Source organism: Helianthus annuus, chromosome 16, assembly GCF_002127325.2.
Source record: "Helianthus annuus cultivar XRQ/B chromosome 16, HanXRQr2.0-SUNRISE, whole genome shotgun sequence".
In the NCBI taxonomy this organism is placed as follows: domain Eukaryota; kingdom Viridiplantae; phylum Streptophyta; class Magnoliopsida; order Asterales; family Asteraceae; genus Helianthus; species Helianthus annuus.
Window position 1 is genome coordinate 185,618,185 of NC_035448.2, and position 120,320 is coordinate 185,738,504.

Genomic DNA, 120,320 nt, shown 5'->3' on the forward strand with positions numbered 1-120,320 from the left:
CATTAGGTCCTGAGTTCGATTCTTACAATGGGGTTTTTTCCCGAATTATGTTTCCTTTTAAATTTATGCATAGGTATTAGGCTATGCGGTATGGCGACGTCCCCATACCGTCGAGGACTGTCACACCCCGATTTCCACGTGTATCACCGGTGGGCCCGGTGGGGGATTACTGTGACGTAGTTGGCAATAATATAGTCAAACCACACAATTATATAAATGCACAGCGGAAGCATAAAGATAAATATAATTCAACCTTTTGAATGTAATATCAAGTGTATTACAGAAGTCGAATTTTATCCACAGGGGATCAAAATAATAATAAAGTATTGTTCAGTCAGATACAGCATCAAGCTTGCGGGACTTATCACGATGCTAGGAAGCTATTACCAGCCAATTTCGTGTAGTACCTGCACTTAATCTTTTTGGGAAAATACGTCAGTTTACACTGGTAAATACGTTCAACTGACACATTTGAAAATGTTTATTTAAAATTGATTTGAATGCGCGAGGCACAAACTCTTTTATAACTTGGGAAAATTATTAAAATCTTGTGAACGAATTACATGTCCTTTTATGCGTTCAGTAGCCCGGATCCTGTCCGGGTTAAAGATTAATAGACACACCACATTGCGTAAAATCCGTAGTGTAAAAACCAACGGCTACGTCTTTTAATAATAATAATGTCGACATAATATACCGGGTGTACGCCTACACCGGGATGTCGAGGTCGTGGCCATTTCGTAAAATGATGCCAAGGATATCCGGGACAACGGTCATTAACCCCCCAAAGGCTTTTAAGTAACAAGACTGTTTAAATGAGCCGATCATATTATTCAATTAACCACCTAAGCGATGGAAGATATGATGCTCAATCAAGCGGTATTAATATACCGTATCCCAAGCCCGTATAAGGGAAAATAAGTTAAAGTATTTACCTTTGCAAGTATATTCCTTAATGGATTACGTCACAGATAGCTTTTACTGGGGCTCCTATTCTGGAACGAAGGTTTTAATTAACCTATTAGAATCCTAACGGGTCTTTATATTAGCCGTAGCCTAGACCGGTTGGTTTCAAAAGATAGATATGGTTTAATCGCGCGAAAAGGCGAAAACCGAGAATGAAGTGTGATTCTGACCCAACAAGTTCAGAGACTTGATTTATATGGGTTTAAAGTTCACACTCTGGATTTTAGGGTCAAAATAATATGGTTTGACCCATATCGGCTAATTTATGAAAACTAGTTCCATAAGCCGAACCGTGCGCGCAATAGGCGAAACGGTTACCCATGAGAGTCCTACGCTTGTTTCCTAAGTTAATATGCCTTAAAGAGGTTGTGGTATCAGTAGGATACTTTCCGTGATGCCCGTAACGAGTTTTAGTTAATATTATGCCCCGTAGGGGTTTTTCGGTCATTTTAAAGACTTTTAAAGAGCTTTTCGAGTTCTACAGGAAATCTGAGTTTCCCGATCAGTTTATAAAGTTTAAAATACTTTATTTATTATTTAAAATCAGTAGTAACTGGAATCGGGTCAAAAGACCTTGTAGAACTCAAGTTTTGGCTGAAAAGGGCATATTCGGTATTTACCGAACCGTAGCCATAACCGCAGGTTATGAGCAAGGTAAAAATTATTAAAAATCTTTAAAATTCCAAAAATATTATTTTACAACAGTGGGTGAAAGTTTTGGTGACGAAATCTTGGTTTAGATAGGCGTTATGCTAATTGCGCCGTTTATTACAAAAGTTTACTTTAATTGCGCTATTTAGCATAACTCCCATTCTAGACCTCGGATTGACGTGAAACTTTAAGGACATGCTTATAATTTAGTAAGCAAGGTTATGGTCCGTTCACGTGTCCGAAATACTCGTTTTATTTTTAAAAAGGGCGTTACGGTCAAGTTTTAGGCGATTAACGGAAATGCGTAAAAGACTCGGACAACCATGAACCGGTCACAGAGGGTTATACCATCATGTAACCTGGTCCTAAAAGAGTCCTAAGGCATATCTATACCTCACTAAAACGGGTCAGAACTGAAGTCAATGCAAAAGTCAAACTTTTGCGACATTCGGCTCCGAACCGGGTCAATATAGCAAATGGTCGATTCAAACGAGCTTAGACAAGTTTATACACTTAATATCATGTTTTATAAGTGTCAAAACAAGTTTTATATCTTCTATATTACAGATTATGCAAGAATCGCAAAAATAGCTTTCTGTTGACTTTTTAAGCATTCGTTTGACTCGACATTTGAGCTAGTTAGAGTGGTGATCAGAGGGAACCCTTTTAGAGGTTTATTACCCACATGAATACCAACTCATAACTACTTTTGATCCGTCATAAGACTGAGCCATTACGGATTTATTTTGAAGTCAAACCGTAGTTACGACGGTTTGGTTTTTTGCTACTTTACTAAGTAAAATTGAACCACAAAGGATCTAAACGACTTACAGAAGCTTAGGCTTGCTTAGAGAACAGGGAAGAACACTTGAGAGCTCTTAGAATGATCAGTAGTTGAGTGTTTGAGGTGTGGTGAACATATGCACACAATGTGTCTATTTATAGTGTTCAAATGGCTCTTAGATCATTACACAATAGCCTATGAGTGAGTATGGATGATGGGCAGGTGGCCCCTGATGCTAGGAGGCAAGTAGAGGGCACCCATGCTGCACTTATTGTCCAAATGATCGTTCACAAGTTCAAAAGGCATAAAAATCCAAAGTTTCTGCATCTGGGCGTCCCACGCGGCCCGCCTGGAGGTTTAGGCACATTTTAACGCGGGCCGCCTGATGTTTAAATATCAGACGCGAATAAGAGGTGGCTCGCGGCCCGCCTCAACTTAACCCAAAACATAACGCGGGTCGCGAGAGGTTAGATTTTCAGGTTTTTAAATCTTTTGTAATTATGACAAAATCCTGGTAATTAATAACGAAATCTTTTGTAATTATTAACCTGACCTTTCGGGTTTGAAGGGGTAACTTTGCGGTTTGGCCCTCGGTTAATTACAACTAAGGACCTCGTGTTATTTACCCGCATTGTTAAGTCCCCGGTTAGTTTATTAATTATTCTGAAAGTCTTATATTTCATTGTTGACGCTTTTAACCCTTCTTATACGAATTTGACCACAACTTTCTCGTTTTAAAACGGAACTTCGCGGAATTTATACAGTATATTCTAGTGAGCGTATAATACTGTTACAAAGCCTCGGGAGCGTTAAAGGGTCACTCAGAGGTATAATTAAACATGTTGACACAGTTAACCCCTGTGGCTTGTAATCTCTCACTTTCTTCCGCGTTTCGCTTCCGTACGATCCATGATTTATTCGTTTGAAGGTACGAGCATCATTTAGGGTTACTATGCAGTATATCTACCCTTGCTTGACATATACAACCCTCGAATTCACATACTTTCAAGGTTTGTCAATATTAGTCCTTTATTTAATATCAACGCCACGTGTAATCAAACGACACGTGTTAACACATCATTGGACACAAAAATTCGAGGTGTTACATCCTCACCCCCTTAAAATAAATCTCGACCCGAGATTTACTCAAATAAATAAGGGTACTTTTCTTTCATTGTGGCTTCGACTTCCCACGTGTATTCGGGACCTCTACGAGCATCCCATTTGACCTTTACAATCGGTACGTGCTTTCGTCGAAGCTTTTTCACCTATCGATCTTCAATCGACAATGGCTTCTCTACGAATTTCAAGCTCTCATCTATATGCACATCTGTGTGTGGGATCACCAATGATTCATCGGCGAAGCACTTCTTGAGATTGCAGATGTGGAACACGTTGTGAATTCCATTGAGCTCTTCAGGCAAGTTCAACTTATAGGCGACTGATCCGACACGTTCAATGACCTCAAAAGGTCCTATGTACCTCGGACTCAGCTTACCCTTCTTGCCGAAACGCATCACCCCCTTCCAGGGTGACACTTTAAGCAACACCTTTTCACCTACTTCGAAGTGAAAATCCTTACGCTTCGGATCAACGTAGCTCTTCTGCCTATCGCGGGCAGCCTTGAGACGTTCCCAAATCTGGACAATCTTGTCCGTTGTCTGGAAAACTATCTCCAGTCCTGATAATTGGACCTCTCCTACTTCCGCCCAACAAACAGGCGATCTACATTTCCTACCGTATAATGCCTCGAAAGGCGCAGCCTTTATGCTGGTATGGTAGTTATTATTGTAGGAGAATTTGATTAGGGGTAGGTTCTTATCCCAGTTACCACCTAAATCTATAGCACACGCGTGTAGCATGTCCTCTAACGTTTGAATGGTACGCTCACTCTGACCGTCCGTCTGTGGATGGTAAGTCGTACTGAAGTTCAAACGCGTGCCCAAAGATTGCTGGAAACTCTTCCAGAAATGAGACGTGTATCTGGTATCCCTGTCGGAGATAATAGACACAGGTATGCCGTGTAAGGTTACAATCTTATCAACATAAAGTTGGGCTAGCATATCAGAGCTATACGTCTCCTTGATGGGTAGGAAATGAGCTGATTTAGTCAGCCTATCGACTATGACCCATATTGTGTCGTTTCCTTTCCTTGTTTTGGGTAACTTGGTTATGAAGTCCATAGTTACGCATTCCCACTTCCACTCGGGAAGTTCAGGCTGTTGTAGCAAGCCAGAAGGCTTTTGGTGCTCGGCTTTGACTTGAGCACAAGTCAAGCACTTTGCTACATGGGCGGCTACAGACTTTTTCAAGCCTATCCACCAATAGTTTGCCCTTAAGTCTTGATACATTTTATCTGCTCCCGGATGGACCGAATATTTGGAACTATGGGCTTCCTGGAGGATAACATCTCGTAGTCCTCCATAAATCGGAACCCATATTCGTCCGTTTAATCTAAGGATTCCATCCTTGCTAAGAGTCAACTGTTCTTCAGTTACTCCTAACTTTTCCTTAGGATAATTAGCTTCCAACACAGCCTCTCGCTGTGCAGCTAATATCCTTTCAATCAAATTGTTCTTGACTTCAATGCTCTTGGCATTGATTCGAATAGGTTTTACCCTTTCTTTCCTGCTCAAGGCATCAGCGACTACATTCGCTTTGCCGGGATGGTACCTGATCTCACAATCATAATCATTCAAGGTTTCCATCCAACGGCGTTGCCTCATGTTCAGCTCCTTCTGGTTGAACAGATGTTGAAGGCTTTTGTGATCCGAATAAATCACAAATTTAATACCATAGAGGTAATGCCTCCACAATTTCAATGCAAATACAACGGCACCCAATTCCAAATCGTGGGTGGTGTAATTCTTTTCGTGCACCTTTAATTGTCTTGAAGCATAGGCAATAACCTTGCCTTTCTGCATAAGTACACACCCCATGCCCGTGTGTGACGCATCGCAGTAAACTACGAATTCATCTGTACCTTCCGGTAGTGTCAACACAGGTGCGTTGCTTAGTTTCTGCTTCAGGATTTCGAAGGACTCTTGCTGCTTTGGGCCCCAATTGAACTTTTCTTTCTTCTTGGTTAGGGAAGTCAAGGGCGCAGCAATCCTCGAAAAATTCTCAATAAATCTCCTGTAGTATCCTGCTAACCCCAGGAAACTACGAATCTCGGTAGGCGTCCTTGGCTCTTGCCAATTCATGACCGCTTCTACTTTAGCGGGGTCTACCTTGATACCACGCTCACTTACAACGTGACCCAAAAATTGAACCTCTCGTAGCCAGAATTCGCATTTAGAGAATTTGGCATAGAGTTTCTCACGCTGTAGTAATTCGAGAATACAACGGAGGTGTTTCTCGTGGTCAGCTTGGCTTTTGGAATATATAAGGATGTCGTCGATGAAGACGATGACAAATTTGTCCAAGTACGGCTTGCAGACGCGATTCATGAGGTCCATGAACGCAGCCGGTGCATTTGTGAGCCCAAAAGGCATCACTAGGAACTCGTAATGACCGTAGCGAGTCCTAAATGCTGTCTTGTGCACGTCTTCATCTCTGACCTTTAGCTGATGATAGCCCGACCTTAAGTCGATCTTCGAAAAGTAGCTCGCTCCTTGCAGCTGATCGAACAGATCGTCAATCCTTGGCAAAGGATATCTATTCTTTATGGTAACTTTGTTCAGCTCACGGTAATCGATGCATAACCGCATCGATCCGTCCTTCTTCTTTACAAATAGGACAGGTGCTCCCCAGGGAGACGAACTAGGTCTGATAAAACCTTTTGCCAACAGTTCATCCAACTGGGTCCTTAATTCCTTCATTTCCATCAGAGCAAGCCTGTAAGGCGCTCTAGCCATAGGAGTTGCTCCAGGTATGATATCTATTCTGAATTCCACTTGTCTATCTGGTGGTAAACCAGGTAGTTCTTCGGGGAAAACTTCGGAATATTCAGAAATAACAGGAAGATCCTCTATCTTCGGCTTGGGCTCTTCAATTATCACCTGAGCCATGTAAATGACACAGCCTCTGTTCAAACATCTAGAAGCCTTGAGCATAGATACGTCCTCGGGTAATCCATACTGCGTGTCACCTCGAATGGTGAGCGATTCACCACTCGGAGTCTTTAGCACTATATGCCTTCTGTTGCAAATGATTTGGGCCTGATTACGGGATAACCAGTCCATGCCTAGAACAATGTCGAAACCCGCTAGTTTGAATGGAAGTAGAGATAGAGGAAAAGAATGGTTCTTAATGGATATTTCACATCCCTCTAGAACAGTGGAGACGGTTTCTATCGTGCCGTCTGCTAACTCTACCTCGTATTTCACATTTAGGGTTTTGATAGGCATATTCAATAGTTTGCAAAATTTTTGGTCTACAAAGGATTTATCAGCGCCTGAATCGAAAAGTACTCTTGCAAATATATTATTTACGAGAAAAGTACCTGTAAGTACATTGTCGTTCAGCACAGCCTCCTTTGCATCCATACGGAAGACTCTCGCATTTGTCTTCTTGTTCTCTTCTGGTTTCCTGGCATTCTTGGGACAGTTACTCTTTATATGCCCCTTTTCATTGCAACCATAGCATGTTGCATCCTTGATTTTCTTGCAGTCCACCGTCTTATGGTCCTTGGACTTGCATAATCCACAGGCAAAAGACTTTGGCTGGGACTGTGAATTTGACCCAAACCTACATTTTCCAGAATGGGGTTTCTGGCAGACTTTGCATTTGGGCCTTTCTCCAGCTTGCCCATCTTTCTTTGCTTCAGTCCCTCTTTTGCCTTCACCGTTTCCACGGTGTTTCTTTCCTGACCTACGTGAGGTGTCGTCCTCACGTTTCCTCTTTTCCGCCTCCTTGCTCCTTAGCGTCCTTAGACGGACAGCATCTAAAGTGAGAGACAAGGAGAGGTCAGTTACTGACCTGAAGGTCGTCGGCCGAGAGGCCTTCACACTAGCCTTTATCGCAGGCTCTAAGCCCCCAATGAAACGGGCGATTCTCCTGGACTCTGGTGTCACAAGGTAAGGGACCAGGCGAGACATCGTATTGAAGCTCGTTAAATAGGCCTGGCAGTCCAGGTTTGTCATCACCAGTGACACAAAATCAGACTTGATCTTCTCTACTGTAGGTCCCCTTGAATCTATGGATCGTCACAGAATCGTTTATCTAACCTAGAGTGCGGAATCCTCTAGATCAGATTAGCAGAAAACGTGTAGAATACAGAAACAGCAATTCCAATCAAACCGGGTTTTATTGATTATCTATCAAGATTGATTACAATCAATCAAACCCTAAACACAAACCCTAATTTCGTCCAAGCTAGCTCTCACGAAATTATGTCTCTCTCAAACTCTGTTTTGGCTGATTAACCTTAACCCTAATGTCTAACCTTGTTTATATAACACAAGGTTTACAAGTGGGCTAGGTTTACACTCCTGGGCTGCGAATTGGACAGGCCCAATTCGCCCCCATCACCCAATTCCTTGGGTTTAGTTAGCCCAAACATTACAACTAACTATTACAAAGCTAAACCCGCTAACTGTTTATCGTTTAACTAATTACAAGATATCCAAAGACCAAATCTAAGCTGTTGTCACAAACATGCACCAACAAACTCCCCCTTGACAATAGCTTCATAAAAACTTTGTCTTGAGTCAAAACTTTGTCTTCGGTCTTCTTGCAATCTTCAAGTAGTCTCGCACTGTCTTTGGTCTTTGGATAGCTTCAGCTTCAACAGCTTCTGTCAGCAACAGACTCCCCCTAAGCTGATGCATCCAATCACCAAATCTTCAACACGTTAGCGTTTGAGTAAACTCCAGTTCAGCATTTGCACAGCAATCTTCAACTCTTCAAACTTGTCTGCAATATAGAAAGGAGGTTCTACCATGCATCCAATCAAACTCTCATTTTCACACTTCACAGCAACTTCTCAGCAACAAACCGCTTCAATCTGTATACTATAAAACAAACATCTCGAGAAACCATAAGAATTTTTCAACATAAGTTAAATAAATTATTATTTTTCAAGAGATTAGTTAAACTGTATAACAGATTAAGCTTTTTCAACTTATCACCAACACGCAAAACCTTTTGTTCAACACATAAGAACCTGCAGAAGTTATACTTTGAACCCACTTTCTAACACTGTCTCCCCCTATCGGTAACAATTCCTCCAAGAATAACAGTTTTCCGTACGGTAAGAATTTTAAACAGAAAAAGACACTATTTTTGGATTTTTTGGATTTTTCTGAAAGCAAGTAAATAACAAAAACAATAAACACTCTATTTTTGTGAGAATCACTGGTAAGAAGATCATATCAGCACAAGCAAACTGTTTCACACAATCATATAATTCTTTATTCAATTTTTCGTGAAAAGCAGTTCAAGACGATTACCAGTATGTTTATCCACTTAAACAAAATGCATGAACATTTCAAGTACCATTACCGTATGATACGTTAAGGTAATTTTAATTACTGATATATTAGTGTGTCCCACTTCAGGATATACCCCCGCGATCAAGGTATGCACAAAGATTCATCGTAGTAGGTGAGTATACTGATGTCATCCTTTAAGATATTCTTACTGTGTCTGCATATAATATGATTTATCATGTTTTGATTGCTTAACAATGAACACCCAAATAAAGAATAATCAAATCCTGGAAATATAAACAGCACACTTTATCATGCAAGTATCTTCCCTACCACATATTTCACAAGTCCAATCCTGAGTTCTGAAATCTTAACTGGGAATAGGTTGAGAAGAGAACAGAATAGATCTTTAGTAGAGATGGTATAATATACAGATCAAATGAGATTTTCTCAGTTTGATATAGGTTTATTGGGTTTCTTTTGGGCACTAGAGGGCCTCTTTCGGGCGTATTAGATCTATAGCGCGACAACGTACAGCTAGGTCAGCATGTATCTGGATGCAGTAGAAGCTGACGTTGCCTAGCACCTCCAGGTCAGCATATATCTGGATGCAGCAGAGGAGGTACACGACTTTTTTCAGAGAAGATTTCAGAATCAGATCAAAATTGTGTGTATCGGGAAATATACAGACATTCAAATAGAAATGAGCTAATTCCAAGTGACTATCTTTCCTAGGGTCATGTACAATTTTAGTTCTAACAAACAGACAGTCAAGATATCCCTAGTTGAAACAACAGTATAAAGACCCAAAACTTCAGATTTTGGCAATCTATCAACGCAAGAATTAAGGTCATTAAACCATACATCACTGATGTGTTCCCCACTCATATTCAGTTCATTTAAGTTTATATCACATTGATAAGTTGATTATTTCATGCTTTTGCCTACTGGTACATCATATGATGAAGCTGCTATCACACTTAAGCAATTTAGGTTCAATTTTAGTGTGACAGTCTAACTTGCTGATGTACTATCATTTCTTCTTTTTCACACAGTGATATCTCATTTTTGATTTTCTATTTTTTTTTATGTTTTTGATTTTTCAATTTTTTTTGTGTTTTTGATTTTTTAAGAAAAGCAGTAAACTATTTACAAAAAAAAATTCTTATGAAAAACCAGTTATTCAGGATTCCTCATCCCGTTGAGTTCGACTAAGTGTTCAAAGCGAGCCCTGTCAAATGCTTTAGTATAAAGATCTGCCAGGTTATCCTCTGTGTCGACTCAACACTTTGAACTTCAGTCTAAATCATTTAATATACATATATATCAACAATCTCACATCCCCCGTCCAGTGCCTGAAGCAGCCACTATCAACATAAGTTGATAATCCTCCTTAGCAGCTCCTGCACACACCAACTTAGAAATTAGTTAGATTGGGGAACCCAAGCCTTAATGGTCTTGGGTCGTCCAAATTCACCAACCACCGGAACATCCATCCAATATCCATTACTCCTGACTGGAGTCTTGGATCTTAGACCTGTTGGAATTTGATTTTGATTTCCACTAGGTCTTTGGTCCTGAGGGTTCCTATATACATTTGGACAATTTGACCTTTGGAAATTTTGATTTTGATTCCAAGAAGCATTATAGTTATAATTTCTAAAGCCATTGTTATAAAAATTTCGACCACCATTATTCTGGTATCGATTTTGATATTGACTTTGACCTCTGAAATTATTTGAATTAAAATTGTTCATTTTAGGTGAACTGCTTCTAGGTCTCTGATATCTGCTTGGTGGAGATCTAGGCTGAAATCTAGGTTGATTTCTTTGAAAACGAGGAACTTGTGGAGTTCCTTTTTCAGCCTTATCCACACCAACAGCAACTGTCTCTGGTTGCTTAGGAGCAGATTGCTTTGGAGAGTTGGACTCTCTCTCCTGCTTATCACCACTTTTCTCTGGTGACTTCTCTCTCTTCCTCTCATTCACTTGTGCTTCATTCTTTTTGTTAGGACAGCAGCTAGCTACATGTCCTTTGGTGTGACATTTGAAGCACGATCTCTTTTTCGAAAACTTCTTATTGGAAGTCTTTGAACTGGATTCAGATTTCTTTGTCTGACAACTTGATTTCACATTATTGCTTGACCCAACCTGATTCCCGTCAATAACTTCGTCAACTTTTTGCTTACCTTTCTTCAAAGGACAACAACTCGCCACGTGCCCTTTGTTGTGACATTTAAAACAGGATCTTTTCTTGTAATTTTTCTTTTTGTTTGATCCCTTTTTAAATGTGTTGGTCTTTTTGTCTTCAGTATCCTCATCCACTTTATGAGGTGTACTGTTAGACCCAACAGATTCTTTCAAAGAAACTGGACTACTTGGCAAGTCCACAGCTATCGGATCCACTACATGTGCAGTGGTTACAAAACCAGTTAGCTCATCTTCAGTTGGCAAAAATGAGTAGTCTTCATTTTCAGAAGGTGAAGCTTTAGTAAACCCCACCCCTGTTTTATCATTACTCCTTTTTAAACCTTTTTGAATTTGAGTTCTGACTAACGAAGAATTCCCAAAATTATGTAACTTCTCCTGAAGTTCTACAATTTTGGCTTGTGCATCAGCCAATTCTGTGCACTTTTCTGAAAGCTCGTTAGTCTTTTCTTTCACAGTTTCACGAGCCAAATCAATGACCTGTAACAGTTCATTGACTTTGCTTGTTAAACTGCTAATTTCCTGTTCATTTGATTTTAGTTTTTCTAAACAGTTTGACTCTCTTTTAATCAAAAGAACATTTAACTCTTTTCGGTTTTCCAAATCAGCTAACAGAATATTGTTTTGCTCCGATAGTCTGTCAACTTCACCCTGTAGTTCAGTGCAATTATGACACGTATGACCTACAGGTTCTGGTGTTACCTTCACCTCTGTTGTAAGTTCATTCACACCATTCATGCACTTTGAAACCTCTGCAGCCTTCTTCTCAACCTTCTGCTCAAGAGCTTTCTTCTTCTCTTCTTTCACAACAACTGCTTCTTCATCTAACGCACGATCTCCTACACTCTGTCTTGATGAATTCTGATAGCGTTTTCGTAAAGCTTCCCACAGATCATAAGAATTCCCATAGTGCTTGATGGTATGTTTAATTCCCTCAGGCAGGGACATCTTTATCACTGCTAAAGCTTTCTTCTCAGCATCAACCATCAGTTTCTCAGATTCATCCATCTTGTCATAAGAAATCACTTTTGTCCTTCCTTCAACACGACGTGTAGGAGCCATGTATCCATCTATAATACAATACCACATTCTGGTATCTTCGCTCTTCACAACCAATTCAAACTCCTCCTTCCATACAGCATACTCGTTCACATTTGTAAGCTTTGGCCACTTCTCGACATTGTCCATTTTAATCATCTTTAAACACGTTTAACAGTAACCGTACTGATAAAACCGTACAAAAATCGTCCGAAAACAGTGGTTACCAAATTATACCGTTAGAATCGTCTCGAAAAGACGAATCCAATGATATATAATGTCAAAAACCGATTTCGGGATTTTCCACCACTTAAATTTGCTACCAAATTCGCTGGTTATGGCTTAATTTCGCTGAACTGTTTAAATTTGCTGGTTAATTCGCTGAACTGTTAAATTTGCTGGTCAAATTCGCTGGCAATTTCGCTCAGATTAATTTCGCCGGTTAACCAGTACGCTATTATAACGACTGGTAAAATCGCTGAAACCGTGATAATTTCGCTGTGGAAACTAACACGATTACCAAAGTCGCCTTTGGATTTCAAATTCGCCGATCACCGTGAAATTATGTCCCAAATTCGCTGGTAAATATGCTGGATCTGTTAAATTCGCAGGTCCAGCGAATTTACTAATTTCGCCAGGCAGCTTATGGAAATTCAATCTTTTTCAATTTTCGGAGATTTTCCAAGATTTTGTAACAGTTCCTGCAAAATCGAAACAAGCAGATTATCAGTGATTTTCGAAAATCAACAAGAAACAGAATGAAGAACGCGAAGAACACGAAGAACAATCTTCGAATCTTCAAGTGTTTCCAGCCAAAATCCTTCAAACAATCAACCAAAAACAATCCTGCAAACCCTAAAACCTGCAAAACAGCAATCAAACAGACCAAAATATCAAACCAGCCAATAAATTTTCGAAAATTTTATCAACCCCAACAAAAATTTCGAAAATTTTATAAACCCTAATTTTCAGGTTTAACAAAAAAATCGAAATTTTCTTCCTGATTCTGCAGCAAACAATTCTGAACCGAGCCTTCAAGAGCCTAACGCTCTGATACCAATTGTAGGTCCCCTTGAATCTATGGATCGTCACAGAATCGTTTATCTAACCTAGAGTGCGGAATCCTCTAGATCAGATTAGCAGAAAACGTGTAGAATACAGAAACAGCAATTCCAATCAAACCGGGTTTTATTGATTATCTATCAAGATTGATTACAATCAATCAAACCCTAAACACAAACCCTAATTTCGTCCAAGCTAGCTCTCACGAAATTATGTCTCTCTCAAACTCTGTTTTGGCTGATTAACCTTAACCCTAATGTCTAACCTTGTTTATATAACACAAGGTTTACAAGTGGGCTAGGTTTACACTCCTGGGCTGCGAATTGGACAGGCCCAATTCGCCCCCATCACCCAATTCCTTGGGTTTAGTTAGCCCAAACATTACAACTAACTATTACAAAGCTAAACCCGCTAACTGTTTATCGTTTAACTAATTACAAGATATCCAAAGACCAAATCTAAGCTGTTGTCACAAACATGCACCAACATCTACCTCATGCTGAGGACAGTAGTTTTCCTTAATGAGAGCAATAAATTCCTCCCATGTCATCTTGTATAGAGCAGACTTACCGGATGCCTGTACCAACGCTCTCCACCACGCTAGGGCCTCACCCTTAAATGATTGTGACACAAACTTCACCACATCCTTCTCCGCACACCCACTGATGTCCACAATAGTGTCCATCTCATCCAGCCAGGTGATACAATCCACAGCACCCTTCTCCCCTGTGAATTCCCGGGGCTTACAAGACACGAAGTACTTGTAGGTGCAACCCTTGGCACCGGACGCATCAGTATATTCTCGTTCACGACGGATACTATTCTCAGCGGACGAGTGATTATCGTCATCTTTCTTGGGTTTGGAGAGTGGTTTGGATTGTGATTTTGGTTTGGAGGGTGGTTTTGATACGGTTCTGCCTTGAGACTCAGTATATTGACGATCCAGAGCTGCCTGAACAACGTTGTCAATCAGAGCCTTTAACTGTGCGCCTGTCAGATGCACTTGCGCATTGTCGTAGTCATCTTCATTTGTATGGCTATTCTCTCCGTTGGGATCCGCCATTGTAACTTGAATCTGTTAAAGAAGATAACAAAATTTTTATTCAGAAGCTTATTATAGAATTGTCTTTTATGACAATTCGTTAACCATGGTAACAGAGACCACATCTGGTTAACTTATTACACACTTAATCTTAGGATTTGAATATATCCTATTTTAGCTATAATAATAATATTGGCGGCGTAAAGCCTAATCACGAGGATGTTTTATAATATTAGCCGAGATTTCAGAGAATCAAAGGCATAGAGGTTTGAACCGTAGTTATTTTACCCCTTTCTGACAGGGAGTCATAAACCACCTACTGTCTTTTGTCCTTTATAAGATAATTATTACGGCCCATAGGCATTACATCACTAATGGATGTTTTAATAAAGTTGGCCCGTAGGCACTACATCACTAATGGATGTTTTAATACGGTCGGCCCGTAGGCACTACATCACTAATGGATGTTTTAATACGGTCGGCCCGTAGGCACTACATCACTAATGGATGTTTTAATAATGATCATCTCTATTGATGATTTAACCCATGATCCATAAATCATTTAGTTGGGTTTTTGAAATCCCTTAAAGGATTATTGTATAAGAATGACGTGCGTGATTTTAACGAATCACATCTGCCATGATCGTCAACATGCTTGCAGAGGTTAACAGGGAATCTGAATCTTTTAATTTGGTCGTACCATCTTGGCCGGATCTTAAAAGACACCAGGCTAGGTTTCACTCTTAAGATTCTTTATTTAGGCAGATCAATTGAAAAGGAATGGTTTTGATTTATTTCACATATAGTGATAACAAAATGAAATTCATAATATAACATTCCATAATTTTAATATGATTACATACCGCCCTAAACGGGTCTTTTAAATAGTACATTCCTCCATAGAGGTTTAAAATAAGTGACAAGTCCACGCAGGGACTAACATAAGATAAGTGTCCATGTAAGGACTAAAAGATAAGTCCACGTAGGGACTGAAATACGATAAGTGTCCACGCAGGGACTTATTTCAAAGTAGAAATTAGTACAACTATTAAGGGCTAGTGGTCACGTTTCTTCTTTTTGCCCTTTAGTAGGTTCGCCAAGCCTTTGAGAAATCCTCGGTGGCTCTTTTTCTCTTCCTCGAACTCTCTCTCCACACGATCTAGTCGTTGGAGTATCTCTTCCTGTTCAGGAGGAGAGAAACGTGGTTGTGGAGCTTGTTGCGGAACTGGAGGTCTGGGAGGTATTGGATACCCATGAGCTGAGTAGTCCGGTGCTCCCATGTTCCCATGAGCTCCGTCAGGATAGCGTGCATTATATCTAGCCGACACCACATATGGGTCGTGCTCGTAATTGTAGTTGTAATGTGCTTGTGACGGTTCGAACGGGTTGTAAGCCGTTGGACCCGTGTAAGCAGGTATGGGTTGGTCATACCCAAATGGTGGCGAATTTGGTGCAGCTGGTGCGGAGTTCGCCTCCTGTATAGGACTTTAAGGTCCTTCTTCTTGTAGTGGCGGGTAGTGGCTACTACTAGAGTGTCGAGGGGTGCTGAAGTGGAAATCTCTTCCTCCTCGTGTGGACATACGAGCATTTGTCCTCCTACGCCTTGGCGGATCAGGCATTACTGGCTGTACCGGTGGCGGAGGTGGTGGCGTAACTGCCATGAAGCGTGAATCCTCGGAGGGATCCTGCGGATGTCGCGGTTGTTGTGATGTCTGCTGAGGTGGTGTGTAGTACCACTCATGTCGGTCAAACAACGCTTGGAAACTATCTGGCCCCGGATAGGGTGTGCCATGGAAGGATGACCCATCAGAGACTTCTATCGGATGCGTGGGCGTACCACGAGCAGGTTCTGTCGGATCAGTATCTTCGTCCATATGATCTTCGGAGAAGTGATCTTGTGGCCCTAGTGGAACAAAACCTGAAGGTTCCTGGATGTAGTCAGCTGGATTAAACTGACCTCTGAAGTATGGAGTAGGGTCGTCAAAATTTCGGTGCGATACCGAACGCTGTAGAGGGATGAAGGAGGGTTGCGGGTTGTTGGGATCATTCTCTGAATTTGGCCCGAATGAGTGCCGGTATGATGGCGTCGAGCTGTGCGAGGTGGAATGCCTCGCAGGTTCGTAAAGGTCTCTTCGCCTCTGCGGTTCTTCACTCCTTGTAGTCGAAGGAGCTCGCGTACCTGAAGGCCCGGCTTCGTGATCGTGATGAGTAACGATCTCTCCTCTGCCTCTTCTTCCCCTTCCTCTTTCTCGGAATATCACTGGCGGCATATTTCCTGCTTTATAAAACTTTAAATACCAATAATAAAGAAAAGACAAAATTGGAATAACAATTCGAATTTGTCCTAAGTTCTTGTCTAGACTCAAGTATGTGCAATTGTGTCACTGAGATTAAACACGTTAGGATAGTGTTTAATTCACTCAATGTTGGCTCTGATACCAACCTGTCACACCCCGATTTCCACGTGTATCACCGGTGGGCCCGGTGGGGGATTACTGTGACGTAGTTGGCAATAATATAGTCAAACCACACAATTATATAAATGCACAGCGGAAGCATAAAGATAAATATAATTCAACCTTTTGAATGTAATATCAAGTGTATTACAGAAGTCGAATTTTATCCACAGGGGATCAAAATAATAATAAAGTATTGTTCAGTCAGATATAGCATCAAGCTTGCGGGACTTATCACGATGCTAGGAAGCTATTACCAGCCAATTTCGTGTAGTACCTGCACTTAATCTTTTTGGGAAAATACGTCAGTTTACACTGGTAAATACGTTCAACTGACACATTTGAAAATGTTTATTTAAAATTGATTTGAATGCGCGAGGCACAAACTCTTTTATAACTTGGGAAAATTATTAAAATCTTGTGAACGAATTACATGTCCTTTTATGCGTTCAGTAGCCCGGATCCTGTCCGGGTTAAAGATTAATAGACACACCACATTGCGTAAAATCCGTAGTGTAAAAACCAACGGCTACGTCTTTTAATAATAATAACGTCGACATAATATACCGGGTGTACGCCTACACCGGGATGTCGAGGTCGTGGCCATTTCGTAAAATGATGCCAAGGATATCCGGGACAACGGTCATTAACCCCCCAAAGGCTTTTAAGTAACAAGACTGTTTAAATGAGCCGATCACATTATTCAATTAACCACCTAAGCGATGGAAGATATGATGCTCAATCAAGCGGTATTAATATACCGTATCCCAAGCCCGTATAAGGGAAAATAAGTTAAAGTATTTACCTTTGCAAGTATATTCCTTAATGGATTACGTCACAGATAGCTTTTACTGGGGCTCCTATTCTGGAACGAAGGTTTTAATTAACCTATTAGAATCCTAACGGGTCTTTATATTAGCCGTAGCCTAGACCGGTTGGTTTCAAAAGACAGATATGGTTTAATCGCGCGAAAAGGCGAAAACCGAGAATGGAGTGTGATTCTGACCCAACAAGTTCAGAGACTTGATTTATATGGGTTTAAAGTTCACACTCTGGATTTTAGGGTCAAAATAATATGGTTTGACCCATATCGGCTAATTTATGAAAACTAGTTCCATAAGCCGAACCGTGCGCGCAATAGGCGAAACGGTTACCCATGAGAGTCCTACGCTTGTTTCCTAAGTTAATATGCCTTAAAGAGGTTGTGGTATCAGTAGGATACTTTCCGTGATGCCCGTAACGAGTTTTAGTTAATATTATGCCCCGTAGGGGTTATTCGGTCATTTTAAAGACTTTTAAAGAGCTTTTCGAGTTCTACAGGAAATCTGAGTTTCCCGATCAGTTTATAAAGTTTAAAATACTTTATTTATTATTTAAAATCAGTAGTAACTGGAATCGGGTCAAAAGACCTTGTAGAACTCAAGTTTTGGCCGAAAAGGGCATATTCGGTATTTACCGAACCGTAGCCATAACCGCAGGTTATGAGCAAGGTAATAATTATTAAAAATCTTTAAAATTCCAAAAATATTATTTTACAACAGTGGGTGAAAGTTTTGGTGACGAAATCTTGGTTTAGATAGGCGTTATGCTAATTGCGCCGTTTATTACAAAAGTTTACTTTAATTGCGCTATTTAGCATAACTCCCATTCTAGACCTCGGATTGACGTGAAACTTTAAGGACATGCTTATAATTTAGTAAGCAAGGTTATGGTCCATTCACGTGTCCGAAATGCTCGTTTTATTTTTAAAAAGGGCGTTACGGTCAACTTTTAGGCGATTAACGGAAATGCGTAAAAGACTCGGAAAACCATGAACCGGTCACAGAGGGTTATACCATCATGTAACCTGGTCCTAAGAGAGTCCTAAGGCATATCTATACCTCACTAAAACGGGTCAGAACTGAAGTCAATGCAAAAGTCAAACTTTTGCGACATTCGGCTCCGAACCGGGTCAATATAGCAAATGGTCGATTCAAACGAGCTTAGACAAGTTTATATACTTAATATCATGTTTTATAAGTGTCAAAACAGGTTTTATATCTTCTATATTACAGATTATGCAAGAATCGCAAAAATAGCTTTCTGTTGACTTTTTAAGCATTCGTTTGACTCGACATTTGAGCTAGTTAGAGTGGTGATCAGAGGGAACCCTTTTAGAGGTTTATTACCCACATGAATACCAACTCATAACTACTTTTGATCCGTCATAAAACTGAGCCATTACGGATTTATTTTGAAGTCAAACCGTAGTTACGACGGTTTGGTTTTTAGCTACTTTACTAAGTAAAATTGAACCACAAAGGATCTAAACGACTTACAGAAGCTTAGGCTTGCTTAGAAAACAGGGAAGAACACTTGAGAGCTCTTAGAATGATCAGTAGTTGAGTGTTTGAGGTGTGGTGAACATATGCACACAATGTGTCTATTTATAGTGTTCAAATGGCTCTTAAATCATTACACAATAGCCTATGAGTGAGTATGGATGATGGGCAGGTGGCCCCTGATGCTAGGAGGCAAGTAGAGGGCACCCATGCTGCACTTATTGTCCAAATGATCGTTCACAAGTTCAAAAGGCATAAAAATCCAAAGTTTCTGCATCTGGGCGTCCCACGCGGCCCGCCTGGAGGTTTAGGCACATTTTAACGCGGGCCGCCTGATGTTTAAAAATCAGACGCGAATAAGAGGTGGCTCGCGGCCCGCCTCAACTTAACCCAAAACATAACGCGGGTCGCGAGAGGTTAGATTTTCAGGTTTTTAAATCTTTTGTAATTATGACAAAATCCTGGTAATTAATAACGAAATCTTTTGTAATTATTAACCTGACCTTTCGGGTTTGAAGGGGTAACTTTGCGGTTTGGCCCTCGGTTAATTACAACTAAGGACCTCGTGTTATTTACCCGCATTGTTAAGTCCCCGGTTAGTTTATTAATTATTCTGAAAGTCTTATATTTCATTGTTGACGCTTTTAACCCTTCTTATACGAATTTGACCACAACTTTCTCGTTTTAAAACGGAACTTCGCGGAATTTATACAGTATATTCTAGTGAGCGTATAATACTGTTACAAAGCCTCGGGAGCGTTAAAGGGTCACTCAGAGGTATAATTAAACATGTTGACACAGTTAACCCCTGTGGCTTGTAATCTCTCACTTTCTTCCGCGTTTCGCTTCCGTACGATCCATGATTTATTCGTTTGAAGGTACGAGCATCATTTAGGGTTACTATGCAGTATATCTACCCTTGCTTGACATTTATAACCCTCGAATTCACATACTTTCAAGGTTTGTCAATATTAGTCCTTTATTTAATATCAATGCCACGTGTAATCAAACGACACGTGTTAACACATCATTGGACACAAAAATTCGAGGTGTTACAAGGACCGTCGCTGACATATACACCATCCCGCCCCCACGTCCCCGTCCTCTCCGGCAAGCCCTAGACGTTTGCGACAGGCACTAGATGCCAAAAAAATGTGGGGACCAATGTAAAATGTTACCGTTTAAAAAAAAACATAAAATGTTACCGGTGACGATGGCGATCTGCGGTGAAACGATCGGAAAACCTAGAGAGAGAAGATTCTAGAGAGAGAGAGAAAGTGATGAACAGATCTAGAAGTAATGGACTTATGTTTTCATATTTTTCTTTTTTCGGGACGATCTAGAAGTAATGGACTTATGTGGCTCACAATGAAATAAGGGTCTGGACACGTGGCGGTCGATTGGCATATTGTTGAAACGATGGCGTTTTATCGGAAGTGGATAATAACTGAAGGATTAATGTACAATTTTTTATACAGGATGTAATGTGTTTTTAATATTTAATGAAAATATTTTGTTAGTTTATTGTTAAATGTTTAAAAAAAAGTAGAAGATTAAAAAAAACATAAAAGTGGTGGGGTAGGATCATCTAGGACCATCCTCCATACCCTCTAGTTTTGTGGGATGGACCATCCTTGGTAGGACTGTGACGTGGCGCCTACGTGCCGGATCATTCTCCCTTGGAGGACAATCACCATACCCTCTAGCCTTACTATTTATATTTAGTGGAGATGGATATGATTGTGTGGTTCAACTCATAGCACAATAATACACAAATTATCACCTAGTGAAAATGGATATGATTAGATTTTTTTTTTGAACGGCAAATTTGGATCACTGACGGACTACTGGAGTATCATTGTGCCACCAGCAGAACCACCCGATCATATCCATCTCCACTAGGCAATAATGCCTATACACCAATTCAGGAGGAAACCCAATAAATATGGGAAAAACCCCCTTTGTGGGAATCGAACTCATGACCTAATGGTCATAAGCCTTATCCCACCACCAAGATACCACTAGGCTATAATGCCATGGGTATAATACACTCGTATTAGTGTATTATTAGATGGTTAGCAAAATAATACACTAATACGAGTGATTCAAATTTACGGTTAAAAAAGACCCACCAAATTTGTTGGATTTCCTAATTGTTGGCTCAAAAGTCAGCCGCCATCAAAGCCAACAGTGCGTCTTCTGCGACCTTTTTTCCGGTCCAATCTCTTCAAATTCCACTCATATGCTACAGTAATTCCAAAAACGTTTGGCTTCATTTGATTTGGTTGTGGGTTGGTTTCACACCACCTGATTTAGGTGTCACTACTATTAATCCTTTGAATCTTTTCACCCCACCCCACCAATCACCCTGTCACATATCAACCATTTTGTCCTATTTCATATATTTTTCCTACTTTATTTCCTCGAGGAGATTAAAATCATTAAATTACATTTCATTGATTATAGTTTACAGCAAACTGTTTGGCGTTTCTTCTTCTTTGTCGGCTGTTCTTTGTTGATCGGCTGTTCTTTGTTGACCCATATTTTTCTTTACCAAATACTGTCCAATTTTAGGTACATTCATTAGACACTTTGGTTTCACAAATCAGTTTTGTTTCAATCAAGAGGTCCATTTTCCTGGTTCTTACAGTCGATCAATCATTCGTGTTTAGTACTTTGATTTGTCTGTAAGTGGGTTTCAATCAAGATCACTTTTGTTGCTGTTTTTCTCTCAGACAATTTATCAAACACCTGGTGGGCGCTTTCTTGGTGGTTAAAGTCTGAATTTTTTTAGTTGAATTGTTATTGGTTTATACAGTCGATCAATCATTCGTGTTTAGTACTTTGGTTCGTCTATAAGTGGGTTTCAATCAAGATCGCTTTTTGTTGCTGTTTTTCTCTCAGACAATTCATCAAACACCTGGTGGGCACTTTGTTGGTACGTAAAGTTTGAATTTTTTTTCACCTGAATTGTTATTGTCTTCCTTAAATCAGACTTCTGGGGTTGTTTTATCATCTCTTTCTATACATTTGTGGAGTTTAGACAAGATTGTAAGGGATGAAAGGGAGATTTGGGGCATCAGAGACTTATTTCCTGTTAAATACAGGAGCCAAAATTCCTGCAATAGGGCTAGGAACTTGGCAAAGTGGTGGTGACTTCTGTGTTGAAGCTGTGAAAACCGCTTTATCGGTTGGTTATCGTCATATCGACTGTGCACACTTGTACGGGAATGAAGCTGAGGTTGGGGAAGCTTTAACCGAGTTTTTTAGAGGTTCAATAAAAAGAGAGGATCTTTTTCTAACTTCAAAGATTTATTGTTCTTTGAATTCGATTAACAAGATTGAAAATTCGGTTAGAGTTTCGCTTAAGAATCTTGGCGTGTCGTATTTAGATCTTTATTTAATGCATTGGCCCGAGAGTTCGGCTTTTGGTGATGCCACTGATCCGCCTGCGAATTCGGGTTCTGAATATCGACAGTTTTTGAGTAAGTTGAAAACTGCGTGGAAAACGATGGAACGGTTGGTTGAAATAGATCTTGTTCGCGCTATTGGAGTTAGTAATTTTAATATACATCAGATTAAAGAACTGCTCAAGTTTGCTAAAATTATACCTGCAGTCAATCAGGTTGGTTTCATTTTCTTCTTTGATCACAAATATAATGTTTAATTCTTTTTTTTTGTATTTTCGGCAAGTTTAGCAGAAAATGGATTTCTTGTTGTTTATAGAGCTTGTCGTTATCATAGATTCATAACTATGTCTTATAAGTTCCCTGAAAACTGACAGAATTTTGGATTCCAATATATTTGGAGTTAGTAATTTTAGGGCTGCAAACGAACAGAACAAACACGAACTAGGCCTTGTTCGTGTTCGTTTGTTAAGGAAATATATGTGTTCATGAATTATTCATGAACACTTACCGAATGAGATTCTTTGTTCGTGTTTGTTCGTTAATGAAATGAACGTGTTCTTGTTCGTTTGTTAAATTTAGGTAACGAGCGTTCATGAACACAAATGAAAACAATGGAATACGTGACAAGCGTTCATGAACAGAATGTATAATACACCGATACTTATTAAATATTTAATTTGTCAAAATTTTGAAGTATTTAAATAAAATATAAAAATTAAAAGCACTAACAAACTATCAAACATAAATGTACACGTTACCGAATGTTCACGAACATAAATGAACGAGTGCGGCCTCCGTTCATGTTCGTTCATTTAACTAAACAAACGAAATTTCTTGTTTGTGTTCGTTCATTTATTAAACTAACAAACACAAACAAACTTCCTGCCGAACGGTTCACGAACTGTTCGCTGAACGTTTGGTTCGTTTGTAGCCCTAGTAATTTTAGTATACAACAGATGAAAGTATGCGTGTATGTATGTATGTATATTATGCTGGTATACATATAGGAAAGTCATGTTGCTATATAACTAAATTTTCAAATATTGTAATTAATCAAACTTATGTGAGACGTAGGGTTTGTGTGGATTTGTATTCTTCATTTATTGCAACTTCGAATTGCAATAATGTGAAATTTTAATTTTTAAGTTTTTTTCTCTTTTTTTAGATTTTTGGAACATATTCCGACTGCTTTGTGATTTTTCAGGTGGAATTACATCCATTTTGGAGGCAAGATGAGCTTGTAAAATTCTGTCAGTCAAAGTTTATACATGTGTCTGCACACACACCGCTTGGAGTACCGACTTCAGCTCCTAAACCGTCTGAAAGTGGATCAAGTGAAGAAGATGAACCTGGAACGCCTCGTATATCTTTTAGACGTTCCAGATCGGTTCACGGGCCAATGCTGAAGCTTTCTGTCGTTGCAGAGATAGCAGACCGACATAAAAAGACTCCCGAACAGGTATTTTTTTTTTTTTTTTTTAATTCTGATTTTGGCTACACATTTGTTATAGTAATTTAGGAACTTTTAAGAAAACATATCGAATTCCTTAACAGTATGATATGCTAATTTGTTAGCGTCTTACCATAAACCCTAATTTCTTTTTGAATTTTATAAATAAATAATGTGTTTAGTACTATTAGAGAAACTATATTCTCACAATAATAATATGAAATTTTATATAAAACAATCTAGGAGTTTATATGCATTTTGAATACCTTTGAGCAACTTTTACACTGACCTCTTTTCATTTTTAACTACTTTTTTAAACAAATAGCTATTTTTTACAAGTTATTTTTAAATGTTTGACCAGTTAGAAAATATATATAACACAAATTTGGCCAAAATTGCCACCTCTAACTAATATTTTGTCAGCCGTCTTCATTAAAATGTAGCCACCTTCAACTCTTATCTTCTACAACCTGTTTAATTACAATATAATAATAATAATAATTATAATAATAATAATAATAATATATTATTGGTATTATTTAGCATAACTACTTCCAATAACATATTTTTTTCAAGGCCAACTAGATAACTATGCATGCATCTTATTGCACACAGCTAAATATTATTTATAAAAAATACATGTAACGTATACTGCTAAATTTAAACTTTGTTTACAAAGAAACCATGTGCAAAAGAGTGAATTTTACATTTAAAAGGTATCAAAATGGAAGCACTGCACTTTCTTTCGAACAATCGAAAAATGGAATATAATCTTGCATCATGCATAATTGTCAATAGCGGTCGCTATCTGAATAGCGTAGCGTATAGGTCGAAGGTCACTAAAGGGTATGAAGCCATAAATAGTAGGATTTCAGTTTATATTTTTTTTTAATATAAAGAGCGATTAAATATAGCTATAAATAGTTGGATTTAGATTTTGTCAAATATACATCTAAAATTGCGTATATATCAGGGTATCTTGATATAATATACGGGTAATTTTTTTTTTCTGGTGTATCGCTATTTATAAAATAATGCCTACTATTTATCGTTATTTGCTATGCAGCATATAGTTACCTTATCGCTATTTGTCGTTATTCACCATTAATAACTATGGCATCATGTAATTACAAATTTACCCTTGGCCGGTAGGTTATTTTGCGATGGGGTCTCCAAAGAGGGACAAGCGTCCTTCCATGCAGTGTGAAGCCTGAGAGAATAAGAAAAAACATAGACATATTCGACTGGAGTTTATCCGATGACGAGTATCAACGGTTGAACAAGATTGAGCCACAAGTATGTCTGTTTGGAAATGGTCTACTGGATACTATCTCAGAGGACAATGGTTCGATATTTAGAAGCGGTCCACTTCAAGCGGTTCATGAATCTGAAGATGATGTTGAGTTCCACTCATGATCGATGCTGGTTTGTGTGTGTGCGTGTTGATGTTAAATATGCATAAACATTTTTTGATTTTGTTATGTTATGGTAAGATTAAGATGTTTGTGTTGATGTTGATTTGGTGGATTATCTTCTTTGGATTATAGATTGTTCTGAAGATTCTTGTCATGTACAAAAATGTCTGTAGAAACATTGTTGATGGTGATGATTGTATTGTGTAAATTTATCATATGTTGGTCAATCACATTTTATAATTTAAAGATAAAACTCTCATGTGTGCTACAAGTTTATTTAACATAGAAAGGCAGTTACATTATAGTTAAAGTATATATGTTCTAGTTTATAATTATTTTAGTGTTGTATTGTAAGCTTCTTTGTATATATACTAGTTGATGCACCGCCCGTGTTGCGGGGCGATAGCCGAATAATTTTCAATCAATTAAAAAAACACTATTATAGTTTTGTTAGGAAAAAAAACTAAAACGATGACAATACCGTAGTTCTGAGCTCAGGGCAAGACTGTAGTTTGTCAGGATTAACGAGCGAGCGTTAGGCAGCTCCTTGACATGGAAAAAAATTAAATCCAGTCAACCAATTAAAAAAACACTTTTATAGTTTTGCTAAAAAAAACTAAAACGATAGCAATACTGTAATTTAAACCGATGGCAAAGTTGTATTTGTTGACTTGGGTAAAATCGTAATTTGCCAAAAGTTAAAGTGATGGCAATACTATAAATTTGAACCAGAGACAAAATCGTAATATAACTATGCACTAAGGATAAAATTGTAATTTTAAGCTGGGGACAAAACTATATTTTTAATTTGAACTCGGGCAAAATCAAAATTTTGAAATGAGGGTAAAATCGTAATTTGAATTGGGGGGTAAAAGCATACTTTTATTTTGAACCAGGCAAAAACATAATTTTAAACTTAAGGCGAAATCATAATTTTTGAAAGGGGCGAAAATGCGAAATTGTCATTTTTAATTTGGGGCAAAAGCAAAAATTTATTTTGAACTGGGGCCAAAATTGTAATTGTAATCTGGGGATAAAATCATAATTTTGAATCGAGGGCAAAATCGTAATTTTGAGCGAAGGACAAAAACGTAGTTTTATTTTGAAGTGGGGGCAAAAACGTAATTTTATTTTAAATTAAGGACGAAACCGTAATTTTAAAAGGAATATAAAATACTAAAATAGTTGGTCTAATAGGGAAGTGTCACGCAGCTGCATGACACTATTCCCTAACTTGGAAATGTATATGTGGGAAATGTAATTTTATGAGTAAGAAATATATTAAGTTTCTATGTGACCTTTTTTCACATCAAGTTTACAACCAGAGTATGAAAATCATTTGTAAATATAACATTTCTTTTATAAAAATTAGGGTATCTATCAAATGGAGCCGTTAATTGATTCCCTTATTAGGCTTGAGCTCAGCTCGTCATGTTTTTATGAAGCTCGAGCTCGGCTCGGTTTGAGCCTACTTATTTGAGCTCAAGCTTAGCTCGCGAATAAAATTCAAAGCTTAAGCTATTTTGAGAACAACCCCAAACGAGCTAAAAGCATGGCTCGAGCTCATTTCAATATCGCTTAAATGAGCCAAAGCTCGGCTCGCCAATGTTATCATCATCATTATCTATACTATATATATAAAAAAAAAAAAACTAATGTTTCTGTTTGAGTTTGTTTAAGCTCGTGAGCCTAGACGACCTTTGTATTTCAGGCTCAAGCTCGGGCTCGATAACTAAACAAGCTCTGTTTCAGACTCGAGCTCGTTCAAGCTTTTAACCAATCTGATCACAAGTAGCTCTCAAGCCTCTAGGCTTGTTCTTTACGCCCGTAGTTCAACTTATAAATTAGTTGAAAACGATAGATTTTGAGTGTTTTAGTTGGGCCATATAACAGAGGTCCCTATTTTTGTGGGCTGTTGTGACACCTAAAACAAAATATATTTCCACTCCATTAAATTGTTTATTAGATCAATAAATCAATTTAACTGGATGTAATTAAATTAAACTAACGGGTAAACATAATTAACACTAATCTTTCGTTTATTTTATTCGTATTTGAGAAGGAGCACCACCATCATTCCGATTAGCAGCTTGTTAGAGAAGAAGTAATCATGATGTTTATTCAATTTGGAGTGATGGGTATGGAGCTTGTTAGAGAAGAAGTAATCATGCTGGTGGGTTATATAAACTTGTAAACAAAAGTTATGTGAATATATAAAAGTTACAGTTCTACACCCTTAAAATCTTATTTTCACACCCCTATATGTATACTGCTCGTATAAAGTTATACCGGCCGTATAACTGATTGTTGTACAAAAAAAATGTTAGGGAATGTTTTTTTGTCCATGTATACGGGTCGTATAACATTATACGACCCGTATAGAATATTATACGACCCAAACCTCATATAATGTTATACGACTCGTATAGAATGTTATACGGCCTAATATTTTCTCTATGTCTACGAGCCGTATAACATTTTTGTATTTGTTTGATTGAGAAAAATTACAATATTTTTCAAACAATTATGCAATAAATCATCTACAAAAATTGAAGACTCGCAGTATGTAAACTTTACGTTTCTTATTATATTTTTGAGTGAGCTAGTCTTAACCTTAGCCGCTAAGAGATATAACGCGTTGATACACATTCGATTGACTTTTGACATTCGATGCGTTGACCCTCAATAAGCGTTTTGCAATAAAGTCGGTCAATAATTATATACAAATCCACCTTAGAAATAAAGGTCGGTCAATAATTATATACAAATCCACCTTAGAATAGAGGTTGATATATCATTATACACAAAGAGAATAAAATAATATTTAAATCTTTTTTACTTGTTATTTATTTGGTACACTTTATCCTTATTTTGTTATTTGTATCCGAGTAACACAACACATAATTCACCTAATAATATTAACAAACTATAAATTAACAAACTATAAATTTAACAAACTATAAATTAGGAACATATTTCGGCATATAGGTATTGTACTCAAAGCTTTGATAGTTTTTCAAAAAAAAAAAAAAAAAACCAAATTGATATTACATTTTTAACCCAAATCTATTTGACCTTTTACTTTTAACCAAAAAGTTTTCATCTATTGCAATTTAACCTCACAACTTTTTTACTTAACTTTGGTCCCCAACACTTTTCATATTTCGCATATTTTCGTGTTACGTTTCAGTTCAAATTTTACGAGTTAACACGGCATAACGCGTTTGTGGTTCAACGTTATAACGTTTCATTTTACGCTTCGTACTAGATTTTGCGAGTTAGCACGGCTCAACGTGCGTGTGTGGTTCAACGTTTTTACGTCGCCCGTTTTTTTCCCGTTTGACAGGTTCGTTACGACACGGGGGTCCTAAATATTTTCTATGTTTTAAGTTACAGTCTAATTTATTCGCATTAACACACCGTAACTTCAGTATTGATTGTCGTTGACGGTGACGTGGCATTAGTGCTATTCGGCATGGTTTTACGCCGTCGCCGCATTGCGACGAGTGGTAAATCTAGTCAATATTAAGAAGCTAGTTAACCTTTAAATGAAACAATCTTTGAATGTATTATTATCAATTGCAACGTTAATATATACATCACTGAGAGGAAAAAAAAAACAAATTACATAAACCAAACAAACAAACTAACCTAAGTATGAATGTTACCATGATGCAACCAATCAAGCAACTCTTTACTCGATGGTCGTAGCTTTGGAGACTCATTTAAGCAAACACAAGCAATCTCAAGAACCCACAACATCTCCTTACTATTATCTTTATCGAAAATCAACGGGTCGAAAACCTCATCCGCCCGGTTTTCCTGCTTCATTTGCATCACCCACGAGATCAAATCCCGACTACCCTTCGGTTTACACATATCCATCGGTCTCTTGCCCGTTAAAAGCTCCAGTAAAACAACCCCGAAACTATAAACATCACCCTTATACGATGCAAGCGATGCTTGCCCGTATTCGGGAGGAATGTACCCTAATGTCCCGACTAAATCAGTAGTTACATGAGTATCATGAGGGAGTAATAATCTCGCAAGCCCGAAATCGGCTAAATGAGCTTCGAAATTCTCGTCTAGAAGAATGTTACTCGACTTTATATCGCGATGAACGATATGCGGGTCACAGGATTCGTGAAGATACGCAAGACCTTTAATCGCACCCTGCCCGATTCGTAACCGTGTGGCCCAGTTGAGTTTTAACGGGCCATCGGGCTTTTCGTGTAACCAGTAATCGAGACTACCGTTTTCCATAAACGAGTAGATTAAAAACCGGTCGTTTTTGTGTTGACAGTAGCCTTGAAGAAGGACCAGATTCGGATGTTGGGCTCTCGATAGGGTTTCAACTTCGGCTTGGAACTCACGGTCCACTTGGCCCGCATCACCCGTGAGCCGTTTTATCGCTACTTTTTGACCACCGGGAAGTGTCGCTTTGAAAACAAGCCCGAACCCACCGCAACCGATTATGTTCGCTTGATCGAAACTGTTGGTTGATTTCAAAAGATCATTAATCGAAAGCTCGTCTTTCGTTTGGAAAAACACTACCAGTTTCGATTCAGGTTCTTCTTTGCTGCTACAGTAACCATCATCTTTCTCGGGACCGATTTCTTGTTTACGGGTTGCACGAAGTACGATCAAGAACATGAGTGCTAGAATAAAAAGCGTTCCGAACCCAATCCCGACAGCCATACCGACAATCGGTCCGTTACTTTTCTTCGATCGCCTCGTTGTAGATCGAGTAGCGAGACTATCTTCACAAGTAGACCCACATAAATCTTTGTTTCCTTCAAAGCTTGAGTTGCTAAAAGTACCAAACTGACGCCCACTCGGGACTATCCCACTCAAGCGATTATACGCGACACTAAACTCCGATAAAAAGTTCAAATTCACCAGCGAAGGAGGAATCCGTCCCGACAGATTATTATACGACAGATCAAGCGTCTCTATACTCGTCATTCCCGACAGCTCACTCGGGATTCCACCCGATAAATCGTTGTGTTTCAGATTCAAAACATGTAACCTTTTCAAGTTCCCAAATTCGGGCCAAATTGACCCATTGAGAGAGTTGTATTTCAGATCAATTAACGGCGGGAAGCTCATAATCTGTCGGTATTGCAGCGGTAACCCGCGAGTACTCGTGTTTGGTCGCTTAAAAAACGGGAAATCCGGTGAACCTTCTTCCAAAGTGACGTTTAGGTTACACAAACTCGGTAACCGAGTGAGACTCTTCGGGATTTCTCCAGATAATGAATTATTCGATAGATCCAAGTAAAACAGAGACTCGAAATCGCCCAAATAAGATGGAATTGTTCCGGTTAACTGATTCCAGGATAGATCCAAAAGCTGTAATCGCGTTAAACCGCGTATCCATTGAGGAATTACGCCCGTGAGTTCGCAATTCGGGATCACGAGAGCTTTGAGCGCTTTGAAATGAAGAGAATCATCATCCGGGAGACGTTCGCCACGAAAGTTAAGGGTGAGAACCAAAACGGTTAAATTCGGGCAGTGTTGCAGGATCTTAAGGGTGGTGTTAAGGTTACTGAGGCTGCAATTCGAGAGCGAAAGATACGTTAACGACTGAAAATTGCTAAAACTTTGAGGGATTTCGCCGTTGAATTTGTTTCTAGCGAGATTTATAGCTTTTAACTTGTGGCAAGAAGAAAGATCGTCGGGAATGAAACCCGAAAAGTGATTGGTGCCGAGATCAAGTGCAGTAAGATTCGCCATCAACGAACAATTGAATTCGATCGGACCAATAAACGAATTATTTCTCAGATTGATCGAATTAATGGCAGGTGAATTAGACAATGATGACGGAATCCGGCCTGAGAAACTATTCGAATGGGCCGAGAAATGAGTCAGCCTCGGAAACTTATGAAAAAAATCCGGTAAATCACCCGAAAGCCGGTTTGATGAGATATCCAAACGCGTAATCGGGCTAGAGGAATTACCAATTCCGGCAATGGAAGTGAAAAGGTTATCCTGAAGATCCAATTCCATTAATCTTGGTAAATGGAATAAAAACTCTGGAATTGCACCCGAAAGAGAATTGGAAGCTACACATATATGTTCCAGGAATGCACAATTCCGGAGTTCGATTGGAATACTTCCGATTAACGAACCAGCAGCGAGTTTAAGCACACGAATTCCGGTTGAATTAACACAAATACCAGCAGGAATGGAATCAAGAAAACTATTAACAGAAAAGTCTAGAACTTTAAGTGCAGGCAGGTTAATACTAACAGGAAAACCACCACTAAACACATTGCTACTCAAATCAAGAGTTTCCAAATTGGTTAGACTAAAAAGTGAAACTGGAATCATACCCTTGAGGAAATTATGAGAAAGATTGAGTGTTCTAAGCTGATCTAAACTGGAAATCTGATCAGAAAACCCTCCGGATAATCGCTTATTCGGAAGTTCAAGATTAACAATCCTGCCGGAAACAGAATCACAAACAATTCCCACCCAATTACAGCAACTTGACTTTGAAACAAACCATCCATCAATTGGGGATTCCAATTCTTGCATAAACCCTTTTAACCCACTGAAATCACTGGGATTACATGTCAGGTTTTGTGAATTCACAAGAACCTGCAAACACCCAATAAAAAACAGAGATACCCATATCTTTTCTACATAAACCATCACAGAAAACATGAAATTGAAGCAAGAATTCACAACAAGATGTGAACTCTTTCACAACCCGTGTGGATTTCAAGGTTTTCTAATGTGGGTCGATTGAGAAATTCACAACAAGATGTGAACTTTCTCACAAACCCGTGTGGAATTCAAGATTTTCTTATGTGAGTCAATTGAATCTTGACTGAAAATTGAAGCATAAATTCACAACAAGATGCAAACTTTTTCACAGACCCGTGTGGAAATCAAGGTTTACTAATGTGGGTCGGTTGAATCTTGGATAAAAATTGAGAAAAAAAGATGATTGATGAGAAGATTGTTGTGGCAAAGATGAAGATCATGAGGAAAAAGATAATGAGGAACACAGGAAACTTGTTTGGTCCATAAAGGAGGTGGGTTTTTGATATTCTAGTTTTTAGGGTTTTTGTTTTGTTTAGTTTAGTTTCTAGAGAGAGAAAATAGTCAAAGGTTTTGATGAGAGAGAAAAATTGGGAAGCCGTTGGTGGCTTGGTGTTGGTGATAGTGAGAATGCAGCATAATTAAAAGGGGCCATGAAGATCCGGAGATTGTGTTGTTTTGGGAGGATAAAGAAAGAAAAGTATTGTTTAATTAATTGTCATAGAATATTGAGTTTTTATGATATTAATTGTTGATATTAACTTATTTGTTGACTATTTATTAGATCTCATTTTTTAACTGGGAAACAAATCTTTTAAATGGACTACTGATGAAAATCATTATATCGGGATACACTCGTTTTTGAACTGGGGAAAACTCTCACCTAGGGCCGAAGTCCGTGAACACTCGCACGAAGGCACGACAGTGCGGTGAGGTAAAACCCGCTCAGTTCAAGGATCGAACTAGCGATCTCCCCCTATTCGCCTAGTCTCCCGTCATCACCAGGTGTCGCAAAAAATAATGAGGAGGGTATGAATCAAACTTGGGTCCCTTAGATCTCATTTACTAATAGCAAATTGTTTATTGAAAAATATTTATGTAATTCGTTGTTCGCTTTTTACTAAATGTCTCCACTTTCGAAGATCTTGAAGAATTGCACATGACGAACATCTATTAATCTTTATTTTCAGACTAGTATTAAGCCTCTACGTTGCAGCGGTTGTCATAAAACTGTATTAAGTGGTAGCAATACTAATACCATTGTCAGCGATCACCAACACCGGAAAAGCTAAAAATAACAAAATAAATAAAAACGGGAAAAAAATAACGTCGAACGAAAAGCAGACGTAAAATCTTTGAATCACGCACGCTCGTTGCAGAGAAACTGAACCGAAACGTAAAACATAGAAAAAAATAATTAAGTCCATCCAGGACCTGCGTGTTGGACGAACTTGTCAAACACAGGAAAATATATGTGACGTGACGGGCCAGTTAAGTGGGAAAAAATATACGAAAAAATGTTGAACCCCACACGCACATTGCGGTTCGTTAACTCACAAAATTTAGAACGCATCGAAAAACTTGAGAAAAGTAAAAAAAGAGTTGGATTAAATTGCAAAAGATGAAAAACTTTGGGTTAAAAGTAAAAAAAACAAAGGGTCTAAATTGTAAATTGAAGTTATTTATTAATTTTAGATAAAGACAAGGATAAAAATAATGATATCTATATATTGGTTATTAATTAATATTAATATTAAAAGAAGTTTATTAAACAAATATAAACAAAATTTATAAGGTTGAAGGAGAGAATGTCATGTGTCATTATTTGGAGTCTTTTATTATAAGTTAGATTATGAGAAAACCGTTATATAACCTCTAAAAATCTCGATCACTGACGTGGGGATCATCTATGTATTGCGATAGAATATTGAGTTTTTATAAAATTAGTTGTAGATATTATTAACTTATTTGTGTTGACTATTTATTTATAGCAAATTGTTTATTGAACGATATTTATGTTGTTCGTTGTTCTTTATTTACTCGATGTCTCGACTCTTGACGAGATGTTGATGGCGAATAACACCGGTCAATCTTTCTAACCGTGTAAAGAACAGTTGTGTAACACCTAAATATCTTGATCGCTGACGTGCGGATCATCTATCGTCATAAGAAAGAAAACTGACAATTACACATCATTAGTGGTGTTTCTTATGGAAGTCGAAAGTGAATTTTTTATTTCTTTTTAGAGATTGATTGTTGCAACTAAAGCTCAAAGTGTAATTAATTAGGGATAAGCTTGGTACCAAACGCATGGGCGTAGCTTAGAAGGTGGCCGGGGGGCGCCGACCCCCTGAACTTTTTGCTCAGTAGTGTTATATGTAATTTTCGTATAGAAATTTTTGGGTATATACGTTTTCGACCCCCCCGCCCCTCCCGTTATTCGGGTCAAGCTTCGCCACTGGCCAAACGGTACCGAAAATCCAAAAAATGGTACTGGTATGCACTGGTATTTGAAGGTAAAAACGGTACCATACCGGATCGGTACCGAAAATCGAATCTCTTCGGAAATTTCGGTACCAGTATCAGTTCAGTACCGATACCCAATACCACTTAGTTATCCTTACTTAAAGTCATTGATATTGTGTGCACTGGATCATCTCACGTTCGCTCTCGATGTAACAGTCGAAACGTCATGAACGTGTCATAATGCCCTAAAAATACACAAGTGACACTTATCTAATACGTGGCGTATTCATTAGATTTTATTTACTAATATCTAACATTTTAATACACAACATTCATGCAATTTGTCGTTCTCTTTTAACTCGATGCCTAGACTTTTCAAGTTATGTCAGCAAATAACACTTATTAGTGTAACACAAAACAAATATGATAATATAACATCTCAATATCTATCTATATACCATATAATAAAAGAAATCATTTGCGGGACACGTATCAATCAATGAGCCTATAAAAAAATTGGGTTTTCCCCGTCTAAACAAAAAAAAATCTAAAATATTATTTGAGTATGATAATATCTTTTGTTAAAAATAACTTAATCCATTAAAATTTTCAAATTTCAAATTTTATCTAAAAAAATGAGTGTTGGTTTTGAATTATCTGCTATGCTATAAGGGTTTCAATTGACAAATTGTGGGACGTATGCGATTATCTTGAATTATCTAAGTGATGTTATTGGATGGAAAGAATCAATATTTAATGAATAAGAAGTGATCTCTCAAGAATTGTCATGGTTATTTTTTTTTTTATATTTGTCTCCTTCCCATTGTTGTTTTTTTTTTTATATTTGTTTCCTTCACGATTAATATACATTATAGATCTATTTGTTTTTATTGAATGTTAGCTTTGGTTTAAAGATGGAAGCTCATTTAGGGAGTTCTTTTCGATCAATGTCGATGAGGATTAGATAACAATAGAAGCTCATTGAGGTTTGAACCAAATTTCCGTATTGAAAGAAATTCTCAATTTTTTTTTTCAAATTTCAAATTTTAATTTCGTTCTTTTTTATAATAAAGACGATAAATGTTGAGAATTGGATTAACAATATAAGCTGATTAAGACTGGAATCAAGTTTTAGTATGAATATTGACGGAAATTCTCAAAAAAAAAAGTTCAAATTTCTAATTTTTGTCCCTTCCTTTTTGTTTAATTCATTCTTTTTTAATAATAAATTTTGTAATTTTAACATTTAATATATATTTTATTTATTTTACACGTGTAATACACTGGGTTATAATCTAGTATGATAATATTTATATTTCTCTCTGCTTATCTCATCAACTCTTTATTTTCAGTAAATTACAATCACATTCGGCGAATATTCGGACACAAAATTATATAATTTCTTTTTAGACATGCAAAAGTGGATGAATTAATAGCACATAGGTGGGGGCGTTGGGCACTATCCTTAAAAATATATTTTTAGTTGTAATTAAAAATTTTGTAGTAACTTATAAAAACACATATCTTTTGAATATTTCATCTGTTTTTATTCTAAACTAATAATCATTTTATTTTATTTTTTTAAATCAAACGCCACTTTAACATATGCAACGTTTTCTAATTGTTGGTGTATGTGGTTTTCTGTTGGTCTTGTAGGGTTAGTTCAACAATGAAGAATTACATAGCGATCATAAATTGGATATAATATGTAGTGTGGTCTTCTAGATGTAAAACGATGGTTGTTAATATCTTTATCTTTATCTTAATATTAATATTAATTATAATACTAGTGTGAGGTTTATTGGGTAACACTAAAAAAGTGGGGAACAGTGGGGAACCGACTCAAACGAACTCCGATTGAACTCATTCCAGCGGCGTTGGAACCGGCTCGTCGAACCCTAACTATGATCTCTTAACCCCAAACCCTAAATCATAACCCCTAAACCCTAAATATATTAGGGTTTGGCTTTTAGGGTTTAGCTTTAGGGTTTAGCTCTAGGGTTTAGTTTTAGGGTTTAGATTTAGGGTTTAGCTTTAGGGCTTAGGGTTTAGCTTTTGGGTTTATCTTTAGGTTTTGCCTTTAGGGTTTAGCTTTTAGGGTTTATAGTTTAGATTTTACGGTTTAGCTTAGGTTTTAACCTTATTTTTTAGCTTTAGGGTTTAGAGTTTAGGAATTAGGATTTAGGGTTTAGGGTTAAGAGATTTTAGTTAGGATTCGACGAGCCGGTTCCAACGCCGCTGGAATGAGTCCAATCGGAGTTCGTTTGAGTCGGTTCCCCGCTGTTCCCCATTTTTTTAGTGTTCTCCAATGAACCTTCCCCTATAATACTAATACCTTACAATTGCACAAATTTACCCAAGGGAAATGTTTCGATCTAACATCGGTACTTGAAATTGTAGGATCTCAGACTTAACAACCAGATGAAGAAAACTCATTCAGCTTTAATTACTTTTTAAACAATTTATCTTAAATTGACCAAAGGGCTTGTGGTGATTAGATTATCAAAGAGTTCTAGTCCTTTGAATCTCAGATAGACATATTGGTATAAAATTGAATTAAATGTTATTTTAGTTCCAGTGCTTGGGTTATTTTCCCAGTTTAGTTTAATGGTTTGAAACGTTGTTATTTTAGTCCAAATAGCTTCAAACGTTGTCATTTTAGTCCATTGTGTTAACTTCATCAATTTTTTATGTTAACGAGAAGGGCAATTCGGTCGGCCGAATTGTCCTAGTTAACAAAAATTATATAAAAATGAGCGAATTCCCCTTCTAGTTAACAGAAAAACTGGATGGAGTTAATCCAGTGGACTAAAATGGCAATGTTTGAAACTAATTGGATTAAAATGGTAATGTTTCAAATCTTTAGACTAAACTGGCAAAATAACCTAAACCATAGAGACTAAAATGACATTTAACTCCTATAAAATTTAAGAGTAGATTTAGTGGGTGTGAATTTACTAATAATAATAATTAAAAAACACCCTAATAGCCCACAAATATAAATGTTGTAAATGTTTTGACTCGACACAACTACAAGCTCCCTAAAGTCTAATCCCGAAAACCTAATCTAATAAGCATCGTCATCAAGTTAAACTAGTTTAATACCCGTCCGGTGGACGGGTTACGCTAACAGCGTAACAATGCCCCACACGTGTCATCCACTCCACCAATATCTATTTTTTAGGCATCCACACTCCTTACTACCACAAATCACCGTCACTCTTCCCCAAACTTGCGTCACCTACCAACATCGACCACCACCGCTTTGCCCCAAATCGATGTTGGCAACATAACCACCGCCCATTTGAAAGCGCGTAGCTTTATCTGCTCATCAATCAAAACCCAAGCGATGTTTTCAGTTTGAAATTAGGGCTCCAACACCTACTCTTGAATTGTCGTAAAGTGGCCATTGACTACAAAAACATGAAAAACACCCATAGTAAGCCGGAATATAACACCAAGTAACAGTCATGTACGATAAGACAGTATATTCTACTTGATTTAACAAATGAGAAAAAAACAAAATGGAAATACCTGAACCGAGTCTCATAAACATCATTAAATCAATTGTTCATGCAAGTGTTCAGACACAACTGTTCAAAGCTTAAAAATTAAACTCGGTTTCTTTTTTGCTTGACTAACTTAATAGTAACGGTCGTACCATTTTACTAAACTCTACCTTTTGTTTTATAATATTTTCAAGCGCGTCTCACATTTTACCAATATTGTTTTATAATGGTACACTTGACCGTTAAATCTAACGTTCATGCCATGCTCCTTGATAGAACAAACCCAATCTACCTTCCCGTTTTGACCAACTTACTTGATATGCTATGACCTATACTATAAAAAAACTCACTTTGACCCATTACCCAAGTAAGAAATCTGTCTCGTTTGACCTTTGGGAAAACAAACCCATGCGACCCACTTAAAGAAAATGATACCTACTTAATAAAGCTAATATGCTTGACCCGTTCTATAAAGCAGACCCGTTTGACCCATTTAGCATGGACCCATCCTACCAAACTCGTTTGGAGCAAATTATTTGACCTGCTTTGACACATGGGCATTTACACAAAACAAACTACATGCAACTTATAGTTCCACAGCATGTGTTGGCAAGTTAACGATCAACATGGGCAAGCTTTGGTATACAAAAAGAGGTTGAATAGGGTTGACTAAAAACATTGTGTGCTAAGTGTGTGTAAATTACAATAAAAAACCAATTTTATGAAAAAGTGATTTAATATGCGATTTGCAACCCATTTTACCCGTTGGAGATGAAACCTACTACCAAAAGGTCCTTATACCTAAAAAAATAAATTTATACTTAAGTGTACATTAGTAATCTTGGGTCAACTGTTAAACCAAAGAAGCAAAGAAGCATCAGGAAGATAATTAAAAAATGTCGACGGGTGACCAGCCGACAACAGCTAAGTTCCTGAGACCTTCGTAAATCCGTTCCAAAACGCGAGGTACTCCAGCTAAAAATGTTGGTTTTAGCTCCATCATATCATCTCTTAAAGCATTTATATCCTTCAAAAGGTAACAGCCAGCATATAAATATAATTAAGATTATAATCCAAAGGTAACACAGATAGATCAGGGACGTTTCTTAACCGACAGGTCAACGGAAATTATTATTTTTTTTTAATTCTTCACATTTTTAAAAAATTTTTATATTTAAAAAGTTTACTTTTCTTCTTTTGAAATTTTGGCCGATTTGTCGACTAATACTTCCCTCATTGAATTTTTTTGTCTCACTTTCCAGTAATGTAATTAAGCTAAAGTTGATTATAGCAAGTAAGAATTGAAGTGAATTTTACCCCGTGGAAGAAGCCAACAGAAGCACCTTTACGAAAAAAGTATTCTTCAATTATACGATCAAGAATGTGAGCGAGAGGCAGGAAGGATAAATAAACATCATCTTCGGTCATCTATAATCATATATCTCCAAAGTCAACACAAGCAAAGTCAAAGAAAAAGATTTAGTACCTTGTCCTCAAATTGTTCCATGAAAAGATCAACCCCATTTATATTTGTTATAGCATTTTCATGAGTCAAGACAACACCTTTTGGATCTCCATTGGTGCCACTTGTGTACATAATAGTACATATATCTGTTGGTTCAGGTGTCTGCAGCTCTGATGGATGTTTGCTTCCCTGCTCAATATTAAAATTTAAACCCATGAATTTATACTACTGTTGCACAACATTTTTCCCCTAAAAGTAATTTAGCCACTTGTTGTTAGTATAATAGAATTAGTGATGAGCATATGGGACTTGGTACCAGTACCGAATTTCCCGCATCGATTATCGGTACCCTTTTTTGACGTTTTCGGTATCGCTACCGGTATTTTACATTCAAATAACGGTACCGAACATTTTCGGTCCCGGTACTGGTACCCATATTTGGCAAATTTCGGTACCGGTAAGCTCATCCCTAAATAAAATCACATGACCATAAATGACTTACAATAAGCTTAGGTTTGGTGCTGCCAATCAAGGCATTAAACTAAGAATTACAAATTATCTCACTTTCAATAACTAACAGTAACTACCTAAATTATTATTATTATTTTATTAATTACAATGCAAATTACAAATACTTGATCCAAACAATCTATAACATAACTATATGTGTTTGTCCATAATATACCTACTTGCAACACGAATAGCCCTTCATCTGCCAGAGCTGATTCACTACACCTGAATGATCTTCCATGTATTCATGCCCTACTGGGTAAGTAGATTAAGTATTTATAAGTATATTATTAAAGTTAATTAACATTCAGCCTACTGATAAACATATCTCTATACGTATGTTGATACATTCACCTATGCTCTATAAACTTTTCACCATAAATAATCCGAGAAATGTCTCAATTAATACACTTACTTCTGAATATTTTTCAGAAAAGTTTTATCTTTAGAAGGGCCAAATGGAGCATATGGGTCAGAACACCGAGTAATACGTTTAATATGACAATAACCCGTCCAACGGACGGGAAATAGGCATGTTGACTGACATGTTTATTAAAATAGGCATTGACTTTTGAGATTTATAAAATGAGCAAATGAATAACCGAAGGACAAGTGAGTGGAGCCGCACCTTTTTAACCCAGACTCCCACTTTCAACTTTCAAGCACCTTTTTAGCCCACAAAAAATGCACCTATTTTGTTAAAGTCTTGGTGAACTTGCCTATTTTCATGATTTCCCCTGTTAGTTATAAAACTGTTAGAAGTATCCATTAAACAAATCATACAAGTCATGCAATGAAGTAAAGTTGATCAAATTTGTGGACAAAGTAAATTTATTTTGATATTGGTCTTTATGTTACCTGAAGTGTTAGAAGCAAATGAACAGCATCATACAGACATTCTGGTGCTATTGCTTCTCCAACCATGTCATACGGCATTTGTGAAAGCATTAACACTGTCTAACATCAAACATTACCATCATTTCATTAATCATTGTCACCATGATGATATAAAATATGTTATATATGGGAAGATGAAACTTCATACCTTCAAAGCTTCTGCTGTGCAATCAGATACAGGCCAACCATCCATTATCTGGAGTAGAAAATGGCCACCCTCCGCGTGTTATGTGTCGGTACCATGACTGAATATTACCCGAACTATTTTCTCTGACCTTCACATAAACATGATACAATGATCACCACTTATTTCTGATATAAGAAAACGCACAATGCCTTGATATAATTGTTAGACTGACCGTGGCCTACTTATTCGTTAATGATTACATATAGTTCAGTTAGCCATGTGTGATGTAGGCTGGATGAAATTGTGTTTGTTCTGGTCCACCAAACTTCTCAAAATTAACACTGCACATAATCAACATAGTAATTAATGGATATCAACAAACTAACCAAGTTTATACAAATACCAACACAAATCCATACCCGAAATGAATTTTTCCTTCGTTTTCACATCCATTTCCAGCTTTGATAGTTCTAAGTGACTCTGTCTGGATAACAATCACTTCCAGCTCTCTTCAGAGATCATAAAAAATGGATCATATTAAAAAATTCAAAAAAAAAATAAATAAATAAATCATGTACACATACTGGTGCTTCAAATCAACAATCGACATTTACTAATCGCATAATCGGAACTGATACACATAAATGAACAAACAAATTTGTCTTTTAACCATGTACACATACCGTTTTTTTATATGGATCAAACAAAGACGACGGTGAAGAAGAATCAGACTTCGAGCCTGGTTGCACATAAGAAGAATCAGACTTCGAATTAGGGCTAACAAAAAGCCATCAAAAACGGCAGATCGAGTGGCAAAGCCCAACCCTGATGCATTTGTAGAAACCCTCATGTGGAGGAGCCAGCGACGATCAAGTTCAATTGATCTTCCTTTTATACCTCGAGTGCAGCCGAAAGTAGAGAAAGATGGGGGGATTTTTGTGATATTCTCCAATTTCACAACTTGTGTGTTTATATAAGGGTTCACAGGAGGTGGTTGTGGATTGCATACGTGGGTACGTGGTTTTGATAATGCAAGAACTGTCCTTAATATAAAGTAACAGTACGATTCTATGAGAGAGAGTGCATAACTTCTTACTGAAACTGCCGTGAACATGGGTAGGAAGAGGTAGAGGTAACCACCAGTTGATAAAACCACCACAAGAAACTGCTCTGAACTGCTAACACAGCAGTTATTTTTGTGAGTTTAAGTGGCTGAGATTTAATTTCAGCCAAATCCAATGGTGGATATTGATTTAAGAGTTAGTTAGACTTAATGGGTTTAATATATATATATAATATTACCAGAATGCTACATATGTATATATAATTAGTATTTGTATTTGACTTCAAATACAAACATGTGAAATAGACTAGACATTGAAAATATAATTAATTTTTTGATATTGATCTGATAACACGCTCTTGGTATTGCAAAAACAAAAGTAACATTTCGTAGGATCTTGATTATAACAATCTTAATTAATTGTAAGATAAATAGCTAATACAATTTTATTACCCTTTTACTAATTTCACCGTTATATTTAATCACTAATGAATCTGAAGAGGTATGATCTCAAATATCATTTTATGTAGTATTTAAAATTTGGTGATCTATTTTTCTAGTATGTCTCCGTACATTTATCTTACATTAGTTTTTGTTATTATTAACAAATCAAAAAAATAAGAAATTCAAATGGTTACTGCAGGAAAAAAAAATATGAATCAAATAAATAAGGTCTTACAAAGCAAACATCAAATATTGATTCTGATTTAGATTACAGATTAGAAAAAAACGAGATGAAAACTATAAATTAATTTGTGTGTTAGACTAAATGTAGTGGGCTGGCAACCCTTCCTAGTTAGCCGTTTTGGGGCGTTAAACATCTCCTAGTAGGCCACTGAGAGCGTCACTCTGAAAACATGCGTGAGGCAAGGATTTGTCTGAAACACCTTTTTTAGCCAATCAAACCGTTACATATCACACTCTTTTTTTTTATTTTCTATATACTCTATTTGATTTGTTTTAGACTTTAATGAAACCATTACACACCATAGAAACAAAAGTGATCAAGAGCCTACACATAGTACTAAAAATATTAGTGAACACCGAAACCCTTTCACTATGTGTTTGTTTTCCTCGCATTCTTTCTATTGAATATCTTACATCGCTAAAGCTGTCTCACTGTCGATTTGCTACCATCAATTCTTTCAAAACTATTGTTTCGATTTGCAATATCTTTTGGCTCACCAACATTACATTAACATCACCGTCACCACCACGATGAGTGAAAATATGGTAGTGGTAAGAGGAAAAAGAAAAAAAAAATAAAGAGATAATTACGAAAATATCTTATTTATTAATTATGTGTATTTTATTAAAAGTCTTACCACACCACTATATAATAACAACATCCTTTTAATTAATAATCAAACCGACCTAAATAACGGTTACAAATGTTTGGTGACCGAAATAACGAAAAGTATATTTACAAAGTCATATAGGGGCAGTGGCGTCTCTAAGAAGTCATATACGCTGTTCAAACTCGAAAAATGTGCCTTTATACCTGAACGATAAACAATGCAATTACGAAAATGACAAAATCGTAATATTCAATAAACAATGCAATTATGAAAAAAATGAGAAAATTATAGTATTCAAATGAGTTACATTACATACCGTAATAACTAATAGCTAATAGCTAACCAATGATTCGTGCAGCCCTACTTGCATTCTTCATATCAAATTGGTGGATAAACACTTCACAATTTATATTATCTAAGACTTCGTTTTCAATTAGTAATTGGTTCAATTAACCAATGGGCTAAATTCTAAAGTCTAAACCATAAAAAAATGATTTGTAAATGAGCCTTATTTGAAATTGGTATAGGTTTACTATTTTTAAAAATTAACTTATATATATGTATCGGATTTTTTTTATAACCATATGCCCTACGAAATTACGGGCCATGTGCAAAAGTCCTCCCCACACACCATCAACCTCCCCTGTATAGGACTATAGAGTTTAGTGACTCAAATGACCTAGAAAATACATCATACAAAGTATGTTTTTTTAATAATCTATTAAAATAAGCGATTGGACAAAATATAAAATATAAAACATCATACTCTTAAATAATCGTGTACAATCCACTCACCGCTTTTGCATCTTTTAGAAAAAGTGATGAGTTATATTGATAAAACATCAATAGATATTATGTGTGCTAAAATTGATTGTAAAATACATATAATAAAAATATAAATAACACTTTATTACAAAATCAAAAGGTTACACACATTAAATATCCGTAGTGACAATATATATGTGAATTAATCTTCACTCATAGGATCATCTACTTCTGTCATTCTAACTAAAAATAAACGAAGTTTTTATCCCAATTGTAATGTTTTTGGTATGAAGTTTTAACAATATATAAGGTATCCATTTTCAAGTCTTAAGAGGGTTGTAACTAGTTGTGGACTCAGGAATTTTTTTATGAGGGTGCAGAATATTTTTAAAAATTTTAGGCCTCTGGGTATATATAAAAAAATGGTTCATGTAAAACAAAAGAACATCAAACTAAAATTTATTTAACCATTAAAAACATGTCAAACGTCATTATAAACGTGTTTAAAATTGTGCCCTGCATGTTTTCATTTTTTGAAATATATGCAAAACATCATCTAGAATTACTTTTCTAATGGTTTCTCATGAGAAATCTCGTCAAAACTTTCCTACTCATGGTTTCTATCACATATAAATAGATCCATAATTTTCAATTTTAATTTTCAAGCCCTAGTAAATTTTAGAACAACAACAAAAAAACATCAAAACAACAAAATCATGCTACAAAAGTTTAGAATAACAAAAAAAAAAAAAAAAAAAAATATTCATCAAAACACATAAAATTTCAAACCCTTTTAACATATCTATAACTCTATCTTTCCTAAAAACCATACAAAACAACAACAAAATAAATAAAAAAGGAAGGTACCTCGTTAAATTTTGTATTCCAGGTGGTGGGTGGCGGAATCAAGCTTTTCCGGTGAGAATGCAGTCGCCGCCGTCGTGCCTGTTGACTGCTTTCGTGCGTCGGTCGTTGCGCGATTAGAAGAGGGAGAGTGGGAGAAAGAATTGGAAGGGGTGATTGGGTTGGGTTATTTTATTTAACTTCAAATTTAATTGGGTTGGATTAATTGGGCTGTGTTACACTGGAATATTTAGTAGGCTAATGGCTAAATTGTTAAGTGAAAGTTATTGAGTTAAATTGTTAAGTAAAGGGGTTAAAGAATAATTATATACACTAGTTTATATTTTAACAGAAATCAATCTTTACATTTTTTTTTTTAATTTATAAGATTTTTTTTAAAGAGAGCGGTTGAAAATTTCCAAAAGGTGTAGTTGAAAATTTTCAAGGGGTGCGGTCGAGATTTTGCGCAAAATTTAACCTTAAAATCTTTATTTTTAAGGGGTGTGGCCGCCCACCCATCCAAGTAGGTAGTTCCGCCCCCTGGTTGTAACACAAAGAATATATGATCCAACTAATATAGCAAACCATTTCATTAACTTGGTTTACCTTTCACGTGGTAAATTCTAAGTGTTCGTGAGCTGGTTTGGTTTTTGTGGGACCAAACATTTTAAGCTGGTGATATATCATAATTTGACAACAAGCTCACTTGTAATTGTTCGGGCATTGTAAAAAATAATTAATATTATATTTTATTATGGTACGCATTTTACCTTTTGTAAAATGTAAAGATTGACAATAGAATTAAAAAATGGTAGTGGTCCAAAATCTCTAATGGTGGCAAAACATGAAGAGGCAAGCCATCAATACATACATTTGTGGGCTTCTTTATCATGCTTTATATTTGAAGTGGAAATCGAGTTGACTTTGCTTTTGTCAAAAATAAAGTGGAAGGATTTTATTATTAACTAGTTATTTTCATCCCGCGCGTTGCGGCGGGACCCAATGACTACAAAAGGCGTGTTAGCAACGACAAACAGATACCGAATATCAAAACATAAATAAAATGACGTGGTAAGGATAGTCACTCCGTCATAAAAAAACGATTTTAAATAACCTAATATATAATAATAGATCCCACACGTCCTACACGTTGGAAATTCGGTTGTTTTCAGCTCAGTTATTACGGTGCTAACACATTAAAATATGGATGAGCTCGGTACCGGTAACGGTAGCGAAAGTACCGAGCCGGAAAATCATCGAAATTAGGTACCGGCACCGAAAATGCTCGGTACAATACGGTATGGTATTTGAAGGTAAAAATCAATAAATACAGGTATGGTGCTAGACCGGTGTCGAACCGAAAATAACGATTCTGAAAACGCCAAAAGGTGGGTACCAAATTGGTACCGAAAATGATTTGCTCATCAATATTCTAAATATCCAAGTTAATTTTACATGCTACAATTCATTCATTATAGAAAAAAAAAAACAAAAAAGAAAGCAAAATAAGTTGTTGTGTATATAAAACCTCATTCAAACAAAATACAGTTTACTTACTGTGTGTATGAAAAGTAATCTAAACGGTGCAATTACTTGCATTGTTGCGTTGCTACAAGATTTGGTGAGCTCGTTACCAACCGTTACCGAAATCCCCAAAAGTGGGTACCGGTACCGAATATACCTAGTATGGTACGGTTCGGTACCGGTCGGTACTGGTACGACACCGGTATTTAAGGGTAAAAACCGGTGAATACCTGTGCAGAACCGGTACCGAAAATACACCGATTTGGTAAATTTAAGACCGATACCTATACCCGATACCATTTGCTCATCTCTTAAATAATTCTAATTCTAATTCTAATATTAATTTAATACTAAATCACTGTTCATTAAGTTTCTTTTTTATCATATATAGATTACACTAACACTATTGATTTCTAATTAACAGATAAATACTATTGATTTCTAATTAAGGGGCCGTTTAACAACATCTAAATGGTTAAGTGCTGAAACAGTAAAAGGTCTGAATCATTAAGTGTTGAACCAGTAAGAGGTCTGAGTCATTAAGAGCCTGTATAATGAATGTTTAACCGTTCAGAGGCAAATGTCTGACTAATTCAGATTAGAGGTCTTAACCATTCAGATTCTCTGTATAAATCTTAACCATTCGGAGGCAAATGTCTAAACCATTCAGAAATCTGCTCGTGAAACAAACAGTCTGAACCATTAAGTGCTGAACCAGTAAGAGGTCTGAAATCTGAATCATTAAAAGTCTCATTAAGAGGTAAACAAACAGCCCCTAAGAGATAAATTATTGTATGAACGCTCACTAATTGTAATTTGAATATCTAGTAAAATGAATTTCAAGAAAAATATTGTATTTGTTAGTTAGTATTGAATAACCATTCCAGGAGTGGTATATATGAATACAAACGAGTTTAAAACATGATTTTACAATATAAGATAAGACTGAATACAACATTCATCGCAAATTCAACTTTATTATTATAACTAGCTTTAGATCCTGTGTATTAGATGGGTTGTATAAAGAAAATATGATGTAGGAGCATCCGATTAGTTGAACCCGAACCCACGCCGAACTCGTACCCGTGAGAAGATCCATTGGAATTGGTTAACATGAGCAAATAATTGGAAAAGAACAATATTATCTTATATTGTTTATTTGTATTTCTTATTTTATTTTTATTTAGTTTCCTATTTAGCTTATGGTTCCTAGGGAAAAGATCAAATAGGAAGTTAATTTTCGCTAGAAAGGATAGGAAGCTATAGGATTATGACATGTGGCAAATTTTAAAATAAAGAGAAAGGGTATTTTAATCAATCCAACTCCTTCTTTTTCCTTTTTCAAAACCCAGTAAATTCAAAAACCCACCATTTTCAAAACCCACCATCTTCAACTATTTCTTCACTTTCTATCTCAATAATCACTACATTATAGTGCGATTTTCATCACCAATCAATGATTCAGAACCCGATCAACGTGTTCTTCAGCTTTTTTTTGAAGAAAACCCAGTTTAATTTCATAAAAAAATCTCGTTTTTTCCGGTGATTTTGGAGATAATCACTCGATTCGTTCGATTCGAGCGTTTGATAAGTGTTTCTATTATTCAAATTTTGTCAATTGATGAAGAAATCAGCTTCGATCCATGTAAGAAATTCTTTAATTTCATTTTTATGATTTGGGTTTTTGATTTAGTCATTACGTTTTACGATCTTTGCGGGGGTCCGGGGGCGGAAGCCCCCGGTAGCGGGGTCCCAGGGGCAGCAGCCCCTGGCGGGGTCCAAGGGTAATTAATTTTCCATAAATTTTTTTTCAATTAAATTGCTGTACTAAAAACGCATCAGAAAAAATAATTTTCCATAAATTGGCTCATTTAGGTAAAACACATTTTTTAGGTGTTTTCAGTCCATTGCGTTTTAGGCTGAGTCATTTTTAAGTGTTTTCTGGCCATTGCTTTTACATATAAGACATTTCTTTGTGTTTTTGGTGCATTGCGTTTTAGGTAAAACACTTTTTTATGTGTTTTCAGTCCATTGCGTTTTAGAAAACAGACATTTTAAGTGTATTCTGGCCATTGCGTTTTACAAATTAGTCATTTCTTTGTGTTTTTGGTGCATTGCGTTTTAGGTAAAACACATTTTTATGTGTTTTATGGCCATTGCGTTTTACAAATAAGACATTTCTGTGTGTTTTCTGGCCATTGCGTTTTACAAATAAGTCATTTCTTTGTGTTTTTGGTGCATTGCGTTTTAGAAAAATGTCACTTTTTAGGTTTTTTTTCATTGCGTTTTACGTAACTGGTGGTTTTTCTATTGCGTTTTAAGCAACTGGGTTTTAATTTTTTTTTAAATATAGCAATAGTATACTCGTTTTAAAGATAAAAAAACGCTCGTTTTTTTTGGTGCAATTTTTATAAAAAAATAATGTCGTATGAAAGAGTTATTAACGTTTAAAAGATGGGGGGGAATTGGAGGTGAGAGAAACTATTGGCTTGGATTGACTAGAATGCCCTTGAACAAACTCACGCGCCTCTTTTCTTCCTTTCAATTTCCCTGATTTAATCTTAGCCCTTGATTAACTTAATGGATGGTCAAGATCACTTCCTATCCTTCCTAGCCAAATAAACTTCCTATTGTATCTCCTCCCATGGTTCCTAATCTATATAAAGGGATCTAGGGTTTATGTTTATTTAGTTTTTTTGATTTGATTATTATAAAAAGAACGTTGTTCTTGAACCCTTTGGTTCGTTTATCACCTTGGATTAATCATTACGCTTTTGAGCCATTTGAGTACGCTTCCGATCCGTATCATTTGGTATCAGAGCTTTTGGTTTTCAAATGGCTCTACGTGGAAAAGAAGAAACTTTCGTTCGTAGATTCGCCGCCGGAGGCAACGACGGAGTTCCTTTTAATCCGCGAGGATATGGTGATCATTCTCGTAGATTCGTCGCCCGAGGCAACGAGATTGTGGACCATGAAAACTTTCGTGAATCATGTGATGGTTATCATCCACGTAGACTTGCCGCCCGAGGCAACGAGGATCCTGACCTTATCTATGATTCTTCTCCCGTATTTGATGAGTATGAGGATGATGTGTGGTATGCTTGGGCAACCGGTGGTTCATATCGTTGTGGTTTTGATGAAGCCGTGAGATTGAATGAGAATTCCTGGAGTCCGAAGATCGCAGCGGTACAAAACGGTGGTGTTGCGGTGACTCCCGTTCGCGATGTGATGGCTAATGATGGTGTTAATAAGATCGATGGCGGTGGTCGTGCGATTTCCTTGGCTGACCCACAAATTTCGAAGGTTAGCTTGGTTAATTTAAATATTACTAATTCAAAAAAGTTATCTCGTAATAATGTGAATGCTTTGGATCATTCCTATCAGTGGCGGAACTAGAAAAATGACTCAGGGGTATCCCAAATTTTTTTTAACTAGGGTCACCCCTAAAAATTTGAGGGCCCTATGCGGCAAATAAAACAAGCCCTGAAAATTTTCTTTTACCTATGGTCATCCCTGAGAATTCGAGAGCCCTTAGGGGCCCTGTGCGACTAGTAAATATATAGGTGTGTGTGTATGTATATATACAAGTTAAATAAAAAAATAAATAGTTATAATAAGATTTAGAAATTTTAAAATGGCATTTTAAGAAAAGATGTATTTAGTTAGGTATTGATACATGTGTTGTGAAACTATTTTTAAAAATAAATTTGCTAGTCAATCTTTCTTAATTGATACTGTATAATATAGTGTTACTCTCTAAGACCACCCGTAGTGGGGCGTTATTTTTAAAAAAAATTGAAAAAAAAAACGCCTAAAAACGCCCCCCACCCATTACACCGGGCGTTTTCCGGCGTTATATTTGAAAAAAAAAAATTCATCCCGACGTTATTAAGAAAACGCTGAAGTGGGTTAGGTGTGACCAATGGGATTGTTCCAAAAGTTTGACTAACCTGACATAGTTTACTTTTATTTTCTTTTTTCTTTTTTAATCCTTTTTTCTATAAAAAATAATAATTATTTATTGATTGGAAGGGTCGTTATTGGGCATTATTCCCACTACGCCATTTTTGCAATAACGTCCCATGCTGGGGGCATTATTTTGTTCCACCACTACACATGATCTAATAAAGTGAGAGAATGAAAACAAGTTAATTATAGGATTCAAATATATCTTTATTTTTACCTTCTAAAACATATGTTAATTATCATTTTTTTTATTAATGGGTCCACCGAATACACAAAACATTATCAAAAAGTTTATATAAAACTTTAAATGTTATTTGTTATTTTTATAGTTAATGTTAGGTTCGTAATAAAAAATATTCAACAAAAAAGTTAAAAACCGAAAACTAATTAGTTAAGTAAATCTAAACTTAAAAAAGTTAAATGATTACAATAAATTAAATAAATAAAGTAATTCAGAGTTTATAAAAAGGAAGTTTGACTTCTGACTTTAGAGATGTGTGTTGCTTTTTTATTGGTGCTCCTTTTTTTATGTTTCCCAATGTTTATTTTTTTTTATTTTTTTTTTTTTTTGAACGGCAAATTTGGATCACTGACGGACCACTTGAGTATCATCGTGCCACCAGTGGAACCACCCGATCATATCCATCTCCACTAGGCATAATGCCTATACACCAATTCAGGAGGAAACCCAATAAATATGGGAAAACCCCCCTGTGGGAATCGAACCTTGGACCTATTGGTCCCAAAGTCTTATCCCACCCCCAAAATGCCACTAGGCTATAAAGCCATGGGCTCCCAATGTTTATTCTGAGTTCGTCTTCTCCGTTCATCTTCTACAATTTTTCAAGAAGGTGCCGCTGCAAATTTTGTGACCAGATTTTTTCGATTTTGAAAATTTCATTTCAATATTTCATCTTATCTTCACTTACATTCAGGGGTATCCTAATGTTTGCTTGGAGGTATCCCTAATAAATAAAACGGAGATTTTAAAAAAAAATTACACTACGTCAAAAAAGTTGAGGGGTATCCCGGGCTACCCCTAGTCTCCATGTAGATCCGCCCCTGATTCCTATGGTGATGAATTTGCGGAGGGATCTCATGCAAAGTCTTCGGAATATACCAAATATTATGCAGACTTGAAATTTTTGAAACACCAATCCAAGGAATATATTGTTGTTAAGAGTTACCATAATTATGATGAGTTTTCGTGTGAAGCAAACATATTAGAAATTCTAAATGCAAGTGATATTAGTCAAGGACCAAACATCGAGGTTGAAAATAGTGGGAAAAGGTTGTTAAACTCATTGGCGATGTTGTGAAAGAATGTAACGAGTTCTATGGTTTACAACCATATGAGTTTCTAGTTCGAGATGAGATAATTGAGCAAGTCAAGCCTACAGTTAACAGGAGACGGTTGAATGCCCCCTTCGACCCAGGTGGTACAAATTTAAACTCAGACGAGATGGTTCATGAGGTTGAAATTTTTATGCGGGTCGTGATAAAAAAATGGAATCGGGTTGATGTTCCTTTTGACCCAGGTGGGTTTGGTTCGAAGGCAAAACTTGAGGACGAGTTTTTTTCGAAGACGGGGAGTATGATGCAGGAGCATCCGGTTAGTTGAACCCGAACCCACGCCGAACTTGTACCCATGAGAAGATCCGTTGGAATTGGTTAACATGAGCAAATAATTGGAAAAGAACAATATTATCTTATATTGTTTATTTGTATTTCTTATTTTATTTTTATTTAGTTTCCTATTTAGCTTATGGTTCCTAATCTATATAAAGGGATCTAGGATTTATGTTTATTTAGTTTTTTTGATTTGATTATTATAAAAAGAACGTTGTTCTTGAACCCTTTGGTTCGTTTATCACCTTTGATGCATCAGCTGGTATCAGAGCTTTGGTTTTCAAATGGCTCTACGTGAAGGCAAGTGTTTTCTTGGTCGAAGAGTCGCCGACCGAGGCATCGACAAGAACATTTGTGATTCACGTGTTTGTGGAGATCGATTAAACCGTGACCGTAGATCCGCCGGGCGAGGCAACGAGATCGGAAACCGTGATCCACAGGATGTTATTAAGATCAAACGACTCCGAAATCGAGTCCGAGACCTTGAAGAGATCAAACGGCTCCAACAACGAGTCCGAGATCTTGAAGAGATTAGACGGCTCCGTCAACGAGTCCGAGATCTGGAGTTGCAACAGGGGATGTGCAACACGAAAACCGAGTTGAGCACCATCGTCTGGGACGAAGGTGGCGACGGAGAGGAGCATTCGTTTGGTCATTACCCACCCCGGTTCTACGAACCAATCTATCATATGAATTTGTCGGAAGAGGAACCTCGATTCGATGAAGATGGGATTGAACCCGATGAGGAAGAATGTACGTTCATGCAAAAGGTTCTTAACGGGACTACTATTCAAGGGAACAAGCCGATGAATGATACGGATCGGAAGCGTACTCAAATGGCTCAAAAGCGTAATGATTAATGAAAGGTGATAAACGAACCAAAGGGTTCAAGAACAACGTTCTTTTTATAATAATCAAATCAAAAAAACTAAATAAACATAAACCCTAGATCCCTTTATATAGATTAGGAACCATAAGCTAAGTAGGAAACTAAATAAAATAAAATAAGAAATACAAATAAACAATATAAGATAATATTGTTCTTTTCCAATTATTTGCTCATGTTAACCAATTCCAACGGATCTTCTCACGGGTACGAGTTCAGCATGGGTTCGGGTTCAACTAACCGGATGCTCCTGCATCAAAATACTTCTTATAAATCTATTGATTTGATAAATTACACATAAATATAGATGCTACTATACTCGCAATTGGTTCCCGTATTACGATTATTAACAGATTTTAATACCCCATACTCTTTAGCACGAAGTTGCTTCTCATTAACTAATAATTAAGAAAGTTACAGATCATTTATATAATATATATTTTACTTTATACAACTTGATTTCTTTGCCAAAATTTATCAGATCAATAACATCAAATACGGATGAAGCACAGACCAATCAGATCATAATTTCTTCCTAATGAACACATATACAAATTGACAGTCGATTAAAAAAGTCCCAGAATGTAATTGCAGGAAAGCCAACTTAGATTCGGAAGCTCACAGCCACACGTCCAGCATTGAGGCATTTTCAGTTAAAATACAGAACTAATTTGCTGAATTTAATATTCAAAGATAAAAATCAGCAATTAAATTCCTATAACCTGTCAAGTCCTCAATCTCATAAGCTACAATGGGAAATAGGTGTTCTTCTAGATCCTAATTCATCCGTTTCATTTGCTAACAAATTTGTTTAATCAGTGATAATTAAAACTTACCATTTAAATATTATCAACACCACCAAGAATTGCAGCAGCTAACTTTGTTTTGAAAAGATTTCATACTCTCCACTCGACCTTTGTTCCATGTTCATTCTAAATACAATACAAATTCATAACTCATGAAAACAATATCATTCAACTTTTGAAGCTAAAAGTTAATTTGGAGTTAGCTTTGACTTGTACCTACACAGAGATCAGATCTTCTTCTAGTTATACACAGCCTCTCCATGGCACATGTTCTTGGTGCAAAGAGCATCTTCCTGCCTTTAGCAATAAATACACAATTGTGTCTGTGTGGTTCGACTATTAAGTCTCTAACCTACATCCTTTCATTCCGCTACGAGTCTGCCATGTATTATTTCAAAAACAAAAATAAAATTGGGGTTAAAAATATTAGGGTTACGATTTAGCTATTGGTGCTCCAAATCATCAACCCTTGTGCTGTTATAGTACTAAACAGTTTGTTTAACATAGTCATTATCAACCTCATATTTGATGTCGTTCTTGGTTTCACCACCGTCGTTGCGTGGCCCACCTACCATCGGTTGAACGGCCACCTACCTCCTTCGCCACAGATTAGGGTTTTAGAAGCCGAGGTACATGGATTTGTATCAAGCGTTAGATGACGACTGGCATGGTGCAGTGGAGAACAATGGTGGCTCTCTTCTCCCTCTCTCTACGATGATGGTCTCAAAATGGACACGAACCTTTGGCCACATACCTCTTTTGGGTACATGTCAGATCTCCTCTTCAATTGAAATCTCATGAACAAATGGAAACAAACCTACTGCAAAAAGAAAACAAAAAAAAAACAAACAAACAAACAAACACTAAAATAAAACATGTTGTGACATTACCCCAAATTCTGTAATTGTACAAATCAATTAGGTTCCTCCTTCTATAAGTACACAAATCCTTTGAAAGAAATAAAGTACAATTACTAATGAAATTAGTAAACCACCATGAAAATTTGATTTTTTTTTCGTAATTTTAAATGTGGGATTATATATTATGCAAAGAGCCCCTCTCTTCAATCGTTAATCTTCAATCAAGAAGAAACAGATACCATACGACTTGCCTATTGTACTGGATCTACTATTTGTTATAAAATTAACAATATGACTAATGAGTTGTTGAATAATATAATTTTTTATATAAGATACAACACAAAAGATAAACTAACCAGTGCATTAAACTCAGTTGCTAAGCATTTCCTTGCTCTTTCCACATATTTTGCTATGGAAAGAAAATAACCGACAAATATCCAAGAAAACAGTTATAAGTGGACAAATCCATATTACACGTAGTACCTTTTCCCTATGAACTAATAGAACAACCCTGAAGAATGTGCCATTGCTGAAACCATCACTTGTAGCAGCATTATTCCCTAACACTTTTAAGCCACCATCATATTCTAAACTTCACAAACTTCAACAATATATAAATAAGTACTGATTAGTCACTTTATCTAACAAAACCTTAAGTATTCCAAATTAATCTTTCTATAAAAACAAATAAACAATATTTCTTTACTATTCAAATTGAAATTAAACTGGCATCAGGTACTTTTGGGGATCTGTAAGGGTTTAAACTCTAGACCTTCTCTAGAATCTGCAAAAAACTCTCATGTAATTTGTGATGGTGGTGAGCGAAGTAGTGGTGGCGACGAATTTGCATCATCTTTAAATTTATAACACTTGTTTGTTTTGACCCATTGACTAATTTGAGGCACCCTATTAACTAATTTGAAATGATACAAATTGAATCGTTTACTAATTTGAGGTAACTCAGTTTGACCCATATGACCATATATAACTTATTTTTTGCCCAAATCAACCAGTTCTTAGAATGGGTCAATACTGCCACCGATAGTATCATTATATTAGAAACCTTGATTGTTTGTTACCCTAATTTGATTTATTTAGATTCTTGGTTAATTGGTTTTGTAGTCTATAAATACAAAACTCTTGTAACCCTATTTTGAACAGTAGTCTACAAATATTTTTATTCTATAAATACAAAACTCTTGTTACCCTAATTTGATTTATTTAGTTTCTTGGTTAATTGGTTTTGTAGTCTATAAATACAAAACTCTTGTAACCCTATTTTGAACAGTAGTCTACAAATAGTCTCATCCAACAAATTTTATTCTATTGCATTAGTTTCAATATGCATATCCAAGCATCACTAAATATGGATGTAAAAACTAAAACATTAATAAACTATAATGAAGTAACACTTATCTTGTTGACTTATTAACTGTAATGTAGCAAACCATAATTCTACACAGCAAAAAGCAAAGCAAGTATAGTAAAGTAAAGTGAGGAGATGGAATGATCTTAGTTACCGCAAGATCCAACCCACAAAAAGCTGCCATAGCCCCGCCCATTGAATGCCCAGTCACCATAATTTTGAAATTTTCATATTCCGCTTGTGTTCTACTAACTCACCAATTATTCCCGAAAGCATAATTGTATTATCGTAAGCACTAAAAAAATCCATGAGGCACCTAAAAAAATAGAACCAAAGATGAAATAATGATATCACAGGTGTAAACACAATAAGCAAAATTACGCCACGTCCACCTTGCAATCGGTGCAACCAGTATACGAAGACAAAGCTGCCTCTAGAATAGGTCTATAATCAAATTCTATACACAGTGATGATCAGAACATAAATAATCTAATATGATTAAGATAACTAAAGTTCATCCTTGCAATTATAGGCACCTACTAACCTGTGATTAAGACGAGCAACTGCAGTAGCCTCTCCCAAAGCACGTTGACTTTCTTTAAGTTGACTTTGCAGTTCGTATGCTAATTGTGTCTTGTTTGTTATTCATTGTTGCAATGCTCATATTTAAACCCTAGCCATAATCATTTGATCCCGGACCAATCATATAGATGTGTCAATGTTCTCATTATCATTCTCTTTTCTCCAATATAATGTACTTTCCAAAAACAGCAAAGTCAACTGACTTTGATTATTCGATGGCCGCATTTTCAAGCTTTATGATGACATTGTTATCGTTTCATATAAAGTCTAGCTCCACTAATACTTGTTTGTTTTCAAATATTAACCGAAGAATATTGATAAGATAAAATTACTTTGTTTGAATATTTAATAATCAAAATCTATTAAACTATTAAGTTAACAAACTATTGAATATTGTGGGATAGATTATTTTATGTTAGAAAATATTAAAATAGGCGCTCCTTTTTAATATATTAAGTATTTTATGAAGTTAAAGATCTTATTTAGTTTTGTCCTTTGATTTTAAAAAAAGGTTTAACCGTAGACGTTTGGACCATTTTTCACTTAAAAACAGATAATCAAAGAAAGTGAAGAGCCTCTAGATATCCCACCTCTTTTAGCCCGCCCCATTGCACTCCAACCCCAATGACCCAAGCCCCAATCATCAATAAAATATATGTATACAACATTTCAAATTTTGGGCCCCTTTCAATTTTGGGCCTTGGCATTCGCCAGGCCTGTCCAGCCCAATAACCGGGCCTGATCTAAATGTTTACCACATTGGTTTGGAAACATTATTCCAATATAATTACCTCATCAACTCCAATATTAGGGTCAAAAACGTGGAAATGAAAGTCAAAGTGTCAAACCTTGACCCATTAGGTGCATGTGCTGTCATTATTATCACCCTTCCTGTAGCCTCTTTAATCTTATCAAACTGTGACTTGAAATCTGCAACATCTTCTGTTGATGGGAAGCACCAATGCACGATGCATGAACACTTATACCCGACAACATATCCTAAATCTTTAACATTCATGTGTTTCAATATTTTCAAGAAATACAAATTGTATAAGTCAAAAACAAACCTTAACAACGTCAATGTCCGAGAAGGGATTAGAGTGTGAGAAATTGATCAATTTAGGGTTCAAAGCAGAGTCGTGCTTCATGAATCTAATCGGTAATCTCCTTGTCAATTGATTTTCAGAATCTCCCCTTCAAGTGTTATAGGTGTCCAAAAAGCTGAACTCAAATGGCATCAGAACTCAATCAAATTGATGTTATTACTCAATATTAAAACAACAATAATACCAAATTCGTATCTACAGTTGAATCAGAGGAGTATCATTAAGTGAAACAACAATTGATGATGAGATATTATCTTTAAACGACGGGAATGATAAAATTTGTAAGACTTGGTTTACACGATTACAAAAAGAAAGTTTGTTTATAATGGTTTTACTTTTAGTACACAAAAGTTTTATGATGCAACTCAAAAAATAAAGTCGTCGAAAGCCATAAATACAAATACAGAGAACACCGATATTGTTACCGATGTTGTCGGCCGGTACTGACTCGGTTTGTCATCATATCGCTATTTCAAATACAACTTTGTTTTCAACAAAACTTACATCTGAATGTCGAGAAAAAAATTAACCGCAACTGTGTATTTAGTAGGTGAAACCCACGCGTTGCAGCCGAGATGTTAAAATTTGGTAAGGATCGGTATCGACGACTATAAGAAAAAAGTTTATTTACAATGATTTTATCACACAAAAGTTTTATGATGTAACCCACAAAAATAAAGTCGTGTTTTACATAGATCGAAAACCTTAAAAAACATATATTCCGATAACATTGATACTGGTACCGATGTTGTTTGGTCGGTACCGGCAAGGTTCGTCACCATACCGTTATTTTGAATACAACTCTGTTTTTAATATAATTTATACCAGAATGTCAAGAAAAAAAATAAACGTAACCTCGTATTTAGTTTTTTTTTTTTTTTTGTAAAAAAAAACACTAACGAACAAAAAGTATAAGAGAAAAACAAAACTATCAGGTTAAAGGCGTATATTATTAATTGCATCAAAACTTTAAAAACTTACCTTTGAGTCATTCTCATCAACAATTTCCTCAACAACATTTTCAAGGGTTACAATCTGCTCATTGAAAACAAAAGCAAAAGTCAAAATCAAAATCAACCTTTGTTTTAAACTTGTTGAAAATATACAAAATAGAGCATCAAGGGCATAAACATACACCGACGGTTCCTCCGTATTCATTAAGAACAACAACCATGTGAACTTTCCTAATACGGAATTCCCCAGAAGATTCCAGATTAACATTGAATCTGAAAAAAAAATTATAATTAATTTAAGAGTCATGTTAATGACTTACTTCTATCGAAGTCAAAGTCAACTATTACCAGGAACGAAATATGCAGGCTTGTGAGCCATATCTCCCACAACTGCAGTTTCAAGCATATCTCCCTTCAAATTTTCAAAATAAATAAAAATCTTTACTACAAAAACCAATATATGATAATTAAAAATAACCAGAATCTTACTTTCTTAATAAGTTCTAACAAATCCATTACGTAAGCTACACCCACGATGTTATCAACTCGCTGCTCAAACACTGGCACCCTGTGAGTGCAAATCAAATTATTATTTTTTAAATAAATCCATAATCAGAATTATTTTCTTTAAAATATATTTTTTCAATAATTACCTAGAATATTGATGAGTTACCCATAAGTGGTGGAAATCAACTAACGTTGTAGTCGAATCAACTGCAACTACATCCACAAGTGGCGTCATAACCTCCTTCACATGGGTGTCTTTTATTTCCAACACATTCTCAATCATATCCTGCATAAATATGTAAAGCGTTATGCATATACTCTGTAAAACACATAAACCCTTGAACCCAAAATAATAATAATAATAATGATGATGATGATGATGATGATAATAAAAAACCCAACATAAACCCTTAACCTTACTTAATTCAATTCAGTTCTATTCAATCCAAACACTATTCAAAACTATTCACATAAACCCTAACCTTAATTAACTCAACTTAATTCAATTCAATTCAATCCAAACAGTTTTCAAGACTATTTCTGTTATAAAACACATAACCATCTGTTTATTACCAGATTTGAGATTTAGGATTTTCTGAAAATCACCATTGATCAGAAAGGATTGAAATCCCATGGCTTTGACTATCTAACATTCTCATCAACAAAACCTCTTCACAATAAAAACCCTAAAAAAATTGAATCAGTAGGTTTACAAAACGAATATATCAGAATAGGGATTTTCGTACAACAAATTAGATAAATCGTAGAACACATATAGAAATCACATATAAGACATACCAAAAACGACTCATTAAAAAATTCCATGGATAGAAGACACAAGATTACCGATTATTAAGAAACAGTCGACAAAATTACCTTACATGGTGTTGATCAAAAGAAGAATCGCCAAATCGTTGAAACAAAAAGCCAAAGACGAATGGATTGAAAGCAAAAACCCTAAATATGAATAATAAAGTGATTAAACATACATTAAAGCTTAAAGATTAGAAGAAAACATACCTTTTGCTGGTTGCTTTAGACTGAGATCTAGGTTGTAATGGAACAGAGAGAGATACAGTGATGGAACAGGCAGAGATGTATGAAATTGAAATTAGGGTTTAAGGATTGATTGAAGAGAGAGGATGTATTATGAGAGCGTGTTTGAGAAGCCACGTGAATCAAGGAAAATAAGAGAGAGAGTTTGGCGCCAAGAGGAATTCTCTGGCTTAAGAGGGCGTCCACATCATCAAAATGATTGGCTAAGAATAGCCCATGTGGCCTAAGAGAATCCATTTAGTATAATAGATAGATACAAAGATTTAAAAATAAGAAGGATAAGAAGTTATCATAAAATGGTAAGTGTCCATAGAGGAATCAAGTGGGAAGAGTAATTTTGTCCAAGAGAACAAAAAGAATATGCACATGCAAGTCACATGCTATTTCCCCCTTACTTTTTAAAAGTTCGTATTTTTTTATACATCATATGTTTTCAAAAAAAAAAAACTATACCATAAAATCGAGATTCTTTTTATCTTTAATATGAGTACCCTATTATTATAGTTTTCAAAAAAAAAAATTTGAAAATCGAGATTCTTTTTATCTTTAATATGAGTACCCTATTATTATAGTTTTCAAAAAAAAAAAAAATTGAAAACACAATTACGTATTACACAATGGACATAACGTAAAACACAATGAGTATTAAACTAAAAACACAATTGAAAGTAAACCAAAAACACAGTCGATGACAACAGATAAAAGACAATGGAAAATAGACTAAAACGCAATGGACATAACGTAAAACACGTTGAGTATCAAACTAAAAAAACAATGAAAAGTAGACTAAAAAACAATTGATAATAGCAGATAAAAGACACAATGAACAACAGATAAAAAACACAATATACATCAGACCAAAACACAATGGACAACAACCAAAAAACACAATAAATAACATACTACAACCAGGGGCGGACCTACGTTACGAGGAACGGGGTCCCCGGACCCCAATCTTTTTTTTAAAAAGTAGTAGAAACGGTATATAAAATTGTCTATGGACCCCATAAAATAATTTACTTGGACCCCATAACAATGAAAGTCAGCCTAGTGCAGTGGTAAAACCCCTTGTTTGCACACAAAAGGTCATGGGTTCGATACATGTTTCTCCATTTTTTTGTGTTTTTTTTTGGACCCCATTGTCTAAAAATCCTGGGTCCGCCACTGACTACAACACAATGAACATCAGACTAAAAACACAATGAACAACAAATTAAAACACAATGAAAAACAAAACAAAAACACAATGGACAACATATTAAAACACAATAATCATAATCAATAACACAATGTATAGAAAACTCAAATATAACACAATCTTTATTGTGTCATAAGTTGTGTTATAAGTTTTGATAAAAACGTTGTATCCTGAACCCAAATTAACATTGTGTTATAAGTTTTGATAATAACACAATGTATAGAAGCCCTACTAAAAATGTAATGAGCAAAGCCCAGTTAAAAGACATAATGATCTGAACCTTTAATACAATGCGAAGAAAACCCAGTAAAAATGAAATATTTATTTTATTTTTATATAACAATATCATACTCATATTAACGATAAAAAACGCTTGTTATTATGGTGAAATTTAAAAAAATATATATCGTATGAAAAAGTTATGACGTTTTAAATTAATGGGGAGAATTGACATGTGTCTTGCATGTAAAGAGAGAAAGTAAATAAATGTAGGACTCCTTTTATACTTTTCCATTATGTTCTTTTCTTTAAAATTAATTTAACACTCTAAATCTTAGATGAAGAACTAAAATCCTTCTTACCCTTCTTATTTATTTTGCTAGTGTATTTGATCATAATCTTATCATCTTGTTCAAAGGTGAGTTCTATTTTATTATAATGTTTTTTTAACAACAAAATGTTTGCACTTATTTTTCTATTGATTTTACTTGAATTAAATAGTTTTATATTTTATCCATTAATTGTATACCAATAAAATACAACATAAATTAATTAATTTTAGATACGAATGGATTGAGGTTTTCATCTTTACTACCCACTATCAATTTTCTAAACAAGTTTGATTAATATTTACAAACTTATAACATTTTCTTCTCTTAAACAATAAGCAACCATCAAAAGTGTTTAATTAGGATAACGTGACATTAACATGAGTTAGTGGCATGCTTATTAGCCTCTAATTATGGGCCACTAACACAACCCAATTTCCATATCTATCATTCAATCACATTGTTGATTATAAAACCACCACAATCTTTTTCAATTGAATTGATATTGTCATGCATGGACACTCATACATTGTTTAACATATTATGTAATTATGGTGTTGTTTGCTTATTTGATGTTTAAAAATTAAAATCATGATTTGAAATTCTTAGTCCAATTTTTCAATTTATTTTATTTCAACAAAACAAATAGCATGAATCAATAATGAAAACACCATTCACAAAAACTCATTCAGTTCTAATTGTTTGTCATGGGCTTCAGATTGTTGTATATTGATTTTAAAACTTGTTTTATATTTAGGATGACTATTGTTTGAATTTTAAGCTTGTTTATGTTTGGTTGATTGATGTTTTAGGTTCTAGTATTTCTTAGCTAGATTTGTATGTGTTTTTTTTATATATTTTTAAGACAGTTTAACTATAACTTGTCTACAAAATTTTGTTTTCACAGGTGATATAGCTAGGTAAAGTTTGTATTTTTTTTTTTTTTAATTCATCCTATTCTTTATTTCATCTCTAGTGGTGGAGATTTTCTTAAAAAAATCAAAACGTTTAATGTTTTCATTAAATTATATAGCTAATGAACTTTATGGATGCATGAGGTTTTTCTTTCATGTCTTCAGTAAATAAATCTGCTAAGGTATTATAAACGGAAAAATTATAAGTTTTGTACTTTATCTTTATACCATTTTTCAGACGGTGTCCTTTACTAAATATTTTGTTGCAAGTTTAGTCCTTTACATCCAACCTAGTTAAAAAACCCTGTTAATTGTTGGGTGTAAAGGACTAAACTTGCAACAAAATACCTAGGTAAAAGACTAAACTTGCAACAAAATACCTAGTAAAGGACACCGATTGTCAACAATTAACAGGGTTTTTTAACTGGGTTGGGTGTAAAGGACTAAACTTGCAACAAAATACCTAGTAAAGGACACCGCCTGTCAACATTCGTTAAAAAGGACATCGTCTGAAAAGTGGTATAAAGATAAATGACAAAACTTGTAATTTTTCCATTTATAAACTGTTGAAATTGATTAAACACTAAGTTAAAACAAATTGAAATATTCAACTGGTTTCAGATTTATACAGTCTCATTTACGGTTTGAAAAGGGTGTTAATAAATTCAGAGCTTAAAATCTTATTTTTACACCATCTATATTATAGGGTTATACGGCCCGTATATAATATTCTGAGATGACAAATATTGGGTCGTATAATGTTATATGGCTCGTATAGATGGAGAAAATATTAGGTCGTATAACATTATACGGCTCGTATAACATTCTATGCGGATACGGGTCGTATAATGGAGACAAAAAAAAAACACTCTCATTTTTTTGCAACATTTTCCTATACAACTCGTTTAACTTTATACGAGTCGTGTAGATGTAAGAGTATGAAAATAAGATTTTAGGGTGTAGGAATAGAAGAACGCTTTGAAAATCGTTTAATGGTTCTGATGACAACTTAGTAACTTTTGAACCCCCAATTTAATCTTTTATTATTTATTTATATTTTTTAATTGGTTGTATATATGCATAATTTTCATGAATCAGAACAATCAATTTAATTTTTTTCAATACAGACAAGATACTTTTTAAAGAAATGCTGGTTCAACAAACTAAACCGAACAATTTTAACCGGTTCATAGACCATAAGAGTTTAAGCCTAGTACACCATGTGACCATGATGTCGTCACTGTATTATACTAGATTGGAGGAAGTTAATGACACACCCTCCTAGTACAATCTTAATCTTGGTATCCTTAAGATAGGGGCTTGAAAATGTGGCGTAATACGACATGTGGACGACACGTTAACACCCGTTAGAAAAGTGGCATGGTGCAAAAAAAAGCGGAGTGGGACAGGGCGTGAAAGGGTAGTGTTGAGTGACACGTGGCATACTTTTTTATATTTATTTTATATTAAAAAACGGAAAATCAAATAAAAAACCCACTTCCAAATTAAAACAACCCAACACATCACCATCTTCTTCACCATTCCGGTGAAGAATCCAGCGCCCAAACGTCCATGCCGCCCTCCACCGCTCCACGCCATCGACAGGCTGGTGTGCAGCGTGTGGAGAGGCAACCACGCCGGATATCCACACCCACACCGTGTAGTCTAAGAGTGAGTGAGTGTTGTGGAGCACAGTTTTCTGCCACGTCGGAGAGGTGTGGTGTGCAAACACCGCATTAGCGGGTGCCAGGCCTGGCCCAAACGGTGGGCGAGGTGGGCAACAGCCCAGGGCCCAATCTCCTTGGGCCTGAAATTTAAGAAAAAAAATATGCATATATTAAATTATATATTTGGTATATACATACGTTTATTATCCTATATTGACAATTTGACACAATGAATCACAGCAAGTAAACAGTCATTATATGATTCAGACATCTATTAGTTGGGACATCAATTAGAATCAACTTAAGTCATATTCCTATCTTGTGATGATGTTGAAAGATGCTAAGGAAAGTAGTGGATTACAATTATGCAAATGCAACAATCACAAGAGGATTCTAAGGAAAGTAGTGGATTACATCATATATGCCTCTTAAAGGAGAGGTTTCAGGTTAACAGGAGTATTGTTGGTGTGTAAATACCATTTTGCCGTTTAAAAAAAAATAAAATAAAAATCAAAACAAAAACAATAACAATCACGACTTAGCCAATAATACAGGGGACTTTTTACTTTTTCTTACAGATCTTTGATTCCTTCCAATGAAATTGAATTCCAACCGGATCATGTACCAAATGTTATGTGTTAAATCATGGTTGTAGAAATCCCGACTAGTCTCCAATTAGCCGATGATTAATCATTAATCAGAGGTTCACCGACTAATGGCCGATTAATCGCTAGGGGGTCAATGACGGTCCTATTCTGGCCAAATTTTGGCTAGATCACGGCCAAATGTTGACCAAACCTTATAAATTCCCGCCAGTTACTTAAAAAATGGGCCAATAAGGGGTTAACACACGTCTACTTAAAAAAAAGTACATATAAAAATGTGTGCGAGTATATATAACTAAAAATCACATATAAAAATCTCAATCCGATTAATCGCTAGTCGGTACTACACCGATCGACTAGCGCCTAGCAATTCTTACAACACTATTTAAATGTTGTCGTATGACATAAATTACTATATTCTCGTATGAACTCACGTTGAAAGTCTAAACCTAGAGTGGTGATGGATAGTGACACTAAAGACTTAAAAGGTGTCAAGTTCATCAATACATGACATTTATTTTATTTTATTTATTTTTCTATAACTGTTAAAATCCATCATCAGAAAACTCATAGACCCACCAGTACCCTACTAACCAATGGGATCAGGTAAATTCAGCTTGCGCTAGGCAGATGACCTTAGTTTAAAGCATAAACTAGTGGAAGCTGGATTCAAACATGAGATCTCTGTTAGATAAAACCACGAGCTTATCACTACACCGCCCCTTGAAGGTTTTCATGACGTTTATGCTAGCATGAAAGCCTGAGAATTCTGTTGCTTAAAAAGAAAGAACTCTTGCTCATTTAAGATCCATGGCGTTTTAACGCGTACAGCTCGCACAATATTTGTTGACCTCTCTGTCTGGTAGCCGGGATTCCCGTTTAATATCCACACCAACATCAAACACAAACAAAAAAACAAATTTCACTGTGTTTATACTCGATATTATCTAGTATGGCTACAAGAAACTACAACTGTAAGTATAACATGAAATCGAGTTGCTAATTCACCAAAAGGCGAAGAAACAACGAGTCATGACTCAATCGTCGCTAAAATCACTACAATTCGAGATCTTTATTTTGGACACCAAAAATCTAACACAATAGAGACTATACATTAGAGGTATATTCAAGGGTAATCAATGACCTAAACATCATCTTTAGCTTTCCAAAAATGGGATCTCTACAAATTTTCTGTATAGTTGGATTTGGACCCGAATAGGCGATCAATACAGCTTTGCACAAGGCGTACCTATCAAATTTACCGCGGGTTTAAGTTTGTACTTTGCAGTTAAGCTCGGAATATTCTTCGTTAAAACCCTGGCTCTTGTTTCATATACATCCCGTTTGATGTCTCAAACATCATTCTCTGAAAGCATTAAGAAAATTGAATTAAGACGAGTCGATCAAAATATATTGAATTAAGATACTACGTGCAAGAACAGTTATTTGACCCGTACATAATCATAAGGTAGGGATGCAAACGAACCGAGCGAACACGAACAAGACCTTGTTTGTGTTTGTTTGTAAAGAAATATACGTGTTCACGAACTGTTCATGAACATTTACCGAACGAGATTTTATACTCGTGTTCGTTTGTTAAGGAAATGAGCTTGTTCGTGTTCGTTTGTTAATTTTAGGTAACGAAAGTTGACGAACACAAATGAGCACAAACTAATGTTCATGAATACATATGGAAACAAACAAACACAAACAAACGTTCATTAACAGAATATATAATACAGTGACACTTATTAAACATGTTATTTGTCGGAATTTTGAAGTATATAAATAAAATATAAAAACTAAAAACACCAATGAACTATCAAACATAAACACGTTACCGAACGTTCACAAAGATAAATGAACGAACGCGGCCTCTGTTCATATTTGTTCATTTAACTAAACGAACGAAATTTCTTGTTCGTGTTCGTCTGTTTAATAGATGAATGAACACAAACGAACCTCCCGCCGAACGATTCACGAACTGTTCGCCGAACGTTTGGTTCGTTTGCAGGCTTGCAGCCCTCATCATAAGCACAAATCTATCCAAATTCTTAAAAACAATTATCGTGACTTCAAATTTTAATAAATACTATATTGCTACCATAAATCAAACCATGTTACCTGATTTGTAGTAGGCAAGATACTACGTGCAAGATCTTCATTTAGTGATACAGGGAATGGGGGCCCAGGCATATATCTCATGCTGCATTTTTTGTTAAAAGAATAAAATATTAGCAACGGTAAAGCTATACGTTAACTATAAGTTAATGAGCATCTCACATACTTGTTTAAAATGGTGGTTATATTGTTCTTCATGTGACTGATGAGATCGACATTGTCCTGTAGCTGCTCATGAAAGAAAATATTTATAAAAGATTAGTTTAGATGTTGATCCTTTAAAAATATAAATTTAGAAAGAGTAAAATGACATTTTCGTCCCTGACGTTTGGCCAGTTTTGCGACTTTCATCCAAAGGTTTGTTTTTCCGCATATGGATCCAAAGGTTTGAAATCTTGCCATTTTTATCCGGCTTGTTAACTCCATCCAATTTTTCTCTATTAATTCAGGGGTATTTCCGTCCTTTTTTTACTTAAAGGACAATTCGGTCTTTTTCACTTTATGTACAAGCATTTAGCATAATGTACATAAAGTGAGAAAGACTGAATTGCCCTTGCCCTTTAAGTTAACAAAAAAGACGTAAATACCCCTGACTTAACGAAGAAAAATGGATGGAGTTAACGAGCCGGGAGAAAATGGCAAGATTTCAAACCTTTTCGATCCAAATGCGAAAAAACAAACCTTTGGATGAAAGTCGCAAAACTGGCCAAACCTCAGGGACGAAAATGGCATATTACTCATTCAGAAAAGTCACTTACTTTCATTAGAGAGATATTAGCCGAGATCTGACCAAGAACTTGGTTGTTTTGTTCGAGTAAGTGCCTTATTGAACCACTTAATGCTGCATCAATCAGTAGAACAATCCACACAATTATTAGAGTATATAAAAAAGAAAAAGAGCCCCTTTTTTTCTATAAAAGTGTGCAATTTTGATAATTACCTTCAAAAGTCATGCCGTCAATCTGAGTCCGATTACTCATGGTAACAGGAAACGGAGCCGCATTAAGTGTTGGAACTGATGATATACTTTGTTTTGAGGATGATTCCACCAAATTATCCTGAAAACACATGACAATCGGAATACTAATATTTTTACCAAATAAGTGTAATTAAATGGAAGAAAGAGTCATAATTCGGGTGCTTAATGAAGTTAATCACATTTTGGATATTAATTACGGGTGGGTCAGCAAGATTAATTGACCCGCGAACACTTTTTTAGGAGGTCGTATGACTTTTGAAGGTAGATTTTGGAAATAATGTCGAACGGGTCATACATGTTAAAGGTCAAAGTCTGTCTTTTTAATGTCGAACGGGTCATACAGGTTAAAGGTCAAAGTCTGTCTTTAATGCATAGAACCAATATATTAAATGTGATAATTAAAACCATTATTTACTAACGAAAATGAAAAAAAAAAGAAGGAATGTGATTCTATATTTCTATGAAAAGCTTAAACTTAAAAGATTATTTATCCATATCAAGGAGATCAACACCAGAGCGGCAGAGCCCCACCGCACGAGCCATATTCTTATCCAACAGCTTGATTGACCCATTTGGACCCGTTTGAACCCATGCATTGTTTTTAAGTGGCACCCATTTCAACCCATAAACCATTATCTTATGGGCCATATTACACATGATGGATTATTGCACCATCTTATGGCCCAATAGTTACAAAAGAAAATGTATTTATTTATTTATCTTAATCAGTAAACTCTTGTTGTGTCGAGAAAATGTGTATGTGTTATATGCAAGAAAGAGAACATACAATGACCTAAAACTTTTAGGTGAACGCATTCTCTAGACACAATTATAGTTAACTGATTAAGATATATAAACACTTTCCTTTTGTTTAGTTATCAAACGCCATAGCATATAGAATATAAAGTGTATGTAGGCCTAAGCATTACCTTTTTATCTTTCAACTTTTTCCCCATATGCGGATCATCATGTTTTCTTCGTTTTTTCTGCCAAATATTTCAGATTGTTAACCATTTAACGATAAAAGGAATCAAAATCACCACTTGGTTAACTTAAATTGATTAATACTTATACAATGCAAACAGTGACATGAGGCCATGAGGGTGTGAGACTTTCGACCTGTTTGACCCATTTCCTTTTCAGCCATCTTTTATGTCACAAATTTGACCGTAAGAGAAAAAATAGTAACTTAAATCAACCCATTCGTAAGTAAACGGGTTGAAAATGCAACCTCTATGACCGCCCATTAAAGTATAACTATAATAAACTATTTATAACAATGTTAATAATGAGCATATGCCGATAATGAACATTAAGTAATGTTATCATAAGTAGTCAGTCGATAAAAGGCAACACGAATACACGACACGATGAAAACATGTAATAACTCACCGCCATCCACTTACACCTTAGTGCAACATCACGAACAGTTTTATCACGCATTGTGGCAGCAATTTTGATATACCTCATAATACTCGGTTCATCAGCAAATCTACAGGTACATTTTACAAGATCTTATTACACAATTTTTCATATAAAAAAGAGCAACTTGCTTGCATTAGGTTAATCAAATAGAAGATTAAAGATAATCTATTCAATTAGCATATATTAAGGTAACAATATGACATACAAAATTGGAACAAAATACTTACTTGGATAATCCTTCTTCCAACTTACGTTGTTCATCAACAGACCACTCAACAGCCAAACCTGCATCATGCTTCAACCCTGAAACAGAATCACCAAGAACAGACCCACAAGAATGATTGTTTCCCATCATAGGATTCCCCAAAAACCTCGTACTTGTTGTCGTTGAAGTCCCCATCACAATCATCTGAGATGTGCTGTCTGCACCACTCGATTGAAACGAAATCGCATGTCGATCGTAATGAAAATCCATGATTCAAAATCCCAAAATTAATAACCCCACAAGTTAAAACCCTAATTTCTTTAAACAATAACAGAAACCCATAATAATCAGATCAAGAAACGACCTCAAAAACCCCCCAAATCGATCCGAATCACACGTTACCGAACCCTAATTGAAGAAATGACAACAAACCCACTAAAAAGATTCGATTTTTCCTTGTTGGTGACAGATTTCAAGGATCAAAACTCCGAATTCGGTAATGATGTAGGCAAAAACTGGAGTAAAAAGATAGTTACTTTAGCTTTTTTGTTGCTTAGTGAACACTCGTATTCAAAACCATCTTTTAATTCTCTTTGGGTATGAATAATTAAGTGGTTGAAAGTAAAAAGAATTGAGTTTGGGTATAATAGAATATTGGAAGGGGGTCGTCTAGCCAATAGGAAGGTAGGAAGATAGTTGCATTTTGTTTGTGTGATCAATTATGACATATGAAAACTATTGGTTTGGTTGTACAAATCTTGGAATTGAGTGGTAGTGCGAATCCCAATAAGCATTTGATGCAATAATTGTCACCATTCCACCAATGATGTTCTCACCAACTCAAAACTCAAGATTTTGTAGCGATTTGGATTTTGATGGGTGAGGTTTTTGGAAGAAAATGTGTTAATAGGTTTGTTGCTTGTTTAGGGTACACACCTACCCGGGGAACCTTATGAGTTTCGTGGGTTCTACAGGAACATTGCCGCGAATCATGTGGGATGGGATAGTGGGATCAAGTGTGGGTTAATGAACCCGTGCTAGATGGATGTACGGGGTGTGATGTGGCACAGGTTTCAATGTTTAAAATATTTAGGTTTGTGTTTGATAGCGATGAGACATGATATTATTGGACTGTGGATTGAAATGAGTAGAGAGTTCAACTAAACTATAATGGTGTCTCATCCCTTTAGACCATGTGATATGGTATAACACCCTGACGACGTGGCTTCTTTTCGGGCGTGACACACTGCCTCACCATGGGAGTGAAGCGCGGGAAGAGGGGGGATTAGTTGAAACTTTCAACCAATCAAACTCCACCACTTCATTTTTATTTTCGTTTTGTTAATTTTCTTTTATTATAAACCTAAGTGAAACCATTAAACAAAAAAATAAAAATAAGCGAGAATGCATGCCTACGTAGCAGCGATATAACGGTCACTTTATGATGTGATAGTTTGAAAAAATGAAACCATAGGTCCATAATAAATAGCCTTAGGGTTGAAATGGGTTGGGGTAAGTTAAAATAAGGTAACATCTTCTAGTGATTAGATTATGGGTTCAAATAGTTACTAGATGGGTGCCCTTCCACTCTTACAAATTTGTTTTTGTTTTGAGTGAAGGTTTAAATAAGTTTGGTTATCAAAAGCTAGTTGGTACCTATATTTTTAAGCTAACTCAAGCTTAATCAAAGGCTTATCGAATCTCTTGCAATTTTATATTAATAATGAGTTGTTGATGATCCTTTTAGGAATATTGACTTAATCCTTACCCTCATTAATAATGAGTTGTTGATGATCCTTTTAGGAATATTGACTTAATCCTTACCCTCATTATGTAACACATCATATTCCAATACATCATCCTCAAAGTCAAATCATATTCATGTTGTGTATGTCCTTCTCAACCTTACATTAACTCTTAAATCTTACTTCTTATCCTTATTTTTGTCATTGATATTACTCTCCTTAACCACACTTGCACACTTTATACCCACCCTTACTAACAATAATATTACAATCATAAGAATCCGTCATCAAAAACTCCGACCCCATCAATAGCATGCGAACAAATGACAATATAAAACCAGTGGAAGTTGGATTCATCGTGCGTTTACCCTAAGTTGTTTTAAACCCTTATCTAGTGATTTTTCTTATTAATACAGACTTTTAAGGGAATGAAATACAGACTTTTACGGGAATGAAAGCACCCCTATTCATGTATCAAAAGAATTGGTGCAACATCCACCAAAATCAACATCAATAACATTATCCACAACACATTCGGCATATACTAAAGGGTTTGGTATGAATACCCTTCATGGTGGAAATTAAGAATCATATACTTTATTATGTAAAAAGGTAATACCTAAGAGGCACAAATTACATGCGTTCTTCATTAGCTCTAAAATCATGTAAAATAAAACAAAAAATCAAAATGTATGTTGGGAATTAGTATGTATTAACATTACAAAACAAATTTCTGCCTTGAAATACATACAAAACAACATTTCAGTATATAACTATACGAGAACTACATATATAACACTCCCCCCCCCCCCCCGGCGCGCGCGCGTGCGGCCCCTCTTAAGCTGCGCCCCTGTGTGGGTTCATATACCAGAAATGGAAAAAAATGAAAGTACTTAGTAAGAGTCCAACCCCAAGTGACAACTCTAATTATCAAATTTTATCATAACATAATCTAAGGTGGTATCGAATGACAGTTCACTACAAGATTGTGCGATACATATTTATACACACATTCAAGCTGAATAGTTATGTTATTCCATTAACCAGCTTAAATAAATAAATGTCTATATATCAGTTAAACTAAGATGCAGACTACACGACCTGATTTTTGTGCAACAGCAGTGTACATTTCGTTACAGAGCCCATATCAAAAGCGAAATCTGATTTTGAAAAAAGCCGATTTCACGGAATATAAGTTTTACCATAAAACTGAACTATTCACTGAATAGATTCACATTTTTTGAAGCGATAAACAATTTGCTTGAAAAATTATTTGACAAGATGAAGAAGATTAAGCACCAGATGCTTTTACATCCCACATCGGGAATATGAGAAAATTTTGTTTTGTTTATAACCAACAGATAGTGTCTGAGCATCGCCGGGCTTAGTAACGCGAGCCTGTGACTCAAGTGAGAGCTTTTAAAGTGGGCTGGACTGTGACTAACCATCTGGGTTCCTTCTAATGAACTCCCACTTTTTACTCGATCTTCTTTTATAAACTTTTTTGCCAAAGTTTACCAAACATGTATAATAGAGGTCATCAGATTCAGCTATAACTGGACCAATACTAAGATCAGAAAATGGCCCAAATAAGCTATAGGTCTTGGATTATTTTCGTGGAATAATGTATGTGTATAAAAGGTTCAGCTGAACTGAGTTTACTCTTAATGTATGTATGTGTGTATGAATGGTTCGGCTGAATTTAATGGTTTTGATTGTTTGAATGAATTAATGAATGGTTCTTGAGTGTGTTACTAATTACTATGATTGTTCTCTCCTAGAATTATGATTTTTTTACTGTTGAGATAAACCATTGATTCATTTGCTATATTCATGTAAGTAGATATTGTGTAGGGGTTCAGACATTATTCCGTGTGTGTAAATTTATAGGGTTCATATTAAATTAATGAATACTAGGTTATAACCCCGTGTATTACACGGGTTGAATAAATAAATTTTATATACTAAATAATAAAACAATATATCTTTAAAAACCTCCTTTATTGTACGGATTGAATAAATATAATTTTATATATTAAATAATAAAAAATTATATCTATAAGAACCATATTGTACGGGTTGAATAAATGTAATTTTATATATCAAATAATAAAAAAAATTATATCTTAAAAAACACGTGTATTACATGGGTTGAATAAATGTAATATTGTTTACCAAATAATAAAAAAAGTTATATCTTTAAAACCTTCGTGTATTACACGGCTTGAATAAAGATGATTTTATATACCAAAAAATAAGAAAATTATATTCAAAAAAACTAATGGGTATACTCGGTACACGATAGATATGGTGATTGTGGAGATAATTATTGAAAAGAAAATACAGTGGTCAAACATGTTATTCAAGAAGGAAATAAGCAGCCATTTGAGTGATAAAATATAAGTTATATTTAAAAAGCCCGTAATCAATATAATTTTATATATAAAGTAATATTGAAATTATATACAATTTGTTGAAAATTATGTAATAAAATAGATATAATAATTTTTTAATAATGAAAATAAAAATAAATAATATATTAATACAAAGTTTGATTTTAGTGATAAATAATTTGGTTATTTAAAAATATCTTAAATTAACAATTTAAATTTAAGAATAATATTTTATTAGAAAAATAGAAGTATTCTATTCGACATTTAAAGTAGAATAAGATTTAATATTAATTTTTGTTTATTTGGTAATCGAAAAGAATAAGAGTAAATTTGTATATTACAAATAAAAAGTTTGTGTTTGTCATATGATATAGAAAATCAAATAAATAATATTATAAATGAGAAGTATATATATTAAATTTAAATTAAATAATAATTATCTATAGTTAAATAGAAGAGATTAAACAAAATAATATTTAGTAGAAGAGTTATCTATAATTATTTAGAAGAGATTAAATTAAATAATAATTATCCATAAGATATTAAACTAAATAAAATTTCGTAGGAGGGTTATCTATAATTAATAAAAAGAGATTAAACTTAAATAATAATTATCTATAACACATGGCCTAATATGATGACAAGTGTCCCAAAATTGGTTTCTTTTATTATATAGTATAGATAAGCATGTTGAATTTCCACTTTACATTTTTTACTCTTTCACCACGACACCACCATTGGGCGATTGCTAAATGCCCATATACGAGTTGGCCACATGGAATTTCCGAACGGTTGCATTGGTTGGCGCCATCATGTACTAGGAGATAGCGAGTTAGACAAACCAAGTCATCCACGCTATAATTTTTTTTTTTTGTAATATAGCAATAATATACTCTAATTAAAGAGGAATCCACGTTTTCATTAGAATTTCAAAATTTAAGAATAAACTGATAAAAAAATAGTATTGTTATCCGCAATATACAATAGACCCTTTCTTTAGTCAGCACAATAAATAACTCCACCATGTTGTACAATTATACTTATATAGAAAAAAATGATGCCTTTAGATCAACAACCATCAGTCCGCAACTCCTCCATGTAATCCACGAGTTAACTATTAGTCCTCATTGTATCTCCCTACCCTAAAGGGCTAAACGTAAGAATCCAAACATTAAATTAGTTATACAAAGTCGTAGTCGAACTATAAATGTTTAAACTAAATAGATTTATAATTTTGAACAATAATAATAATAACTGGGTGTCACGTGTCGAATAACGTCACCCTTTCATGTCCCATTCCACTAATATTTTTTAAACCACGCCATTTTCCTAACTAGTGGTGACAAAATCTGTTATTCCGGTGAGTTTACCAATAAAATGAGAAACTATATTAATCCTCATATTATATTTTTCTCTTGATACCTGCTGCCGGATTCTATCTTATCACCGGTCCTCCACCACCACATAACCTCACCGGAGCTCTGAACCTGTCTTCCAATGGCGATAACCACTACAACTGCATCTTCTCCTCTCTTCAGCATGAACCTCAACGACTCTCTCTCCTCTGCACACTGTCCTCCACTTCTCTGTTCGCTCCCACACCACCGTCCCCACCTAGCCGGAAAATTTAGGGTTTCCACAACTTCAGTTCGCCCAAAACCCTATGTACCTAAACCCCCAATGTTCTCTGTTTCTTCTGGAGCTTCTCAGCCCATGGTTCCTCCTTACAATGTTCTCATCACCGGTTCCACTAAAGGTTTCTTTTTTTATTTTATTTTTGTTTCTGGTTTTTGTATTGGGTGAATCTGGTTGGTGATTTTGAAGGTTAAAGTAGTGTTTTAGATGTGAATTGCAGGATCTTATGGTTCAGTTTGATGTTTATTTCATTAATTTGACTCCCTATAGTTTATTATTATGCTATAGATTACTCAAAATCCACCATAACTTTTTTTGTATTTGTAAATTTTTGTTTCTTATGTCTGAAGTAAAAAAGGGATAATATTTAGAAGTTGTATTTGGGTTACTTGCTCTGGATGTTGTTATAGAATGTAGAAAGGATAATGTATGTGAATACAGCCTAAGCCTATGTGGTGTGTGTGTGTGTGGGGGGGGGGGGTGTGCAACCTTAGCGGGGCGTGAGATGTGAATGCGGCCACGGAGGAGCGCTAGAGGGACGTGGGGCAGCTGAGATAGTGAAGAAGGTGAGCATAGGGAAGCGGGGGGGGGGGGGGGGGGGGGTTGCAAGTTATTATTGTTTTTAGAAACCAAAAAATTCGAAATTGTTCGTTTTATGCTTTAAAAAACGGCTGAGGTGTGCGCCTCAAGGCAAGCCGCCCAAAAATCGATTTTGAGGCGGCGCCTCAGGGGGTTATTTTGCATGTGCGCCTCAAAGGGCTGAGGCACTAAGAAAAGTTGTGCCTTAGGTGCGCCTCAAGGGGTTTGATGTTTGTCTTTGATGTTTTTGACTTTTTGTGTCAGTTTCAAACATTTCTTGTCTTTTTTTGTGTGTTTTGATGAATCTGATGATGAAATTGGTTAGTATTTTATTTTCTATAAGATACGTAATTTTTATCTTTATTTTTAAATTCTGCCTCGGGCTTACGCCTCGGTTCGCCTCGAGGTGTACACCTCGTGAGGCGAAGGGAAAACGCCTCTAGGCACGATTCCTTACTTTTAAACCTTGGTTCGGTTAATGTGTTTTTGGTCTTTGACAGCTAACAAAAAGTTAACTTTGTGGTTTATTAATTCTTGTTTTTGTTAGGATACTTGAATACTTGATAAACAAAAGTGGAAGCAACTAAAGGACATGACGTATAGTTTTAAAATGTTTGACTATTCATCAAAAGTCAACATGTTACATTCTCCTTTATGACGACAAAATCAAGAAAACTTGTGGACCACAATTCAAGTTACTAATTTTAAGTATTGTAAAGATGAAAACTTAAGGATCAATGATATTAATATATGAATCGTGAGTTATTTAAAAGTTCTAGTTTTCTTACTCATTTGCAAATTATGTTTCCAGGAATAGGTTATGCCCTAGCTAAAGAGTTTCTGAAAGCAGGTGATAATGTTATAATATGCTCAAGGTCTGGTAAGTACAAGCTTGTTCAAATGTGCAATAAACGTGTTGATTCGGGTCTTATTTGATTAATCAGGAGTCAAACCACCTAATATAAAATAAAATAATTTAAATGAAACAGGCAAAATGGATCAAACTGGTTAAAACGGTCGAAACTCAAAAATCACTAAACATTTATTGAAATGGATACAGCGCAATAATTAAATCGTTTTAACAATTTATACAGATGAACGAGTTGAATCAGCTCTCCAGACGTTAAGGGCGGAATTTGGAGCTCAACATGTGTGGGTACCTATAGATACATTCATCCAATGTTGGAACTTGGAACTATTTTAGTAAAATTACTATAATATTATTATTATTTTAATAAGGGGTGTAAACAAGCCCAGAGGCTCGAGAGCTACTCGTTATCAGCTCGGTCAAAAGCTCGAACGAGCTGAGCTTTAACGAGCCCGAGCTCGAGCCTGAAATAGAGCTCGTTTAGTTATCGAGCCCGAGCTCGAGCCTGAAATACAAAGCTTGTTTAGGCTCGGGAGCCTAAACGAGCCCAAACAAAAATTTATTTATTTTATATATAATATAATAATAATGATAATAACATTGGCGAGCCGAGCTCGAGCCGAGCTTTGTCTCGTTTAAGCGATATTGAAGCGAGCTCGAGCCGAGTTTTTAGCTCATCTGAGGTTGTTCTCAAAATAGCTCGAGTTGTGCCGAGCCGAGCTCGAGCTTTGGGTTTTACTCACGAGCAGAGCTCGAGCTCAAATAAGTAGGCCCGAATCGAGCCGAGCACGAGCTCGAGCTTCATAAAAACATGACGAGCCGAGCTCAAGCCCAGTCGAGCTTGGGCTCGGCCCGGCTCGTTTACACCCCCAAGTAAAATGCCATTTTCGTCCTTGAGGTTTGGTCAGTTTTGCGACTTTCGTCCAAAAGTTTGTTTTTTCGCGTCTGGATCCAAAAGGTTTGAAATTTTGCCATTTTTACCCGGCTCGTTAACTCCATCCATTCTTTATGTGAAGTCAGGGGTATTTCCGTCTTTTTGGTTAACTTAAAGGGCAATTCAGTCTTTCTTAAGGGTATTCGGTCTTTTTACATAAAGTGAAAAAGACCGAATTGCCCTTTAAGTTAACAAAAAAGACGGAAATACCCCTGACTTAACGGAGAAAAATGGATGGAGTTAACGAGCCAGATGAAATGGCAAGATTTCAAACCTTTTGGATCCAGATGCGAAAAACAAACATTTGGACGGAAGTCGCAAAACTGGCCAAACCTCAGGGACGAAAATGGCATTTTACTCTTTTAATAATATATTTTTGTAATTGTATCTATAACTTCATCCTTTGCTTCTATGTGCAGGGTACAAAATGTGACGTTAGGGATGGAAATGACGTTAAAAATTTAGTTAAATACGCACAAGACAACCTACAATACGTTGATATATGGGTAATTGTAGCCATCATCATTATTTGAAATCGCATCAATAATTTTAATGAAAGTTAATAATCATTGATAAATACCATTAATACATGTTGGTTTCTTATACAAGTTTTGATGAACGCAGATAAATAATGCAGGATCAAATGCATATAGCTATAAGCCTCTGGCAGAGGCTTCAGATGAAGATCTCATGTAAGCTTTTTGGTACATTTCAAAATTAATTAAATTATATCTTTGTTATTTGATAAATGAAATTTAAACTTTCACTTACAGAGAAGTTGTGACTACAAACACACTTGGTTTGATGATTTGTTGCCGGGAGGTAATTCTTTTTGTACACATGTCGAATTGTCATTGGTTGAATCTTTCCTTATTTAATTGCATTGTTATAGGCAATGAAAATGATGCTAAACCAGCCTAGAGGCGGCCATATATTCAATATTGATGGAGCCGGTTCCGATGGAAGACCGACCCCCAGGTGTGTGTGTGTGTGTGATTCTTTTTGCGTACACTTTTGAAAAAGAGTTAATTACTGTTTTCGTCCCTGGGGTTTGTCAAAAATCACTATTTCAGTCCATTAGTTTAAAAATTGCGATTTCAGTCCCTGTGGTTTCACTTTCGTAACCATTTCAGTCCACCTCGTAACCATTTCTGTCCTTGTACTTACAGAATAAATGGATTGAAATGGTTACGAAAGTGAAACCACAGGGACTGAAATGGTTACGAAAGTGAAATCACAGGGACTGAAATCGCAATTTTTAAACTAATGGACTGAAATAGTGATTTTTGACAAACCCCAGGGACGAAAACAGTAATTAACTCTTTGAAAAATTCCATAATCATATGTAATAGATACACTATAAAGCATAATTAATATATTTATCTTTTGTTTATTTAGGTTTGCTGCATACGGAGCAACTAAGCGTAGCGTGGTGCATTTAACAAAATCATTGCAGGCAATAATTGCAATATATAATGTCTTTATATTTGTTTAATTTTGACATACAATTTATTCAATTTTTTTCTGAAGGCGGAGTTGCGGATGCAAGAAGTAAGCAATGTTGTTGTCCATAACTTGTCGGTATGTTGTGCTTTTCTTGCGCATATAATTTTAGAACCAATAATATGTTGAGAACCACATAATGAACTGAATGTGATATTAACTGGGGTGTCCCAGTTGGCCAGTCCCACCTCTACTCTTCACAGAGACCCGGGTTCGAGTCCAGGCAGGGGGTATTCTGCCACCTTCTTCCCAGAGGGAAACGGACTCAGCTCGGGATGGGGTATTCACCGCCAGGCAGCATTGGGACGTTGCTAGCTTGTGGAGTGGGATCACTCCAGCGGCCGGGAGGTCCGTGCAATAACCCCCCCCCCCCCCCCCCCCCCAAGAATACAGTTATTTAACAGCCAATGTTTGTATCACATCCAAAGCAATAGATAAAATGCATATGCGGTTCTCAACATAATATTGGTTTTAAACGAACCCCCTATATATCTATCTATATTTATATTTATATATAAATATATATATATTTCTTGGATTGATATGATTTGCAGCCAGGAATGGTTACAACTGACCTACTCATGTCAGGTGCCAACACAAAGCAGGTTTGATTTGTACTAACTAACATACTTATTGCCTAATCAACATGTTACTTTTCTTTACTAATAAGCTTTTGTAATATTGCAGGCAAAATTTTTCATCAATGTTTTGGCGGAACCAGCAGATGAGGTATAACATCTATGAACAAAATATTCATTTGACTCATTTATATAGCTATTTAGACCTTTGAGTGTGCCTTAAAAAGTAGATTCCTGAACTTTTATTTGACCCGATTGACATAAAACATGACCCAAATTTTGACCCATTTATAAGTGATTAGGTTGAAATCACCACCTCTAGGTTGTACTCACCATAAATTTATTAGGACATCAATTAATATAGTTTGACTAATTTATGTTACTGATTTTTTTTATTATATTTGTGCTTACTCGGGTTGGTTATGTATGACATGTTGAGTATGTGCAGGTTGCAAAGTACCTTGTCCCGAATATCAGGTCCATACCGACCAGTGGATCAACAAGGCCAACATACATTCGTTTTCTTACGGGATTAAAAGCTTACTCCCAGATATTCTCTGTAAGCCCTACCAAGTTACTATTTAATATGTGTAGATGATAAACGGGTCAAATCTGTTGTCTCTACAAACATATGTGCTTGATTGATGCTTGTTCTATATTGAGTCATATTCCTTTGGTATTAAAAATGCTGCTTGAATTATGCATTTGTGCTCCTTCTGTTTTCTGTAGAGATTGGCTTTTGGAGCTAGAAGGAATAGATATTTGGTTGAAGAGTGATTGATGTCTTTGCATTTCTCCAAGGATACAATACAAGTTATAAATATGTATTGTTTATTGCATTTGTTCTATAGATGATTCTAATATCTATCTTTATATTTATTTTAATTTTTTTATATTATACAATGCATGTTTAATTTTAATAAACAAAAATACGAGAAAATAGGGCAATAAAAACACAATAGAGTATTAAAAACATGAAAATAGGGTATAGAAAAACTTGAAAATAGGGCATTTTAATATCTGGTTTTTTAAGACCCGGAACCGAACATAGGGTATGGTTTTTTGGTCAAATAACCGGAACCGAACCCATTATAGTAATAACCGGTTCCAACCCTTAAATGAGAAACCGAAACCGGTTCCATAATCGAAACCGGTTATTAAAGATACTTGGTTTGCGCACCTCTACCAGTTTAGGTGTTTAGATTTCCCGGGAAACCTCAAACATAAAACATTCTTCTTTTTCAATTGCTATATCGCTAAACAATAATGTTAAATCTGAAAATATTGGGTTATTGGATTTTATCACTCCCAACTATTGAGTATTGGCCGCTCCCACTTCCAACTATCACTTTGATTTCCATCACTCCTAACTTAACACTTTGTGTTGTGTCACTCTGGTTGAGTGGTTTTCGGCTCCCTTTTTGTCTTTTAAGAGTAGATTCACCAACACTCATTAGTAATTCACAAAGTTGTTAGCCTAAACACTAAGAAATGTTCACCTGCGGAGTGACACAACACACAAAGTGTTAAGTTAGGAGTGGTGGGAGTCAAAGTGACAGTTGAGAGTGGCAGCAGCGGCCAATACCTAATAGTTGGGTGTGATAAAATCCAGTAACCTGAAAACATTTATAAAAGTCTTTTGACACTTTAGGTGGTTGAGTTGCTTTATCATCACATACTACAATATAATATTATTAAGGATGAAGGGTGTGGGAAGGGGCAAGGCTTCGGAGAGCTGATGAGGCCTTCGGCCCCCAAGGGAACACCGGCCCCTCCCCAAATCATATGTCAGGAAACTCGGGAGATTTTCCCCCATCTCTCCGAGCTTTGTGATTATCTCTACATAACATTACATCGTTCATTCTATAATCAACACAAGTTTTAAAATTATTATTTGGATGAAAAGTGAAATCCAGATTAAAACATTTTCGATAACAACAAAACAAATATTACTTTACATTACTTATCACACAATGAAGACGCATGTCCGAAGCCGAACATGTGTCCCAGAGACGGACCGGACTACACTCGAGCGGGCATCCATAGCATGTCCGCCCGCATCAGAAGACTCCGAGGACGAGCCCCCGTTCAAGTGCGTCCAGACGGATGACGTCATCTCAGTTGACTATTATAAATACCCCTTCAAAGTACAAATCCAAGTACGATTTCTCTGAACCTTCGTCCCTATTTTCTCTCTCTACTTTCTCTCTCTACCAATACTTATCCTCACGCCGGAGGGTGGTCGCAGAGTGGCCCTCCCATCTCTGCGGCGAGCCTAACGGTTTTCTCTTTTGCAGGAAACTCTGTCAACCTTCAACAAGACCCAGATCTTCATTTACAGGCTTCGGCCTGAACTTGATTTCCTGGTTCTTCAATTGGCGCCATCCGATCTTAAAGCTCTTAGTCCTTCACTTTAGTGAACTTCTTGAGCAAAGAACTGACAAATGGCGGCCCCAGGTTCTTTGAATTTGGGATCTACGGCTGTTAGCACGCAAGTTACTGCACCAGCAAGTATCATCTCCACGACCTCAGCTACTTTAAGCTCAGGTCCAGGAACAACCTTGCCTTTCATCTTACTCCCTACTTCGCAAACCTCAGAGTTCGACGCAGAATTTCTCGCCAAAAACGCAAGTCTTCTACGAAGATTAAAAGCGCAACAGGCCAGAGATGAACAAATCCTTGGTTTGCGAACCAGACTCTTTCATGACGAAACACCAACGGGGACAATGGGCCCGACAATAATCACTCCTACATTTTCCACAGTCGTTACTTCAGAAGCTTATACTGGATATGTACAAGGTTCTTCCGGACCTTCACCAGTAATGGCCACACGAAACGATATACAGATGGATGTAATTGGCGATCCGGAACTCACCAAGCCGTACCATCCAGTTTCTATGACAGCTAAGTCAAAGTTTAGTGCTCGTATTACACATGCCAAACTTCCTCCAAAGCTCAAAATGCCAACCACGGTGAAGAAGTACGATGGCACAACTGATCCGGATGATCATATGTTCGATTTTGACGGAGCTGCACGAGTAGAACAATGGCCGATGCCAGCATGGTGCTTTATGTTTGCACAAACTCTAACTGGAGCCGCACGAGTATGGTTTGATGCGTTGAATGAAGGTGAGATCAACGACTTTGAGGAGTTCCGAAGATTATTCCTCCAAAATTTCAGTCAACAAAGGCACTACTCTAAGGAGATTACCGAAGTCCACAACATCCGGAGAAAAGACGGAGAGTCTTTAGACAGTTTCATTGACCGGTTTAACCGAGAAAGCATGCAGATCAGTGGGGTAGTTGATCAACTACGGATCTCCGGATTTTGTCACGGCGTTCGGAATAATCAGTTAGTTGAGAAATTGCACGAAAATCTACCGAAGACGATGGAGATACTAATGGAACGGGCCAGGGCTTTCGCTCGAGGCAAGAATGCATGTAATCCTGCTCCAGAGTCAGATCACAAGATGTCTTCATGGAAGAAAAATGGTGGATCGGTGTTTGATAAGGCTCCGCCAGGGAGCAGGGGACGATCACATCCTTACGGTAGAAGCGACAGACCTCCACGAGGGAAAAGCTCCGGATCACGATTTTACAATTTATCGGATCTCTCCAAAACTCCCAGTGAAATTCTCAGTGCGGAGGGGATGAATTTCCCCGCCCCACCAAAACTTCGGAACCCAGGAGACAAAAATTCAAAGAAATATTGTGACTACCATCATGCTCGGGGTCACAATACAGATGACTGCTGGTCTTTGAAGCAAGAAATAGAAAAGGCGGTACGGTCCGGGAAGCTGTCGCATTTAGTCAAAGAAGTAAAGGAAGGAAAATCTTCCGGAGAAAATCCGAATAATCAACCAGCAATTTGCATGATCCGCAGGGCAAACAACCAAGGCATCAAGCGGACCAGTCAGCATTTGGCCGCCTGGATGCAGCAACCCATTGGTTTCCCACCGGTCAGTTTGGAGGATGTCAAGGACGGACCGGTCATAGTGTCCGCAATCATTGCAGGACACAAGGTCCGGAGGGTGTACGTTGACAGCGGAAGCGCCACCGAGATTATGTACAAGCAGTGCTTTCAACAATTAGCCCCACAGACTAAGGCAAAATTGCTTCAAGTATCAATGCCTCTGGTCAGTTTCTCCGGAGAAGTAGTTCAGCCTTTGGGCCAAATCACTCTTCCAACGACAATGGGAGAAGGGAGTTTGGTTCGGACTGTCAACTTGACATATCTAGTGGTTGAAGCACGATCCGTTCACAATGTCATACTCGGAAGACCTGGTATGTGCGCCTTCGGAATGATCAGTTCAACTATACATGGAGCATTAAAATTCCCCACTGAAGCCGGAATAGCGACATTGTACTCCGAATCAGCAATCGGTGTAGCTGAAATACGACAAAGCGAGGGTAATGCCGAACCTCCTAATACTCTCACAGAAGAATGGGCCATACACCCACATTTTCCAGAGCAAAAAATTGCAATCGGAGCTCAGCTTCCCAAACAAACTAAAAAGAAGTTATGGAAGCTATTGTCCAATTCACTTGATGTGTTCGCCTGGCAAACCTCTGACATGGTTGGAGTTCCCCGGTGTCTGGCCGAACATAAGTTAAACGTATCACATTCAATAAAACCAGTGGCCCAGAGAAAAAGAAACATGGCTCCGGCTCGTAACAAGGCCATCTCCGAAGACGTACGAAAATTGTTGAGCGCCGGTATTATCAGAGAGGTGCGTTACCAAACCTGGGTCTCAAATCCAGTAATGGTAACCAAGTAGGATAAAACATGGAGGATGTGCGTAGATTTCTCGGACCTAAACAATGCGTGCCCAAAGGATTGCTATCCTTTGCCGGAGATTGATTTGAAGATAGACTCCCTCTCAAGTTTCCGTCTCAAGTGCTTCTTGGATGCGTACAAGGGTTATCATCAAATCCAAATGGCTTCGGAGGATGAAGATAAGACCGCGTTCGTAACAAACGAAGGACTGTTCTGTTATACCAAAATGCCATTCGGTCTGAAAAACGCCGGAGCCACATATCAGAGATTGATGGATAAAGCGTTCAAAGCTCAGATTGGAAGAAACTTGGAGATCTATGTCGATGACTTGGTCATAAAAAGCCGAGAGGAAGACGACATGATAGACGATATACTCGAAACCTTTACAAGGCTTCGGAGTATCAATCTCAAACTCAATCCCAAGAAATGCTCTTTCGGCTTGGAAGAGGGAAAATTCCTCGGGGTATGGGTCACACGGTCCGGAATCCAGGCGCACCCGGATAAAATCAAGGCAGTAGTCTCCATGCAGCCTCCTAAAACCATCAAAGAGATCCAGTCCCTAAATGGGAAACTCGTCGCTCTTCATCGTTTTGTTTCAAAAGCGGCAGATCGCTCCATCCCTTTCATGAACGTATTAAAAAAGCGAACGGCAAAAGGCCAAATAGAGTGGACGTCAGAAGCGGACTCGGCATTTCAGGAGTTAAAGGTATGCCTCGGGTCCCTGCCCACTTTAACCGCACCCTCTACCGGAGAAACCGTCACGGTATATCTGTCTGCGTCCCACTTTGCGATAAGTGCAGTACTCGTAGTGCACCGGAATCAGGCACAAATCCCGGTTTATTACGTAAGCCGCATCTTGAAAGACTATGAAACTCGGTACCCGATGGTAGAAAAACTGGCACTCGCCTTGGTACATGCTTCCAGACGCCTCCGAAGGTACTTCCAAGCTTTTAATATAGAAGTACAGACCGATCTCCAGATCCAGCAAATTCTCAGGAAGCCAGAGGTCTCCGGGCGTCTCACCAAATGGGCAATAGAGCTCAGTGCCTTTGATATCACCTATCGTACCAGAGGTCCAGTAAAGGGGCAAGCAGTAGCCGATTTCCTCACAGAGGTCCCGACCGGAGAAAGCGTCAAAGGACAACCCATCTTACCAAAGGTATGGAACCTGTATACGGACGGGGCTTCCAGCAAAGAAGGGTCGGGAGCAGGTTTAATTCTGATAGATCCGGAGGGAATAGAGTACACTTACGCGTTACGTTTCGAATTCAAGACGTCAAATAACGAAGCAGAGTATGAGGCTCTCCTTGCAGGCTTGCAAACTGCGGCCAAAGCAGGTGCAACCTCCGTATTAGCTCATGTCGATTCATTACTGGTAGCCAATCAAGTCAGTGGCGAATATGAGGCACGAGAAGATAATATGGTTCGGTATTTACAGCAGGTCAACAGTTTAATCTCCTCTTTCGATTCTTGCAAAATAGTGCATATACCGAGAAGCAAAAACAAAAAAGCCGACGCTTTGAGCAAACTGGCATCCGTAACATTCTGCCATCTATCAAAAGAGGTTCTAGTCGAGACCTTGCGAACTCCAGCCATCCAAGAGACGAGGCCGGTCATGTCAGTTTCCGTGGCCGAAAAGTCTTGGATGACCCCGATCGTGGATTACTTGAAAAATGGTACGCTCCCAGAAGACAAGGCTCAGGCACGGAAGTTAAAAGTGAAAGCACTGCAGTATCAGATACACGATGGTCAGCTCTACAGAAAAACCTTTTTAGGCCCGCTCCTAAAATGCCTAACCCCGGAGGAGGCAAGTTACGTTATAAGAGAAATACATTGGGGAATATGCGGCATCCACGCAGGGCCAAGGATGGTTATTGCAAAAGTCATGAACGCCGGGTATTTTTGGCCAGGAATGCATCAAAGCGCAGTAGACGAGCTCCAGTCATGCGAAGACTGCCAACGCCACGCCCCCGTAAGTCATCGTGCCAAAAACAATCTCGTACCTGTAACCTCGGCCTGGCCATTCCAGAAATGGGGGATCGACATCGTAGGTCCTTTCCCCGTCTCCACCGGAGGAGTAAGATTTCTATTGGTCGCCATCGACTACTTTACTAAATGGGTCGAAGCTAAGCCCCTCCGGACGATCACAGGAGACCAAGTGCTGAGGTTCGCATGGGAAAACATAGTGTGCAGGTTCGGAATGCCTCTTTGCATAGTGAGCGACAATGGTAAACAGTTTGCGGAGAAGCCGTTTAAAACGTGGTGCCAAAGAATGAACATCGAACAGAGCTTCGCTTCGGTGGCCCATCCCCAGGCCAACGGGCAAGTGGAAAGAACCAACCGAAGTATCGTAGAAGGAATTAAAAAACGGTTGGGGAAGGAAGGCGTTTCATGGGCGGACGAACTTCCGCACGTCCTATGGGCACACCGAACCATGCCTAAAACAAGCAACAAAGAAACTCCTTTCAGCTTGACATACGGCACCGAAGCTGTCATACCTGCAGAGGTAGGGATCCCCACGCCCCGCATACAACTAAGCCAGCAAGAAAACGAAAGAGAACTCCGTTTAAACCTCGATTTAATCGAAGAAAGGAGGGAACTTGCGGCAATCCGGGAGGCCAAATATAAAAAAGAGTTGGAAAAACACTACAACTCCAAAGTTAAGGAAACCCGGTTCAAGATCGGAGAATACGTTATGCGGAACAACGAAGCAAGTTTGGCCGAAGGAACGGGGAAGTTAGCCCCCAAGTGGGAAGGGCCCTATCAGATCAAAACAGCAGGAGAAGACGGCGCATACACTCTAATCAAGATGGATGGAACCTCCGTTCCGCGTACTTGGAACGGAGTGCACCTTAAAAAGTGCTACCTTTAGAAGGTTTTTAAACAAATAATTGTAAAACGGAAGCTATGAGCTCCGTCATATTTTAATTTTCCTGTAAAGCGGATGTTTTTTCCCGCACCAGTTAAAATACAAGAACCGCGGAGGGTAGTACCCGCGGATTGATCAAAAATGTTTCTTACTTTGCATCTATCGGAAAAATTCAAGTTCCGAACCTAATAAATAAAATGTTAAAAAGTTGCAACTCACAAACACTCACCGGCCGAACCCAGGGACCTAACCCTAAAAGGAAAAGACGAACTGGCATCGTTCGTATGACCTTCAAGTTATCCTTAATAAGACAAAATCGGATCCGCATAAAACAAAAGAACGTTCTAGAATAATTCAAAATGTACACCTTTAGCATGGACGCATGTGAAAAATAGTTACATCAAATATAAACCGGACATAAGTTACCGGAACAAGTCTTAATACCATTCACAAAAGGATAGCAAACAAAGTAAAAACATCATTACAAAGTCCAGAAAAGCCGGACGAACTTCACATTCATCTGGACTACCTAAAAAATATCCAAGGTGCATACCCCAAAAAACCGGGCATGTCCACCTCATTCTTTCGGCAAATCACCGCTAGCAAAGCGAAGGGCCTTCTTAATTTCCGGAAGAGGCGCGTCACTTAGCTTCGGAAGGTCTTCAATTACAGGGAACTTGAGAGTATCAAAACAAACGACCGCCGCCTTCAGTTCCTCCGCAGCATTACGATTCAACAGTGGAACCTCTTGGAAAGGAGTCTTTTTCTGCAGAGCATGAACGTAGCCGGAGTGCAAACCCGAGTTAATACCGACCGCGCTCATCGCATTATTAACCCCAGCCACGGCAGCAGTCATTTCCTTGCCCTTATGAATATTCTTTGCTAGAAGCTGGGCACCTTCCGTAAGCATCCAAACCTTCGTTTCACGGAGATCAGTCACTTCCGTCTTTAAAGAAGCATTCTCCCCCTCCATTTCCTCCAGGCGACCCTTCAAATCAGCTTCCCCTGTTTTGAACGCATCACGCTCTGGGAAAAAAGTTAGAGAAAATAGAAGAAAAATTTTAATAAAACAAAAACACAAGCATACCGGCCATCATGCTCTCATACGCAAGACGGGCACCGCTGAGGGACTCCTCCATCTTCGCCAAAACCGCTTTGTGTTCTTCGTCCTTCTGTTTCATGGACTCAGAAAATACTTTGAATTCTGAAGAAATCTTATCCCTGTCCTCAGCAGCGGCCGCGGCAGCCGCCTGCGATGATTGATTCTGAGCCGTCAAAGATGCGACCTTTTCTTGTTGAGTCCGAAGGTCTTGAGTTAGTTGGGCTACCTTCTTCTCCACCTCCGGACTCTTGAGAACTTTGCGCTTCAAAGAACGGACTTCCTTCTCCAAATTTTCTCGCACAGACTCCGCTTCAACCCACCTACGATAAACTTCTGTCACGAATATGTTAGACTGAGCTTGGTTAGTCAAAACCGCGGCCCCAAGATCCGGGTTTTTCATCTTCCGACTTCGAACATGGTCCATCGGAGTGTTTATGTTGAAGAGCATCATCTTAGCGGTCAAAACATCCAGGACCGTATCCTTGTTCCGAATGTCCCAGTCGGGTATAAACTTCTCCTCAGCAGTGGATGGGTCAATCTCCATATCTTCCGAGAACAGATCTGCATATCGAAAAAAGGACATCAACTCAGGTCCGAACCAAGATGAGGGAAGTGAAGACACTTGATCTTCCTCATCATCCATAAAAAAGTCCGGACCCAGAGAAGAGCCCAAGTGCGTACCTGAAAAAGTGACCACCTTCGGCTCACTATGGGCTTTACCCTTATCCACGCTCACTGGATTCTCCGTCTCCATACTCTCCACCTCACTATCAGGGACAAAACCACCTGAATAGGCCGGGGTCGGTCTACTGCGGGCCAAGGCCGCCTCTTCCCTCGAGCTCTTACCCCCAGAAAGATGTTCATCAAGATCCTCCATAACAGTGCCTTCGGAATAGGAACTCCCCTTCGTCTTCTTCAATCTTGGCATGGGGAGAGAATCTGAAGAACGTACCTGAACAGATTCACCCTTCCTCTTGCGGGACCGGATCACCAGGTCGGTATCTGCTCCAATATTTTTACTCTTCAGAGAAAAAGGCTGATTCAGTAGTGCCTCGTCTAGACTGCGTATCTCCGGATCATCGTCCACGTCATCAAGAATTGACCTCTGCCCAGCATGAGATCCGGACGAACCACCCGCCTCCTTAGAAGACGCCGGCATATGAGAAACCGTCTCGGCAAGGGCTTGTTCAGAAGAGTCCTTCGGAATGGAAGATGTTTCAGCAGCAGAAGATACGGGTATGTTCGTATCCGCCTGACCACGAATGGGATGAGCAGAGGGTGCAACCTGCTTCATGAACGGAACATCCTCTTGCTGCTCAAAATCAAAATCGAAGGAGTCCATGCTCGGAACCTTCAAAGCATCAAGAAGCGACATCGCAGCACCTGCATTTCCAAAGTAAAAGAGTTAGCAAAACCAACAAATAAAAGAGCCGAAGGGGGTATAAAGAACCGTAACTTACGATCACTTTTCCGGCGTATGATCGGCCAATCCTTATCCCCCCGGGCCCACGAAAAACTAACTCGACCTAACCAAAGGAAATGCTCGGGAAGAGGACGAATAGGGGACTGATGCTCGATCAGAGCACGGACTAAGCTCTCACTAAAAACAAAGCCCTCTTCAAGGTCAAACGACATAGACTGGTCCTTAAAACGCCACCTCATGTCCTCCGGAAGACAACGGTCGTCTAGCCAAAAGAAGTTATCTTTCCAGTTTTTTAGACTAGACCGTTCGTTGGAAGATGGAGATGGGACATTCTTCCGGTGTGCAAAGGTGTACCAGTCTCCGGCCGAGATAAACTCGTAAAAATACCAAAAAACGTTCAAATCAGGTTTCTTATCAAGGGCACGACAAGAAATCTCGAAATGGTTAACACGGCTAAGGCCGAATGGGTTAACCTGACAGATGTGAACTCTAAAAAACTGCAAAACCCTAATCAGAAAACGCGAAAAAGGAACCCTATAATTGGCAAAATTACAGACACGGGTGTAAAAGGGGAATTTCCCTTGACGAAAGGGGTATATGGCTTCCGTACCGGAAGAGAGGACCGGATGTAGATCCAGGGGAATCCTATACTCTCTAATAAACTTATCCAACTGACGTTGGGTAAGCACGCTCACACTCTCCGAAAGGTTCTCCTTACCCGGAGTCATAACTGTAAAAAGTAAAAAGGAACAAGGACGCACCTTTTTTCTTTGGAGAAGAAGAAGACACTAGAGAGGGTAACAGCAGAAGAGAACGAAAAGAGAAGGAAAAATGGTAAAAATAAAGTGGTGAAAATTGAATTTATAAGGAAATGTAAGTCGGTTAGGGGCCAGTCACATCAACCGTCGCTTCCCACGATTCCCAACAAGGGTTCCGTTACTGTCACATGTAGGTGACTGACGGTCCAAGTAGAGAAGGTCACCCGCGCCATACAAAGCACGCCACGTAACCTGTTTTAAAAACTACTCCAACCGTGACACGTCATCCAAACGGGATAAAAAAAGCTTGGAATAATAGTTTGACAAAGTCTTCATAAAAAGACTTCCCAAACTAGGGGACTTGAAGACGCATGTCCGAAGCCGAACATGTGTCCCAGAGACGGACCGGACTACACTCGAGCGGGCATCCATAGCATGTCCGCCCGCATCAGAAGACTCCGAGGACGAGCCCCCGTTCAAGTGCGTCCAGACGGATGACGTCATCTCAGTTGACTATTATAAATACCCCTTCAAAGTACAAATCCAAGTACGATTTCTCTGAACCTTCGTCCCTATTTTCTCTCTCTACTTTCTCTCTCTACCAATACTTATCCTCACGCCGGAGGGTGGTCGCAGAGTGGCCCTCCCATCTCTGCGGCGAGCCTAACGGTTTTCTCCTTTGCAGGAAACTCTGTCAACCTTCAACAAGACCCAGATCTTCATTTACAGGCTTCGGCCTGAACTTGATTTCCTGGTTCTTCACACAAAAACAAATTTGTTTCATATTATTTCAATTATAAAACAATAACATCTAGCTGGATCTCAATTCTCACACGTCACCAGTCACAACCATCATATAATCAAACCCCCTCTCAACCTTAATCACATTAACAAACATATTACAACATGTCCGGCAACGAGCCAACTTTTCCGGCAACCAAAGTGGTGGTAGTAATGGTCCCATTTGTAGCTCAAGGCCACCTCACCCAGCTCTACCACCTCTCCCACCTCATCTCCACCTACAACCTCCCCATCCACTTCATCACCACCACCGACTGCCTCCATCAACTCCACTCTCGCCACCATATCTCCGCCGTCGAAAACATCCACTTCCATGAATTCACAACCCCACCCTTCACCTCCCCACCACCACACCCATCCACCCCCTTCCCCACCCACCTCCAACCCTTATTCAACTCCACCCTCCACCTCCGCCACCCTACAGCCACCCTCATACGTCATCTCTCACAACATGTTCAAAAAGTCGTTGTGATTCATGACGTTCTCATGTCTTACGTTGTTCAGGACGTCAAACTAATACCAAACGCTGAAACATATGTGTTTCAACCGCCCCCGGCTTTCTATAGAGCCTCCGGTCACTGGGAGAGAACCGGTGGAAGTCGAACGTTTCCGGTTGAACCGGATTTGATGAAGAAGCTTCCTTCTAGAGATGGGATTTCTAGCCCCGAGTTTTTGGAGTTTTTGAAACTTCAACAATCCCATATGGATTTTTACGTTGGAGAGTTGTATGATTCATCAAGAGTGATTGAAGGTGTGTTTTTTGAATATTTGGAGAAAGAACAGATCATTGGGGATAAGAAGATATGGGCTGTCGGGCCGGTTAACCCGGTTTGTATAGCGTCTAATGCGACGGATTTAATAAACCGTCATGAATGCTTGCAATGGCTGGACAAGCAGCCTGCAAATTCGGTTATTTATGTGTCTTTCGGGACGACGACAACCTTTAGCGACGAACAAATAAGGGAGCTAGCTCTCGGGTTAGAGAGAAGTGGACAGCGGTTTGTTTGGGTGGTTCGAGTGGCGGACACGGGGGATTCGGTTGGGTTCGAGGAGAGGAAGGTTGAGTTGCCGGATGGGTTTGAAGAGAGGGTAAGGGGGCGTGGGTTTATCGAGCGGTCGTGGGCCCCGCAGTTGGAGATTTTGGGACATTGTGCGACGGGTGGGTTTATGAGTCACTGTGGGTGGAATTCTTGCATGGAGAGTATGTCGATGGGAGTGCCGATAGCTGCGTGGCCAATGCACTCGGATCAGCCGAGAAATGCGTTTTTGATAACGGATATTCTTGGGATCGGCGTACTGGTGAAGAATTGGGAACGTAGAAACGAGTTGGTGAAGGCTAATGTGGTGGCAGATGCTGTTAAGACGCTAATGGGTTCTGAGGAAGGGGGGGAGATGCGGAGGAGAGCAGTGAAATTGGGTGGCGAGGTCAAGGAATCAGTGGCGGAAGGTGGTGCAAGTCGCAAGGAAATGGATTCTTTCATTTCTTATATCGGTTTGTAGATTAAGTATATGAGTCGTTAATACCAAAGGGCATGTACCTCGATGATATATACATGTTGAAACAACGTCTCTTATGTGTGGTGAGTGTTCAAATCCTATTATCCACAAATAAGTAAATGTTTTCATTCAAAAATAAATAAATTATAGGAGCATTTTTTATTCTTGGGTGGACTTGAAAAATGTAAATATTTCGCCAAGTCGACTAAATTGTTTTCATGGGTTCCAGAAGCTTACAAAATGTTATTCAGTAGAGTATAAACAACTTGAATAAAAGTGTGATGTTGATTGGACCCTTCTTTGGCCCATCAGAGATTTTCACATTGTACTTATCTAGGACGTCCCCTTAGCATATGCTTTGATAAACTTGACAATTACATGTCAGTATGTCATTTTCACTCCCAATGTGACATGTTTGTTTCTTGTTTTTTACCATTAGAAAAACAATAAATTAGGAAAACTATTTAAAAAGTGTGCCTCAGTGCGTGTAACATTATTATAATATTAGTATAAGACCAAGTGTAGGGGCATGGCTCCCCCTCTAAGCAGAGGCTTTTCATTCGGCAATCATTGGTGTCCAGCGTCCACACAGATATTTGCACCTCTTTCTTACGCCTGATACTCACGGGTGCCTTTGGCATGCCCACTACACTTGGTCTCATGTATCTCTACATTTGGGGTTTATATCACATACTACACCTATCACGCACACCATCTTTCGCTCTCAAGCGAAATGGGTGAAACAGTGTTTTTAGACCCGGACCAGCCGGTCGGACCGGAAACCGGAGGTTGAGCCGGTCCGGGTCATGGTATCGGGCCGGAAATGCATTGAACTGGAGTTGCACCGGCGACCCGGCGGTTGGACCGGTATTTGGAAGGGTTGGACCGGTTTTTTATATATATATATTTTTTCAGATTTATCCCTATTAATTTTTATAATATTTACAATACCTTCCGGTTCTTACGTCCGATCCGGTTCTGAAAATATTGGGTGAAAGTATTCAGGAGACGCATGGTGATGTTAACCCTAAGATCACACGGTGTGAGCATGGAAATACGGTGTTGTTGTCAGTCCACACCCATAAAACCACCCCGTGCCCCGCATTGTGAATGGCATTTTGCTTGAGGCTTGAGGATTCCCACCGTCGTGGAGGCAAATATGTGGGTGAGTTGGGGGCTATTGATTGGTAGTTGTAGTTTAGGTTTGTTTTGATTGGTTGATGTTTATTTTCTTTTTAATTTTGTTATTCTCTTCCATGTCACTTTCCCACCCTGTGCTTTTTTCTCCACGTCACCATGCTGACGTAGTTGCCGCATGGGTATGCAACCCTTGCTTGGCATTTGCGTTAAAGGAAGAAATACTAAGCATCTGCCTCAAAATCAGTCTAATTTCACACTCAAACCAAAATATTGAGTGGTCACTTACAAAGCAAATAATGATGTAAAGTATTCAGTCTAATTTGATTGTTCACTTTTCTTTTGTCTAATTTACAGGGATATATTATATTAGTCTATATTCTATAAAGGGTTTTAAATAATGAATTAGTTAATCTGTAGTATTATAATATTGCAAAAACAAGAGGTGGTAAGGGTTTTGTGTCATTTTATCCTTTTCAAAGGAAAGCTCCCAATCCTGTCAGTAACCTTCCATGTATGCTTCTATAATCTTCAAAGCAGCTTGTAGTGTCCAAATTGTATAAGGTGATGTCGGAATGGGTTCGGATCTGAACAGGTTCGGGTTGGAACGGGTTTCAGGTCGGGTTAATTAGGAAAAGGCTTTTGTTGTTAAAAGGACTTCCGACTTACACGTCATTTGTGTCGTTAAAAGTATTAGGTGATGTTGGCCCAATTATCGAAAATATACCTCATTCTCATTTATCCACATAGAACCCGAATATATTACTATTCAATAAAGTCTGTATCTCATCATTTGTGTTATAAGACGACCCACAACAAAAAAAAAAAAAGGAAAAGAGAAAAACTGTAACATAATATTGAAGAACAATAAGCGGTTGTATCACTTAGAAACATTATTCATAGGTAATTTAATCGTTTAAACATCAAGAAGTTTATGACCTTTTATAATTTTATCTACTCAAAATATTTCAAATCGAATTTACCAACAAACTTAAAGACAAACTAGAGAACATTTGAAGAAAATTGATTAAAAAAACATTTTCGTTTTCATTTTGGCAATTCAACAAACAGTTGGTGCGCGAGGGTCTTCTGAGGAAAAAAAATAGAGCATATTTTCTGATATTATACCAACAAATTGAGGAAAAAAGTAGAGCCCACTTTTGAGATGAGATCGATGTAAAGTTTGAAGAAATTAGACCAAAAAGTTTACCTCTAGGGTTGAGAGGAGATCAATGTAGAAGAAGATTATGGCTGGGACGATTTCAGATGACTTCAGATGCGATTCCACGATTTTAGATGCAATCGAGAACAGAGATGATTTCAGTCTTCACTCACCCGTTCAGTTTCTCCTTCAACCCAGTTTCACCCGTTTATTTTTTGAGAAATTTACAAAAATAGCCAAGAAAATGTTTGAATTACCAAAATGGCCAGCTCATGCGTCGGTGGAGCAGGGCATCACTGATTACGAGAGAGCTTATCGTCTGCAGGGTCATTCATGCGTTCGCCAATGTAGAAGTGACACGTGTCTTAGTGACATCATGCGTCCCATGCGTCCGTGACTCATAAAATTTACTTTTAGGAGCTTTGAGGCATCCGATGCGTCCGTGACTCATCCCATCCTCCCATGCGTCCGTCTGAGGCATCCCATGCGTCTGTGACTCATCCCATCATCCCATGCGTCCGTGACTCATCCCATGCGTTGCCGACTCATCCCATGCTTCCGTGACTCATCCCATGCATCTGTGACTAATCCCATGCATCCCTTTTTTCGTACTTGCTGCTTCATCCATGCACGCATCCATATAAAAAATTAAGGGGCATAAGAGGGGTGATGCCCAATTCCAACGACGCATACTATTTTGGTAAGTCAACTTTATTTTTGGCTATTTTCGTAAATTCCTCTAATTTTTTTCTCTTGACCCACACTGACCCGTTCTTGCCTTTTCATCATTTGATTTTAACCCATCAAAATTAAACACTAAAGCCAAATAGGTTTTACCTCACCGCACTGTCGTGCCTTCGGGCGAGTGTTCACGGGCTTCGGCCTAGGTGAGGGTTTTCCCCGGTTCGAAGGCGAGTGTATCCCGATGTGGTTAATTTCGCCAATAGTCCATTTAGCAGATTCATTGGCCGTTCAAAAAAAAATTAAAAACTAAACCCCAAACAACCCAGAAAGTTGTTATTCATTAAGACACAAAATGAGATTAATGGGTTAGTTTTGCCGGGCAGGCCTAGAAGAATATTAACCCTTGCAAAATTAAATCCAAAGATGCCAATTCCCTTTTTGCTCATGTAGCCATCGTGGAGAGATCAAATTTAGGTGTAATTACACGTTTTAGATAAGTCTGGATTACACAAGTCAAATTTGATTTCGTATATCCTTCCTTTCCTTAATAGTATAAAACTATTAAACCTTCAAGCCAATTAACAAACATATTATATAACATGTCCGGCAACGAGCCATCTTTTCCGGCAACCAAAGTGGTGGTAGTAATGGTCCCATTTGTAGCCCAAGGCCACCTCACCCAGCTCTACCACCTTTCCCACCTCATCTCCACCTACAACCTCCCCGTCCACTTTGTCAGCACCACCGATTGCATCCGTCAAGTCCGTTCTCGCCACCATACCACCACCGCCCTCAACTTCCATGAATTTACCGTCCCACCCTTCACCTCCCCACCACCACACCCATCCACCCCTTATCCCTCCCACCTTCAACCCTTATTCAACTCCACCCTCCACCTCCGCCACCCTACCGCCACCCTCATACGTCATCTCGCACAACATTTTCAAAAAGTCGTTGTCATCCATGACGTTCTCATGTCCTACGTTGTTCAGGACGTCAAACTAATTCCGAACGCTGAAACATATGTCTTCCAACCGCCGCCAGCTTTCTACATATCCTCTCGCCACTGGGAGAGAACCGGCGGCAGCGGACCGTTTCCGGTTGAACCGGAACTAATGAAGAGGTTACCTTCTCAAGATGGAATTACTAGCCCGGAGTTTTTGAAGTTCGCGGCTCTTCAAAAACCTGATATGAATCACGTCGGAGAGTTATACGATTCTTCGAGAGTGATTGAAGGTAAATTTTTTGAATATTTGGAGAAAGAAGAGAAAAAGAAGATATGGGCTGTTGGGCCGTTGAACCCAGTTCATATAGCATCTAATGCGACGGGTTTAAAGAACCGTCATAGATGCTTGCAGTGGCTGGACAAGCAGCCTGCAAATTCGGTTATTTATGTGTCTTTCGGGACGACAACTACCTTTAGTGACGAACAAATTAGGGAACTGGCTCTCGGGTTAGAGAGAAGCGGCCAAAGGTTTGTTTGGGTGGTTCGAGTGGCGGATACAGGGGATTCGGTTGGGTTCGAGGAGAGGAAGGTTGAGTTGCCAGATGGGTTTGAAGAGAGGGTGAGGGGGCGTGGGTTGATCGAGCGGTCATGGGCCCCACAGTTGGAGATTTTGGGACATTTTGCTACGGGTGGGTTTATGAGTCACTGTGGGTGGAATTCGAGCATGGAGAGTATGTCCATGGGAGTGCCGATAGCTGCGTGGCCAATGCACTCTGATCAGCCGAGAAATGCGTTTTTGATAACGGATGTTCTTAGGATTGGTGTACCGATGAAGAATTGGGAGCGTAGAAATGAGTTGGTGAAGGCTAATGTGGTGGCAGAGGCTGTTAAGACACTAATGGGTTCCGAGGAAGGGGAGGAGATGCGGAGGAGAGCGGTGAAATTGGGCACTGAGGTCAAGGAATCGGTGGCGGAAGGTGGTGCAAGTCGTAGGGAAATGGATTTCTTCATATCTTATATACGTTCTTAGCTTAATTATATTGAGCATTTTTACCAAAGAGCATTTCGCTCGATAATATCAAGTCGTTAAAATAGGGCCCTTACCGGGTGGCGAGTGTTCAAGTCTTATTTTCAACAAATAGTGCAAACGTATGGTAATGGGTCACCAATATATAAAGTTTACAATGGTTCTCAACACCTAAGTTTGTTGACTCACAAAACAAAAAGTGTCCAAATGAAGATTCTCAAAGTGCTCAATTAAAGGTTCTGATTATAAGAAAAACTGAAAGTTCTATATTATAACCTAATGTAATCCAGCCACCAATTGTAAACTTGTTACGGCTGAAAATAATCTGGTTTTCAGCTGTTCTGGTCATGAACCAAATCTCCACCAGACCAAATACCTGCTTGCATTGCCAGAAGGTAATGAAGATTTTGTAATCTATTGCGATGTCTCATGTAATCGGTAATAAAGAATTTTTAGATATAGACGACAACTTAAAGTCACTTTTGCCACTTTATTCCAAAATTTAAACCTTTTGAATCTGTGTCACTATGATTTTAATTTTATTGCCATTTCTATCCAAAATCAAAATTTGATCATATTTTTCTAGTTAACATAACTTTTTTGTCATTTTCCTCTCTTTTAGAGCATTCACATCCAATCCACTAAAAATATACATACATTCCACTAAAAAACAACTCTTATATCAATATATTTCTACTAAAAACAAATATTTTTTCTCTCTCCTTTTCAATATATATTACATTTTCTCTCTCCTCCACTCACAACCACTTTCAATATATATTAAAAAAATATAGGGGGTGAACAGTGTCCCCCCAAATATACAGATGAACAGTAACATTTTCTCTTTCCTCCACTTACAACCACTTTTTATACTTCTTATATTTTAAATACCCCCCACATAGATTTTGGTGGTTTGGATGAGAATGCTCTTAATGTATTGTAAAATGGTCTTTTAAAGTTTTATTACAACAAATTAAAATATGATAATTTTGCCCTTCATTAAAAGAAAAAAAACTGCATATACTAAAAAATCTGATCAAAATTTGTTTTTTTATGAAAATGACAACAAAATTAAAACCATAGACCTATATTCAAAATGTTTGAGTTTTGAATTCAATTGGTAAAAATGACCAAATCTCAATGACCATTTTGACAGTTTCCTCTATTTAAAAAGTATGTGTTTGGTCTCGGCTCAGTCTTTGTTGAGCATAATACCGGACCGGTACCCAAAAATGAAGAAAATGGGTACTTGTACGATACCATTAATAGGTAAATAGACCAAAATATCCACAATGGTACCAAATCGCATGCCCTTTATCAAACAAAAAAAAAGCACGCAACAAAAACAAAATAAAATAAAAAGTAAAAACAAAATGATTTTGAGGCTCAGATCTGTTTTACGATCGGAAAAAGAGGATTAGACCGCCATGGCTGCAAAAGAGGTTGCAAGAAGAGAACCCGATGGGATCTCGCATTTGCCCTCCTATTCTGCCACGCCAAGCTGCGGACTATCTCAAATCTTGACCCGATTATGACCCGGTTAATCTGAAATCATCATAGCCTCATCTTTGATGGTTGTGTTTGGTTTGGATATGTAAATGCATCAATGGATCTACAAAAACCGTTGTTTTCGTAGATCATTTACTCTCTCTCTCTCTATCTCTATATACATACATACATACATACACACACATACATATGTATAAAAACAACTTATTAACAGTCAATAAGTTATAAGTTGTTCCAAAATAAGCTTAAACCAAACATGCCCGTAACAGAGGGTTGTTGGAATTTCAAAGAGGATGATCGAAATCATTGGCTGAGAGAGGCGGCAACAACCCTCACAAACCCTTGTTCCTCTCTAGGCCTCATTCTTCGAGTCGTAAAACAGAGATCCCCAATTTTACTATGCTTGTTTGTATTTATCGTGTACTACTGGGCTCGAAGAGTTAAAGTTTCTTGACTACAAAATGGGTTTTGTGTTGGACTGCTTTTGGGCCAATATGAATATTGGGCTTATCAAGTGAAATGAAACTAGTGAAAAAAAAACCCCTTTTCTCAGATAATCTTCCGGGGTTTCCACAGAGGTGTTAAAAAAACCGATTTTAGAAATGAAACCGGAAAAAAAACCGAAATCGGTTTTTTAAAACCGGTTTTAGAACCGAACCGAACCGCCGGTTGTAGACCGGTTAGAGATATTTATCTTCGAAACCGGTTTTAAAACCGAAACCGGTAAAAAACTGGCTTTTTTGGAATAATCCGGTTAAAAACCGGCCCTAACCGGTTGGACCGATTATTGTTTGAGTAAAAAAAACCGGTTAGTAACCGAAACCGGTTATAAAAAAACCGGTTTTTTTAACCGGTTTTAGAACCGAACCGAACCGCTGGTTGTGGTTAGAGATATTTATCTTCGAAACCGGTTTTAAAACCGAAACCAGTAAAAAACTGGCTTTTTTGGAATAATCCGGTTAAAAACCGGCCCTTTACCGGTTGGACCGATTATTGATTGAGTAAAAAAAACCGGTTAGTAACCGAAACCGGTTATAAAAAAAACGGTTTTTTTAACCGGTTTTAGAACCGAACCGAACCGCTGGTTGTGGTTAGAGATATTTATCTTCGAAACCGGTTTTAAAACCGAAACCAGTAAAAAACTGGCTTTTTTGGAATAATCCGGTTAAAAACCGGCCCTTTACCGGTTGGACCGATTATTGATTGAGTAAAAAAAACCGGTTAGTAACCGAAACCGGTTATAAAAAAAACGGTTTTTGTTTTTGATGAAAAAAACCGATTCGGTTAATAACCGTAACCGGTTTTTGAAAAAAAAAAACGATTTGTACACCTCTTCCACATCAGTTTGTAGAGGGCAGTTAACACAGGGATGAGTATTTGGTACCAGGTATCGTACCGAACCGATACCGTCCAGTACCTATCATTTTCAGTACCGATACCAATTTTTCCCATTTTTTGGTATCGGTATTTTGGTTGATTTACCGGTAAATACATATACCGTATAGGCACAGTACCTGTTTTTATGTACCGGTATTTTGGTTGATTTATCGGTTAATACCGTATCAATACAGTATCCATTTTTATGTACCGGTATTGTATTAGTAGGGATACTTGCTTATTAATACGACAGGTAAGTAAGTAACAAACTGTTAGTTTCAGCCAACTGCAACATCAGTCCTCAACTATGATACTATCACATTTTAGTCCCTAGACTATTAGTTTAGTCATGTAACACTATTGTTTATAATTGCTATCTGGTAAATTAAAAACACAATATCAACCATAAATTGACTCGTATGAATGTTATTAGTGCTATGGCCAATTTTTTACCCGTCATGAAAATAGAAACGATTTCACAATACATTGAAGTGGTTGTGTGGTGATATATTTATTTCCCTTCTATACTAGTTTTATTTACAAATGTTAACTTGAGTTATATATCATATATGAAAGAGAAAAATGTTTGAATAATCAAACTCTTGTATCTTTCAAATAAACTAGAAACAAACACGTCACATTGAGTGAAAATGACTTGATAAACTAAAAACAAACATGTCACATTGAGTGAAAATGACTTAACGACGTGCAATTGTCAAGTTTATTTGCCGTTCAAAAAAAAATCTATAGTAACAATTTAGTCGACCCTCGGATCGAAAACGCTCATAAGTTTTTTTTTTCTAACATAAGTTTTCAAATACAACCAAAGTCACTCTTACCCATTCTTATAGGGCAAGCATCATAGCACTACATATATGTGAAATGAAGGAATCCATTTCCCTGCGACTTACACCGCCTTCCGCCACTGATTCCTTGACCTCGCCACCCAATTTAACTGCTCTCCTCCGCATCTCCTCACCTTCCTCGGAACCCATTAGCGTCTTAACAGCCTTTGCCACCACATTTGCCTTCACCAACTCGTTTCTACGCTCCCAATTCTTCACCAATACGCCAATCCTAAGAATATCCGTTATCAAAAACGCATTCCTCGGCTGATCCGAGTGCATTGGCCACGCAACTATCGGCACTCCCATCGATATACTCTCCATGCACGAATTCCACCCACAGTGACTCATAAACCCACCCGTCGCAAAATGCTCCAAAATCTCCAACTGTGGGGCCCACAACCGCTCGATCAACCCACGCCCCCTCATCACTCTCTCTTCAAACCCCTCGGGCAACTCAACCTTCCTCTCCTCGAACCCAACCGAATCCCCCGTATCCGCCACTCGAACCACCCAAACAAACCGTTGTCCACTTCTCTCTAACCCGAGAGCTAGCTCCCTAACTTGGTCGTCACTAAAGGTTGTTGTCGTCCCGAAAGACACATAAATAACCGAATTTGCAGGCTGCTTGTCCAGCCATTGCAAGCATCTATGACGGTTTATTAAATCCGTCGCATTAGATGCTATATGAACCGGGTTAAACGGCCCAACAGCCCATATCTTTTTTTTCTCTTCTTTCTCCAAATATTCAAAAAACACAGATTCAATCACTCTGGAAGAATCATACAACTCTCCAACGTGATTCATGTGGGGTTTTTGAAGTGCCAAAAAGTTCAAAAACTCCGGGCTAGATATTCCATCTTGAGAAGGAAGGTTCTTCATTAACTCCGGTTCAACCGGGAACGGTCTACCGGTTTTCTCGGAGTGGGTAGAGGATCTATAAAAAGCCGGTAAAGGGTGGAAGAGATAAGTTTCAGCGTTTGGTATTAGTTTGACGTCCTGAACAACGTAAGACATGAGAAAGTCATGAATCACAACGACTTTTTTAACGTGTTGTGAGAGATGACGTATGAGGGTGGTGGTAGGGTGGCGGAGGTGGAGGGTGGAGTTGATGGAGGGTTGGAGGTGGGTGGGGAATGGGGTGGATGGGTGTGGTGGTGGGGAGGTGAAGGGTGGGGTTGTAAATGAATGGAAGTGGATGTTTTTGGCGGTGGTGGTACGGTGGCGAGAGTGGAGTTGATGGAGGCAGTCGGTGGTGGTGATGAAGTGGATGGGGAGGTTGTAGGTGGAGATGAGGTGGGAGAGGTGGTATAGTTGGGTAAGGTGGCCGTGGGCCACCATTGGCACCATCACCACCGCCACGTTGGCTGCCGGAAAGGTTGGTTCGTCGCCGGGCATATTTTATATTTTGTAAATTTGTTCAGTAATGACTTGTGGGATACAGCTAATAAAGTTTATTTAAGTAATATAATATACATTGAACATATGGTGGTATTTGCCTATTTGGTAAGCGTTTAAAGTCCAGTAACGTTTTGGTCATCTAGACAGTGACGTAGTAATACAGTTTTCAATGCAATTAATTTTAAAAAATAGAAAAAGGCAGTAGGAATATGCTTAGGGTGTCCGGGGCGTATTCGGGAAGGTGCTTCGGTGAGGGGTTTTCCCGATCGGGAACACCGCCGCCATCACCGCGGGGTCCCGATTCGGGGTGGGTTTTGGGCGTGGGTTCACCGATTGAAGAACGAGAGATGGTGGGGCCGCTTAACTTTCCAACCAATCAATTGTTTTGTTTTTTTTTTTTTTTTTGAATAAAAAAACAAGGGTAGTTAAGAGGGGAGTGGCGCCATCAAATTGGGGTGTTAGGGGAGTTTAAGAGGGGAGTTGACGTGGCACACGGGGATTGGTTTGGCGTAAGAGAGGGACTCACCTATTAGGTGAGCACCCCCTTCACCCTTAGACAATGTGTATGTACTTTTTTTAACGGTCAACAAACTCAATCCTGAGTATTTTTAGGGCACCCACTGTATAAACGGAGTACTCCGAGAGTAACCTGAGTCCACCACCAATTCCGGAGAAAACCCGGTAACCCACCCGCCCGTAGGCACGATGGTGAAATTACCGGTAAAACCCGTTTGGCTCAAGGATCCAACCCAGGTTTCCCGAGGTCTCCTATCATTGCCCACCAATGCCTCACTCTGCACCAAGTGGGAGTCGAACCTACATCTCTCAAGAGAAATGCAAGCTCTCCACCACTTGATCTAGAGATCATGTGTATGTAGTGGTACACATGAATAAACCTATACGCATTGTGTGACAAGTTTGGTGTTTTTTAATTTTTTTTCTTTTTTCTTTTTTTTTTACCAAACTTGTGGTGTAAAAAACTACACCCCACGGAGCGCCGTTCGCCATGATTTTTTACGGCTGTGTTTATAATATACACATCTACTTGTAAAAAAAAAATCATGGCGAACGGCGCTCCGTGGGGTGTAGTTCTCGCGGTTCTTACAACTCGAGGTGGTTCTCATTCTAGCGGCTCCCATATATATATATATATATATATATATATATATATATATATATATATATATAATGTAAGTATCTATAGAAAACCCACTTTAATTTAGAAAACCCGGGAAACTCAAAGCTCCCGATGTTTTTTTTTCTTGAAAAAATTTACACATGTTATATACATGTTTTTAACGGTTTTGGGCAAAAAAAAAATCAAAAAAGCGCCGAGTAAATATTTAAAAAAAAAACAAGTTTTGGTGTAACACATGTTACAAATATGTCAGATGAATGTAACATGTGTTACACCAAAACTTGTTTATTTTTTTTTAAATATCTACTTGGCGCTTTTTTGATTTTTTTTTGCCCAAAACCCTTAAAAAACATGTATATAACATATGTAAATTTTTTTCAAGAAAAAAAAAACATCGGGAGCTTTGAGTTTCCCGGGTTTTCTAAATTAAAGTGGGTTTTCTATACATCCTTCCCCTATATATATATATATATATATATATAAAGAGCCAGCAAGAAGCTGGAACAAACACTCCAACGAAACAAACAAACCGAACGACGAACACAAGAAAAACAGATTACAACATCTCAAGAATATCAAAAAACTTCCACTTCTCCCAGCTTGGAATCGGAAGATTGGTGCAGTTTTTAATCCATAAAAAGACGTCTTCTTTGATCTTGTCCACACTACTCGAAATCGGTATGAACCTGTTATTAAAAATCTTCTCATTCCTCGCATTCCAAATACGCCAAACCGTCCCCATCACAGTCGAATAGACTACCTTCTTCCATGTTTTTCCACCCGGTTGCGACTTTATGTAATCCACAAAGGTCCGAAGATCTTGGATATCAGCGGGGTAACTCACACGCATCCAGGCCGAGCCACTATATTCCACCATATGCATCGTGACCACATGCATTTTATAAAAATGTGCTCCGAGTCTTCGACCTCCAAACCGCATCGAAGGCATATAGCATCCACAAGAAGAACCCCCCTGTTGATGAGACTCACTTTGGCAGCCAATTTACCCAAACAAGCCCTCCACAACAGATTGCTTTCGGTGTGGCCCAAGAATTCCAAACAAAATCACTCCCAAAACTCGATGCCTCCTCCTGCTCGATCCAGCTTCGATCGGATGATCTTGACAGAGAAAGACCCATCTGGGTCGGTTCTCCAAACCCACTTATTACCATTCACCACCAAATTGTCTTTAATATTAATCCCATACCTTGTCAAAACCCACTCAACAGAAGCAACATCCTTCCAGACACCTGGGATAGTTTTCTTTAACGGGATGAACGGCGGGTTACTTATTGTTGCTCTACCTTTGTGAATTGTTGCCACAACACTCGCCCACAACTGGTTCGGATTGTCTTTGTACCTCCACCACCATTTGGATAGCATGGCGAGGTTAAAGTCACGAATACTCCCAACCCCCATACTTTTTGGCATTTAAAAGAAGAGGCCACGGAATCCAACGAACTTTATGACCCGCATTCGATTTACCCCAAAGAAATTCCCTTCAAATCTTTTCAATTTTGTTAATCACACCTTTTGGAGCGGCGAAAAGAGAGAGGAAATAAGAGGGGAGGCCCCCAAGAACCGATTTTATTAGAGTCAAACGGCCCGCAAACGACAAATGAGAGGCTTTCCACTTAGACAATCTAGCTGAGAACTTCTCCAAAACCGGTTTCCAATATTTAGCGCGTTTCATATTCACCCCAATCGGGATGCCTAGGTGAGTAAAAGGAAAAGAGCCGGCTTCACAATTAATAAACAGGGCGAGACGAGCGACCTCGGCCTCATCAACCCCTATGCCAAAGAGTTTATACTTTTGCCGATTTATTTTAAGACCCGAGAGCAAGTTTAACCATCTCAAGAAACGATTTAAAGCCAAAATGTTATGCTCGGACCATTCGCCAAAGAAAAGAACATCATCCGCATAACAAAGATGAGTTATAGTAGGCCCGTCATTTGGAAGACGGCACCCATGAAACAAACCCAAATTTGACGCCCTTTTCATTAACATATTTATTATTTCCATGGCGATAATAAAAAGAAAGGGAGATAACGGGTCACCTTGACGAAGACCCCGTTTGAACTTGAATTCTTTGGTCGGCGACCCATTGACCAATACCGACCCCGTACCCGAGCTCAAGCACCCCTTGATCCAATCCACCCATTTATTAGGAAAACCCATTTTCTCCATCATACGGAAGAGAAATTTCCAGCTAATAGAGTCATAGGCCTTCTCGAAGTCCACTTTAAAAATCAAAATCTTTGACTTAGATTTCTTAGTCCAAGCCACAATTTCACTTACTATAAGTGGACTGTCAAGAATATTTCGGCTACCCACAAAGGCCGACTGATTAGTTAATAAAGAGGCATTATGCATGTTTCTCACAAATGGGTGTAGTGGGATAATGCTCAATAATGCCCCATCAATGATTACCTAATTATTATTTTCTTATTTTTTTAATTTAAAATTAATTGTATTCAACATGAAATAATCTCATTGGCCAAACAATTTGAATAGAGTCACATTTGAGCGTGTTTCAAATCACGCTAGAGGGAGGTTTTTTGCGAAATAACGTCGGAGACGCCATGGGGGTGGGGGACGCGCGTGTTGGGGAGGGGGGGGGGGACGTCGGAAAAGGCCACCACTACGCATGGTCTTACAAGTTAAAAGTTAAAACCATCACACGTTAAATTAAAATATTAAATATTTCAGTTTATTATTGGGTCGTATTATTGGTACACCTAAATCATTAAATCGACACTTTAAATACGGGTCGTATTGCTTAACAATTTCCAATAAAGACTGATGTGTCATATTTTATCTATTTGACTGGACCTATAAGGGTCGTATTGGTTGAGTTTTTTTTTTTTCAAATTTTTTATACAATTTTTTTATACATTTGTTTATGGTTTTAACAAAGTTTTCTAAAAAATATTTATTTTTTAAATAAAAGCATCCTTACTTTTTTTAAGAATACGATGTACAATGTAGTATAGTATAGGTGAGGTATAGATCTCGTATGAGCATATAGGTGTAGTATAGGTCCCGTATATTTTATTTTGTAATTCTAAAGGTATTTTGCTTGTATAATGTATTTAAAGCGTTTTTTGTTTGTTTAATGGATATAACACATAAAGTAACCGACAATATATGCCAAAATACTACACCGTATAGACATAATATGCCATAATACGAAACAATACGACAAGTAGAGACATCCTACGCCATAATACACGATAACACGACACGTATAGACAAACTACACCCTAATGCGATACTTACAGACTATAAACGTGAAAAAACGTCACTGACACGACCCGTACGGACGATATATGCCATAATACGCAAGCATAATAACAATATGCGTCATAATACGACATTTAACCACAAAATACGTCAATTAATGATACCGTACGACGCATATACATACAACACGACACGATAGAGTACAAGTGGATTTCAAACAAAATTACACGTAATCATAGAATACGATACCACACGCAACCGAACATCACCGAATGACTCATATAGAAGGTATTCTTCATAAAATGACACGTAATGACAAAATACGTAAAAATACGACACATATACGCATCGAAAAGGCGAAATCTAAAATTATAAAATTTTGATTTTACCCCTATACGCATCATATAGGTCAAAACTGGGTCGTATAATAGGCTTTTACGTCAATGAACGCTCAAAAAAATAAGGGGTTAATTGATGGCGGGGAGATTGTGGTGGTGATGGCGGGCTGGGTGGGCGACAGGGTGTGGTGAAATGAAGGAGGCAGATTGTGAAGAGGATAAGTTGAGGGAGATGATGACTTGTTAACTATTGTTATCTTTTGCAAACACCAGAAGCTCATTCAAAGGCCGGGGAGATACTATGGGTAAAGTTCCATACATCAACCAACTGCTGTAAATATTCATCATGCATGCATTCCGCATGTTGGTTATCATTTCTTTCTGTACACAACCTGGTTTATCTTAGTTTTTAGTGGTGGTATGCATAATATAATCTCAATATGAGTTAATAATATTATTACTATTGTAAAACTAAATATTTGATATGTACATAAATCAACATTATTTTGGTTCCTTCCTGGTAGATTTGGTGTGAATGGAATGATACTAGCTGCCAACTATGCCTCAGAGAATAAAGCTTTGTATTAGGGGTGCAAACGAGCCGAGCCGAGCCAAGCCCGAGCTTGACCAGGCTCGAGCTCGATTACAGCTAAAGCCTGATTTTGGGACGAAATTCCCTTAAGTAGGGGAGGCTGTAACACCCCGTGTTACGAAAATCAAAGTCAAAGTCAAGATTGAAGTCAAAGGAAAAAAAGATTGCTAATTGCGATCTGTCACTCCTTGATTAGTTACTGGATTGACTTCTTTAACTTGTAATCGAATCTTTTATTTTGTTTACTTTAGTTGTATTATGTGGAGTATCTGTGAATAATCGAGGTTTTATCGCATGTTTTATCGCTTTATCGCTTATCGCATCGCAATCGCATCCGCAACTCGAATTATGCGTTCTGGATATTGTTTTACGTGTGTGTGTGTTATTTAAGTGTTACTTATGCATATTTATGTTTATGTTTTGTGGTGATTAATCGAAAACGCAATGGCAACTCTATCGCAATCCAATCGCAAACGCTAAACGCAAGTTATTTATGATGATTGTATATTAGATATAGCGAGGGTTAGTTAAGTTATTTGTAATACTATCACATCGAACCTCGCTTAAACGGATCGCAACGCTCAACACGCGAAACGAAACTCCAAGACGCAACTCGTCGGAGCCACTCGATCGAGTGACCGCTCGATCGGATGGCCATCCGATCGGAGTGTCATCTTTTCGAGGTGACCTCCTGTTTGACACTTACACTCCTTTCCCTTTTTGGCAACCTATAAATACCCTCCTGTCACATCATTTGTGATGTGACAGCTCCTCCACTCGACCAGCTCGCTCAATGCCTTCTTTCTCTCGATTTCTCGCGATTATTGTAAGTTTCCAACCTAAATCTTGTACTTCTATGATCTACACACACTTCTTCATCATTTTCATCTTTGAATCTAAACTTTTAACTGTGAAATCAACGGATTTAAGGTGTTCGAGGATGATGTCATCATGGAGTTCTTATGAACTTCAAGTCTTGGCCTCATTTCACCAAGAACAACTCAGATCTGAAGGATTTCCACATGATTAAACAATGTTTTCGCATAGATCTAGACATTTTTCAAAGTTAAAAGGATTGAAATATGGTTTTCCAACTTTCCTTCAACTCTTTTACACTCAATGCACTCAAAACCGATAGAATCGGAGCTCGTTCTGATCTTCTACTCTTTCTTAGTGATGTGTTGGTCCAAGATCTGAATTCTATCCAAGAGACAACTGATTTCGGGTTAAACATGAACCACCGTCTTAAGCAGTTAACTGATCGGACTAGGGTGATTCCTGTTCGATCGGATCACTTGGGCCATGATGGGGTTTCTGTTGTTTAGCACGTTGTCATACCGTCTCGATCAAACCACAAAAAAACTTTCAAAATAATCAAGTGCCAAGACTCAAATTATAAACTCATTCCCAAATTAGCCTTCAAAACTATGTGTGAAATTACCAAAATGCCCCTACGGAGCATAGTTTGGTTTTAAACTATAAAACACACATATGTTTGGTATCATACTGATATTATATCATAAATAAAGTGTTTTCAAATATTGTTTATGATCGCAACATCAGCTTGTGCTCCACTTTCTTTTATACGTCGTAAAATGACCAAAACGCCCTTATGAGGCATAGTTTGATTTTAAAACCTTAACGGGCATACGAGTTGATATCCTACTGATATTATGACTTGTCTAAAGTATATCGGCATATGGAACTTGTTCATGACTTATCCTGTTACTCGTTATCGCATATACGCGTACGGTTAGACTTATGTAACTAGTTTGCGTAAGTTTACCGAAGCGGGTTAAACCTTATCATTTTTACTTTAAAATCCAGAATGTATTTAGTTTACCCATATTATACAAGTATTCATACTTGTTGGGTCAAAATTACATTCCATTCTGGTCATCGCTTAATCTAGCGTATCGTACCGTTTCTAATACTTTAAGTTAACCGGTCTGGGTCTATGACCTAAACAAGACTCGTTAGCATTCTAAATTGGTCATTTATTCCATCATTCCAGACTAGAGCCTTCTGGTAAATTGTACCTACGCTTACTTAATTGAACACGGCTGAGTTATCATAAATCTTGTAATTTAAGACAGGAGCTAGCTCAGGTAAATACTCTTAACCTATTTTCCCTTATACGGGCTTGGGATACAGTAATATAATTACCGCATGGTCAGGTATGGGATTCGAAGACCGATAAGTCGGGAAATTCAAATAACCTATTTTAATTCGTATTGCTTGACTGAAACATTGGGGGTTAATGCGACCGTGTCCTGGATATCCTTGACTCATTAATTGCAAATGGCCACGACCTAAGCATGGGGTGTAGGCATACACCCGACATATGCAATATGGTTTATTAAATAATTTTATACCCAATATGGGTTTCCCAATAAGGGAATAAGTGGTGTGTCAGTTAATCATGAACCGGCATAGTATCGGGCCCCGTATTGTAACGCCCTGCTCTTTTGTACTTTCCATTTATAGAAAGTTTTGTTCGTATTTCTATTTTTGGAAACCTTGTGTTCTTGTAATCGTTCCTTTCTTTGTAATCATTGTCAAACCGAGACTTGGATCATTAATGTCACACCCCCAAAATCCACACGCGGAGTATCACCGCTTGGAGGCGTGACATGACCAGGATCAAGCCACCAATCATATTGAACATGTCATAAATAGTAATAATAATAATCCATCAATACGAAAGGTGAGTATTAACCAACATAATTAAGTGTAGCGGAAGCATTAATGTAAAACCCCAATCATAAGTATTAATGTATGAAATAACATAAGTAATCACGATCCGTTTGCCCACAACGACCTGCTCCTCCCTGTGCAAGCTCCCAGAATGTACCTAAGGTCCTGCAAGGCATGCAGCAAATAATCAACAACTAGTTGAGCGAGTTCACAGAAAGTAAGTTCGTAACAGTAATATGTAAGTTCATCTAGTGGGGGCTTCCCATACAAGTATATACTATTGGTGAGGGATTCTCACATTCATCCTTAACAATGGGGGATTCACATTATGGTACTTACTAGACTATTTACAACCATGTGTTCTTCTTAATCCGAGAACAGGAATACGTACTAGGTCACGCAGGATTTACGTGAGTGCCCTTCCCCGAGGACAGTGGTACGCGTGGGGTTTACGCAGGATTTACGTAAGTGTCCTTCCGACCCGGAAGACAGTAGTGGTTATTAGGTCACGCAGGACTTACGTGAGTGTCCTCCCGACCCGGGAGACAATGGTAGATACTAGTTTACGTAGGTTTTACGTAAGTGTCCTGACTATCCTGAGGACGATGGTCTATAGTCTAGTGATTTGCGTAAGTACGAGTAATCATTCCATATCCAACCTATCCAACCCAATTCCCAACCCGGGAATCCCATGCCTTGGCTGTGTGAACTCACCTTGGTTTGCTCGGCAGATACACAAAAGAGGGTTCTTGAACTAACAGTGATCAATCACGTCCTAACAGGGTTATCACACTAGTCAGGTTCGGTTCAAGTAGTGCACGTATACATCATAACAAACACGTGTGCACGTAAACAGTCAACACATTAAATACACCACTTGTGCGATTCGGATGGTTGGGCCAAAGAGCTTGTGCGAGCCCAACCATCTTGTGCGATCTCATGACTGAGCCCAATCCATACCCGGCCCATCAAACAAACAAACAGTTTAAACATTCACGGCCCAATAATTATCATACAAATGGCATTGTGCGATCCAGTTCGTGTTGTGCGACCTGATTAAATCAGTCCAACAATAATACCCAGCCCAATTATAACATACGGCCCAAAATAAACACACAATGACGTTGTGCGATCCAGCTGATCTTGTACGATTCAGCTGGGTTGTGCGACTTGGAAAAAGGGCTTGTGCGATCCAGAGTTGGGTTGTGCGGTCGAACCAGCCCGGCCCAAACTGTACACCCGGACCAACATCACACTTGTGCGACTCGGGCACCTTGTGCGTCTGGTATCAGCTTGTGCGAGTGGGTCTTGGGCCTTAAGGCCCAACCGGCAGGATAAGCCCAACAGTTGAACAATTGGACAACTTGTGCGACCGGTTTGAAAAATCCAGAATTTATGCAATCAGTTACAATCTATCATCAGTTTCCTATTTTTCCTCAATCAATCAACATGATTTCCAGCATATGATTAATCTAATGTCGATCAAACAGGTCTTTTCATCATGAATTCGTATGAATCTTACTAACCCATAATCAAGAACAACCTATCAAGAACACTTAAACATATCCAATTTTAACAATCATGGGGCCGATTAATAAATCATCAATAAGTTAACAACCCGAGACATAGCATAACAACGGATTAACATCATCCTACAATACCGATTTCATAAGCATGTAACCAATTAATCATCTATTTGGTTTTCTACATCATGCAACCTAACATAACAACATTCATCCAAAACACATCACATAACAGCCGATTCATCTTGACATTAATAGATATGATACAACATCCAAAAACAACAACAAATACTAATCATACTAACCAGATTAGAGAAGGAACAAGGATGATCCGAACAGGGAAAGATCTTGCCGTCGGGTTCCAAGCAAACGAGAGAGAGAGAGAAGTCTAGGGTTCTTGGTGTGTGTTCTTGTGTTTTGTAACAAATGAGAAAAAGAACCAAGTCCCTAAGGTGTTTGAACGCATACAAGGGATGGGCCGGCCCCTTGCTCGGGCTGCCCTTGAGTCCGTTTACAAGTAATATGGCCCAAAGGCCTTGTGCGGGTGATGTGTGTGTTGTGCGATCCTTGTGCGGTTCAAAACATACATACAATATATACACAACATACATAACACATTATTCACAAGGTTCACGTAACATTCATTAATTCAAGGTATCACATAGACACGTAACGTTACATCAAAGTGAGTCTAAAGTTCAAGTTGTCACAATTAATGAAGCTTATATTTTGTTACATCTATGTTATACGCATTCTATGTATGCTCGTATGTTCGATTTGGTGAATCAATCTATGTTTAATCGTGATTCTTGGAAACTATGTGCGAAACTTGTAATTAATCTAAACTTATGCATGGATCGTGTTTTGAACGAGAACGACATTTGAATTGATACTTATACGCTTGATTATACTTGGTTTATACTCCTCATACTTAATCGTATCTTAAACTATGCCTTTATGGCAAATATGGCCCTTAAATACCTTAAAAATATCAATTACACAACTATAGGGGCTAAATTGTAATAAATGAAACTTTAATCCGAAACCACAAAGGGCTCGCGGCCCGCGTTAACTTGCCTGGACATCCCAGGCGGGCCGCATGGACCCCCAGGTCTGCAGAAATGTGGACAGTCGCGACCAGCTTCAATTTTGAGCGGGATTTCCTTGTTTAAACCGAGTTTTGGCACTTGTAAACCCCTCTAATCAACCCTAATCACCTCCCTATAAGTACCCAAGGTCCTCCAAGCACTTGGACACTTTCATCACACTCAAATCTCTCAAAAACACTCTCAAGTTCCAGCAAGAATCTGCATTTTCGGACAGATTCACACTCTTGCACTAAACTTGGTATAACTTGCTCATTTCTTAACGAAATTACTTGATTATTCTTCCTACTTGCTTGGTTAATCATGGAGTTTGATTCCTTGACTTCTCCTTGGAGAAATCAGACCTGGAATTGCTCTGAAATTGACCAAAAACTTTCTGTTTTGTTACATACTTGTTTAAACTTCATCCAACTTGTGTCTAACACATCTCACACCAATGTCCTAATGCTTACAACCCCTCTTATGGTTGGTTAAGCTTAAAAACATGGTTGAGACACTTAAATCAGAGGATTAAACCTCATAAACTTTCTGTTTTGTTAGGGTATTCAACCCACAAGTCATGTCAAGCTTAGACTTTGATGAATGAGTGATTGTGGAACAACTTGGGTTGTTCCAACATAAAATCCTCACATGATTTGATGATTTCTTTTAGTTTAGATTATTTACATACTTGTATTAACCATAGTTCGTGACCCTCCTTGGTTGTCTTTACATCAAGTGAAGTGGTGAGCATTCAAGGGGTCCCTAAATGGAAGCATGTTCTTCCTACCCCATACATGACATTCCTGAATGACTCGAGGTGCCTAAACGAAGATCTTAATCTTCTACCTCCTACTTGAAATATTGAACTTAATAATATGTAATACTTAAATATATATATACACACATTCGAACCTTTAATATTAAACTTGTGTTTATATGTTAAAGTAGTAGAATGACATCTAAGACTTAACACTACAAATATGATTCTAATGGGCTTACTACCCATGAAATACAATATAACCCTAGTGGTTACGTAGTGTCATATAAGAGTATAAGTTAAAGATGATTATTTTGATATCATACTCTATGTTATGTTAAACTCCAAAGTTATAATCTTCCGTTATACGCCAAACTCACACACCTACGTTTCCTTGTGTAGAAGGACTAGGTGCTCCAACTTAATCCATCCACCAAACTCGCTCGCGGGATTTCAAGTGGGAAAGCTTGCAACCACCGTGAGTATACTCGAACCCATTTTTACTTTTAAACACTTTGGGTGCAACATGTATTCTATATTAAACGCACGTGTCACTTGAAACTTATTTGAAACATGCTCTATCCATTTAAACATGAAACATGAAACTTGTGATACTTGAGATTATTTTGTGCTATGTGAACGTTTAATCCCTGTGTGTAGTTCCGCCTTAACAATAGTAGCGGTATAGGGGTAATGCACCTCCCCCATTTGTAGTCGAGGGGTATTGTTAGGAGGAGACATATTAACCTCCCGTGAAACTTTGGGTTAGGTACTTTAACGCATTGGAAACTTGGGCTATCACTTGGACTGCGTAAACTAGCATGGCTGCAACTATTTTATTATGTTCATGTTGGATATGAGTTTTTATTCTATTATGCTATGTAAACAAACTTGTATACTCGCTCTTTGCTTTTGCATTGAAACTCTATTTTAATACATGTTGCAGGTTGATTGTTGAAGTATGGATGATTGATGAAACAAGTTTAGGGTGGCTAGATACACACCTAAATTTATCTATCTTTTGTTGTTATGTTATTTTTTGAAACAATGTTGTTATTTCCTTTTGAATATTGTGTAACATTTAGTTTTGAAATGAAATTTGAATTTAATTAAATATTGTCACATAGTGTTATGACGTCTCTAGCAATCTTTACACACTTCGTCTCATCCCGATGTTTCCGCCATCGGTTGGGATGTGACAGATTGGTATCAGAGCCATAACTATAGGGAATTAGGAAAATTGCCATGCTTTTGCCCTAATCTATAGTTCTAGGAATTTTGCCTCTTATTTGTTGTTTAAAACTTTTGTACTCTACCATGCATGCTTCCTAGCTATACTTCTTGTTGATTAAATTTATGTGCCTTTCCTAAGGCTAACACGAATACACTTATGCTATTTTTATACTCTTGTAACACCAACGAGAAGAATTTACCAAAATAGGCGTGAAACCCACAATTTGGTAAACGAATCTCATTCTACCTTTAATCTATTTTGCACGAAATTCCACCATTAAGCTAGGAGTGACATCCATAACTTAATGGTAATTTCCATTTCAACTCTAGTGGACCCTCGTCAAAGTGTCAAAATTTTATTTTGATCGACGAGTACCAACCACATTTAGGGTACGAAATCGTCAAGTTAGGGGTGAAACCCGCATCTCGTCGATTAAGTCCCATTCCTCGATTTTTATTCTCGCCAAAGTCCCGAATGTTTCAATCATTTAGAGATGTGTAGTAACCGGAAGGGTAAGATACCGTTAATCACATCTCGACGAGAGTATCTTACTTATAGGCCAAAGCACAATATCTCTAATTCGAAAGAACTTTCGACCCACTTTGGAATAGTCGACGTTTCTCTACCCGAAACAATCCAAAGTTTTATTGAGCCTTTCTTTTATGTATCTCAATTTACATGTGATTTTATACTTGAACGTTCATTCATTTCCAAATGTCGTTTTAATCATTTCGCACGTTATCGCAATCACAAACAATAATAATCCCTCGTGAACAAACTAAATTTACAATGCTTTCGTTTATTCATGTTATGCTATGTGGAATTCATGACTATGCTATATGAAACGTTTAAACTTTTATGCTATGTAAATCAAATTGAAACTTTTATGCCATGTAAATCAAATTGAACATTTTATGCTATGTAAATCAAGTTAAACCTTTATGCTATGTGATCAATTTCGTTTTCTTAAACAAACATTATGACCAAGTCTCACCTATTCGTTCTTTTGAATCTTAGATGTCTTCTCGTCACTCCAACGCGTCTAAGAAGTCAAAGTCTCGCTCCACAAAGAAGATGATGGCTTTCATGGCCGATCAATTTGCTCGCGTCGTCCCAAAGGTCATTTCCGAGATTCGAACCTCTGAAACTCCTCACTCTTCCGTCGACTCTAAGGTTGAAGCCCGCAAGCCCGTCTCGTTCAACTTCAAGCACTTTTCATCGTGCAATCCAAAGCCATTCACTGGCAATGATGGGGTGACCGCCATGCTCGAGTGGTTTGACAGCATAGAGGTCACATTCATCAATAGCGAGTGCCCCGATGAGCTCAAGACGCGCAGCGTGACTGGGGTATTCCAAGCCCGAGCTCTCGAGTGGTGGACGAACGAAAGAAACATCCGTTCGAACGAGCTGGCATATGCTTTGACATGGGAAGAGACTAAGGCCCTGATGATGGATGAGTTTTGTCCTCCGCATGAGCAACGAAAGTTGGAGGAAGAATTTTGGGTATTAAAGCAGATTGGTGATGACAACCTAGCCTACACCACTCGTTTCAAACAACACTGTTTCATTGTCCCTCACCTTGTCTCGACCCCTGATCGCAAGAAAAGCAAGTATATCAATGGTTTACCCCCTAGTATGCGTGACACAATCGAGGCAGCCAAACTCGATAGCATCGAAGACATTTACCGTTTGGCCGCGTCCTTGAACAACAACCGTGTTCGCGATAAGCAAGCCGCAAACCTCGTTCCTTCGAAGCCAGCCAATCAAATCACCCAACAATCGAATAACAATAGGGGAAAGAAGCGAAAGCAACCCAACCCCGTTTGTAACGCGATTGTGCCGCCTGTTAACCCGGACCCTGTTGCTCCTGATAACACCCAAAGGTCGTACACTGGGATTCACCCCAAGTGTGTCACTTGTAATTTCCATCATCCCGTCAATGCTAGGTGCCGTCGTTGTGGCAATTGCAACCGTTATGGTCATACTATCAATTTTTGTCGCCAACAACCACAACAAGCACCACCAGCTCAGCAAGCTCAGCAAGCCCAGCAAGCGCAACAAGCCCTACCTGCTCCTCAAAACGCAAGACCCGCTAGAGCTTGTTTCAAATGTGGGGATGTTAATCATCTTCGTCCTCAATGCCCACAATGGAATCAAGAGCAGCAACAACCTCCTCGTGGACGCGCCTTCAACCTAAACGCGAATCAAGCGCGCAACGACAATGATGTCATTAACGGTACGTTTCTTGTTAACCATCTTTATGCTTCGATACTATTTGATACTGGTGCGGACAAAAGCTTTGTGTCCTTAGAATTCGAATCATTGTTAAATTGCACACGCTCTAAGCTACCTAAGTCGTTTTCTGTTGGAGTCGCCAGTGGCAAGTCTATCTTAGTCGATTCCATTCTCCTCGATTGTCGTCTTACTCTTAACGAGCATGCTTTCTCTATTGATCTTATACCCATGCAATTGGGTAGTTTCGACGTCATCATAGGCATGGATTGGCTTCAAAAGGATCATGCTGAAATCGCTTGTCACGAGTCGCTTACCTCTTCCATCCGGTGACGTTTTGCACGTTTATGGAGACCGACCTTCAAAGGGACTAAAGTTGATGTCCTGCACACAAGCGAACAAGTACTTATGCAAACAGTACTTTGCCTTTTTAGCCCACGTTGTGGAAGAAAAGGGCAAGAGAAAAAGTTTAAGTGATGTTCCAGTGGTGCGCGACTTCCCTGACGTCTTTCCTGAAGATCTACCCGGTCCTCCTCCTCCTCGATCTGTTGACTTTCGTATTGACCTCGTACCTGGTGCGACTCCTGTTGCCAAGGCTCCTTATCGTCTTGCACCTTCCGAGATGCAAGAATTGTCTTCCCAGCTTCAAGAACTCCTCGATAAGGGTTTCATTCGTCCAAGTACCTCTCCTTGGGGTGCTCCTGTGCTTTTCGTTAAAAAGAAAGATGGTTCTTTCCGCATGTGTATCGACTATCGTGAGCTCAATAAACTCACCGTCAAGAATCGCTATCCTCTTCCGCGTATCGACGACCTCTTTGATCAACTTCAAGGCGCTACCTGTTTCTCCAAAATCGATCTTCATTCTGGTTATCACCAACTTCGAGTCCTCGAAGAGGACGTTCCCAAAACTGCTTTTCGCACTCGCTATGGACATTACGAGTTCGTGGTTATGCCTTTTGGCTTGACCAACGCACCCGCTGTGTTCATGGACCTCATGAATCGTATTTGTAAGCCTTACTTAGATCGCTTTGTGATCGTCTTCATTGATGATATTCTCATTTATTCTAAATCTCGAGCCGATCATGAGCGTCATCTCCGCCTTATACTTGAACTTTTGCGTGTTGAACGTTTATATGCTAAGTTTTCTAAATGCGAGTTTTGGATCAAAGAAGTTCAATTCCTTGGGCACGTTGTTAGTGAAAAAGGAATCCATGTCGACCCTTCAAAAATCAAAGCCGTTAAGAATTGGACCGCGCCTAAATCTCCTTCTGAAATCCGTTCTTTCTTAGGGTTGGCGGGTTATTACCGTCGATTCATCTCGAACTTTTCAAAGATCGCCGTTCCTCTCACCTCGTTGACTCAAAAAGAGAAACCTTTTGCTTGGGGTCCTGAGCAAGAGGAATCTTTTCAAACTCTCAAGGACTTACTTTGCAACGCTCCTATCCTCGCACTCCCTGATGGGAATGATGATTTCGTGGTGTATTGTGATGCATCGAATCGTGGTCTTGGTTGTGTGCTCATGCAACTAGACAAAGTCATCGCTTACGCCTCTCGCCAACTCAAGATACATGAGAAGAATTATACTACCCACGACCTCGAGCTTGGCGCAGTTGTTTTTGCGTTAAAGATTTGGCGACACTACCTATATGGTACTAGGTGTGTGGTTTTCACTGACCATAAGAGCCTACAACACATCTTTGACCAAAAAGAACTCAATATTGGACAGCGACGTTGGGTGGAATTGCTCAACGACTACGACTACGAGATTCGCTACCACCGTGGTAAGGCGAATGTCGTGACCGATGCACTTAGTCGTAAGGCTCATGTAGATGTCATTCGTTGTTTTCATATCTCGAGCGATCTTCACAATCGTATTCGTGAAGCGCAGTACTCATCTATCAATAAAGGTTCCATGGCTGTAGAAATACGTGGAGCATCTGAAAGTCAACTCGTTTCGAAACCTGATGGTCTCCTCTATTGTTGTGATCGCGTCTGGATTCCGGAACGCGACGATCTTCGTGACCTTATCATGAACGAAGCACACAAATCTAGGTACTCAATTCATCCTGGCGCTGACAAGATGTACCATAATCTACGTACATCCTATTGGTGGCCCGGTATGAAGAGAGACATTGCTAGGTACGTTTCCAAGTGTCTTACCTGTTCGAAAGTCAAAGCCGAGCATCAACGACCGTCTGGCCTACTCGAACAACCCGAAATTCCCGTTTGGAAATGGGATAGCATTGCGATGGACTTTATAACTAAACTCCCACGTACACCTTCTGGTTACAATAGCATTTGGGTAGTCATTGATCGTTTGACTAAGTCCGCACAATTCATTCCCATTCGCGAGGATTTC

At 37.9% G+C, this 120,320-nt stretch overlaps 9 protein-coding genes and 2 long non-coding RNA genes across 32 annotated transcripts; 5 read left to right on the forward strand and 6 right to left on the reverse strand.

Annotated features, from left to right (window-relative positions):
• Window positions 1-21,097: 21,097 nt before the first annotated feature.
• Window positions 21,098-25,426, forward strand: LOC110918634 (NADPH-dependent aldo-keto reductase, chloroplastic). The gene is made up of 4 exons (XM_022162919.2): window positions 21,098-21,836; window positions 21,942-22,523; window positions 23,513-23,767; window positions 24,911-25,426. The coding sequence occupies exons 2-4, from the start codon at window positions 21,957-21,959 to the stop codon at window positions 25,172-25,174; spliced, it is 1,086 nt and encodes a 361-aa protein (XP_022018611.1). The 5' UTR covers window positions 21,098-21,836; window positions 21,942-21,956; the 3' UTR covers window positions 25,175-25,426.
• Window positions 25,427-28,722: 3,296 nt separating this feature from the next.
• On the reverse strand, window positions 28,723-32,331 carry LOC110918633 (phytosulfokine receptor 1). The gene has a single exon (XM_022162918.2). The coding sequence runs from the start codon at window positions 31,840-31,842 to the stop codon at window positions 28,825-28,827; it is 3,018 nt and encodes a 1,005-aa protein (XP_022018610.1). The 5' UTR covers window positions 31,843-32,331; the 3' UTR covers window positions 28,723-28,824.
• A 6,099-nt stretch (window positions 32,332-38,430) lies between these two features.
• Window positions 38,431-41,910, reverse strand: LOC110918632. 6 transcript variants are annotated; one of them, XR_004883198.1, is made up of 10 exons: window positions 41,380-41,904; window positions 41,116-41,205; window positions 40,929-41,037; window positions 40,718-40,844; window positions 40,531-40,629; window positions 40,301-40,409; window positions 39,852-39,927; window positions 39,184-39,351; window positions 39,015-39,125; window positions 38,431-38,724 (listed from the first exon to the last, which is right to left on the reverse strand). It is a non-coding gene; the product is annotated as an uncharacterized LOC110918632 (long non-coding RNA). The 6 variants fall into 6 exon arrangements; XR_004883199.1 differs by having other exon boundaries at window positions 39,848-39,927; XR_004883202.1 differs by having other exon boundaries at window positions 39,015-39,351; window positions 39,848-39,927; window positions 40,531-40,625; window positions 41,380-41,910.
• A 10,021-nt stretch (window positions 41,911-51,931) lies between these two features.
• Window positions 51,932-60,028, reverse strand: LOC110914947. 17 transcript variants are annotated; one of them, XR_004883210.1, is made up of 15 exons: window positions 59,871-60,028; window positions 59,727-59,807; window positions 58,997-59,136; window positions 58,833-58,911; window positions 58,692-58,755; window positions 58,526-58,616; window positions 58,372-58,425; window positions 57,352-57,505; window positions 56,247-57,289; window positions 56,095-56,159; window positions 54,693-56,018; window positions 53,995-54,296; window positions 53,693-53,854; window positions 53,507-53,602; window positions 51,940-52,920 (listed from the first exon to the last, which is right to left on the reverse strand). It is a non-coding gene; the product is annotated as an uncharacterized LOC110914947 (long non-coding RNA). The 17 variants fall into 17 exon arrangements; XR_004883208.1 differs by adding an exon at window positions 59,457-59,536 and having other exon boundaries at window positions 51,936-52,920; window positions 54,693-57,289; XR_004883206.1 differs by adding an exon at window positions 59,424-59,536 and having other exon boundaries at window positions 51,936-52,920; window positions 54,693-57,289.
• Window positions 60,029-65,750: 5,722 nt separating this feature from the next.
• On the reverse strand, window positions 65,751-70,311 carry LOC110918629. Its single transcript, XM_022162915.2, has 8 exons — window positions 69,591-70,311; window positions 69,331-69,430; window positions 68,868-68,924; window positions 67,900-68,017; window positions 67,718-67,800; window positions 67,126-67,187; window positions 66,963-67,044; window positions 65,751-66,204 (listed from the first exon to the last, which is right to left on the reverse strand). The coding sequence occupies exons 1-8, from the start codon at window positions 69,836-69,838 to the stop codon at window positions 66,148-66,150; spliced, it is 807 nt and encodes a 268-aa protein (XP_022018607.1). The 5' UTR covers window positions 69,839-70,311; the 3' UTR covers window positions 65,751-66,147.
• Window positions 70,312-75,047: 4,736 nt separating this feature from the next.
• LOC110918628 (chlorophyll(ide) b reductase NOL, chloroplastic) lies at window positions 75,048-80,701 on the forward strand. Its single transcript, XM_022162914.2, has 13 exons — window positions 75,048-75,462; window positions 76,732-76,800; window positions 77,015-77,076; window positions 78,142-78,228; window positions 78,347-78,414; window positions 78,496-78,544; window positions 78,615-78,700; window positions 79,121-79,178; window positions 79,253-79,303; window positions 79,780-79,830; window positions 79,913-79,954; window positions 80,252-80,362; window positions 80,533-80,701. Exons 1-13 carry the CDS (start codon window positions 75,204-75,206, stop codon window positions 80,578-80,580), a joined length of 1,041 nt encoding a protein of 346 aa, XP_022018606.1. The 5' UTR covers window positions 75,048-75,203; the 3' UTR covers window positions 80,581-80,701.
• A 4,039-nt stretch (window positions 80,702-84,740) lies between these two features.
• LOC110920181 lies at window positions 84,741-87,452 on the forward strand. The gene has a single exon (XM_022164410.1). It carries the CDS (start codon window positions 84,741-84,743, stop codon window positions 87,450-87,452), a length of 2,712 nt encoding a protein of 903 aa, XP_022020102.1.
• A 574-nt stretch (window positions 87,453-88,026) lies between these two features.
• Window positions 88,027-90,702, reverse strand: LOC118488315. The gene is made up of 4 exons (XM_035985685.1): window positions 90,012-90,702; window positions 89,233-89,934; window positions 88,537-89,112; window positions 88,027-88,475 (listed from the first exon to the last, which is right to left on the reverse strand). The coding sequence occupies exons 1-4, from the start codon at window positions 90,700-90,702 to the stop codon at window positions 88,027-88,029; spliced, it is 2,418 nt and encodes an 805-aa protein (XP_035841578.1).
• A 531-nt stretch (window positions 90,703-91,233) lies between these two features.
• On the forward strand, window positions 91,234-93,033 carry LOC118488316 (zeatin O-xylosyltransferase-like). The gene has a single exon (XM_035985686.1). The coding sequence runs from the start codon at window positions 91,639-91,641 to the stop codon at window positions 93,031-93,033; it is 1,395 nt and encodes a 464-aa protein (XP_035841579.1). The 5' UTR covers window positions 91,234-91,638.
• A 3,532-nt stretch (window positions 93,034-96,565) lies between these two features.
• LOC110918625 (zeatin O-glucosyltransferase) lies at window positions 96,566-98,432 on the forward strand. The gene has a single exon (XM_022162912.2). It carries the CDS (start codon window positions 96,613-96,615, stop codon window positions 97,987-97,989), a length of 1,377 nt encoding a protein of 458 aa, XP_022018604.1. The 5' UTR covers window positions 96,566-96,612; the 3' UTR covers window positions 97,990-98,432.
• A 3,099-nt stretch (window positions 98,433-101,531) lies between these two features.
• On the reverse strand, window positions 101,532-103,198 carry LOC110918626 (zeatin O-glucosyltransferase-like). The gene has a single exon (XM_022162913.2). It carries the CDS (start codon window positions 103,113-103,115, stop codon window positions 101,718-101,720), a length of 1,398 nt encoding a protein of 465 aa, XP_022018605.2. The 5' UTR covers window positions 103,116-103,198; the 3' UTR covers window positions 101,532-101,717.
• Window positions 103,199-120,320: the final 17,122 nt, after the last annotated feature.

What these genes read in the sequence shown, in the direction of transcription:
- LOC110918634 (XM_022162919.2), top strand. Translation starts at nt 21,957, where the DNA reads ATGAAAGGGAGATTTGGGGCATCAGAGACTTATTTCCTGTTAAATACA. An exon ending in TTATACCTGCAGTCAATCAG is followed by an intron (nt 22,524 to 23,512) that starts GTTGGTTTCATT and finishes GTGATTTTTCAG; the next exon opens with GTGGAATTACATCCATTTTG. An exon ending in ATAAAAAGACTCCCGAACAG is followed by an intron (nt 23,768 to 24,910) that starts GTATTTTTTTTT and finishes CTTGGCCGGTAG; the next exon opens with GTTATTTTGCGATGGGGTCT.
- LOC110918633 (XM_022162918.2), bottom strand. Translation starts at nt 31,842, where the DNA reads ATGTTTTCTGTGATGGTTTATGTAGAAAAGATATGGGTATCTCTGTTT.
- LOC110918629 (XM_022162915.2), bottom strand. Translation starts at nt 69,838, where the DNA reads ATGGATTTTCATTACGATCGACATGCGATTTCGTTTCAATCGAGTGGT. An exon ending in TAAGGTGTAAGTGGATGGCG is followed by an intron (nt 68,925 to 69,330) that starts GTGAGTTATTAC and finishes AATATTTGGCAG; the next exon opens with AAAAAACGAAGAAAACATGA. An exon ending in TGACGGCATGACTTTTGAAG is followed by an intron (nt 67,801 to 67,899) that starts GTAATTATCAAA and finishes TGATTGATGCAG; the next exon opens with CATTAAGTGGTTCAATAAGG.
- LOC110918628 (XM_022162914.2), top strand. Translation starts at nt 75,204, where the DNA reads ATGGCGATAACCACTACAACTGCATCTTCTCCTCTCTTCAGCATGAAC. An exon ending in GCTTCAGATGAAGATCTCAT is followed by an intron (nt 78,415 to 78,495) that starts GTAAGCTTTTTG and finishes TTTCACTTACAG; the next exon opens with AGAAGTTGTGACTACAAACA. An exon ending in GATGGAAGACCGACCCCCAG is followed by an intron (nt 78,701 to 79,120) that starts GTGTGTGTGTGT and finishes TTGTTTATTTAG; the next exon opens with GTTTGCTGCATACGGAGCAA.
- LOC110920181 (XM_022164410.1), top strand. Translation starts at nt 84,741, where the DNA reads ATGGCTTCGGAGGATGAAGATAAGACCGCGTTCGTAACAAACGAAGGA.
- LOC118488315 (XM_035985685.1), bottom strand. Translation starts at nt 90,702, where the DNA reads ATGACTCCGGGTAAGGAGAACCTTTCGGAGAGTGTGAGCGTGCTTACC. An exon ending in CATACGCCGGAAAAGTGATC is followed by an intron (nt 89,935 to 90,011) that starts GTAAGTTACGGT and finishes TTGGAAATGCAG; the next exon opens with GTGCTGCGATGTCGCTTCTT. An exon ending in GAAGGTGGTCACTTTTTCAG is followed by an intron (nt 89,113 to 89,232) that starts GTACGCACTTGG and finishes TTCGATATGCAG; the next exon opens with ATCTGTTCTCGGAAGATATG.
- LOC118488316 (XM_035985686.1), top strand. Translation starts at nt 91,639, where the DNA reads ATGTCCGGCAACGAGCCAACTTTTCCGGCAACCAAAGTGGTGGTAGTA.
- LOC110918625 (XM_022162912.2), top strand. Translation starts at nt 96,613, where the DNA reads ATGTCCGGCAACGAGCCATCTTTTCCGGCAACCAAAGTGGTGGTAGTA.
- LOC110918626 (XM_022162913.2), bottom strand. Translation starts at nt 103,115, where the DNA reads ATGCCCGGCGACGAACCAACCTTTCCGGCAGCCAACGTGGCGGTGGTG.